Source organism: Cetorhinus maximus, chromosome 4, assembly GCF_964194155.1.
Source record: "Cetorhinus maximus chromosome 4, sCetMax3.hap1.1, whole genome shotgun sequence".
NCBI lineage: Eukaryota > Metazoa > Chordata > Chondrichthyes > Lamniformes > Cetorhinidae > Cetorhinus > Cetorhinus maximus.
In genome coordinates, this window is record NC_135882.1 from 148,731,387 (window position 1) to 148,875,565 (window position 144,179).

A 144,179-nucleotide genomic window follows, 5' to 3' on the forward strand; every position below is an offset into this window, starting at 1 on the left:
GCTTTAAATGCTGGTGCCGTCTTCTCCTCTTTGGAGGTGTCTTCTCTATAGCAGACATTTCCATTAAAGCTCCATCCCATCAACGTTCAAGACTTGTTTCGGTGAGTGACACTTTCTCCAAAGCTTGTCTTCAAATAAGCTGGGAATTTATCAGGTACTTCACTATAGGCGTTAGTCGCTTCACCAGTCACTTTAATGTTATACGCTTGGTTGGAACGCTTTTTGAAATGCTCGCACCATCTACGACGAGCACTGAAACTTAGCGATTGTATACTCTCACACTGCTCATTCCATAGTTGTCATACAGGCTTTTAGCTTTTGCTTTAATGACCAAACTAAGAGGCACCTGGCTCTGGCTTTGGTCTTTGATCCAGACTGCTAAGGGTCTTTCCATATTTTCCCTGATGTTTTTAATCCAACTCACCCTGCTAGCACTTAAGGTGTAACACTTTGCACACTTAATTTGTCAGCCTTACCACAGACGTGTTAGGGGGTAGCCCAAGCACTCTGCCAATATCAACTGCTCATTCTCTGGTCTCAAAACATTTTAAAACCTCCAATTACATCGCTAAAGTGGTTGTTTTTCTTGTTTTCTTAGCAGCAGCAGACTCACTACCATCACTTGCTGGATGTTTCTGACTCATGTTTTTTATGGCATGGCTGATGGTAAATGCCAAACTGCCCAAATCCCAAAGGAAAGCTTGAAACAACTGCAATTTGTATTGTATGAGGAGAGCTTCTGATATCAGGAAATGATGACCCCAACTATTTGTGATGATTTTATAGTAGAAAAAGTGTTTATTTAAAAAAAACAATTATACTTAAACACAAGACTGGCTTCACACAGTTAACAGTACTTTAAAACAGTTCCAAAAGACCTTAACTACCTGCAGAATAAACCTTCCCCTTTTCTGTTACCCTTTAGATTTTGAAATCTATAGAATTCTAGTAATTTTTAACCACACAGTGCCTTTTTCCTTTGGGTGCTCTGAGGCTGACAACAACTGGTTCTCCAGGCCTGGCCTTGTTCACGTATCTTCTGGGAATTCTGACCAGCTATCCTGCTGTCTTCTGGGAGATTTAACCAGCTACCCCACAGAGGTTTCAACATTTCCTTAAATCCATCCCTTCCCTTTGATTTCTCTATTATCTCAACCAGATTCTTCAGAATTGCTTTCTTTCCAGAATTGATTCTTTACTCTAGCTCTTAAGCTAAAAAAAAAAACTTACCCTATTTTTACCTTACTTACACCTTTTACAACCTGCACATATCCCCCTTTGAACTAAAATAACTCAATTCAAAACTACTCCTGTATTGCTTTATGTAAAATTCCGATGAAGTTTCTCTTGGTTTATTAACATATCAAAACCATTTCTTACTGTTGGTTTTAGACTCTGGCAGTTACTCTGTCTTTTACTCTAATTACCATATTTACAACCCCTAACAGCCTGTCTTACAGTACATAAGAAATATGACAGTGATATGACCAAAATAAAAATATTACAATTTTTTGTTTTCTTGACACCTAGCCCTTTTTTTTTAGGAAATGAACCGTAATAATTCAAAAAGACTGTTTCATTTTCTCAACCTCTCTCCTATTAATTACTACTTATCTCTATACACTATACTATTACATTATAAGATGCATGCTTTAGCATGATAATATACCCAAGGCTTCAGTAAAAATAGAGTCCATTTCAGCCCTCGTTTTTCCAGGTTTCACATGTCCAATCTTCCTTACACCCTAAACCCTTGATAATGCATCTGCAATCAGGTTTTCTTGTCCAGCCATATGTATAATTTTTAAGTTAAATGGTTGTAATAATAGACTCCATCTAAACAGTCTAGCATTTCGGTCATAAAACTTTTCCAAAAATCTTAATGGGTTATGGTCAGTGTAAACAATTGTTTCTGATGAATTGTTGGCAACATAAACTTCAAAATGTTGCAATGCCAGTCCTAAGCTCAAGTTTCCTTCTCAATGGTGGAGTATTTTTGTTGATGAATATTTAACTTCTTTGATAAATATCCCACAGGTTTTTCAATACCTGCAACAATACAGCACCAATACCCACATCACTTGCATCGATAGACAATTGGCATAATTCGGTGTCGCTAAAACTGGCTCTGTTGTCAACACTGTTTTCAGATTTTTGAATGCATTTTGGCACTCTGAATCCCGTTGAACTTCTTATTCTTTTTTAAGAGATCAGTTAATGGAGCAATCATGCTGCTAAAATTTGGCACGAACATCCTGTAAAAATCTCTCATGCCCAGAAATTGTAAAACTTCCCTTTTTGTTGGAGGCACTGGGAACTCGTCAATTTTTACATCTTGTGGGGCCTTCTGACCATATCCAACAGTACAGCCTAAATATGTGACCTGTGCTTTTGCTAATTCACTCTTAGCCAAGTTCACCACCAAATTAGCTTCTTGTCGACAATTGAATAATTCTCCTAGATGCTGTAAGCGCTCCTCCCATGTTTCATGAATACCACCAAATAATCAGTCCTGTAATAACCTTATTCATTAGTCTCTAGAAAGTTGCTGGTGCATTTTCCATACCAAACGGCATGACTTTCAACTGATAAAGCCCATCTGGCATTACAAAAGCTGAAACCTCTTTTGCTCTTTCCAATAGAGGTACTTGCCAACGTCCTTTCAGCCAGTAATGAATTTTGATTGTCCCACTTTCTCAGTGCAGTCTTCCAAACATGGAATAGGGTGTGAATCCGCTTTCATCACTGCATTCACTTTTTGATAATCCACACACGGTCTTTGTGTTCCATTCGGCCTTGGTACCATCACAATTGATGAAATCCAATTGCTGCAACTCAACTCAATAATGTCATTCTTGAGCCTAAATTCAATTTCTTTTTGCACTTGCGATAATTTTATTGGATTTAACCTATAAGGATGTTACTTGATCGGAGCAGAACTCCCCACATCTACATCACGTACAGCTACCTTTGTTTTTCCCAATTTATCCCCACTGATAGTTCTATGTGACTACAATAGCTCTCAAGTCACTTTGATTCTTATCTGGAAGGTAACTCAGTATCTTATTCAAATTTTTAAGTACTTCCTCATTGTCCAATTGAATTCAAGGAAAGTCAATTTCAGAATCTTCTATTCCTACTTCCTTTTCCTGATTCATCACTACTAATGCTTCTTCTTTTTGGTTATCCTCCCTATTGAAGTATTTTTTGAGCATATTTTTATGACACCGTCTGGGTTTTTCTTCTATCTGGAGTTCTTACCAAATAATTCACTTCACTTAATTTCTTTTTAATTTGGTAGGTTCACTAAACCTGGCTTTTAACCAGCCTGATACTGGTGTCAAAACTAACATTTTTTCCACAGCTACAAAGCTATGAGTCTTTGCCTTCTCATCTGCTTCTGTCTTCGTCATCTGCTGTGATATGTTTAAATGCTCTTTAGCTAATTCAAATGCTCTGTTCGACCTTTCCCTGAGCTTTGATAGATAGTCCAAGACTGTGATTTCTGAGTTATTACTCACTAACTTCTCTTGAATTAGTTTGAGTTGTCCTTTCACTTCAACACCGTATACTAATTCGAAAGGACTAAACTTAGTTGAGTCATTAGGTGCATCTCTAATAGCGAATAATAAGAATAGAATTCCTCCATCCCAGTCTTATGGGGAATCCTAACTATATGGCCTCATCATAGTCTTTAGAGTTTGATGCCATCCTTCTAAAGCCCCTTGTGATTCAGGCTGATAATCTGATGGCATAAACTGCTTTATCCCTTGGCTGTTCATGACTTCCTTAAACAACTGTGACATGAAATTTGAACCCTGATCTGACTGTATTTCTTTTGGAAAACCATTCCTGGTAAAGAATTTGGTCAGTTCTTCTATCATCAATTTTGCTGTGATATTTCTCAATGGTATCACTTCCAGGAATCTAGTGGATACATCCATGATTGTCAGCAAGTACTGATTTCCACTTTTTGTCTTAGGGAGGGGTCCTAAGCAATCAATTAGGACCCTAATAAAATGTTCTTCAAATGCTGGAATAGGAATTAAAGGTGCAGGTTTTATTACCGCTTGAGGTTTTCCTATCACCTGGCATGTGTGACATGTTCAACAGAACCTGACTACATCTTTATGCAGTCTAGGCCAGTAAAACTGTTTCTGTATTTTAGCCTGGGTTTTCTTCATTCCTAAGTGCCCCCCTACTGGAACTTCATGCGCTACTCTCAGAACTTCCTTCCTTTATCCAGATGGTATTACTACCTGATGTATTTCTGCCCACTTCTCATCTGCCAGAATATGAGAAGGTCTCTGCTTCCTCATTAATTAATTATATTATTCTTAAGATAATAACATTATGGAATACACTTTGCCTCTGTTTCTGAGTAAGCTGTATGGTATAACTGATCTTTTTTGCTGTAGCTCTATCAGTTTCCTTGAGTTAAGCATTTCAGCTTCATTCTCCTCCATTCTCTCTTCCTGAACAATCTTATCAAAGGTAGTATCAGCTAATTGCACTTCAGTCTCTTTGCCCTGTCTTCTAGACTCCTCCTCTTCCTGTCTCAACTTGTGAGCCTGTGACCGTGTTACCACACAATTCCACTTGGGGTTGAAGTACTAAATCACAAGCCTGAAACAATCTCAAATGACTTTGAAATGGTTGAGGCCACATGGGACCTGGGCTCCCAACCACCAGAGGGTGATAATATATAATGGTGCTTGCTTTTTTTGTCAGAAGAAAGGCCCTGAGCCAAGGACAGCACTACAGCCTGCCTCACCTGCAGCAAAGTTGAACAAGAGCCACACTTAGGGCTTCAAAATGAACCAGAAGATTGCAGTCAGGTCCTGAAAGGGAAGTACCGCACCCTGTATTTTTTGCCCAAAGAAGCCCCGGAAAGTAATTTTACCTTCACCAAATGCCTCTTACTAACTTTAAAATGGCCTCTGTACCTCAACCGATGTAAAGCTCCACAGCAAGCACACCTGGAGGATTAAAATAGGAATGTGGAGTCAGAAACTGTAGCTGTACTGCACAAAAGTGACCAATCCAGACTTCAACTTCACCCTTGAAGAAAAGTACTGTGGGTATAGATATCCTTCACACAAAACTGTACTGCAGAGCTTTAAGAAGAAAATCGTTGTAGCTTTAAGTGCGATTGACCGCCTCTCGCATTTGTTCCAAAATTGCGTTAATCAGGTCATGCATGCTAAGTAGGCCATGGAAAGAAACAACGCTATAGTGGAAGTCCCGATGCCAAGTGCACATTGGACCTGCCCAATTATATCCATGACATTAAAGTGGAATGACCCTGAATGAGGCAACTTAAAATGGGAACTTCATTGGCGGTGAAGGACTTTGCTGCTTCCTAGTGACTTGAAGGATACTATATGCTACATTTTCTTTGTCTTTGATTCAATAAGTTACATTCACCTCATGTTGATTATACTTGCTTTATTCTGGCTCAAATCAAAATCAAAATAAACAGTGCAATCTGATCCTGCACTAAATCAAAATTGACAGTATATCATTCGTCTGTGGGCTAAAGCTTTTGTCAAGATAGCCTTTCTCACTATTTTTCCTTTTCATTACTTTACATAGCTGGCAAAATGCCACCAAATATTGATCCTGACAGCAGGCAACCCATTCTTGCATGTAGGCACTTTACTGTGTGAGTAAGCTTCAGTAGAATAATCCTGCAATGCTGAACATGAAATATTGAAGGATGCCTCAGCACGCATCAATCAGGTTTGGCCACAAGTAGGTAAAGTTTTTGCATTCTTTGTTCTTTCCAGTTGTCATCCTGAAATCTACACTCTTCATTGATTTCCAATTTTTTTTTTGTTTGTTTTTTATTTTCTGCTATTACCCAATTCAGAAAGTGCTCAGCACAAAAAGGCTGCTTTAAAAGTCTGGGTGCATGCCCTCTCTCCTCATGAAATGCAGAAGGCTTTTGAAACAAAGATAACTGCAAAGAATGACATTTTTGATGAAGAAGTCTGAAGAAAAGTTGTAAGTAGTTCAAATGTTGCAATGCCATTCACCTTAATGAATTCAAGAGAAAACAGTGCTATACGAGACCAACATCCTGACATTTAGATGACTTTGAGGGGCAGGAGGGAAAACAGTCTGAAGACATCACCGCCATGGCTGGCAGAAACATTGCAAACAAATTGCGGCTGACATTTGAAATAGATAACTTGAATGTAATTCCCTTCCAGCGATATCCCTTCCAGAGATGCACAATCAGATGAAATTTATGTAAATCTTTGTCTTTCTTTCAGCACTGTGGGGGAGGTGAGGAACAGAATGGCAAATCACAGTCCACCACAGCTGAGGCCTGCCTGACAAATACTGCAATTGTTTTTTTTTAATCTGCACCAGATTGACTACTGTGCTTCACAGATGTTTCAGTACCGCAGATTGCTAAAGGAAAGGTTAATGCTATGCGAAGATTGAACCAGCCCTGAAAGAGTTGTAACACAAATATGTATTTGGTACCATGCACTCTCCTATTGAGTGTCACCGACATCCGACTGCATTTTTATTATATTAATTAATTTAATTGCTCCAAGGTATATTGTTAAAGGAAAAGTACACCTAGGAAGGAGGTATTTGCATGTAAAATCTGACTGATTTTTGTGCCTTCTCTCCCTTGAAAAATTCTTTGAAACTGAAATGAAATGTGTCTGCTGCATACAGAGATTGGGCAGCCTCAATTCTATTCCTAGTGGGGTTGAGATTACAGTACAGAAGCTCCCTTAACTCATCACCGATCGGAAATCTTATTCAGACAGAGGTACTTCTAACTTTGGTGATGGTGTAACATGGCCAATATCAAATTGGCCACCCAATTCACTCAATCCAATTCTCTTTTCCATTAACCTTGACCCAATGTACACTGTAGCCTAAAGATAAAATTGTTTCAGAGAGGCCACAGGATGATAAGAGGATGACCTTCATCACAAAGGGGCTAAAATATCAAGCAATTGTAGTTACACTACTCTTAGATGCAGCTTTGGTGAAGTATTGAGTTCAATTTTGGCACTTTATCTTAAGAAGCATGTATTGGAGTATTGGCCTTGGAGACGGTGAGGCACAGTTTCATGGAATTGTACCAGGGTTTAAAGGGTTGAATTATGAGGCCAGGTTTCATAGACTAGGTTAGTATTGTAAAGGGTTAACTCTACTAAGAGCATACTAATCACAAGCCATCAGTAATGTTGATTTCATTGATTTGCTGGCTGAAAAAGAAACACAGAACAACTCTTAAAGTGTCAGGGGAGTAAGATTTGAAGTTTCACATCAGAGCTGTAAATTTCACACTTGGAACGGGTCGAGAACAAAAACAGAGATGGAAAGAGAAAGTGGAAATGAAAGAGACAGACTATGATAGGTTACAAAGCACTGATTTCAGAGCTGGTGGTGCAAAGCAGAACATTATTCCAGTATTAACCTTGTTGCTTGCAGCTCTAATTTCCTGATTTATACCATGCCCAACATTACCATCACAGTTTGGTGACCTAAATGTTAAAAAATAAAGGAAATCGCAAAGATGCCACCTAGGATTCAACGATTCCAACTTAGACTCATACGCTACGATGCTACTACGGAGTACGTACAGGGTAAATACCAGACTACAGCTGATAAACTGTCCAGGATACATATCACTTACCCAGTACTTGAAGACAAAACCTTCATAGCAAAAGTTAGTCTTTACAGCTTGACTACTAGATACTTGCTGGCAATAGTTGGTAAATTTGTGGATGGCAATTTATATAAATGACTTGGATGAAGGGACCGAAGGTATGGTTGCTAAATCTGCTGATAACACAAAGATAAGTAGGAAAGTAAGTTGTGAAGAGGGCATAAGGAGGCTACGAATAGATATAGACATCTGGCAAATGGAGTATAATGTGGGAAAATCTGAAATGGTCCATTTTGACAGGGAGAATAAAAAAGAAGCACCGGGCATCCATGAGGCACTGTGGACCATCAGCAGCAGCAGAATTGTACTCAAGCACAATCTATAACGTCATGACCCTGCATATCCCCCACTCTACCATGACCACTAATCCAGGGGATTAACCCTGGTTTAATGAAGGATGTAGGAGGGCATGCCATAGCAGCACCAGGCATACTTAAAAATGAGGTGTCAACCTGATGAAGCTATAACACAGGACTACTTGCATTCCAAACAGCATAAGCAGCATGTGATAGTGATTCCACAACCAACGGATGATATCTAAGATCTGCAGTCCTGCCACATCCAGTTGTGAATGGCGGTGGACAATTAAGCAGCTGACTGGAAGAGCAGATTCCACAAATATCCACATTCTCAATGATGGGGGAGCCCAGCACATCAGTGCAAAAGTTAAGTCTGAAATATTTGCAGCAATCTTCAGCCAGAAGTGCTGAGTGGATGATCCATCTCTGCCTCCTCAGATTAGCATTAAAGATGCCAGTCTTTAGCCAGTTCAATTCACTCCACACAATATCAAGAAATGGCTGAAGGCACTGGATACAGCAAAGGCTATGGGCCCTGACAACATTCTGGCAATAGTACTGAAGACTTGTGCTCCAGAACCTGCCACGCCCCGAGCCAAGCTATTCCAGTACAGCTACAACACTGGCATCTACCTGGCAACATGGAAAATTGCCTAAGCATTTCCTGTCCACAAAAGCAAGACAAGTCCAACCCAGCCAATTACTGCCCCAGTCTACTCTCCATCAGTAAAAAGTGATAGAAGAAGTCATAACAGTGCTATCAAGCGGCACTTGCTTACTGATGTTCACTGATGATCAGGTTGGGTTCCGCCAGGATCACTCAGCTCCTGACCTCATTACAACCTTGGATGAAAGAGCTGAACTCCCGGGGTGAAGCAAGAGTGACTGCCCTTGCCATCAAGGCCGCATTTGACCGAGTGTGGCATTGAGGAGCCCTAGCAAAACTGGAGTCAATGGGAATCGGGGGGAAAAATCTCCGCTGGTTGGCATCATATCTAGCACAAAGGAAGGTCATGGTGGTTGTGGTTATTGGAGGTCAATCATCTCAGCTCCAGGACATCACTGCAGGAGTTCCTCAAGGTAGTGTCCTCGGCCCAACCATCTTCAGCTGCTTCATCAATGACTTTCCTTCCATCATAAGGTCAGAAGTGGAGATGATCACTGATGACTGCACAATGTTCTTCACCATTCGCAACTTCTCATACACTGAAGCAGTCCATGTCCAAATACAGCAAGACCTGGACAATATCCAGACTTGGGCTGACAAGTGGCAAGTAACATTTGCACCACACAAGTGCCAGACAATGACCATCTCCAACAAGAGAGAATCTAACCTTCGCCCCTTGACATTCAAAGGTATTACCATCACTGAATCCCCTACTATCAACATCCTGGGGGTTACTATTGACCAGAAACTGAACTGGATTAGCCATATAAATACTGTGGCAATTAGACCAGGTCAGAGGCTAGGAATCCTGCAGTGAGGAACTCACCTCCTGACTCCCCAGTGCCTGCCCACAACCTACAAGTGTGATGGAATACTCTCCACTTGCCTGGATGAGTGCAGCTCCAATAACACTCAAAAAGCTCGATACCATCCAGGACAAAGCAGCCCACTTGATTGTTTGTGGATGTGGTGCCATTCGCTCCCTCCACCACCAACACATAGTGGCAGCAGTGCGTACCATCTACAAGATGTACTGAAGGAACTCACCAAGCCTCCTTAGACAGCACTTCCAAATCCACAAGCACTACCATCTAGAAGGACAAGGGCAGCAGACACATGGGAACCACCACCACCTGGAAGTTCCCCTCCAAGCCAGTCACCATCCTGACTTGGAAATATATCACTGTTCCTTCACTGTCACTGGGTGAAAACCTTGGAACTCCCTCCCTAACAACACTGTGGGTGTACCTACACCACATAGACTGCAGCAGTTCAAGAAGACAGCTCACCACTACCTTCTCAAGGACAATTAGGGATGGGAAATAAATGCTGGCCCAGCCAGTGATGCCTACATCCCATGAATGAGTAAAAGAAAATACCTGGAATGGGCAGGTTGTCTAACAAGGAAAGGCTGCACTGGTCAGACTTGTATCTGTTGGAGTTTAGAAGAGTAAGAGGCAACTTGATTGAAACATGTAAGATCCTGAGTGACCTTGACAGGGTGAATGTGGAAAAGATGTATTCTCTTGCGGGAGAATCTAGAACTTGTGGTCTCTGTCTCAAAAGAAGGGGTCACCCATTTCGGACAGAGATGCGCAAACTTTTTTTCTCCGATGGTTGTGAAACTTTGGAATTCTCTTCATCAAAAAGTGATTGAGTCAGAATCATTAAATACCTTTAAGGCATTGGTAGATGGATTCTTGATAACCAAAGAAGTGAAAGATTATCGGGAGTAGGCAGGAATAGGAGGTTAAAATCAGATCAGCCATGATCTTATTGAATGGCGGAGCAGGGGTCAAGTGGCTTACTCCTGCTCCTAATTCTTATGTAACAGACCAGAAGTTGCACGAATTTAGTACGGCCCAAAGACAAGGTGAAGAGTGCATCCCGATTCACAGGTACTGCCTGGATGGATGACCACAATATGCCCAAAACACCCCCATCCCGAGACAATATTTTGAACAGAAGTACATCTTAGATGACCTCCTGGTGTACGATACAAGAGTAGCGGAACCAAGTGCTTTCGCCTGGAGGTCATCCAGAAGATCCAACAAGGACATATTGGCATGACCAAGTGTCTAGCCAGGGCACAGCAGCCTGTACCATGGCCAGAGATTTCACACTCTATTGAAGAGATGGTTTCCAATTGTGCCATCCACAGGCAGGAGCAGAAAGAACCAATCTTGCTTTCGTCCTTCCCATCAAGGCCTTGGGAATGCCTTGGCATGGATTTGTTTAACTATAAAGCAAAGTTTTTCTTCTAGTGGTCAACTACTACTCCCACTGGATAGATGTGTGTATGCTACATTGCCTCACCTCTTAAGCTGTTATTGTGTCCCTGAAGGAAATGTTCTGTACACATGGCATTCCAGATGTACATAAGAACTAGGAGCAGGAGTAGGCAATTCAGCCCCTTGAGCCTGCCCCGGCATTCATTATGATCATGGCTGATCTCATTTCGGCCTCAACTCCAATTTCCCACCCTCTCCTCATAACCTTTCAACACATTACTAATTAAAAATCTGTCTATGTCCTCCTTAAATGTATTCAGCGTCCCAGCATTCACTGCACTCTGAGGTAGTGAATTCCACAGATTCACAAACCTTTGAAAAAAGTAATTTCTCCTCATCTCTGATTTAAATCTACCACCCCTTAGCCTAAAACTATGGCCTCACGTTCTAGAATGCCCCAGAAGGGGAAGCATCCACTCCATGTCTACTTTGTCTATCCCTTTTAGCATCTTATATACCTCAATTAGATCTCCTCTCATCCTTCTAACCTCTAGCGGATATAGGCCTAAACTGCTCCATCTCCCCTCATAAGATAAGCCCCGCATCTCTGGAATCAATCTAGTAGTCATCTCCGATAATGGAACACTGTTGCTAATGAGTGCTTTCAATCCTTCACAAAGTCGTATGGATTTGTACATACCCCAAAATACCCCCAGGCTAACGGAGAAGCTGAGCGAAGAGTACATACTGTCAAATGCCTCTTGAAGAAGAATAGCGACTTTGAGCTTGCTCTGCTTAGCTATCATTCAACATTAATACATAATGAGTTTGCCCCATGCAAACTCCTGATGGGCCACAGGTTTAAGACTCAGCTTCCTTTTCTGCCTCACACTTTGTTACCGAGTGTCACGGGAGAAGACCATGATCGAGCTCGGATGAAGGAAGAAGCCTATTGAGCAAGTAAGGCTCATACTCTTCAACCACCATCATAGAGCTCAAGACCTTCTGATTCTGGAAGAGGAGATAGGGTATGGATCAAAGACCAGAACGATGCAGGTATAGTAGTTGAATAAACTACTGCAACCAAAATCACACCTGGTAAGGACGCAGTCAGGCATCATTCAGCAGAAGAGATCTGCCCTAATCTTGATGGACAGAAAGCCAATAACAACATGGACAGAGTTCCTTGAACCAGAAGAGAGTGTCACACCTACTACACCACAAACAACGGAAACCAAGAGTGACGGCCCTTTTGAACTGACTTCAGAGCAGCAGGATTCCCATTTACCCAAAAAAGAGTTCCCCACTCATTCAGGAAGACCGGTGAAACCACCAAAGAGACTTTCCCCTTTAAGAGAAGAGAGCTTGGGGGGAGGTGTTGGGTAATATGTGTAAAATAGTGTGGGATAAAGACTCATGGAGAGGTGTGAAGTAATGGGTTAACTCCAATAAGAGCATACTGAGCAAATGCAAAAGAAGCTACGTCACAGTGATGTCACTCGCTGAGAGAGGATGACGGAGTAGCATCTCAGAGAGCAGCTCGAGCTGTTAATCTTTTTTAACCATTGTAATTAGTTGGCATGCAAATTGTTTTTGAACCAAGACCATTGCCTTCAGCGAGATCTCTTCTAGGATAAGAAACTAACAAATCCTGAGACAAATCCATCATAACAGAAGCATTTCCTTCACTATAGAAGTTAAGGGGTGATCTAATTGAGGTGATTATGACAATTAAAGCATATATGATAGAGCAGATCAAAATAATCCATTCCCTCTGGTAGGGAGTCAAAAACAAGGGGCCATAACCAACAAATTAGACTTAGGGGTGATATCAGGAAGCATTTTCTTCACTCAATGCACAGTGGAAATCTGGAACTCTACTCCAAGAAGCTATTGAGGCGATCTCAACTGAAAATATCAAAACTGAGATAAATATATTTTTGTTAGTTAAGGGTATTAAGGAACATGGAATCAGGACAGCAAAATGGAGTTAAGATACAGATCAGCCATGATCTATTTGAATGCCAGACTCACACTCACACTCTGACCCTTATTCCTATGTTTCAAATGTGAGAAATGAAAAAAATGTCACTGATGGAACATCGCTTTCTTTTTTGAAGTTGGGGTTGATCCACATTATTGGGAAGCTTAAAATGTTCCTTCCTTCTCGAATAGCTGTGCAACAACTAATAATGTTGACAGTAGATCCTTAAGTTTTGGGAAAAAAAGTCCACCTGATTTATGGACATCAATCTAAAGGGACTCGATGTGATAATTGGGCACAATCCAATTGCACCAAATCTCCATCACATCATTTTGCACTGATGAGCAATACAAGGGATAAAAGCACTTAGTTCAAACACATGAGATTTAAATTTAAATTTAATTTGAAAACAAGTATGATATGCATTTTACTAAAAGCAAAATACTTCAGATTTTGGAAATCTGAAATGAAAATAGAAAATGCTGGAAAAATTCAGCAGGTCTGGCAGCATCTGTGGAGAGAAAAACAGAGTCAGTGTTTCGGTATGACTCTTCTTCATTTTGCTAACTTTTGACATAAATTGAGAGTCTATGTCTACCAGTACTTGATTTAAAGCACACAATAACTGGAAATCAAAAATGGCACCCTCTGTGACTGTGACACTGGTCAGCTATTCCTCTGTGTCTGACTTGACATTCCTTTCACATTTGACACAGTCGACTACATCAACTACATCACCTCCTCCGATGCTTCTCTCCCCAAAAGGTGGAATCTGGTGCTGACTCTTAGGTCATACAATTGCCACCACTTATCATGGGTGCATTAGTACTAATGCTATTTTCTCACCATGAGTTGGATAATTCAAAGGACTAGCATTGTTACTATTGAATAAGATTGTAGAAAATCATTATTGAAGCAGCAATCCCTCACCACTTCAAGGGGATTAAGTCCACAAGGCAATTGGACCTTATCAAAGTGCTGTTTACATATCGAACATGCTTGTTAATGCAGTTCAAGTTATAGCCTGACACCAGATAGAGGTGATTAAGTGTTCAAGGGAATTGCACCTTATCAAAGTGTAAACAACTAAGTGAACACCTGTTTCTGCCAGAAATAGTGTTTAATATGCTGTAGGGACAACTTGTAATGGAAAATGGAGTTAGGGCTGAGAGAAAGGACGAGATAGCCATTGGAACCAAAGCCTTTTGCCGCGCTGTAACAGGCAAATATAGGAGTCACTGGCTTAACATCACAGTCACTGCATTTCAACATTATTATCCAGGAATGTGAAATTTGGGAATGCAGGCATCCATTAAGCAGGCACAAATGCTGCATGTATGGAATCACATCAATGAAAAACTTTCATGTGATTTCCAGAAGTGGCATTCATAACGGAGCAATGGGCATCGAGTCATTAATCATGAGCAACTTTTGTTAATTAGAATGCAAGATTTGAGATTGGAGTTAGGTCAGGTCATGCCTGTCATTCAAACCTTCTCCAACCTCTGTGGCATTCAGATGTTAAGTCTCAGGGATGTCATCTTGGTCACCTCAATATGTCTACTAGCGCCTCTGATACAAGGCTGCATCAGCAACAAGGCTAATAGGACAGAAGCCACTATAGAACATTACAGTTGCTTTTAGTTCAAGCTTGTGAGCTTCACTATTTTCATCCATTATTCATTAATCTATGCAATTTATCATTTCAGAGAGAAAGGCAAAACTGTTATGGATCCAGGGTTCAATGCTACTTTTTGGAGGGTTCTAATAGAATGGAAGAGGAGAAGAAAAGGGACAGACGAAGTTGAGTCCAGCTTCAGGAGGAGGCCCCGTCTGAAGTTCAGGGTGCAGGGGGGCCACAGCAAGAACATGGGGATAAGGAGGATAGACCCAGACCATGGAGGTGACTCGCGAGACAAAGGATCTAATGAAGAAGCCTCTCCTATATGCAGATGAGTGAGGACCAATGCCGTGCATGTCTGTGCTTGTCCTGAACTCTGGTGGATCACATCTTCCACAATCTTCGGGAGGACCTAATGCCCCATGGTGTCAGAGGCAATCCCTTGCCAATGGCCATGAAGGTGACCGCTGTGCTCAATTTTTTTGCCCGCAGATCATTCCAGGAATCTAGAGGGTATCTGTGAAGCATCTTGGAGTCTGTCACACAAAGGTGCATCAAGGAGATCACAGATGCCATCTACAGCAAGGCACATCATGTAAGGTTGGTGCTCGAAGAAGATAGCGAGGCTGCGAGATTCAATGGGTTTGCAGTTATCTTAGGTTGCCCAAGAGTGCAGGGTGCAATAGACTGTACCCATGCAGCTTTAAGAGCTCCATGGCAAGCCCCTTGTTAGGAAATAGAGATAGTTTAAGTTATATTTGTATTTATGGGTGTTAGGAATGAGTTTTGTTTTAATGTTTAAGTCTGATTTGTATTTCTGTATCTGTGTTATGAAAGGTCAAATTGAGTTTTAGTTTCACTTTCAAATGTGCCTGCATTTCTAATGAGAGTTTTACAACTCTTAGCTAAGTTAAATAAACAATAATAGAAAAACTGGGCTGTTGCCTAGCAACAGGGGTCCAGAGACAGGTCCCTCCCATAGACACACATACAAGAAACTAGAAACAGCAGTTTGATTTGGAAGCTGTTTGAGTTCCGTTGGTTTTGAAAAGTAGCTTCCGGGAGATACTGGAAAAGGGGGCAGATAGCCAGTCCCAAGCTAAAGAAAAGACCCCAAAATCCAGGCGAGTGGAAAAGGAAAAAGTCCCAAGCAGACCTTCTAGTCAAAGGAAGGACAAGAACCTGGAAAAGTTCCTGTTAAGTGAAGTTAAAAGTGAGGGGCAGAGAGAAAGGCTCCAAGCTTCAGATTTAAAGAGATAAAAGTACAGAAAGCAAATTTAAAGTGAGAAGAGCTTGCAAGAGGCAAGAAGTTCCGAAGAGATGTCTGAAAGTCTGTAACTCTTTGCTATGGGCACGTGAAGCAGTGGTGTACTGTTGACAGCTGAGTCAGTGAGAGATGGAAGATGGTTTGAATGCATGTGGTGAGCCAGGGGAGAGGAACATCAGAAGGGGAATTTGAAACCCTGGAGGTGAACCTTTGCAGAAGGCGTCTGAGAGAAAGCGTCGTTTTGAGAGAAGGTTCCAAGACGAGTTCTTGGAAAGTGGAGATTGGGAACCCTCATGTGAAAGACGGAGTTCAGTGAGACTGGTTGGCTCACAGTGTGACAAGGAGTTGAGGAGAGATCCATAGCATCTGCCTGGGGTGGCACCTGTCACTTGGCATTGAAGTGTGGTGTGTCTAGTCATAGATCCCCAATTGGTTTACATGGACTGTACTTACTGTTAACATTAGAGTATAGGATAGCTTTTGTAACTTGTTTACCCTTACAAATCTGTCTATAAAGAAACAGTTGTGGATGAAGGAGTATTGTGATATAGTTCATATTTTCTTGTTGAATTAGTATTTTATTCTTTGTTAAATGTTTGTTAGTTGACTCCAGTGACTGTTCAGTAGCCCGTCTCCAGGAATCTAAACAAACAAAGTTAGGATCTTTCAAGTTGGTTTCCACCCTGGATCAGGCTTGTCCAGTGGTAACCTCAGCTGGGATCATAACATTTAATGTTTAGCAATGTAAAGGCTTTCATTCCATCAACGTTCAACTGGTCTGCAATCATCAGAAACAATGCATGTTTGTGCCAGGTACTCTGGGAGTTGCCATGATTCATAGATTCTGAGTCACTCCGTGGCTGATTGCGGATAAGGGGTACCCACTGAAACGCTGGTTTATGACACCCATGCGTCGGCCTCAGAGCGCTTCAGAAGAGAGCTACAATGCAGCTCACATCTCCGCACGGCCCCTAAAGGAACAGACCATTGGCATTCTGAGATGCCTTTGCAGTTGGGCACTGCAATACACCCCAGATAGGGTTCCCTGCATTATCCTTGTGTGTTGTGGCCTTCACAACCTGGCGCTGCAAAGGGGAGGTCCCTTCCCAGGGGGAGAATTGGGAGGGGATAACAGCTCTTCGGAGGATGAAGAACAGGAGGGCCAGGAACCTGAAGAGGATGACAAGGGGCAGCTACCATGAGACCATGTGATTGAAGAAGGACCATGTGCAAGATGTGCCCATGCCACTTTACTTGCTACCAGATTCCAGGAGGAGTAAAGTGAAGGCAATGGGAGATGGAGTTATGAATGGGATGGGATGTGAGAAGAGCACAAATTAACAAGCCCCACTCTTCTGCAGGCCATACCATTAATATAAATGTTTAAATTTCTTACCAAAATGGCCAATTGTGTACCTGGACCTCTAGTACCCAGAAGAAAAGAGACTATGACCAGGCTTCTTTCATAAAACTCAGAATAATTAATTTATTTTTAAACAAGACTTATTTTAACTAGTTGCAAATACTGGTTAACACACAGTTGTAATTGGGAAGTGTAATTCTCTTCCTAAAGAATTCCCCCAGCACACACAGAGACACACACAAGGGACAAACAAAGGACAAGCAGATAGAGTCATTTTGCAGAGATGGGCTTTGGAGAATAGGTGTTATAAAATAAAGGATAAAGTCTGCAGGGTCTCGACGCTGTTGACCTGGAGTTCGCTCACGTACAGACGGGAAGCCTGGAAGTTCTCAACACTGGTTTCAGCTTTGCAGGTCCAAATGCAGTCTAGCTACACTCAGATGAGGGTTCTCTGGCTACAGGTTTGTAGCCATTTTTCTTTCTATTTTTTATTCGTTCACGGGATGTGGGCTTTGCTGGCTGGGACAGCATTTATTGCCCATTCCTAGTTTCCCTTGAGAAGTTGGTGCTGAGCTGCCTCCTTGAGCCACCATAGTCCATGGTGTAGGTACACCCACAGTGCTGTTGGGGAGGGGTTTCTAGGATTTTGACCCAGCGACATTGAAAGAATGGTGATATATTTACAAGTCAGGATGGTGAGTGACTTGGAGGGGAAATTCCGGGTGGTTGTGTTCCCATCTATCTGCTGCCCTTGTCCTTCTAGATGCTAGTGGTCATGGGTTTGGAAGGTGCTGTCTAAGGATTCTTGGTGAATTCCTGCAGTGCATCTTGTAGATGGTACATGCCACTGCTACTGTGTGTCGGTGGGGGAGGGAGTGAACGTTTGTGGATGGGGTGCCAATCAAGCGGGCTGCTTTATCCTGGACAGTGTAAAGCTTCTTGAGCATTGTGGGAGCTGCACTCATCCAGGCAAGTGGGGAATATTCCATCACACCCCTGACTTATGCCTTGTAGATGGTGTACAGGCTTACGGGAGACAGGAGGTGAGTTACTCGACACAGGATTCCTAGCCCTTGACCTGCTCTTGTAGCCACAGTATGTATATAGCTAGTCCAGTTCAGTTTCTGGTCAATGGTAACCCCAGGATGTTGATAGTGGGGGATCTAGTGATAATAATGCCATTGAACATCAAGGGGCGATGGTTAGATTCTCTCTTGTTGGAGATGGTCATTGCCAAGCACTTATGTGGCGCTTATGTTACTTGCCACTTGTCAGCCCAAGCCTGGATATTGTCCAGGTCTTGCTGCATTTGATATGAACTGCTTCAGTATCTGAGAAGTCGCGAATGGTGCTGAACATTGTGTGATTATCAGTGAACATCCCCATTTCTGACCTTATGATGGAAGGAAGGTCATTGATAAAGTAGCTGAAGTTGGTTGGGCCGAGGACTCTAACCTGAGGAACTCCTGCAGCGATGTCCTGGAACTGAGGTGACTGACCTCCAACAACCCCAACCAGCTTCCTTTGTGCTCTGTATGGCACCAATCATTGGAGAGTTTCCCCCCGATTCCCATTGGCTATAATTTTGCTTGGGCTCCTTGATGCCACACTCGGTCAAATGCGGCCTTGATGTCAAGGGCAGTCACTCTCACCTCACCTCGGCAGTTCAGCTCCTTTGTCCATGTTTGAACCCAGGCTGTAATGAGGTCAGGAGCTGAGTGGCCCTGGCGGAACCCAAACTGGGCGTCAGTCAGCGGGTGATTGCTGAGCAAGTCCCGCTTGATAGCACTGTTGATGACCCCATTTATTACTTTACTGATGATTGAGAGTGGACTGATGGGGCGGTAATTGGCCAGGTTGGATTTGTCCTGCTTTTTGTGTACAGGACATATGTTGTCAATTTTCCATATAGCCAGGTAGGTGCCAGTGTTGTAGCTGTACTGGAACAGCTTGGCTAGGGGTTTGGCAAGTTCTGGAGCACAAGTCTTCAGTACTATTGCCAGAAAATTGTCAGGGCCCATAACTTTTGCAGTATCCAGTGCCTTCAGTCATTTCTTGATATCACGAGGAGTGAATCGAATTGGCTGAAGACTGGCATCTGTGGTGCTGGGGACTTCCGGAGGAGGCCGAAATGGATCATCCACTCGGCACTTCTGGCTGAAGATTGTAGCAAATGCTTCAGCCTTATCTTTTGCACGTTGGTGCTGGGCTCCTCCATCATTCAGGATTGGGATATTTGTGTAGGCTGCTCCTCCAATGAGTTGTTTAATTGTCCACCACCATTCACAACTGGATGTGGCAGGACTGCAGAGCTTAGATCTGATCTGTTGGTTGTGGGATCGCTTAGCTCTGTCAAACACTTGCTGCTTAAGCTGTTTGGCATACAAGTAGTCCTATGTTGTAGTTTCACCAGGTTCATTTTTAGGTATGCCTAGTGCTGTGGCTGGCATGCCCTCCTGCACTCTTCATTGAACCAGGGTTGATCCCCTGGCTTGATAGTAATAGCAGAGTATGGGATATGCCGGGCCATGAGGTTACAGATTGTGTTCGAGAACAATTCTGCTGCTGCTGATGGCCCCCAGCACCTCATGGATGCCCAGTCTTGAGTTTCTAGATCGATTTGAAATCTATTTGAATTAGCATGATGTTAGTGCCACATAACACAATGGAGTGTAACGTCAATATGAAGATGGGATTTCAACTCCGCAATGACTATGCTGTGACTCCTAAACAATACGGTCATGGACAAATGCATTTGTGGCAGGCAGGCTGGTGAGGATGTGGTCAAGTATGCTTTTCTCTCTTATTGGTTTCCTCGCCACCTGCCACAGACCCAGTCTAGCAGCCATGTCCTTTAGGACTCGGCCAGCAGGGGTGCTACCGAGCCACTCTTGGTGGTGAGCATTGAAGTCCCCCATCCAGAGTACATTCTGTGTCTTTGCCACCCTCAGTGCTTCCTCCAAATGGTGTTCAACATGGAGGAGCACTGATTCATCAGTTGAGTGAGGGCAGTACATGGTAATCAGCAGGAGGTTTCCTTACCCATGTTTGACCTGATGCTATGAGACTTCATGGGGTCTGGAGTCGATGTTGAGAACACCCAGGGCAATTATCTCCCCACTGTGCCACGGCCTCTGGTGATGGTGGTGTCTGGGACATTGTCTGTCAGGTATGATTCCATGAGGTTGGCTATGCTTGACTAGTCTATGAGACAGCTCTCTCTATTTTGTCACTAGTCCCCAGATGTTAGTAAGGATGTCTTTGCAGGGTCAACAGGGCTGATTTTGCCATTGTCGTTTCCGGTGCCTGGGTTGATGCTGGGTGGCCTGTTCAGCTTCATTCCTATTTTGAGGCTTTGTAGTGGTTTGATACAACTGGGTGGTTTGCTAGGCCACTTAAGTGTCAATCATATTGCTTTGGGTCTGAAGCCACATGTAGGCCAGACCAGGTAAAGGTGGCATATTTTCTTCCCTAACATTAGGGAACCAAATTGGATTTTTTACAACAATTGTCCTCATCGTTAGACTGCCGTGGTGGGATTTGAACCCAGGTCCCCGAAGCATTACCCTGGGTTTCTGGATTACTAGTTCAGCGACAATACCCCTACACCATTGCCTTCCCTTTTTAGGCAAGATAGAGAGAGGGAGCCAGTCAAGGTAGCCTTCTTTCCTCAGCTTGTTCTCCAACCAAACTGCCTTCAAAACAAGCTGGTTCGCAACTTAATTTTGATTTTATGACTGCTGCATCTCTGCCGGATGTTCTGCCACCTGTCTTTGCATCACCCACATTGTGTTGGTGGCCGCTTGCAGAGGCTCATCATCTGACTTGGACTCCGCGGGTGGCTGAACAAGTGCTGGAGACCTGGGCTGTCCCTGACTCCGTTTGCTGTGGAGATGTGTGAGTGAGGTGTTTTCCCCGAGCATAATTTAGACCCATGGCCCACCGAGATGTGCATCTCTGCAATATGAGAATGTGTGGGTGAGCGCAGTGACGGTCCTTCCTTGGTGGCTTCCTCAGCTTCCTCATCTGAGGTGATCTGGGGACTGCTGCTAATGTTGGCCCTCCTCGTCTGCCTAGATCTGTTAGTGCCTATAAGAGAGAAAAGAGAGTTTTAATTCATGAACAGGCAGATTGCAAGATTGCATATCACTCAGTGTGAATGTCAAGGTGTGATGAACTCATCGAGGTATCATCCGTTCTAGGTAGCTGCAACAAGCTGATCTCCCCTTCCCCACAGGAGTGACCCCTGCCCTGTCCAGCCAGCTCAGCGACATCCCCCTCAAACTGGGTGAGGGGCACGATGTCAGCCGTCCCACCCCTGGTCTGGGATATTTTCTGTCTGTTGTGGGCCAGCTTGCCCTGGATGAAGACAAAAGGAAGGAATGTGATGAGAAGGGATGGAGTTGAGATTGGGAAACATGCATGTCCCTGTGTGTGGTGATCCCTCCCCAGAAGGGGCTGAGGATGGAGTGTGAGCAGTGTGATAGATGAGATGGTGGTGATGTGAAAGTTTCTGTGCGACAGTGGTGATATGTGTCCCCTGCTAATGGTTGTGCGAGATCCCTGAAACAAATAGCCCTTTGAGTACATGATGCCATGCTGAGAGTTTGATATTGGAGGGGGTTGAAGAATGACTTAACCTGATGGAGTGGATGAGATCATTTATCCTCTTCCTGCACTGGATGGCATTGTGTGTGCAGTGGCCAGCTGCGCCGACGTTCTTTGCTATGGCCTCCCAGGCCGGAGAGGTGAAGCTGATGTGCTTTCTGGAGCTGTCCCTCAGGTACAACACATCCCTATGCTGCCACCCTTCTCGGATCAAGACCGTGAGAACATCGGGGCTGAAGCAGGGTGCAGCCGCCGCCTTCTGGCTTGCAGCCTTCGTCATCTGGTTGCCAGACATCGCTCTGGATCTTCTGGAGACAGCTGGGCTGAAGTGAGTGAGATGTGTGTGCTCAGGTGGCGTTTAAATATGGTGTCCAGACATTTGACCCTGCCAGGTAATGGCAGGGTGGCGAATCAGCTCCCAACCCACCAGATAATTCAGACAGCTACTCACCTGTGCATAATGAGCTTCCAAGTAAGGAATTGGGCACAATTTCCCGCCATTCTGACCAGTGGGGCACATGTCGCGGGACAGGCCCGCTATAGCACTTGGCTTCAAAAACTAAAAATTCTGTCATGCTCTTTGGATTATTATTTCTTCTTTGTTCTTGTGTTGTCTCCAAATGACCTGCTCTACCCGTCTCCAGAAGCACATTTCGCAACTTTCTTGTCTTTGGATGTCCACTCAAGGCCCACAATTCAGCCCCTTACAACAAGATCACAAGATCAAAATCACAGTCTTCATAATTCTTTTCCTAAGATCTCTGCACACTTAACATGCTGAGCAATTCCTTATGTTTGGAGAATCTATTCTTTGCCATTACTATTGCAGCTCTGATTTCTTTAAGCCAGCAGAATAAGAACCAGAGAAAGAAGAAGACGTTTCCCAGGGTGATTTTGGACCTGATATTCTGGTAAACAAGAGATTCCTTTGAGCAATGGGAGAAAAAAACACAAGATCACGAGGGATGGAGAACTGATCAAGAGACCTGTCCCTAGGCAGATCACTACCACACTACATACACATACCCTTTCAAAAATGGAATCACATATTCTCTGCAATTTGGAATATATGCTTCTTGTAATGGAATTTTATCCTTTTTGTGATATTCTTAATGATAATGTTCTCCCTTCTATGAACTCCTTTCTCATAGACTTTTAAAAATTAAAATGGGTTATTTCCACATTATTTACAGACAAGAAATGCTAGAAGGAACTTTTAGCTGGGAGTGGCAGGGTTGGCAAGGGGGCAGGTGCAAGGTATGGTGGGGTGCTGGTGGTAGCATGGTAGGATTTGGGTAAGGGAATGAATCATGGAGATCGGGAAACTGAATAATCTGTTAGCTTCTGTAAGCATGTATTAATACTGCAATTTAAGATTAGTGCCTACCAATAAGAAACGTAAGAATGGGACCTTTAATAGATGAAACCTTTCAGAAGTAGTATTGGATTCTTATGGAATTGGTAGGCATAGCACAAGGCCACCTCAGTAGAGAAACTGTTTTCTTTCTCTCTCTCTGGAAAAATACATAAACAATCCCTAAAAATGTCACTGCTTTTTGGTTCAGTCCTCCCTACTGACAGTCCTAAGTCACTATGATGGCACCTTGTGCACCTTTTATCTATGAGAGTGTCTGATAAGGGCTAGCAAATGGCCCTCAGCATGAGCCAAACTAAAAAGTGACCTTGAGCTAAGTGACAGATAAGGGGGAGGTGACTATCCTGACATCTTGGGTACCTGTCCTCTATGTATTGATTAGAAAGAATCCAACAAGTGATTGACATAGGGTAAACTACCAGCCCCTAGAAATAAAGTATATTAACGAGTGCTCGGAGACAAGGGTAATCCTCATCAGGCAGCAGCCATTGTCAGGAAGCCAACTTGTTCAGATGGAAGATGGGCCAGGAAAGAGTGAGGAAGGCGGGGGAAAAGTTTCCTAACACTTTGACTAGAGAGCAGAATGCTGCAATTACAAACTACTGAGATCAACAAACTCTGTGCCAACCGTCTGTTCGTCTTTTGGGATCAGTGAGCCGCTCTCAACTGTCATGGATTATTTTCCTGTCTATTTAGCTGATGCATCATATCTAAACTATTGCTTCTTAATAAAATTAAACTACATTAAAATTACTTATAAGTACTCAACTACTTATCTTAGGTATCTGTGGCTCCAAAACCCAATCTTTTATAGATAGGTGTCAGAAATGGAATCCACAGGAGTCGAGGTATCATTGGCTTGAATGTTGAGAAGCAGCAGTCTTAGGTTGTAGTTAAAAGTGGAGTAGTTATCAAGCGAAGCCAGGAGTCACAATGACATTGGCATTTGCTAGAGAATGATTGATTGAGAGTCTGACTGAGAAAACAGGCATGCCTGAAGCGAGAGGTATCCTGGGAGTTACAGAACAGTGCAAAGGAGATTATGGGCTGCATCTTCCGGTTGGCAAGCGGGGGACGGGGCCCACTTGCCGACACATAAAATGACGTGGGGTGACGTTGGGAGTACGTCCCAACGTCACCCCGCGTCATTTAGATTTTCAGTTCGGCGGGCGTGCAGCCGAACTGTCAAAGACCTATTAAGGCCATTAAAATAGTAATTAAAATGATTAATGGACCTGCCCATCCAACCTTAAGGTTGGCGTGCAGGCGAAGAGCTCAGGCGGCCTTCAGAAATATCATGAAATCTCATCCACGGGCAGGAAGGTATTAATATTTTTATAAAATGTTTAAGTAAAGGAAATTGACATGTCCCAGCTCATGTGACAGTGTCACATGAGGGGACATGTCAGGAACATTTTTTCTACCCTTCAAAAAATTTTCATAACTTCCACCGATCTCCCTGAGGTGGCACTTTGCCTCAGGGAGATCTGTGCGCTCTTCTGCGCGCGTGCGTGAAAGAGCACACTCCCGGCTCAGGGAGTGCCCAGCGCTTCTGAGCGGACATCATGCTGGGTGGGCCTTAATTGGCCCACCCACGCGCGCCCCCGACCAGGGGCACCGATCAGGAACCCATCTACCCGCGCCCGCACCCACACATCCCCCACAACGGGGGGAAAATGCTGCCCTATGAGTATATTGTTGATAGATTTTGTGAACAGGTTCAGAAAGGAAAGATTAAGTTAAAGAAGGATTGGAATAAGTCTAAGGTGCATACATCTGTGCCTTACAGCTGAATAAAAAGTACAACGAGTTAAGGGAACGGATCAATAAATTGCAAAAGGAAAGTAATGGTTGGCAGGAGACCACTGCTGTTCTGAACAATCAGTTACATTAGGAACGGGAGACAGTGATAGAGGCCATGTGAATACAGTGGTAGTGCAAGACCAGTAGACTGCAATGTTGATAATTGAGGCTGTCAGCAACTAAGAGATAAAAACAAAAAGCTAAAAGCTACTGCGGATGCTGGAAATCCAAAACAAAAACAGAATTACCTGGAAAAACTCAGCAGGTCTGGCAGCATCGGCAGAGAAGAAATCAGTTAACGTTTCGAGTCCTCACGACCCTTCGGCAGAACTAACGAAGGGTCGTGAGGACTCGAAACGTTAACTGATTTCTTCTCCACCGATGCTGCCAGACCTGCTGAGTTTTTCCAGGTAATTCTGTTTTTGTCAGCAACTAATGTTTGCCGACTCTGACTTCTCCACCGCTACCATCCACGATCCTTACCTAAACCCCATAAAGCTGTACTCATACCCAGCTGAGAGCATACCATGCATTTGAAACACCATCAAGTCATTGTTAAAGTGGTGTGTCTTTTTGTAAACATAAAGTTGCTGGGTGAAAGTATGAATTTAAACATGAATTAACATGTAATTGTACAGCTGTGTAAAGGCTCTACAATTCTGTTCCTTTTCTTACAATTAGTCTGGATGATTGGAGTGTTGTCTTTTTTAAGAAGCTTAAGTCCCTCTTTAACTCTTTTTGTCTTAGAATCCTGGTTGCACCAGAAAAAATATTCTTGGGTGAGAAACATTTTACAAATCTTTAAAAGGTTTTGAAACAATTGGAATGTAATCTAAATTTGGGTAGGGTTGAAGAAAAGATAGAAAAATAACTTTAAATAAAGCAGAGTTTGAAATGGAGCTTGGTTCTTTTGGTAGGGAGCAATTAAAAAAATACATAAAGTGATGCAGTTGCATGCCACGTTTTCGCCCCCTCCCATAAAACAAGTAATGAGGTTAACCCCTTCTGCTGACAGCTGCTTTTTAAAATTCACCACACAACTTTTGTATTACTAAATGTATATTTTTTGGACATTAATAAATATTAAGTTGCTAAATGTACCGATATGATTCGATATTATTAACCCAGAGCTACAGTGGATTCTGTTTTTGTGTTTTCTTTAACAGGTTTCCAGGATCATATGAACACTGACACCACAGTAAGGGACCACAGCCTTGAAAATTCAAGAACTTATCTACAGACATCAAATTTGATCTGAAGGCTTTGCCTCTCAGTGACTTGGTTTTAAGCACTCAGGCTGTTTGATATCATTTGTTATCTTTCAAGTCAAAGGCTGGTATTTTCCAGCCATGCCGTTGCTGGGATCGTCTGGTCCCGCTGAAAGTCGATGGACTTTTGGCTGGGCCGCCGAATCTCCCGCGGTGGGTCCCACCACAACAGGGCCAGAAAGTCCTGGCCTAAGTGTTTGAGTACAGGAGATATGGAAGTTACAAGCTGATTGCAAGCACATCTGTCTCTGATGTAAATGCACCATTTAAAACCACCAAGCCTGGGCATAATTGTTTCTGAAATTGTAATTGATAAAATAACTTGATAATGGAAAAAAAAACAGTCCAGGTTGTTTCTGTGTATTAAAAAAAAAATAAAGTTTGCTTTGAGAAGAAATAAATTGAACATTACCAAAACCAGTCAGCCCAATAAGACTTCTATTTGAATTTGGGATCATTCTAAAATAAAAAAAAGACAGGGACAATCTAACAGGTTGCATTTGAGAAAATAAATGTTTATTTAAAAGAAAGAACATACAAGTAAAATATGGTATTGCCTGGAATCAAGTGAGGACGTTTAATTGACAAAAGGACAAAGAGGTGTTGAAGGTGGTGATATTATCTAAAGGAATGTGCTAATTAAGGGTAGAAAGCAGGACAAACCAGGTACAGATAGATAAAAACAAAAAGCTAAAAGCTACTGCGGATGCTGGAAATCCAAAACAAAATCAGAATTACTTGGAAAAACTCAGCAGGTCTGGCAGCATCGGTGGAGAAGAAAACAGTTGACATTTCGAGTTCTCATGACTCTTCCAGAACTGAAGTATAGTTAGGAAAGAGGTGAAATATAAGCTGGTCTAAGGTGGGGGACGGGGGGAGAGAGAAGTTGAGGGTGGGTTGGTTGCAGGGGTAAGCAAGCAGTGATAGGAGCAGATAATCAAAAGATGTCACAGACTAAAGGATCAAAGAGATGTTGAAGGTGGTGATATTATCTAAGAAAAGTGCTAATTAAGAATGGATGGCAGGATACTCAAGGTACAGCTCTAGTGGGGGTGGGGTGGAAAGACTAACAAAGTTTTAGTTTTAGATTTAAAAATAATGGGAATAGGTGGGAAAAGAAGAATCTATATAAATTATTGAAAAAAAAGGGGAGGGGGAAGAAACGGGGTGGGGATGGGGGGAGGGGGAGTTTAAGATCTAAAGTTGTTGAATTCAATATTCAGCCCGGAAGGCTGTAAAGTGCCTAGTTGGAAGATGAGGTGCTGTTCCTCCAGTTTGCGTTGGGCTTCACTGGAACAATGCAGCAAGCCAAGGACAGACATGTGGGCAAGAGAACAGGGTGGTGTGTTAAAATGGCAAGCGACAGGGAGGTTTGGGTCTTTCTTGCGGACAGACCGCAGGTGTTCTGCAAAGCGGTCGCCCAGTTTGCGTTTGGTCTCTCCAATGTAGAGGAGACCGCATTGGGAGCAATGAATGCAGTAGACTAAGTTAGGGGAAATGCAAGTGAAATGCTGTTTCACTTGAAAGGAGTGTTTGGGCCCTTGGACGGTGAGGAGAGAGGAAGTGAAGGGGCAGGTGTTGCATCTTCTGCGTGGGCATGGGGAGGTGCCATAGGTGGGGGTTGAGGAGTAGGGGGTGATGGAGGAGTGGACCAGGGTGTCCTGGAGGGAACGATCCCTACGGAATGCCGCCTGGGGGGGTGAAGGGAAGATGTGTTTGGTGGTGGCATCATGCTGGAGTTGGCGGAAATGGCGGAGGATGATCCTTTGAATGTGGAGGCTGGTGGGGTGATAAGTGAGGACAAGGGGGACCCTATCATGTTTCTGGGAAGGAGGAGAAGACGTGAGGGCGGATGCGCGGGATATGGGCCGGACACGGTTGAGGGCCCTGTCAACGACCGTGGGTGGAAAACCTCGGTTAAGGAAGAAGGAGGACATGTCAGAGGAGCTGTTTTTGAAGGTAGCGTCATCAGAACAGATGCGACGGAGGCGAAGGAACTGAGAGAATGGGATGGAGTCCTTACAGGAAGCGGGGTGTGAGGAGCTGTAGTCGAGGTAGCTGTGGGAGTCGGTAGGCTTGTAATGGATATTGGTGGACAGTCTATCATCAGAAATTGAGACAGAGAGGTCAAGGAAGGGAAGAGAAGTGTCAGAGATGGACCATGTGAAAATGATGGAGGAGTGGAGATTGGAAGCAAAATTAATAAATTTTTTCAGGTCCTGACGAGAGCATGAAGCAGCACCGAAGTGATCATCAATGTACCGGAGAAAGAGTTGTACAGATAGCCCTAGTGGGGGTGGGGTGAAGGAATACTGAAAAGGCTAAAAGGTAGAGATAAACAATGGATGGAAATACATTTAAAAATAATGGAAATAGGTGGGAAAAGAAAAATCTATATAAATTATTGGAAAAAACAAAATGGAGGGGGAAGAAACGGAAAGGGGGTGCGGATGGAGGAGAGAGCTCATGGTCTAAAATTGTTGAACTCAATATTCAGTCCAGAAGGCTGTGAAGTGCCTAGTTGGAAGATGAGGTGCTGTTCCTCCAGTTTGCGTTGAGCTTCACTGGAACAATACAGCAAGCCAAGGACAGAGTGGGCATGAGAGCAGGGTGGAGTGTTGAAATGGCAAGCGACAGGGAGGTCTGGATAATGCTTGCGGACAGACCGAAGGTGTTCTGCAAAGCGGTCACCCAGTCTGCGTTTGGTCTTTCCAATGTAGAGGAAACCGCATTGGGAGCAACAAATGCAGTATATTTCCACCCATTGTTTATCTCTACCTTTTAGCCTTTTTAGTATTCCTTCACCCCACCCCCACTAGGGCTATCTGTACCTTGCTCGTTATGCTTTCTACCCTTAATTAGCACATTCCTTTAGATAATATCACCACCTTCAACACCTCTTTGTCCTTTTGTCTGTGACATCTTTTGGTTATCTCCACCTATTACTGGCTTCTTGTCCCAACAACCCCCACTTAAATCAGCTTATATTTCACCCCTTTCCTCTTTTTCCTTAGTTCTGTTGAAGGGTCATGAGGACTCGAAACGTCAACTGTGCTCTTCTCCGCCGATGCTGCCAGACCTGCTGAGTTTTTCCAGGTATTTCTGTTTCTGTTTTTGTTTTGGATTTCCAGCATCCACAGTTCTTTGCTTTTATCTATGAGGACGTTTAATTTCTGTTTTAAAGATATTGGGCCATAACTTCCGACAAGCGCTGGAAAGTGCTGGACCGCAGAAATTAGAAGAAGTAAATGCATGTTTACCTGGTGTTGAAAACTGTGTTGCCACTTCCGTTCTCCGGAGCTGCTGGGGGCCTGCATCGAAAGAATCCTCACAGGCCCCAGTGAAGTGTAGATCCAGCGTATTCAAGGAGGCCACGCCCCCTTTTTTACAGCACTTGCTGCCGTAAAGCAGGTAAGCTTAAAAGGCCAGGGAAATTGACAGGCTGGGGAAAGGTAAGTGTCTAAGGTAAGTAGATAGGGATGGGGAGTTTGGGGCATCCTGAGGTCAGGGGCGATGTGTCACGAGGCTGGGGAGGGCTCTGTCCAGAATTCGGGGCTGGGGGTGTCCAAAGGTTGGGCCGTCCGGAGGTCGGGGCATCTGGAGTTTGGAGGGTCCGAGATCGGAGGTGGAGGGGTTATCCAGAGGTCGGGTGGGGGGTCCGGATCTTTGGGGGATCCGGAGGTCGGGGGGGCGGGAGGGTGGTCTGGAGGTCGGGGGAGCCCAGAGTTTGGGGGCGGGGTGTCCTGAGGTCAGGGGGTGGGGGGGGCATGTCCCGAGGTTGCGGGGGTGTCCTGAGTTCGGAGGGGCTGTCCCGAGCCGGGGTAGGAGTTTGGAGTTGGAAAGTGGGAGGCATTCGGAAGCTGGTGTTCCGAGGTCTGGGAGTGGTGTCTGAGCTGGGGGGTGGTCGGGGTCCGAGGTCGGGGGTGGTCGGGGTCCGAGCTAGGTGGTGGAGGGGGTAGATGGGGTTGTCGGAGGTCGGGGGGGAATGGGGGGAATCCTGTGGAGGGGGGTGGTGGGTGTGCGGGGGAGTCCCGTGGGGTCTGTCTGGGTCTTTACAATAGTTACCCAAACGTTAGAAAAGGTTTTAGTTCTAACTTTTTCTGGGTAACTATTGGTATAACCCCAGCAGAACCATTGAAGTTTGCGATTTAAATTGCTTTTTCGGATGTGACAATGTCACACGAGATGGGACATGTTAATAATAAATACTTAACATTTATCACATTTTTTTAAAAAGGATATGAAACTTCATCCCGCCAGTGGATGAAGTTTCATGAATAATCTGGAGCCCGCTGGGGCTCCTGGCCTACCCGCCAGCCTTAAACTTGGATGGGCAGGTTTTTAATGATCTTTATGAGCCTGTCAATGGCCTCAACTGGCCATTGACAGGTCGGCGGGCAGACAGCTGATTTCGCTGTCCGCCCGCCTTCCTAAAAATTTAAAAGGACTGGGATGACGTCGGGTATTCCTCCCAATGTGATCCCGCGTCATTTTCCCCTCGGCGAGCGGGCCCCGCCCCCAAATCGCTGAGGGGAAAATCCTGGCCAAAAAGTGAAAAACTACATTTGGAAAGTATATCTAGGAACTTTAAAAACTTCACCGCATATCAGCTGAAGTTATATTGCTGCCCAAAGCCAAATGAAGCTTAAGTTAGATGTTGTATTATATCACTTACCTAATTTCCTTTTGGGCAACTTGATATTTAGGCTATACTTACAGTTTGCATTGTTGTGAAGTTCCATATTGATATGTTTCAGTGCAACAAACTTTCTTTGCTGTGCTCTGTGCTTTGGATGAACAGTACATAGGCTGCACTTTCAGAAGTTGAGTGTTTGACACAATCTTAGGAGACAGCCCCATGCTATCGCAAAATGCTCCATTAAATGGCCACCAAGATCTGATGAAGTTCACCCTAACAACAGGGGTGAGCTCAAATGATGGGCAGCTTGGGAATTCTGTAATCTCTGTGCTGTTGATCCTTACAGATGGACTAATTTATAATTTTATTGTGGAATCATTTTTCTTCATGTTCAATTTTATACCAGCTCCAATTTTGTCCCTCTTGAAGGCCACCCTTCTGCCCCTCAGCTATGTAAAGGTCCTGTCTAAATCTATACAGTGAATGTCAGTAGCCTATTTGATTACAGAGCCATAAGAGTTGCTGTTAACTTAAACCAGTGGCAGAAAGTGGGTGGTAATTGATTGGCCACCCTATAAACACTTCAGCTTTTCACTGACTTCAATAAATCTTCACTGGAACCCAGGAGCACTTATGCCCATAGTGCTGTCCAGACCTGGCTGAAACCAGTGAATTTGCCACAGATCCAGCATTGAATGTGCAATGTCCTGTTTTCTAAGACTCATTTACACACTGACGTTACCGAGGCGGAGCAGTTTGGAACATTTAATGCTTTTCACTCCTCCACACATTCTGCTCAAACAGTTTCCTGTCAGTGAATAGATCTCTGCCTGCTTCAAAGGTCTGATTTCTGACTCAGTGCATTAACTGAGTAATGAAATGAGACTGTCCAAATTCACTGGGGATTTCAGTTCTGCACTATTCAATTCAACATATTTTCTGGCCTTAAAACAACACCATCTGTTTCCTAGGTGCCTAGACAACCTTGCACAAGCTGATAATATAGAGCTAGAATAGAGGAGATGATAGGGTGATTTGATCAAAGTGTTAAATATCATGAAGGGATGGGAGAGAGTAGATAGAAACACTGTTTGCTAAGGCTCAGGGATCTAAAATGAGGGGTGGGGGGTGCGAGGGGGGCGGTCACAGTCATAAGATGAAATGTAAGAGATTTCGAATAGAGAAAGTAAAGCTTTTATTAACACACAGTGGGCTGTGAGCCTGTGGAATGCCATTACTGGAGTTTGTGAGTGAAGCAGAAACATGGTCACATTTAAGAACAGGTTAGATAGGTGGTTGAAGGAAAAATGAATAAAAAAATGTGGAATCAAGCACATAAAATTCAGAAGACTTAAACACCAACATAGATTGATTGGCCAGAACAACCTATTTCTGTGTGATAATTGCTATGCAATTATAAGTAATTCAGTGCCCAAAAGTACATATGCCCTCATAATGTGCATTATTACATTGTACCATAATTTCAATCATTTCCTTCCTCCCATCTACCATGAGTTTCTTTATTAAAACTAATAATATCAACTGAGCTGATTAACAGGGCGGGGGGGTGCGGGGGTGGCGGTGTGCACAGTTACTTGGGAAGAAGGATATTGAAAAAAAAAAGTTGTTAAAGCAGATAATTATGATTTCAAATTCAAAGCTATGATTTTAATAAAATTACAGAGCAGCTACAAAAACAGTAAATGGTGGAAAAACTCAGCAGGTCTAGCAGCATCTGTGGAGAGAGAAACAGAGTTAATGTTTTGAGTCCATATAACCCTTCTATTTCTCTGTCCACAGATGCTGTCAGACCTGCTGAGTTTTTCCAGCATTTTTTGTTTTTGTATCAGAATTCCCACATCCGCAGTATTTTGCTTTAATTACAGAACAGTTAATTGACCAAATGACCTATAGTATTTCCATCCCTGATTATTTTTACATTAACATCCAGACTGACAGCAAAGGCTGAAATATAGGTAGAATGAAATATAAATGATATGCATGATACACCTTGGAGGTACCTTCCCCCTCCCAAATGGCTAATAAATAAATGCCTGATCAAGTGGGGAACTACAATAAATAGACAAGCAGGGTCTCAAGTTAACATACAGTCTGGATCTGGGTTAGCTCTTTCCAGGCAGCAATCATGGCACAGCTATCCTCAGCAAAATTATACAGGGGTTCAGTTCCAAATTTTAAAGTAAGAACATAACAAATAGGAGCAGGTGTAGACCATATGGCTCATCGAACCTGCTCCACCATTCAATATGATCATGGTCTTTAATCTTCAACTCCACTTTTCTGCCTGTTCCCCATATCCCTTGATTCCCCAAGAGACCAAAAATTTCTAACTCAGCCTTAAATATCTTCAATGATGGAACATCCACAATCCTCTGGGGCAGAGAATTCCAAAGATTCACAACCCTTTGAGTGAAGAAATTTCTCCTCAATTCAGTGCTAAATGATCTGACCCTTATCCTGAGACTGTTAACCCCATGTTCTAGATTCTCCAGCCAGGGGAAGCAACCTTTCAGTGTCTGTCCTGTCAAGCCCCTTCAGAACCTTGCATGTTTCAATGAAATCACCTCTCATTCTTCTACAGAGTATAGACCCAATTTACTCAGACTCTTTGGCCAACCCTCAGGTACCAATCTAGTGAGCCTTCTCTGTGATGTCTCCAATACAAGTATACACTTCCTTAAATATGGAGACCAAAGCTGCACACAATACTCCAAGTGTGGCCTCACCAAAGTTGAGTAAAATTGTAGCAAGACTTCTTTATTCTTGTTTCCTGTGATTACTGTGAGAAAGTGCACTTAATTAGATACCAACTTTATTTTTCTAGCTTTGTTCTATATCTCTAAGTAGTTCCCCATTAACTGTTTGTTGATTATAACTTTACAGTTATGATCAGTGTCTGAAATTGTTATGGATTGCTGAGATTAATTTAGAATTCGACTCCTTAGATAAAGTTAACAATATTACACCCTCTGCCCTTGTCCTCCTAGTCTGTTCCAATGAAACTCAATGCAATCTTGACAAGAAGCACCCCATCTTTCTATTAGACACTTTAAAGCCTTCCACTCTAACAACTTTGGATCTTAACTATCACTTGCATTTTTTTGGACAACAGGTGCTGGTCATGAAGGATGGCTGCACCTGAACCATTGGTAGTGGATGGACTGTGGGCTGGTGCTTGGAGTTGTCCATACCCTTGGGGTCTACCTACCCTTTTCCATCACACCCTCTGCCTGAGGAAGCCATCTCCTCTTTGCCAGATTCCCATGCTTCACCCCTACCCCGAACCACCTCCTTCTTTCTGCTATAACCGTACACTTTTGGATCCTTCTTTTGCTTCTTTTCTAATTTATCTATTAAAACATCCTCAGCCTGAGTGGCAAGTGTTAGACATGTTCAGCCCTTCTGGTGTCAATAGCCTCAGACAGTCCTGCTGATGATCTCCAAATCAACAAAGCACCAGGACATAGACTTGCCAGACCACTCGTTTACTCAGGCATCTGCTAACAAAGAGGGCACAAACAGCTTCACATAAAGTAGGACATCCTTATGTCCCTGGTCTCATTTCCTCTCTGGACCTGTGGACATCATGGCTAGCTTTCCATCCTCAGCAAGGAATATTTTCTGTGTGTATACCTTCATGATTTAATTAGCATTTCTTAACATTCAGTCTGATTCCTGACTCAATTTAAGTGACACATTGGGGAAAATGTTAACAAGGCTTTAGGTGTGAGGTTAAAACTGATAAAAATGCGTGTGCATTGGGAAGCTGGGTCAAACACATTGACTTCTATGTTTAACTCAGACGCAGGTTTTCCTGTTAAATTATGCTCATCACTTAATTGGAGCAATATTTCAGTATATTTTAAAAATTGTTTCCCAGGTTTCCAAGCTTACCATTGAAAGCAATGTGAGAACACAATTGAGATTAAGGACACTGATTGAAACTTTTGCAAGTATTACAATATACGCTCACCATTCACAGTTGCTTTCTTATCTTCCAGTGGGAAAGGGTTTGTTCACAGTACTTTTGCTGAGAGTCTACTATCTGCACTTTCGAGGTTTCAGCTCAGGATTGGACTTCAGATGAGAAGCAATATGAACAGCATCATCAGTAAGAACAGCCTGCTTTTGCAGACTTGCATCTACTCAACAGAGAGGATAGCAGCAGAGGGGTACAGATCTTAGGAGGCATCACCCCTAACAGAATGTAAAGGCTTCCTTCATATGTTGAAACAGCAGTGCTTTCAGTTGTCGCGTCAGGTGGTCCACAGGTCCAGGGATATCTGGAACCTTCTAAAAGAAAACTAGCTCCTTGTTGGAACATTGACTGTCAAAAGCGGACACTACCCTCAAATTTTTGCCCCCAGATCTGTCCAGGATTCTGCCCTAGACATATCCAGAATCTGCCAGTCGACAGTTCACAAATCTCTGGGAGGTGGTTGATGAGTTGTTAGCCAGGGCTGGCAATTATGTCAACTTTAAATGTGATGACTCAATTATAATGAGAGGATACTCCAGTTTGCATCTGTGGCTGGCTTCCCACACTTTGAGGGCATCATCGACTGCACACACGTGGCAATCCGCACACTGGCAGAACAGCCTCATGGTTCATCAATGTACAGCTGCTATGAAACCACAGAGATATTTATTCAGGCTTGTGAAAAATTCCCGTGGAGCTGCCTTTCGACCTGGAAGAAAATCAAAGGTTGGCTTCAAGTAGACAAGTGATAGCCCTTTCAAGCTTAGCTGGTTGTCCATGGGATACCTGACAAATGAAGCCCAAGAACACTCAAATGAAAACCAAATGTCACAACTTGTGCCAATGAGCAAACCATCACACACTCAGGATATGCATTAGGAGCCTGGACAGCAGCGTGAACAACCATCCTGCATTTTAAAGGATTGTCTCATAATTGAGGCGATTGTCCCATGTTGTATGTTGCCAGGGTACTGTTTGCCCCATAATTCAGACCTTTAAATTTTGCTCCTGCGGAGTACACATCTGCACATTTGCACTGCTCTTGGCTGCCCGATCTGACAGGTTTGCCAGTGCCCCCTCCCTTCACCACTGCACCACTCTCACCCCCACTATCACAGGTTCATATATCACCTCATTGGACATTTCCGAGGAACAGGAGAAGGAAGGTGATATCACCATCATGGTTCAAAGAAGAGTGCAGGAGGATATGCCAGGAGCAGCACAAGGCATACCTAAAAATGAGGTGTCAACCTGGTGAAGCTACAAAATGGGACTACTTGCATGCCAAACAGTGGAGGAACATGTGATTGACAGAGCTAAATGATCCCATAACCAACAGCTTAGATCTAAGCTCTGCAGTCCTGCCACATCCAGTCGTGAATGTTGGTGAACAATTAAACAACTAACTGAAGGAGGAAGCTCCACAAATATCCCCATCCTCAACACATCCTCAATGATGGGTGAACCCAGCACATCAGTGCAGAAGGCAAGGCTGAAGTATTTGCAGCTATCTTCAGCCAGAAGTGCCGAGTGGATGATCCATCTAGGCCGCATCACAGATGCCAGTCTTCAGCCAATTTGATTCACTCCGCATAACATCAAGAAATGGCTGAAGACACTGAATGCTGAAAATGCTATGGGCCCAGACAACATTCCAGCAATAATACTAAAGACTTGTGCTCTAGAATTTGCTGCACCCCTACCCAAGCTGTTCCAGTACAACTACAACATTGGCATCTACCCAGAATTGTGGAAAATTGCCCATGTATGCCCTATCTACAAAAAGTATAACAAATCCAATCCGGCCAATTACTGCCGCATCCAGTCTATGCTTGATTAGCAGCAAGGTGATCGAATGTTTTGTCTAGAGTGGTATCAAGTGGCACTTACGCAGCAAAAACCTGCTCATCGACACTCAGTTGAGTAGAGCCACTCAGCTCCTGACCTCGTTATAGTCTTGGTTCAAACAAGAAAAAAGAGCTGAACTCCAGAGGGAAGGCGAGAGTGACTGCCCTTGACATCAAGGCAGCATTTGAGCGAGTGTGGCATCAAGGAGCCCGAGCAAAACTGGAGTCAATGGGAATCAGGGGCAAAACTCTCTGCTGGTTGGAGCCATACCTAGCAAAAGGGAAGCTGGTTTTGGTTGTTGTAGGTCAATCATCTCAGTCCTAGAACATCACTGCAGGAGTTCTTCAGAGTAGTGCCCTAGGCCCAACCATCTTCAGCTGTTCCATTAATGACCTTCCTTCCATTATAAGGTCAGAAGTGGGGATGTTCGTGGATGATTCCACAATGTTCAGCACCATTTGTGACTCCTCAGATAATGAAGCAGTCAGTGTCCATATGCTGCAAGACCTGGACAATATTCAGGCTTGGGCTGACAAGTGGCAAGTAACATAAGTGCCACACAAGTGCCAGTCAATGACCATCTCCAACAAGAGAGAATCTAACCATCTCCCCTTGACATTTAATAGCATTATCATCATCGAATCCCCTAATATCAACATCCTGGGTGTTACCATTGACCAGAAACTGAACTGAACAAGTCATATAAATACTGTGGCTACAAGAGCAGGCCAGAGGCTGGGAATCCTGTCAGGAATAACTCAACTCCTGACTTCCCAAAGCTTGTCCACCATCTACGAGGCACATGTCAGGGATATGATGGAATACTCTCCACTTGCAGCTCTAAAAACACTCAAGAAGCTCAACACCATCCAGAACAAAGCAGCCCACTTGATTGGCACCCTTTCCACCACAATAAACATTCACTCCCTCCACCACCGACACACACAGTGGCAGAAGGGTGCACCATCTACAAGATACACTGCAGGAATTCAACAAGGTTCGTTCGATAGCACCTTCCAAACCTGCAGCCTCTGCCACCGAGAAAGATAAGAGCAGCAGATGCATGGGAGCTCCACCACCTGCAAGTTCCCCTCCAAGTCACACACTCTCCTGACTTGGAACCGACGTTCCTTCACTGTCACTGGATCAAAATCCTGCAACTCCCTTCTTAACAGCACTGTAGGTGCTGGACTGCAACAGTTCATGAAGGCAGCTTACCCACACCTTCTCAAGGGCAATTAGGGGTGGTCAATAAGTGCCGGCATAATCACATCCCATGAACGAACATTAAAAAAAAAGCACAAGTTGCTCACATTGCCACCTGGAATGCCAGGGGTGACCTTATTAATGCAAGGTTCAGTTAGTTACCACCATTGGGCTGATATTAAAATCAAATGCAATGCCTATTTTTCCCATCCCTGCCATCACTGCCCAACCAACCAATGCCACTGACACAAACCAGTCCTGCAAACAATCATGTTCCTACATTGATCCTCATTTCCTATTTCCTGTTTTCCTATTCACCAACAAGCATGTGAAAAGGCAAACTGACACCTAAGAATGGGCATCATGGGAAAGTGGTGCAAAGTAGTACTTTTTGTGATTTTACTAAAGAACGAAGCTTCACAGCGTCAGGTTTTCTCGTACACTCATGTGCATACCTTTTCTGAAATACAAAGCTTTACCCTTACTTTTTCTGCTTCACCCTAATGCTGCAACCCCTGTGGCTTAAACAGAGGCAGAGGCAGTTTTCTGAAATTCCTGATAAAAAAGCAAAATACTGTGGATGCAGGTAATCTGAAATAAAAACAGAAACTCCTCGAAATGCTCATCAGGTAAGACAGCACCTGTAGAGCGAGAAATGGAGTTGACGTCTCAGGTCGATAACCTTTCATCAGAACTTCTCAAGTCCCTGTTCTGACTGCCAAATCGCTCTTGCACAATGACCTCTGCATGGGTTTGGAAGCCTGTGAGGGCCTCACTAAAGCATGTTCCACCTGCTTCTGTTCAGGGGCAAGACTCAATTGTCTGCGCACAGCATGATGTAAGTGCATGTGCACATTTGCTCACCTTTCCTGAATTGCATGCTTAGCCTGTTAGAACACTCGCTGCCCTGAATCCAAAAGCATGGCACAATGCTCTTGCTGCTGACTCCCGAGGCCACCTCCTGTCATGCCTTCTTTGTGACAGAAGCAAGTTTCTTCCTCCTTTGGGGAAGATCATCTCCCTGCAGCTCCTCATTGCTCTCTGCAGTGCATCAGGGTGGCATCATTGCAGGGAGGAACCATCCTGAATCCATAGCCAAAGATGTTCCTCTTGAGCTTCCAGCTCTCAGTTCCTCAAAATCCCACCTTTGGTTTGTCACTTTGAATAGTGAAGTTGAGGTTGCACCATGCAGGCTTACACCACACACAAATGTGTAATTGCAGCCTAACCCAGAAACAAAATGATAATGAGCTGCCTATGCTAAAATGCCATAGTCAGATGTAACGGACTTACTTTGGGTTTCCATGTGATATTGGACCCTACTCGCCCTCCCTGATTCCTAAAGTGCCTCAAAGTTATTTTCAGGGACATTGAAGGCACTTTCCACGCAACCATTCTTCATATTGCATTGTGTTATGACTCCCCTGGTAATTGAACTTAAAGTTCTTAAAGTTTAAAGCCTGCATATAATTTGTTGTTGTTCTGAAATTATGGGTAATTTTAACCTGACCACCAATGACCAACTGACAGGGTTGAACCGACCATGTATTTTGCACTCTGTTCAGCTGAGGTTAAAATTATTCCTATAAATTGACTGGCCAAGAGACAGCAAAACATTCTGCTTTTGTAAATTATGCCAATAAAGTAGGGAGCACAGATGTAGCTGTATATATGCATGGATGAGTCAGCTATAGCACTTTAAGTCAAGAGGACATTTGCGATTCATACCCTTTTGTGCCAAGTCACACATAGAACATATTGATCCAGCATACACCATTTCAAACTCATGACATAAATAACAGTGGGTATACATATTTTTTTTTTCCCATATAATGCCTCCCTTCTTCTGTAGGGAGTCATCTGTCTTTAATGAAAAGGACATGCTTTCCTTATAAAGATGCTATACAAGAGCCCAAGTTGATTTTTCCATATTGGTGGGATGTCGGTGACAGTTTGCAGCCTAATTGCACATTCATTTCAACTATTTCAATTATGGTTAATGGCAGTTGAACGGTTACGCTACAGGTAGTTTGGGCCTCATCTCATCCTTTCCCAGAACGTGAGTCATTACGTGTACCATTAAGTAGGACAGCTGTAGATGAGACAAATAATTACTCAGGCTTATGACAAGACAGACCAGAGATTGCATGGGGAATCCCAAATTATTGTCACACCCAGTCCTAAAGGATAAATACTATATTAGGCAATTGCATTTAAGCTAAAACTAATGGATTTGTTTAAAATAAGATAACACACAGGAACAGTGAGACATGGCAACAAACTAATAGGACAGTTTTTAGTGCAATAAGTACAGAAACAGTCCAAAGTGCTTGCTGAGAAATTGGAGTCGGTAAAATAATGACTGGATGCTTAAGGCCTTTATCCTTTAGGGAAGGAAATCTGCCACCCTTACCTGGCCTGGCCTACATGTGACTCCAGATCCACAGCAATATTATTGGCTCTTAAATGTCATCTCAACAAGAGCAATTAGGGATGGGCAATAAATGCTGGCCTAGCCAGCAATGCCCACATACCATGAACAAATTTTTAAAAAGGTCTGATCAAAATTGACTGCAGTCCATAGTATTTTGTGAAACCAAGTGGTGTTCCCCTGTTTCTCTTGGCTCCACAAATAATTAATAACATTTTCAATGCCATTTTTTGAGTGGTCTCCAGTATTCCCTTCAAGCAATGCTAGTTAAGCTTCATATTCCTTCATACTCCTTTCAAGTAATGCTAATAAAGTCCCACATTCCTTCATACTTATACTAACAATAATCTATCTATTTCAGTTTTTAATTTTTTTCAATTAAACTATAGTTCTTTTGAGGGAGTGTATTTGAGAGTGAGATTTTCACCATCCTTTATAAGAAGTGCTTCCTAGCTCTATTTTTAAGGTCAGATTTCCTTGACTCTCTCAACAGAGGAAATAGTTCATTTCTATATTTTCTTTCAAATAATTTACTGATCTTAAACACCTCAATTAAATCACCCCATTTGCTTCTGTACTTAAAGGAATACAAACCTGGCCTCAAAATTTAACCTCTTATCCCAGGTGTCATTTTGGTTAATCTGTGCTGCATCCATCCAAAGGCCAACATATCCTTTTTGAAGTGTGGTGCCCAGTACTGAATGTAGTGCTCCAGATATCGCTTCCAACATTTGTAACCCAGCTCTCTTGAAATAAAGGTTAGCATTCAGTCTTTTTAAATTACTGTTGTACCTGTCTGCTAGGTTTCGGTGATTTCTGTATGTCAATTGTTAAACCTCTTTGTTCATTCACAGTTCTTGCTTCTTACCATTTAGGAAACACGCAGAGTTATCTCTCAGGTTCAAAGTGAGTGTATTCACACTTCCCCACTCTGAACTCCATCTGCCATAATTTTGCCCACTCATTTCATCTATCGATAACCCTTTGCAACTTTTCTGCTCTGAACAATACTACATGTTTGCCACCTAACTCTCCAAAGAAACGCAACTAGGACAGTGATTTTATGACAGAAGAATTCTTTCATATGCATGTGAGGAATTAACTATCTTCCTTTTAAAGAAATATCACAAATAATGATACTGATTTTAACCCATTGTGCCAAAGGCAGTGCCCTGCCTTCGAACCTGGCTCTGCAATCATGTCAACGCGATTTTAACTCCCAGGCTTCAGGGGCATTAAAGTTCATAAGTTGGGATCTGATAAAGTTATTCAGACCACAATGTTATTTTAACACTCAGTCCCAAACTCAGCAGGAACAACGGGTGTCAAGGAGCAGAAAGCACAGAAGAGATCTAATAGGGTTAGTGGTTTCCTTGTGGACCACGGTTATTTATAGGGTAAAGCCAGGGCTCAACGATAACAATCGCATCTCTGTGCCAGAAGCTTTAGGACTCAAGTTCCACCCCAGCGACCTTAGGAAAATTCACACTGACAATTCAGCACAGTACTGAGGGAGTGCTGCACTATTGAGGACATCGTCTTGTGATGGACTGTTAAACCGAGGCCCCGTCTGCTTTCCCAGCTGCACGTATAAGGTCCGATGGTGCTATCTCTAAGATAAGCAAGGGAATTCTCTTGGTGTTCTGGTCAATATTTACCCCTCAACCAGCATCACTGAAGAAAAAACAACTGACCATTGCTGTTTTTATGACTTTATTTTTAATAAAAACGTATTCATTCATGGGATGTGGGCTTTGCTGGCTGTACCAGCATTTATTGCCCATTCCTAATTGCCCCTGAGAAGGCGGTGGTGGAGCTGCCTTCTTGAACTACTGCAGTCCATGTGGTGTAGTTATACCCACAGTGCTGTTGGGGAGGGAGTTCCAGGATTTTGAACCAGTGACAGTGAAGAAACGGCGATATATTTCCAAGTCAGCCTGGTGAGTGACTTGGAGGGGAACTTGCAGGTGATGGTGTTCCCATGCATCTGCTGCCCTTGTCCTCCCAGATGGTAGTGGCGGTGGGTTTGGAAGGTGCTATCTAAGGAGCATTGGTGAATTCCTGCAGTGCATCTTGTAGATGGTACACTACCCACTCTGCGTTGGTGGTGGAGGGAGTGCATGTTTGTGGGGGTGGTGCCAATCAAGCAGGTTGCTTTGTCCTGAATGGTGTCCAGCTTCTTGAGTGTTGTTGGAGCTGCACTCATCCAGGAAAGTGGAGAGTATTCCATCACACTCCTGACATGTGCCTTGTAGATGGTGGACAGGCTTTGACGAGTCAGGAGGTGAGTTACTCACCACAGGATTCACAGTCTCTGACCTGCTCTTGTAGCCAGAGTATTTCCCATGGCTAGTGCAGCTCAGTTTCTGGTCAATGGTACCCTCAGGATGTTGACCTTAGATTGCATAAATTTCCTGTCATGTTTCCTACATTACAACATTGATCCAAAAATATTTATTTGATGTAAAGTACTTTTGGACATCCTGAAGTCACCAAAAAATATATATAAATGCAAATTAATTTTTGCATCTCACTCCCCAAATGTAAGGAGCGACCTTCTACCCTTGATAGAACATGAGAATTATGAAAAATAAGGAGACAACACTCAAAACTCAAATAAAACATTAACATCTTTAATAGGTGTTGTAAGGAAAGAGGTCACTACTGACTACAACTTCAGAGCAGTGTTTGTTTTGTGGAAACTGGATGGGTGTAATACCTACTAACTACATCGATGCTTGTTAATGGTAGTGTTGCTGCCGAATTAAATAGAACATGCTGAAATAGCACAATGTATCACAGTAAATGGGATGGGTGCAATACTTGCAAATTACATTGATAGTTTCTAATGGCAGTGATACTGATGAACTGAATAGGGCAAGTTATGTTGAAATAGAACAGTTAATCACAGCAAACTCATTGAAACCAGACAAGTAACCACAGGGGGACAGGAAGAAGCTCTTACATGACTAAGCCAATGGAAGATAGCTTGGGAATACGCTAACCAACCAACAGCCAATCTTGCATACAACTAACCAATCACATGCAGAAGAGATTGTGCATGATTTTTTTTTAAGAACTGTATTCTGCATTTTCTGAAAGAAGTCCCAAACAGGGAGGGCTTCAGAAAGAAGGCAGAAAAACGTACCAACAGGGAGCGCCCCAGAAAGAAGACAGAAGATATGCGTCGAAGAAAAGAATCCAGGTCAACCAAGCAGGAAGATCTTGGTCAATGATCACTACCAAATGACCTACAGTCACCTCAGATTGGCCAATGAGGGGTACCTGTATGATTTAATTGAAACTGTCTTGTTTAACATTCTCAATAAAAGGTATTTGATTTATTGTGGGATTGTATTAATTGTAATTCTCAGTCTCAGAACTTGACAGAGTTAAAATCACCTACAGTTTTGGTAGGAACACCAGTTAGCAATACAATACACCCGTTAGTTACAAATATAAGAGTTTATATATATGATCACTCAGTGAGCAGCCACCTCATGTTGATCATACTCTTTAGCAACTGACCAAGTTGCTTAACTGCAGCACTAAATCATTCCTTACAATGATTGTTATACTATACTTTGCAAGATGAGCATGGAGGTTTCTCTAGCAGTACCTTATGCCAGGATCCAATGAAATGAGCATTTTGTTTAAACCATGAGGCTAAATCCCATCTTTCTTAAAACTTTTGTTCAATAAAGTTTGCTTGTGGAATTAGCAGCTCTGCATTTCAAAAGAAGACAAACCCCGACATCATCAATCAATGTCAACTTGTGCCATCTTCTTGTAGCTTCCAAATAAACTTCGCACCGCTTAAACTTGAATCTCCATGGTTGGGTTTTACATCATCCCCAGCCCCTGAAATTGACATCTTGGGCCAGATGTTGGCTGATGAGGTGGGTTTCAGGAGGCAGGTTTGTTTCTGTCCTAACTTGCCCTATTCTATGCTGTGAACCTGACTCCAATGAGAAACAGACCAAACTTCCCATTTTGGTGGAGATGAAGGGTTAGGAGTGGCAGCCATTTAGTGAGCATGCGGGTGGGAATAATGAAGGTGGAACTCCAGGGAAGCGGACCACGTTCTGGCCCGACTTGGCGACTGTGCATAGTTTGAAATTGGCCAGGGCTTATGGAGAGCTGGAACCCAGAATCGGGCAGGGAAATGTTAATGTTATTAACATTTCATTGCAGTAGAATAGGTTTTCGACAAAATTTCCACTTTTTTCAATCAAATCAAACTTTCTCCACCATGCTGATGCTGTTCCCGATTGGTTGGAGCTTCCCAGGACTCCCAAAGGCTACCCATTCCCATGACAATTTAGGGCTGTTCAATTACTTACTGCACCCAACTTACTGCACCCAATTAATGATACAGGTGACCTCACTGCCATTCCCCCATTCTCCTCCCACCATCACAGAAATTGGCAAGGTCGGAATGAAGGCCTGATGTCCTCACACTGGCGCCACCTTTCTCATCGCCCAATCCCAGCAACGAAAATCCAAACCCCTGGCTTTTGTGTTTTTTTCTGTCCATTTTCATTCCGTCTTAGCCTTCTCAAAAAATAAAGTTCCGCTGTGGTTTTAACCTTGCACTAAAACAAAACGCAGCTTTGAATTTGTTGCTTTCGGTCTTGTTCTCTGACTCTTGGGCCTCTTGGTTAGGCATGCCATGGCCTGAAAGTATTGGTTTTCATCAGAGTCCAGTGGCTTTGCTTATCTGTGAAAAAGCAGCCTGCAACATTTAGTAGGTCACTTCACTTCGGCAAGCCTTTAAACCTTGCAAAAAAGTTTTGTCTGTTTTCTATGCAATTACCTATAGCCAACAGCAATCTGTAATGCTGCTCCTGGATTCAATAGCCTTGCAAGTCTCAACCACAAATTTCGATTAAAATAAGGTGACAGTTTCTTAGACAAGCAACACATACTTTGCCCTGACCTGAACCCATGATGGCTTGTTCCGCAGTGACTTGCATCTTTTCCTTAAACTAGATTTATACTTTAGTAACTTTTTTCCTCTTGTAAATGCCTGTGTTAATCATCCAGTAATGAAGTAACACTAAGCTTTTGCTTCATCAATGAGCTTAATTTACTGGATGAGGCAAGACGCAGAGATCTGCAAAGCATAACTCAAAACATGCTCCAAATAATGGAAGCTAATTTGCTTGTCAAGTATCAGTTTCAGTTTGTCCCTGCATAATTCAGTTGTATTAGATTGACAAAGTGACATTGGGAGGAATCATCCCAGATTTGCACTAAGTGCGGTAGCGGGCAGGTAAAACGACATTTTACCCACCGGCCGCAATGGCGGGTTTTCATGCCATTTCATTCCAAAACCGTCACACTAGAGACCTACCAGTGATTCCCCCTTAAAAGTGATGTGGTGCTGTCTGTGAAGCCTGGCGTGATGACAGTGAGTGCTGACTGAAGCAAGGAAGGCAAACGAATCTTGAAGTCCTGAGCAAAGTGCAGCCTGCCAGGTGCACGTTGCTTATGTGCTGTTGTGAAACACGTCAATGTGTTTTCCCACCGACCTCGGCTGACAATCTAGTGGGGGGGAATGAGTCTGGCGGGCTGACCTTATAATGATATGCTGATGTATTACAATGAGGCTCCTGACGTCTGATGGTGGGAAACACGGCCCGCCATTGGCGGGCAGAGCGGATAATCGCAAATTGGTTTCACAACGTCGTGAAACCAATTTTTGGCCTTCTCACTATATTGTCCGCTCACGCAACCAAACACGCCCGATGCCGGCAAGCACAGAAAATCCCAGCCATTATCTTTGTGATGTGATTGTAAGGTTCTGCTTGCTAGATTGGGCTTTTGTCGATTGTTTAAACTGCAGTCTGGCTTAGGGCATATAATCAATGCCTGTTGAGCTGACAGTAGACATGTAAAACCAAAAGCCCATGGCCATGATTCTTGTTACATGATCACAATGTTTTCATGAACAATTTTGGAGGCTGAGTAGCATCTTTAATCGGAAAACTCAATGGGGAGGATTTCCTCTTGTTGGGCGGGCATGGCGGGCGGGCCCGAGAGTGGCCTTGAAACCGAGCACTGCCAGCGATCGGCCCCTGACCGCGATTTCATGATGGCGGGCCAATTAAGGCCACCGAGCATGAAATTCGGCTCCGCACTGGCCGAGAAGGGCCGAGCAGGGGTGGGGGCCTGTCAGCCGCCAGGTCCAATGGCGACACGCCGGGTGGTTTAAAAATGGCCCAGGCGGCCCCAGAAAGGCTGCCAGGGCAGAACATCTGTCTGCCATTGTAAAGATGGAGTCGATGCGGCAGCAAACGCCAGGAGGGAGGGCAAGTCAGATGGGCACTTGGCCCCCTGTTTTTCTGATGAATGCCTCCCTGGCCTCCAGTAGGAGGTGGCTGCCAGGAAGGACACCCTTGTCCCCAGAGATAGGAGGAGGAGGCCATTGCACCTCAACAAGAGGGCATGGGAGGAGGTGGAAGTCCTGGTAAGCACCCAAGCTGTGGTGCAGCACACATGGGTGCAGTGCCGGAAGCACTTCAATGACCTGCTGTGCTCAGAAAGGGTGAGTACCGTGTTGGCTTGGGTCAGTGTGCAGAAGTGTTAAGGTGTGGCCATTCCCCCCGTGGACCTCAGGGGTGTTAGAGTCTGAGTGCCAACTGTCAATGACACCAGAGCTGGCCAAGGGGGTGAGCCCTGGCTGCTTGCACTGAGTGCCTTGCGGCTCGAGGACCACGCCTCGGATGTGCCCTGCGAGGTGTTCCTCAGCTGGGGTTAGCCAGGCTGCAATGGCACTGCAGGTAGAGAGTGGACTAAGTCCTCAATGCTCCTCTGTTGGTTTAGGAGAAGATGAATCATAACCAAGCCGACAGGGCACGTACAGGCAGAGGCCCACCCAACCTGCTGCTGCTCTCCTGGTTCGAGCAGAACGCTCGAGAGCCAGCACGCTCCCCGTGCAACCGGGCGTGGAGAAGCAGGGGTCCCAAACATAGGTAAGAGTGCATTGCATAGAGGTGAGACTTTCGGATTGTGAAACCATATGTTTCTAGTCTCCTCATTGATGGGAGCTTGAACCTGGAGTCCCCATTGATCATTGAAAGACGATGGTACTGTATTGCAGATCTCCATTGTCTCACCAGGGTACATGGCATGTGCAGTGCCAGTGCGATGACTTTGGCTAATGACATGTCCTTCTTCTCCCTTTTAGGTTTGCCAGCAAGCTTCCGATCTGCAGACCCCGAAGGGCCACCCCTGACACTGGAGGACCACAGGGCGTCATTTTCACCAGCTTCACACCTGCTCTCTGAAGCAGGCACCAGAGCAGATACCAGCACCTCGGTGAGCATTAGAGTGGCAGCTAGTATCTCAGTGCACATTGGTGAGGCCACTTCGCCGTCACTTGAGGTGCAGGCAGAGGGAGAGAGCGCCCAGGGCACTGTCAGTCGGAGGACTGCTGGGGACCAGACGATGCTCAGTTGAAGGCTGATGATGGGTGTCCATTAGGTGGCAGGTGCTGGATGTCCAATGTGGGAGATCTGGCGGAGGTCCATGAGGGTCTGCATGCCATGGTCTCCATGATGGGAGGAGTCCAGGAGGAGCATGAGCACTGCGTTGACCGTCATGGGCGAGCGCACTGCCTCCTCCATTGAGAGATTGGTGACTCTCATGAAGGGGCTGCTCCAGGGATAGAATCAGGTGTTCCCAGGGTCGCGCTCGGACCTGCAAGCCCTCACACAGGCACTGACCCCAGGTGGTCAGCATCAGTGTGGGAGATGGATTGGGCACCCAATATCCCAGTTAGGTGGCCGTCCATCAGCGGTGAGCAGGGAGGTTCACAATGACCTCACGTTGGCGCATGAGCTGCCTGTTGTCTCTGCGGGCTCCTCTCAGGGTGCTTTGGATGATGCCTGCAGCTGCTCTGCCTCTCCGCCAGTGACCGTGGCATCTGATGAGGCTGCGGCGACTGGGGAAATGCCAGGCATGGCAGCAAAGGCTCCACTGCCAGAGGACAACTGCCAAGATCATCAAGGCCAATAAGACAGCAGAGTTAGCAGGCTGTCTCCAATGCCAATGCTTGTGAGGGGGGGAGCACCTAGGTGTAGCACCCATAAACATAAGTTAAAGGCACCCTGAGCATAAAAGGGACAGGTCACGGGTGATTTTATGTTTATTTATGTTTACTTTTTCTATATTGGCCTGGGAATGAAGACCAGAGAAGTTTATGTAAATAATTTGGAATTGTCAAAATGAGATAAATTTTGTTTTTGTCGTTATGGCCTGAGTATGCTTCACCTTTTTATTTTATTGGTGCAGGGTATGCCAGTATATAATGCTGGACGTAAGTGCCTCTGAACTTTATTGCACAGGCATTGAGTGTTGTTTGTGTTCAAATGAAAGGGTCCTTTCAAACATCAGGGGTGGAGGAGGCAGCCCAGGCATGAGGTGGAAGCAGATCTTTGGCAGCTTAGCTGAAAGAGCATTGGATCAAGGCATCACTAGTGTCCCTGCCTTCCTGGAGGTTACCGAGGTCTGGCTTCACACCCTCAGCATTCTCTTCAACGTGCTCATCTTTGGACTCACTACTGGACTCATCATCTGTGGCCTGTGCAGTTATGTCAAGGTCCCCTTCCTCCAGTGGGCACCCCCTTGCCAGTGCCAGATTGTGGAGAATGCAGCATGCAACCACGTTCAGTGACAACTGCTCTGGAGGGTATTGTAGTGCTCCTCCTGAACGGTCCAGGCATCGGAAGCGCATCTTGAGAAGACCTATGGTCTTCTCTACCACTGCCCTTGTAGAGGCATGACTTGTATTGTAACACTTTTCTGCCTCTATTCTTGGCTGGCAGGGAGGCCTCATGAGCCACCTCTTCAACAGATAATCCCTTGTCACCCAGCAGCCACCCATCCAGTCGGGCTGGAGCCCTGAAGAGCCTTGGCACCTGGGAGTGTCTCAGGATGCAAGTGTCATAGAAGCTGCCAGGGTACCTTGCACAGACTTGCAGAATCTGAATCATGTGGGCACACACTATCTACATGTTCATGGAGTGGAAGCCCTTCCTGTTGCTGAAGTCACCTGGCTGACTGGCTTGCGCCTTGATGGCACATGTGTGCAAGTCCATGGTATCCTGGACACGGAGGAACCCGGGAATCGCTGCAAAGCCTCTTGCTCACTCAGCCCGGCTGGCCTCGTCCATGTGGTAAAGAATGAAGATTAGTACCTGCCTGAACAGAGCTTCTGTCACCAGCTTGACGCAACTGTGGACAGCTGATTGGGACACTCCACACAGATTCTCCCATGGACCCCTGGAAAGAGCTGGAGGCATAAAAATTGAGGGCCACTGTGACCTTCAGAACCCCTGGCATGAGGTGTCCACCCATACAGTCAGAGCTGACCTGAGGCCCAATCATCTGGCAAATGGAGGTCACGGTCTCCCTTGAGAGGTGGAGCCTCCTTCGGCATTGCATCTTGGACATATTGATGTAGCTGCATCGCCACCTGTAAACCCTGGCAGCAGGATAGTGGCATCTTCTGCGGCCCCTTCCGTCTTGGGCTACCTGCTGGCCCTGCGCTCCTTGTGCCTGCGCCTCTCCTCCCACAGGTCCCTCACCTGGAAGCTGCATAGAGACACCTGACCTCGTTTCCTCTCTGCCCCTCCCTTCCTCCTCAGAGGAGATGTCTCCAGCAGAGACCACAATCCCTATTACCAGGGTAAATCCCTGGGTGCCTGGCAGAACAGCAATGCGTCCTGAAATGAGACCTGGAAATTCTAAGAATGGAGCACTGAACAGAGATGAAGCTGCCAAGTACTAATAAGCAACCAGCTGCAAATTATCTCTAAAACTGGTCTCTACTCACACTGGCAATGCTGCTGACTCTCTTTAACCACCCTGGATGAGGTTTGTGAAAATGTTGGCTGACCACCTGCCCGAATTACCCGTATGATGAGCAGAAAGTTCTACGGGCGAGGTAAAATCACAGTCAATTGGACTTTTAAGGGCCGTAAATGTCCACTTAATTAATGGCAGGTGCCGCTCTGCATGCACCTGCCGAACATAATATCGCGCCAATGCGTGATGACGTCAGGATGCTCACCCGATGTCATCACCCACTATTTTATTCCTGTTCAGGTCAGGGGCACACCCAACCATGGGATGAAAAATTCTGCCCAATATCTTCCTGTTTATTAAGGTATATAATCACTTTGAGCACCTCCTCATCCCAATGTGGCTTCTGGCGTATTATTTCCTTTTAAAATACACATTGGGTTTGGTTAACAGGGTGGGTAAAGTCTTCATCAGTTTTGTGAGACGGCTGGACTGAATGTCCAACCTGATTTCATGGAGGGAAGAGACAGTCTCCTAGTATTACTTTATATAGTATTAGTATTACTAATACTTCCTAGTATTAATTTATAAAAACGGCTGTGGAAAATATAAGACCTCACACTGAGACAATTGGAATGCAATCCTGCAATTAATACAGATATTGCATCCACTGGAAGGTTAGAAATTTATTGACAACTCTTTAATAGACAGCTCCATTTGTGATTCTTTGACTAACAAAGTCAAGACTGAACAACATTCAGTCTTGAACTGACATGCCACATGTGGCAGGCAGTGACACCTACAAAAAGCAAACACCCACCCCTGACTTTCAATAGTATGACAATTGCCAAACTCCTACCATCCACATCATGAAGGTCGATACTGGCCCAGCCATATAAAATAATGTGGATTAGTCATATAAACAATTTAGCAACAAAACCTCCACAAGAGAGGCTGAGTACTCTGTGGTGACTGGATCACCTCCTGACCCCTAAATGCCTCTGTCCACCATCTGTAGCAAGGATTTCAAACTTAATTGACAAGCGGGTTTAATCTGGCAACCCAACTTAGCATGAAGCACATTCAACAGAAGCCACTTGAACACGTTGGAAAATGAAGTTAGTATGCCTCTTGCCAGGTTTTTTGGGGTTAGCAATTTCTAGGCACAAAGTCCTGCATCCAATTTGTGAGATGATATATTAAATCCCACTTATACAAAATATTTACGGGTTTTTGCTGCTTCTAGGTATACCTGACAACTGCCTGAAATCAGTGATGAATCAATTTAAATATGCAAGGATTGTCTTTTTTTAGGCAGCCACTCTGAATAGTAGAAACATTGATCCAATTTGGGGCCCTTGCAGCCTGAAATTAATGTTCTTTCATCCCATTTACCACCTGACAAATGGGCACAAATTGTCTAATTTATTGTGCTAATCCTCCAGTACAGGACTGAGAAGGTGCTGTATTGTTTCAGGCACCAATTTTAAAGATCCTTTGAAATTTTACAAAGAGCAGTATTCTGGCCAACATTTATTTCTCAGCTATCACTGTCAAAAGGAACCATTCACATCCTGGCTCAATGGAGGACTTTGGATGAGTATGACTAGCAGGTGTGTCTGCATTATCCATTGCTCATTGTGCTTCAAACATTTTAAGGCATGATAAGCATTCCATGACTGCAAATATATTAAATCAATAATGAGGAAAAATACTTCAAAATTTAGCAGATTTTCTTTCATATAAAATGAAAATCTTTCAAAGTGCTGTGAGATGTCTTTGTGTTTGAATTTTCATTACTCAGATGTTCCAGCCAATCTGTTGCTTTCCAAGCTTTAGATCTTTATTTTCTTAATACATACATATGTGCAAGGTTATTTGCCCCATGGCAATTCTTTGCTGGAGAGAGTTTAACAAATGATTTCCATTTATGTTAGCATTTGTGCTCTCCTTTTCCAAGACAACTCAATAACATGATATAGATCTGAAAATCACAGAATCACAGGATTGTTATGGTGTAGAAGGAGGCCATTTGGCCCATTGTGTCTGCACTGGCTCTCTGAACATTTTAACTTAGTGCCAATCTCCGGCCTTTTCCCCGTAAGCCTGCACATTGTTTCTATTTAAATAATCATCCAATACCCCCTTGAATGCCTCAGTTGAACCTGCCTCCACCACACTTCCATGCAGTGCATTCCAAACCCTAACTACTCGCTGTGTGAAAAAGATTTTTCTCACCTCACATTTGCTTCTTTTGCAAAACACTTTAAAACCGTGCCCTCTGGTTCTCTGGCTCCATTTACGAGTGGGAACATTTTGTCTCTATCTACTCTGTTCAGACCGTCATGACTTGGAAACTTCCAACAAGTCTCCTCTTAGCCTTCTCCTCTCCAAGGAAAACAGTCCCAACTTCTCTAATCTTTCCTCATAACTGAAGTGTCTCATCCCTGGAATCATTCTCATAAACCTCTTCTGCACTCTCCCCAATGCATCCTTCACATCCTTCCTATAGTGTGGCTCCTAGAACTGTACACAATGCTCCAGCTAAGGTCTAACCAGTGTCATCCGCAAACTTTAAAATTGTCGCCTGCACACCAGGATCTAGATCATTTATATATATCAGGAAAAGCAAGAGTCCCAATACCGACCCCTGGAGAATTCCACTACAAACCATCTTCCAGCCCAAAAAATATGCACTAATCATTACCCTCTGTTTCCTATCCCTCAGCCAATTTTGTACCCATGTTGCTACTGTCCCTTTTATTCCATGGCCTATAACTTTCCTCACAAGTCTATTGTGTGGCACTGTATCGAATGCCTTTGGAAGTCCATATACACCACATCAACGGCCTTGCCCTCATCACCAATCTCTGTTACCTCTTCAAAAAACTCCAGCAAGTTAGTTAGATACGATTTCCCTTTAACAAATCCATACTGACTCTTCTGAATCAATCCACATTTTTCCATGTGACTATTAATTCTATCTGAATATTTGTTTCTAGAAGTTTCCCCACCACCAAAGTTAAACTGATTGGTCTGTAATTGCAGGACAGATCTTTACAACCTTTTTTGAACATTGAAAGATTACTGCCAGTGCCTCTACATTTTCCACTTTCACTTCCTTCAATATTCTTGGATGTATCTCGTCTGGTCCCGGTACCTTATCAACATTATCCAATACCTCCTCCTTATCAATTTTAAACCCTTCTAGTGACTGAGTTTCCTCCTCTGTCACCACGGCCTGGGCAGCATCTGCCTTGTTGGTAAAGACAGATGCAAAATATTCATTTAGCACCTCAGCCATGCCTCTTGCTTCTATGTGTAAATCCCTTTTTGGTTCCTAATCAGCCTTACTCCTCCTTTTACCACCCTTTTACTATTAATGTGCTCATAGAATACTTTGGGATTTCCTTTTATGTTAGCTGCCAGTCTTTTTTCATAATCCCTCTTTGCTTCTCGTATTTGCTTTTATCATCTCTTCAGAACCTTCTGCATTCAGCTTGATTCTCAATTGTATTTTCTACCTGACACCTGTTGTAGGCACACTTTTTCTTCTTTAACTTAATTTCTACCTCCTTTGTCATCCAGAGAGCTCTGGATTTGTTTGTCCTACCCTTCCCTTTTGAGGGAACATACTTTGACTGTGCCCAAACCATCTCCTCTTTGAAGGTTGCCCATTGTTCAGTTACTGTTTTTCCCGCCAACCTTTGGTTCCAGTCTATCCGACACAGCTCTGTTCTTGCCCCATTGAAGTCCACTCTCTGCCAGTTGATTATTCTTACTCTGGATTGACCAATGTCATTTTCCACTGTCATCTTAAACCTTATGATACGGTGATCACTTTCCCCTAAATTTTCCCCCACTGTCACTTGATCTACTTGGCCCACCCCATTCCCAAGAACCAGGCCTAGCAGTTCCTCCTTTCTTGTTGGACTGCTGCAGGAAATTCTTCTGAACACAATCTGGGCACACTTGTCCCTCACTGCCCCTTACACTACCACTATCCCAGTCTATATACAGATAATTAAAGTCTCCCATTATAACTACACTATGATGTTTACACCTTTCTGTAATTTCCTTACAGATTTGTTCCTCTATATCCTTCCCACTAGCTGGTGGTCTATATATTACACCGAGCAATGTAGTTGTACCCTTCTTATTCCTTAGCTCTAGCCGTCGATTCCGTCCTCAAATCCTCTGACACATCCTCTTTCTCCAGTACTGCAACTTTTTCCTTAATCAAAATGCCACCCTCCTCCTTTTTTCCCTTTTCTATCTTTTCTGAATACCTTGTAACCAGGAACATTAAACACCCAGATCTGCCCTTCCTTAAGCCAGGTCTCCATTATCGCCACACCATCATAACCCCACAAGGCAATCTGTGCATGTAACTCCCCAATTTTATTCACTATACTCCATGCATTCATATACATGCTGTGTAACCCTGATTTAGACTTCATTACTTGCTCCCTTACTCCGACTCCGTCTATTAACTTATTAGTCTCTATTTTAGTGCTACCTGCCTCTCCCAGCATTCCGTGCATCCTGGTATTACTTTCTAATATTCTCTCCTGCTTCCCACACACTTGCTGAGTTATTTTAGTCCCTGAAGCCGCTAAAAGCCTGTCTTCAGCTGTATTACAGTGAAGAGTGTGGAAAGGGCAAGATATTCAGACAGAAAATGTAACAGATTTCTAGACCTTCTGGAACATTGGCTTAGAATTGGGTTGAATCATGAGGCATGAAATGGGCACCTAAGGCTCCAATAAAGTGGTTGGCATGAGCACATCCAATATGGTGGAAGTGGACCAAGCACCATATAGGAATGGCTTCCCCCCGTAGGCATCCAAGTTGAATTACTCAAGAAACTCATTATCATCTATAAATAAGGATCCTAAGCTGGGTGAAAGACCCTTTTTTGTGAAATTGGACTGCTTCAGCACCTGACTCTTTGGATTGTAGTTGTACCAACAAAGAGCCATCAAAAATCTTGCAGGAACGTCATTAAATGAGCATTTAACCTCAATTCAGATGATCTGTTGTTTCTTCCTAGTAGGCTGCTGAGCAACTGCTGTAGCTTTTATTCATATGGTTAGTTTCTCCTTTTCATAACCGGGAAGAGCATTCTGACAAAAGGTCACTGATCTGAAAGGTTAATTCTGATTCTCTCTCCACAGACCTGCTGGGTATTTCCATCAATTTCTGTTTTTATTTCAGATTTTTAGCATCTGCAGTATCTTGCTTTTGTATTTGGTTGGTGCTGATGGTGTCTGCCTTGGAAGTATTTTATTTCCGCTGTAAGTGGTCTGTTAGGTGTGCCTTTGGCGCTGGAGAAATGAGGGGGGAGGGCAACAGAGATGGCAGGAATGAGAAGGAGTGGCTGGGAGCGGAAGAAGGAGGAGGCTACTGTGTAAAGGCTGTATTCACAGTGGGTCTTCAGGGAACATTTTCTCAGACTGGAGAGCGATAGGTAAGATGACTACATTTCAACAAGGAAGCTTTCTCACCTGCCGCAGCCCGAAACCATGGGCAGTACTGATTCCAGCTGCCAAGGTACCATGTCCTGTTAGGAAAGGTGAGAAAGTCTGATCAAATTGGCTGAGAAAGCTTTACATCATTGCAGACTTCCCAATCTCCAAGGGGGCCATTGACCGCACTCACATTTCCCTGTGTGCTCACTATTGCTAGTCTAGCAACTTTCTCAACAAAAAGGTATACTACTCCCTCAACGTGCGTATCCTGCTCAACTACAAGTAGTGAATAATGCTGGATTTCCTGACAACAGGCATGATTTATTCATCCTGTGCTAGTCCTCTATTCCACCTTTAACCCAATTAAGCCAACATGTTACAGGCTGGCTACTTGGAAATGGAGGATAACACCTTCAGACATGGCTCACAAATCCTTTCAGATGTTCTACAATGAATGCTATCACAGATTGCCAGCATATTCAAACAATGATTGTGCTGTCTGGATTGCGCTGGAGGAGTTCTGAAGGATACCCCTGACCGTGTCTCCAAATTTCTGATGGTGTGTTGCATGCTACTTAATTTTGACATTCAGAAGGACCAGCCCTTACCACCACCTAGGCAGGGATAGTTGGAGGAGGAGAGGAGAAGGAAGAGCAGTATGAAAAGGACGAGGACAGGAGCAATATCTCCCACCGATCTCTTTAGTGTCAGAGGCCTCAGAGACCAAGTCATGCAAGAGCACTTCACCTGAACCATCCTTTTTCTTTCCTGTACACCAACGCACCTACTTTTGTCAGGACAACTGATCTCACAATCTCCAACAGCCCAGCCCATTGGACGTTGCCCTTATTTGATTACAACTATTAACACCAACGACAAATACAGAAGAAGAATAGTTTACTATAAGAACTTACTTCATGGTTGGCTTACAGTCAACATGTGAAAAAACCAAGAATCGACTTTTAGCGCCTGCTTGCTGTGATATCTGCCATTGTCCCTATAAAGTTTATCCGTGGAGATGGTTTGGAGCTTGGCAGGCTGCTGAACTTCCATTGAGGACACTTCAGATTGTTGGAGTTCTCCAGCACCTCTGGGTCTGGTGGGCATGATTGCAGATTGCAGCATTTCAGTGGGGGACAGACCCTGCTCCTGTGTGGCAGACAGTATGGATGCTGGGAGAGCATGCCTGGTGTCATCCTAAGACAGAACAGCAGTAGCCCTTGCTTGAATCCAAAGGGGCTGCACCCTCTACTGCTCTGTGTGAGAATGGGGAGCAAGAGTGATGATGTCCTGGAGGCCCACAAAGACAAGGTGGCATATGTCTGAGGTTCACTGGAAGAACTGTGAACTGTGTGAAGTGCGAACACAAGTTGGAGATGAATTCCGTCATGTTCTCAGAGTATAAGTTCATTGGCTTGTGGCCAAAGCACTTCGCATTTCTTGCTAATAAGCATTGCTTGATGAATGGTTACTAGCTTTCTTGGTTAAGCTGGACTCTCTAAGTCAAGAACTAATTCCTCTACAGCAGAAGCAGGATATGACCTCATTGCTCCATTGACCTGGCCAACTAGCCTTTTCTCATCTTTGACTTTTTATGTTTTTTAAAAAGACTGTTAGGCCAGGATCATTCCCACTGTCAATTATTTTTGCCAACACAGCACCAACGAATTGAGGGGTGATCTTTTTCCTCAGAAACCTTACTGTGGGCTTGAAAGCCTCTTCAAATATCTTATTTAACACATCTCTTTGGAAAGGCTGTTTACCTTTGTTGCTTATTTACTCCTTAATCCTTTTTTACTATCTGCTACTTGCAGCTGCTTACTTATTGACCAAAATTTAGTGTTTGATTTCAGAATGGATGTGTTTTTAAAAAAAATTGCTTTATTTTCATTGATTTTCATTGGGTTCTCCAACTGTAACTAACTTTGTGCGCTGTGCTGGTCTGTCAATTTTATCATGTTCTGCCACACAGCAATATGTTGAAATTAATATTTCATGCTACAGAATCTGAATTCCTTTCAGTTGTCTCCCTTTTTCATCTCATATCCACTTTCACTGATCCTGGCAGCCTCTGATATCTCACTCTAGCAGCCTGCTCCTCACATCCTAACCTTGAAAGAGTATCAGCGTCATAAGTGTTAGCTGTGGGTCAGTGCTAGCACTCTCACTTCTGAGTCAAAAAAGTTGTGAGTTCAAGCCGACCTCCAGAGACTTGAGCACATAATCTAGGCTGCCTTTCTAGTGCAGTACTGAGGGAGTGCTGCACTGTTGGAAGTGCTGTCACTAAGATGAGATGTTAAGCCACGGGACCATCTACAATCACAGATGGACATAAGAGATCCATATGACACTAAATCAAAAAGGATTGAAACTGGGCAGACCACCCAGCATCGACTTAGGCACTGGAAAGACAACGGCAAACTCAGCCCTGTCAACCCTGCAAAGTCCTCCTTACTAACATCCGGGGGCTTGTGCCAAAATTGGGAGAGCTGTCTCAGACTAGTCAAGCAACAGCCTGACATAATCATCCTCACGGAATTAAATTTACAGATAATGTTGCAGACACCACCATCACCATCCCTAATATGCCCTATCCCACCAGCAGGACAGGCCCAGCAGAGGTGGCAGTACAGTGGAATATAAGTCAGGAGGGAGTAGTTCTGGGGGTCTTCAACATAATTTCTGGGCCCTATGAAATCTCATGGCATCAAGCCAAACATGGGCAAGGAAACCTCCTGCTGATTACCGCATACCAGGTTGATGAACCAGTATTCCTCGATTGATGAACCAGTACTTCTCCACATTGAACACCAATTGGTGGAAACACTGAGGGTGGCAAGGACACACAATGTATTCTGGATGGGGGACTTCAATGTCCATCACCAAGGGTGGCTTGGTAGCTACTGACTGAGCTGGCCGAGTCCTAAAGGAAATAGCTGCTAGACTGGGTCTGTGGCAGTTGGTGAGGGAACCAACAAGAGGGAGAATCATACTTGAACTCATCCTCATCAAACTGCCTGCTGAAGATGCATCTGTCCATAACTACATCGATAGGAGTGACCACTACACAGTCCTTGTGGACATGAAGTCCCATCTTTACATTGATGATACCCTCCATCGTGTTGAGTGGCACTACTGCTGTAAATAAATGAGATAGACTTCAAACAGATTTGCAAGTCAAGACTGGGCATCCATGGGGCACTGTAGGCCATCAGCAACAGCAGAATTAGACTCAATCACAATCTGTAACCTCATGGCCTGGCATATTCCCCCTATCCAGCATCACCAACAAGCCAGGAGATCAACCCTGGTTCAATGAACAGTGCAGGAGGGCATGCCAGGAGCAGTAGCAGGCATACCTTAAAATGAGCTGCCACTCTGGTGAAGATGCAACACAGGACTACTTGTGTACCAAACAGCATAAGCAGCAAATGATAGACGGAGATAAGCGATCCCACAACCAACGGATCAGATCTAAACTCTGAAGTCCTGCTACATCCAGTCGTGAATAGTGGTGGACAATTAAACAGCTCACTGTAAGAGGAGGTTTCACAAATATCCCCATCCTCAATAATGGGGGAGCCCAGAACATTGGTGTAAAAGATAAGGCTGAAGCATTTACAACAATCCTCAGCTAGAAGTGCTGAGTAGATGACCATCTCAGCCTCGTTTGGAGTTCTCCAACATCAGATATGCCAGTCTTCAACCAATTCGAGTCCCTCCATGTGATATCAAGAAATGGCTTATTGCACTGTATACTGCAAAGGTTATGGGCCCTGACACCATTCCGGCAATAGTACTGAAGACTTGTGTCCCAGAACTTGCCGCGCCCCTAGCAAGGCTGTTCCAATACAGCTGCAAGAATGGCATCTACCCAGCAATGTGGAAAATTGCCCAGGTATGTCCTGTACACAAAAAGCAGGGCAAACCCAACCCAGCCAATTACCACCCTATCTACTCTCGATCATCAGTAAAGTGATGGAAGGGGTCATCAACAGTGCTATCAAACGAAACTTGCTTAGCACTTACCTGCTCGCTGATGCTCAGTTTGGGTTCCGCTAGGGCCACTCAGCTGCTGATCTCATTACAGCCTTGGTTCAAACATGGACAAAAGAGCTGAACTCCCGAGGTGAGGTGAGAGTGACTACCTTTGACATCAAGGTAGCTTTTGAACCAGTATGGCATTAAGGAACCCTAGCAAAACTGGAGTCAATGGGAATCAGGGGAAAACTCTCCACTGGTTGGAGTTATACCTAGCACAAAGGAAGATTATTGTGGTTGCTGGATGCCAATTATCTCAGTTCCAGGACATCACCGCAGAAGTTCCTCAGGGTAGTGCACTAGGCCCAAACATATGTGAAGAGTAACTCACCTCCTGATGACCTAATGCCAATCCATCATCTATAAGGCACAAAGTCAAGGGTTTAATGGAATACACTCCACTTGCCTGGATGAGTGCAGCTCCAACAGCACTCAAGATGCTTGACACTATCCAGGAAAAAGCATATGGCTTGATTGGCACCCCAAAACAAACATTCACTCTCTTCAGCACCAACAGTAAAGGATTCTCTAGGGAAGAGTGATCATAACATGATGGAATTTCAAGTTCAGTTTGAGACCGTGAAACTTGAGTCCCATACTAGTGTTCTGGAGTTAAACAAAGGTAACTACACAGGTATGAGGGCAGATTTGGCCATAGTGGACTGGGCATGAAGACTACAAAGTAGGACAGTTGATGAACAGTGGCAGATATTTAAGAAGATATTCAATTCCTCCCAAGTAAAATATATGTTAATAAGGAAGAAAGATGGAAAGAGGGGGAAAAAGCATCCATGGCTAAGCAGGGAAGTTAAAGATAACTTAAAAGCAAAAACTAAGGCATACCAAATTGCAAAGGTCAGTGGCAGGCTAGAAGACTGGGAAAGATCAACAAAGGGTTACTAAAAAAAAATAAAAAGAGCAAAGGTAAATTATGAAAGAAAACTAGCGCAAAATGTAAAAACTGATAGCAAAAGCTTCTACAAGTATATAAAAGGAAGGAGAGTAGCTAAAGTGAATGTTGGTCCCTTGGAGGATGAGACTGGGGAGTTAATAGTGGGAAATGCAGAAATGGCAGAGATGCTTAATCAATATTTTGCCTCAGTATTCACAGTGGAGGACACTAGTACCACCCCAATAGTAACAGGTAGTGCAGAGGATATAGAGAAGGAGGAACTTAGAACAATCACCATCACTAGAGAAAAAGTACTGAGCAAACTATTGGGATTAAAGGGTGACAAGTCCCCAGGACCTGATGACCTACATCCCAGGGTCTTAAAGGAAGTGGCAGCGGAGATAGTGGATGCATTGGCTAAAATATTCCAAAATTCCCTGGATTCTGGAAGGGTTCCAGTGGATTGGAAAAATGCTAATATAACACCCTTATTCAAAAAGGCGGGGGAGGCAGAAAGTATTGCAGGTGCAGGAGATGCAAGCTGAGACACAGGCCCGGAGTCCAGACAGCAGTGAGCACTGTCCACATCCAAGAAGCAACATTAATGAAGCAGCAAGTCCAGAGCTTCATATAAGCATGGAATCTACACTGCCATTTCCAGAACCTTTCCAAAGCACTGAAGGCTCACAACAATTTCAGCACATTGACAACTGGAGAAAGATTTTCCAGGTTTAGAGCTTGCTCTGGTTTTCACAAAAAGGATCAGGTCAGTACTTTACTCTATGTCACTGGAAGTGTTATCAATAACATAAAAGTGAGACAGGGAGTCAGGGAGACTTCAAGCTCTAACAAGGATGTCCTTCAGACATTTGATTCATATTTCACTATTTGCAAAGATTTAATTATAGAATGGGCAAAATTTAACAAGTAAAATCAAAGCCCAGGTGAAAGCATAAATTTGTTTATCAACAATCTGTGCAGGCTGGCAGAAAATTGTGACTACGCAATATTGAGGAATTAATTAATTCACGGTCGCATAGTATTTGGAGTCCTACGTGAAGGCCTACCAGATCCCTGGCAAACAAAATAAGATCATAAGGCAGTACAAATTTCGAGGCACTCTAAGCTCAGAAAGAAAAATAGAGTGTTTGTTTGTGGGGAAAGTGAGGGCCCTTGGAAATGAATGAGTGAGACCATTCAATATGTCAGCCAGGAGAGGGAAAGCGCACCAAAACAGATTCCTGCAAAAATGGGGAAAAGCTGCCATCCACCATCTTGAAAAGCTCTTGGTGTGGCTGGACAGACCAGCACAAGTGGGAAGAATGCTCAGTAGGAAAAGCAGAGTACCACAACTGTGGGAAGTTAAGACATTTTAAAATTGTCTGCTAGTCTAAGTACGAATAGCCTGCAAAAAGAAATAAACAATATTAAGGCCAAGCCACATACAAGAAATGGAAGAACCACAGAAAAAAAACGAAAGATAAACTTTCCTTGGAGAAGTTGGTGAAGCACAAAATAAGTACTGGAGCATTAAACTTGAAGTGGATGGACAACCCACAGAGTTTAAATTAAACACAGGGGCATGTGTTTCAGTCCTATTTGATGAAGGAATGTGACTTAAGCACATTACACTACAGCCATCATCCATCCAGTTACAAGGTCCAGATTGGACCACACTGAAAGTCATAGGCCAACACCTGGCAAAATTAAAATACAAGGATAGCAAACTCATTAAACCTTTGTTCATCATGCAGAACCAAGAATCATCATTATTAAGCAGGGAGGTATGCTTAGAATTGAAGGTGATCTGTAGAATTGATAAAGTTACTGATGAGCAGTACAGTAGCACATTCAGGAATGAAGTTCCAAGAATATTTACAGGCTTGAGAAAACTGAAGACTGAGTACCATTTTACCCTCAAAGCTGAAGCTAAACCAATTTGCCTGCTCACACTGAGAAAGGCCCCTGACCCACCCTTGGACAAAGTCGAGGGTGAAATTCAGCACATGCTACAGCAGTGGGCTATCTCTCCAGTAATCATACCAACAAAATGATGTTCAAGGATGGTTAGAGCTCCCAAGCCAAATGGTTCAATGTGAATCTGCATGGACTTGACTTAACTAAACAAACTTTGGCACATGAGAGCTACCCAATGGCATCAATGGATGAGAGTCTTGCCAAACCAGCTAAGTATTCTATTCACCAAATTAGATGCAAACAGTGGATTTTGGCAGTTGCCTCTGGACAAAGAATCCAGACTGCTGACCACTTTTATAATACCATTCAGTCATTATCACTTTAATAGATTATCATTTGGAATTGTGCCACCTCCAGAAATATTCCTGAGAACAACTTCTCAGTCCCTAGAAGGTATGGAAGTTGTAATATGCCATGTGGATGACATACTCATAAATGGCTCCACAAGGGAAGAGCATGACCGCAGAGTCAGAGCAGCCCTGAAAGTTCTACAGGATGCAGGTTTGACAATGAATGAGAAATGTGAATTTGCAAACCTATGATTAAGTTTTTAGGGCACATTGTGCAAGCCTCCAGAATAACAGCCGTCATACAGGAAACAAAGGTGATTAGAGAGCTTCCATAACCCAGGGACGTTATAGAGCTGCAGAGATTCCTAGGACTGGTCAACCAAGTAAGCAACTTCCTACCAAATTTGGCAGAAGCTAATAAGCCATTGAGACAGCTGTTGAGACAAGGACAGCAGTGGTGCTGGAATGTGGACCAGCAAAATGCTTTTGAGAAGATCAAAAATCTTCTAATTTCTTCTGTAATTTTAGTGCACTCAGATCCAAAACTGCCAACCATAGCAGTAGTAGCTACATCATCTACAGGCCTGGGTGCAGTTTTATTCCAAGTATAAAGAGATGGTAAATGTATACCAGTTTATTATGCCTCAATATCTCTCTCAGGCACATTGAGAAGGAAGCAGTGGGAATGACATTGGCATGTGAGAAGTTCTCAAATGATGTGATGGGATTGCAGTTTTAAATTGAAATTGACCACAAGCCATTAGCCACTCTTCTGAAAGAAACTGTGAAGTTGTTGCCTAGATTTCAATACTTCAGACAGAGCCTAATGATATACGATTCAGTAACTGAGTAAGTTCAAAGGAGGTGCCAAATGACAGCACTATCGAGAATAGCAGTTAAATAAACCAAAATAGAGGATTTGAGTTTTATCAAGGAGGCTGAAGTGTATACATTGCTCATTACTAAACACCTACCAGCTACTGTAAAGAAGCTAGTGGAGATAAAACAAGCACAACAGCAAGATGACACATGTGTCCACATAAAGGAAAGATGGCAAGACTATTCCCCTAACAAGCCAATACTTCGAATGGAGAAAGCACCTTACAGCATTGGTGATCTCCTAGTTTTTAATGACAGAATAGTCTTTCAAAGAACACTTCAGCTTTATATTCTCCAAAAAATTCATCAAAGTCACTTAGGGATAGCAAAATGTCAAGCAAGAGCCCAGTAATTAGTTTGGTGACCAGGCATCACTCATTCTATTGAAGGACTAATTACAAATTGTCTGACGTGTGCAGACAACAGCCAAGAGCAAACAGAACCACTGTGACTTTTCACTTTTCCATCAAGGCTATGGGAGTGCCTGGGAATGGGTTTATATGGTTTCAAAGAAAGAGAATTTCTTATTGTCATTGATTTCTACTCCAAATGGATCGAAGATTACATAGCATCATAGTTGAAGTAGTCATTCAATCACTGAAGAGAATCTATGCAACACAAGGCATCCTGGATATTGTAGTGTCAGACAATGGTCCACAATTTGCTAATTAATTATTCCACAACTTGGCAAAGGAATATGGCTTCATTCACATGTCCTGCTCACCTCAGTATCCTCAAGTAAATGGAAAAGCTGAGAGCGGTGTTCGAACCATCAATGACTCAATGAGGAAGAGCAAAGATCTCAACTTAGCCCTTCTTGTCTACCGAACTTCACCAAAAAATGGGTTCTCATCATTAGAGTTGTTAATAGGAAGACGATTGAGAACACAACTTTGAGCTCTGCAACAGAAACTAGAACCAAATATCACCTCAAATGACATCCAAGGAGTTACAAAGCATGAGGAGGAGCAGAGGCACAAACAGGCTCATAACTTTAACTTCAGACACAGAGCACAAGACTTATCAATGCTGCAGCCCAGGCATAGAGTATGGATATGAGATCAGCAGAAAGAAGGCACAGCAGTAGAAAGAGCTCCACAACCTATATCCTATAGGGTTGAGATGGACCAGGGAAGTGTAAGGAGAAACCTCAGAGCCTTAATATCTTTGGAAATAAAGCCAATGAAAACTTGGGCTTACTATTCAGATCGGGTGAGGATAAGGAACAAGTACAAGACAAAGCTCTATAGCCACCCAGGAGAAGGGCATTCATATGAAACTCAGAAAGAGCCTGAAAGAGATCAGAATAAGATCAGGGAGATTGATCAAGGCATCCTAGAGACTAACCTTGTGAAGCCTGAAACTTTGGTGGGGTGGGGGGCGGGGTGGTGTGGGGGATGTAGGAGCATGAACATAATTGGGATAAAAGCTTCAGGGGAGATGTAGAGTAAAGGGTTAACATCAGAAGCACCTGATGCTGATGTATCTATGATGTAATGGCACATGACTGCATAACAGAGATCTAGAGAGAGGAGAAGTCCAACCTCGTTCAGAGTTCCTAACATGTACATAGAGTTGTAAATAAATAATAATGGTTTTTACAAACTACAGTCTTGAGTAGCTTACTTAGGGAAAGTAGACAAAACCCATAGAACCTCATCTAGATCCCAAACACAGAGTGAAACATGTGTGACTTAAGGGAACCTGGAGGTGTTGGTGTTCCTTGTCCTTGAAAATGGTAGAGTTTGAAGGATTCTGTCAAAGAAGTTGATGACTAGGGTACTATTTGAATCATTATTGAGAAACTTGGGTGACACAGGCTCAATTGCATCAATGTTGGAAACAGTGGAAGGGAAGGTAAAACACACCAAGGAACAATTGTTAAGTGAAGGTGTGGTACTCCTCAATTAACGGCAATATTCAGCTGAATAAAGCAAATTCTGGAATTTATTGCTCACATCCTCTAATTAACATCAACTGATTCATCCATGCATTCGTGCAATAATGTATAAATGAGTAGTGTACATTAACTAAAAGTAGTAATCAGTTATTTCTGTCTGCATGGCATTGACTAAGGAATGCAACCCTTTTCTACACTTTGTGATGAGTGCAATTTAGCAATCTCATAAACAGATGAATCCTGGTAAGCGTGAAGGAGCAAATATCACAGAGCCTATTGTCATTGGCATAAGTTGCACACATTCCAAAGCGTCTAGTGGATCAGATAGTGATTTCATAGACTCATAGGCTCATAGACGTTTACAGCACAGAAGGAGGCCATTTGGCCCATCGTGACTGCACTGGCCAACAAAGATCTGACTACACTAATCCCATTTTCCAGTGTTTGGCCCATAGCCCTGGAGGCTATGGCAACGTAAGTAAAAATCTAAATACTTCTCAAATGTTACAAGAGCTTCTGACTCAACCACCTTTTCAGGCAGTGAGTTCCAGACTCCCAACACCCTATAGGTGAAAAAAAATTCTCCTCAACTCCCCTCTTAGCCTTCTACCTCTTATCTTAAATCTATGCCCCCTGGTTATTGACCCCGCTAATAATGGAAAAAGTGCCTTCCTATCCACCCTATCTATGCCCTCATAATCTTATACACCTTTATCAGGTCCCCTCTCAACCTTCACTGCTCCAGGAAAAACAGCCCCAGTCTATTAAATATTTCCTAATAACTCAGACCCTCCATAACGCATCTCCTCTGCGCCCTGTCCAGTGCATTCACATCCTTCTTATAAGGGATAGATAAATGTAAATGAATCAAGGCCATTAACCCTTGAACAGTTAATGCAGCAGGTTTTCTTTTCAGCCCTAAAGATGGAAAGCTATTTAGCCCTCAGCACTGGCAGGGCTCAGAAAATTTGCTTTATGAATAAAATCAAAATAATGGGACTTGAGCCCTGGAAGGGGGTTACAAAGGCTCCTTTTATATTCACTGTTCAGGATGTGGTCTCCTCGACATTGAGGAGACCAAATGTAGTCTGGGTGACCGCTTTGCAGAACACCTCCTTTCAGTCTGCAAGTATGACCCCCAGCTTCCTATTGCTTGTCATTTTAATTTTCCATCTTGCTCCTACTCTGACCTTTCTGCCATGGCCTGCTACAATGTTCCAATGAAGCTCAACACAAGCTCGAGGAACTGCACCTCATTATTTCTTGTCTTGGCACTCTACAGCCTTCTGGACTCAATATTAAGTTAAACAACTTTAGATCATAACCTCTGCCTCCATCTTGTTTTGTGTTTTTTTTCCCAGCATGTTTCTTTCTTTATTCCTTCTTGTTTCATTCAGATGGGCTGCTTATAGCCATTCACACTTGATCTGAGCACAACCTTTGCCTCCTTACGATACCCATACCACTTTCTTTCGCTTTTGCATCATGAAGTGTTTTGCTTGTTTATCTCTCCTGCCTTCCACCCTATCACATACCTTCCATTTGTTCTTCCTGCCCTTTCCCGCCAATTGGCTTAAAAGCTCTTACATTTCTATCTGCCTTCTGTTCTGATGAAAGGTTATCACACTGAAATGTTAAACTCTGTTTCTCTCCACAGATGCTGCCTGACTGACTAAGCAGTTCCAGCATTTTTTTTATACTAGATTTCCAGCATCCACAGTATTTCGCTTTTGTCCTTTTGTTCCATGCCTTGTTCATCAAATCGTGCTAGGGCCGTTATTGCCAACACAGTACATACTGAGAATCGGACCCATAATATTTACTCACCATGCATAATAACAAAATATGTTGGAAATACTCAGAAGGTCAGGTAGCATTTGTGGAGGGAAACAGAGTTAATTCACATTTCAGGTAGAGATAACATTCTCAACCTGAGACATTAACTCTGTTTCTCTCTACAGATGTTGCCTGACCCACTAGGTACTTCCAGTATTTTTTGTTTTTATTTCATATTGCCAGGATTCACAGTATTTTGCTTTTATATTTCGTTCACAGGTCATTTTGACTGAGTGGCCCCACTATGGAGGTAACATTCATCATAGAAGGAGGCGCAAATGGACAATAGCTCATCAGTCATCAGTTTTACAATTGGCCCAATTTTAATTTCCATTGACATCGATCCAGGAGTGTAAAACAATGTTGGACTTGATTCATTGCTGTTTGTACAGAATTGCTGCTGCACTTGCCTGCATGGTGCCATTACAGAGCCATTACAGAACAAATAAATATTTCAAGGTGTTAAATGTTTTGGAATGTCTCCATAACATTGCAAGGCTCTTTATAAATGCAAGTGTTTCTTTTCCTTTCTTTGCTAAGTTGAAAAGCCTTTTTTAAATTCACGTTTTACTGTTTTGTTGATTTACAAATATCCCAAAACTCTCATTAGCCATTGGCAGAGAACTAAGGTAAAAATTCTATGCTGCCTTGTAACCAGATGGCATCGCAGTTCCAAGTTGAGGTGAATTATTCTATGTAGAACTGAGTATAAAATAGTACAAACTATTGGTTCGCACAAAATGACAGGGTGATAAGTAGCTTTACCCTCTTAGGAATAAAATAGGTCAGAAGCACATTATCACCAAACAGTTTAGCAAACAGTGATTCTGCTAAATCAATAAAGTGCAAGACAAACTAAAATCATTCATGAATCAAGAGCTCACCTGTTAAGGATGCAGTGGCACTGCAATGCGTTCTTCCACTAGTATTTTGATGAATAGCTTCATATTGATTACTTCTAGCAATATAGTCGAAATCTATTCTTAGTCTTCCAATCGGCTTTTTTAGGCAAGACTGTCCAACCGAGTTTTTGGTCAGGCCTCTTAATTTGTCTCAGTGCCTAAATTTTGGTGTTGCTTTTGTGAAGCAATTTAGGACTTTTTTTTAAAATTAAAAGCATTATATATAAGTAAGGTGCTGTTAATTCCAAAAATGCCATCCCACACATAGTTCCTTATCTGCATCCTCAACGTTGAATTCAAAATTTATTAAACTATTCCTGATTAACTCATTGGGCAGAACATTGGATTAGGCTTGTAATTTGTGTGGGGGTCTGGACGCATGGTTAACCTGTGCCCATTAGTAGCGATGCAGGCAGCATGCAAAATTCATGCTGCCTGCTAATCTTAGTGCTTGGGGTGTGCAGACCGCGTCTAAGTGCACTGCTGGGTAGCTGCATACCAGAGCAAGGGAGATAAATTAATGCGAGGCTAGCACCATTTAAGACTAACCTACAACACTAAAAGCCAACCTAGACCACTTAAAAGTGAAGTGCACTCTGGAGCCGATGCTTGTTCAACAAGAACCTCTGAGCAGAAACAGCAGTAAAAATGGCGTGCCTCTTTACATACAAACGTACGATTTAGGAGCAGGAATAGGCCACTTGGCCCTTCATGCCTGCTCCACCATTCAATATGATCATGTGAAATGAATGTAACCTCAACCTCACATTCCTGCCTATCCCCAATGACCTTTCACCCCCTTTTCATCAAGAATTTACCTAGCTCTGCCTTAAAATATTCAAAGACTCAGCTTCCACCGCCTTTTGAGGAAGAGAATTCCAAAGACTCACAACCCTCTGAGAGAAAAAAATTCTCCTCATCTCTGTCTTAAATGAGCAACCCCCTATTTTTAAACAGTGACCCCTAGTTCTAGATTCTTCCACGGGAAGAAGCATCCTCTCCACATCCAACCTGTTGTTATGACATGGCAGATGATGTGTGCCAGGCAGACTAAATTCACAAGGGAAACTTGGTCGCGCTATCACAATGGTTTTGCAATTTGTATTTATTACAAGATGTGTGCACTGAATTCAGAAATAATGAGCCCACAAGACGTTTAGAGATTTTAAAAATTAAATTATAATATTTATTAACAAAATAAAAGATTTCAAGCACATACATATGACTACAATTAATTACTACTATAACAAATCCTAAAATTCCTAATTGACCTGACTCCCAGTTACAAACCCCCTTTAAAGCAACAGTCCAAAATAGATTTTATCTTTAAAACAAAACCAGCAAGTTAACATATTACCACTTTGACAGTGGAATTTCCAAATGGTTTCCCTACCTTCAGTTACTTTACATAGCAGACTTATAGACAAATGTCTGGAGGCTTCTTGAAGGCTGTTTCACATATTCCCGTTCAATCTTATATGGCCCTCTCCTCACAAAGTCATTCATTATCTTTTATATATGTTTCTCTCCGTTTAATATGTAAATTTGGTTGTTCCATATGTCTTTGAAACTGTATCTTCCTCATAATATGAAAACAACTTTCATGTTGCCAATATTGTCAGTAACCTTTGGGAAAAATAAACACACTCCTTACCCTTGCTTATCTGGCTAGTTGTAAACAGACTAGCTACCTTATGAAATCCAACAATCCCTTCCCTTATCTAAAATGCAAATTCCCTTTGCACCTTACATGCTAAGCCAGCATCCATATTTACTCATTAGCATTTCAAGCACATTTCTACACCTAGCTTCTCTTGATGATTTCAAGCTTGCAGTCTATTTGATTCCAAATGTAATTAAATCACACAGGCAGAACCACCTATACTTATACCTATACACCTATTTCACCATAAACCAGAAAAATATTCTGAAAATTATTATACTTTTGTCACACTGTCAAGACCCTTCAGGATCTTAAAGGTTTCAGTTAAGTCTCCTCTTACTCTTCTAAATTCCAGTGAATACAAGCCTAACTTGTCTAGCCTTTCCTTCTAAGACAACCTGCCCATTCCTGGCATTTGTCAAGTAAACCTTTTCTGAATTGCTTCTAATGCACTTATGTTATGACATAGCAGTTGGTAAAGCTGATTATTTTAAAATCCCAGAGGGAAACTTTAAACGACTGTTGTAACCTATATTTTTAAGTGGTATGTTTGAGATGCAGCTTTAAATTCAGGAATCAGACCACCAGTTCTCAAGAGGTTTTTATATCAAACTAAATGAGACCTTTATTAATTTACAACAAATTAAACATATACACATGGCTACAAATTACTACTATCATAACTTTTAATAAATTCCCAAACTAATCTCCACTAAGGCAACACCAACCAATAGACTTTAAGCAGACACTAGGCAAAGCATTTTCACCTTACTAAATGAGATTCCTTTTACTTTGGTTCCTTTACAGACATAATGTTAGGCTTACAGGCTTTTATCTTACACTGCCTCTGCACTGCACACACGGAACTGCTATTGGTTATACCTAATACATCTCATTGACTGTGAATTCTCATTGTATCACCAGCCCCTTTGAACTCCACCTCTTCTAACAATAAAACCCCTTTCAAAGTACCAATTTTATTAGTAATGTGAACATTGCTTGGTCTCTGCTAGCCAGGTGCCAGATATCCCTTCTTGAATGCTCTATTCAACAAAATGCAAATGCAAACTACCTCTCTTACCTCTCCAAACTAGTATGCATCAAAGCACCCCAAATAGCTGGCTTTAACACAATTAAGAGACATCCACAGACTAACCCTCTACATTTTAAAAATAATTTCCAATAACGTTATATATATTAATAGCTTCATGACATTTACATTTTTCATTAAATAAGGAGACCACTACTGTACACAATCCTCCAGATGTGGTCTCACCAATGCCCTGTACAACTGAAGCATAACCTCCCTATTTTTGTAATCAATTCCCCTCACAATAAATTGTAACATTATATTAGCTTCCCTAATTACCTGCTGTACCTGCATACACTAGGGCACCCAGATCCCTCTGAATCTCGGAGCTCTGCAATCTCTCAACATTTAGATAATAAGCTTTTTTTTAATTCTTCCTGCCAAAATGAAAGATTTCACATTTGTTCACATTATACTCCATTTGTCACATCTTTGCCCACTCACTTAACCTATCCATGTCACTTTGTAGTCTCCTTACAGTCTCTTCACAATTTACATTTCTGCCTATCTTTTTGTTGTCAGCAAATTTAGCAACCATTCCTTCAGTCCCTTCATCCAAGTCATTTATATAAATTGAATAAAGTTGAAGCCTCAGCACTGATCCCTATGGCACACCACTCGTCACATCCCGCCAACCAGAAAAAGGCCCATTTATGCTTATTCTCTGCTTCCTGTTAGCCAACCAATCTCCTACCATGCCAATATGTTATCCCCTCCACCATGAACTTTTAGTTTCTGCAGTAGCCTTTGATGTGGCACCTTATCAAATGCCTTCTTGAAATCTAAGTATAGTACATCCCCCGGTTCCCCTTTATCCACAGCACATGTGACTCCAAAGAACTCCAATAAATTGGTTAAACATGATTTCCCTTTTACAAAGCCCTGTTGAATCTGCTTGATTTCCTTGAATTTTTCTAAGTGCCCTGCTATAACACCTTTAATAATAGCTTCTAACATTTTCTCTATGACATATGTTAGGCTAAGTGGCCTATAGTTTCCTGTCACTGTTCAAAAAGAAAGGGGTCGCCAATTTAAGACAGGGATTAGGCAAAATTTTCACTCAGACGGTTGTGAGTATTTGGACTCTCTTCCTGAAAAGGTGGCGGAAGCAGGGTCTTTGAATATTTTTAAGGCAGAGATGGATAGATTCTTGGTAAGCAAGGGGGTGATAGGTTATCGGCTGTAGGTGGGATGCAAATTTGAGGTTACTATCAGATCAGCCATGATCTTATTAAATGGCAGAGCAGGCTTAAGTGCTGAATGGCCTACTCGTGCTCTTTGTTCGTATCTTTGTATATTCTTGCTTTCTGTCACCCTCCCTTTTTGAATGAAATTGCTATTTTCCAATCTAATGGAACCTTCCCCGAATCTAGTGAATTTTGGAAAATTAAAACCAGTGCATCATCTATCTCACTGGCCACTTCTTTCAAGACCTTAGGGTGAAGTCCATCTGGATCTGGGGGTTTGTCAGCCCGTAGTCCCAACAATTTGCTGAATACCATTTCCCTGGTGATTGTAATTTTCCTGAGTTCCTCCCTCCCTTCCATTTCCTGATGTACAACTAGTTCCAAGATGTTACTTGTGTCCTCTATCGTGGAGACTGAAGCTAAATACCATTTAGTTCATCCGCCATCTCCCTACTTTCCAATATCAATTCTCCAGAGGCACTTTTTATAGGACCAACGTTCACTTTGTTAACTCTTTTCTTATGTAAATATGTAAAGAAACTTTGGGCAGTGCTTTCTGTGCCCGCTGTTGCCCAGAATGATCAATGGCGTGAGCAGACAATATGGCGTGATCGGTTTTACTACGGTGGGAAACCATTTCACAGTTGTCCGCACAGCGCGCTGACAGCGGGCTTCATTTCCCACCATTGGATGTAGAGGACCTCATAGCAATACACCAACATGTCATTATCAGGCCAGCCCACCGGAATCATGCCCCTTGCCGGGAAAGCACGCCAATGTGTTTCACAACACATAAGCGACATGCACTTGGTGGCCTACAGTTTGAGAGCAACTCGAAGATGAGTTCATAGTAATGTTGTGCAACACTGGCCAGGGTCGCCTGTTAGACTTCAAGCTTGAGGGGCATTGGGGGGTCGGGGTTAATGGGCAGCCCTGCCATTAAGGCGACTTGAGTGTGGGGGGGTGGGTGCTTCCATTGAATATAGCGCACAAGTGATCGGGTTGGGGGCGTAGGGTGGGCGAGGGAAGTGGCCACGCATTAGGGAAACCTATGACCATTCCTCTGCAACTCAGACAGCTCAGGCGCAGCCACATCGATATTATTGGACTTGGGCTTCTAGCTTATCTGCCCGTTCAAGCAATGCACCGCCCGCCCACCCAGCACAGACTGCAAAGTCATGAGCATTTAAGTGGTCAGCAGAACAGATGGACGACTGCACACTTTGTACAATCTCCTCGCTAAAGCTGGCCATGGAGCAGTCATTGGTGGAGACACTCACAGTCCCTTGCAATGTCATCATCCCGGTTTGGACCAGTCTCTCCCATGGTTCAAGCTAACAGTGCAGCCTTGCAGTGTGGGTTAGGAGAATGCCTGCGCCTGAGCTGAGAGCACAGCATGCAGTCCAAAGGCCAAATCTGCCGTCAATTGGTCAGGTGGCGTGGGGCGGAGGTGGCGGGGTTTCGAGAAGCCATGCAGCACACTAAACTCTGGCCATCCAAGTGGTGGCCAGCACTCTCCAGGAAGCGTTAAGGTGTGTTCACACTTAACCAGGACAGGTTAACCACATGTCTCTCTCTTTCATCCTGCAGGAGGGGTACATCAGGATCATCAGGATTCACCAGGAGCCTAGTGAACTAGCTGTATGCCTGATGGCCTACAGAGAGCGAAGACGATGGAGAAGGGGGCAACTGAGGCTCCTGACTTGGCAGAGGCAGGAGCAGCAATCTCAGGAAGAAGGGGTGGCTGGGGCTCCAGCCCACGCCACTGAAGAGCCACAGCGAGCCATTGCAGGCCAGCGCCTAGCGAAACCCAAGGTCTGTAGACGCTGCTTGTCATTCCTGCAGATGATCAAGAACCGAATGTCGCCGATGACTGCGCGCCTCTAGGGAACTGGTCGGTCGCATCTGCCAGCCACTGCAGGATTTGGTGCCACGGGGACATGGAGGGCATCCACTGCCAGTGGCCATGAAAGTGACTATGGTGCTCAATTTCTACACCAGTGGCCCTATTCAGGGCTCCACAGGTGACCTCTGTGGGGTCTCATAAGTCTCCACCCACAAATGCATTCATGAGGTCATGGATGCCACCTTTGCAAGGGCACACAACTTTGTGCATTTTCTCCGGGACCAGGACAGCCAGGTAGTGGTGCACAGATCTCCATCGCAACACACTGTGGACTACATCAACTGCAAGGAGTTCCATTGACTGAATGTGCAGCTGATGTGCGACCACCAGAAACGCATCCTGCAGGTGTGCTCATGGTTTCCAGGGAGTGTGCATGACGCCTACATCCTCAGTCAGTCACAAGCCCCTGGAGTCTTCCAGGGTCCACAGAGGCTGCAGGGTTGGCTCTTTGGGGACAAGGGCTACCCACAGAGGCCATGGCTGATGACACCCGTGCAGCAGCCTCAGACTGCAGCAGAGAGATAGTATAATGAGGCTCATGCTGAAGCTCGCAACTTGGTGGAGCAGACCATCGGGATGCTGAAGTTGAGGTTCCAGTCCCTGGATGGATCTGGTGGAGCCCTGTAATACAGTCTGCAGAGGGAGTCACACTTCATTGTCAGCTGCTGCGTCCTTTACAACCTGGCGCTCCAACGGGTTGAGGAGCTGGCTGAGGAGGAGCTGCACATCTCTTCCAATGAGGCGGACGCTGGCGGGGATGAGGGTGAGGGAGTCCTCAGAGTCGACGATGATGGGGATGAGGCCCTCACACTGGCTAGACGAGGCAGGTGTTCTCGGGAGGCCCGCATAGTTGTTAGATATGCGGAGCATGATGATGACATGCAGTGAGGTGATCCCATATATCCTCACATCACATCTGTGAACGTTTGGCTCCAGTCTGGCTTACGGCAGCATGAATACCCTCGGTGAGAATGCCCCTGTCATGGAAATGCAGTGGAGGCCCTAATAGTCGCTCAGTTGCAGGAGGATGGTGATGACATGCAGTGAGGGTACTCCATAGATCTTCACATAGCATCTGAGAATGTCTGACTCTTGTCTGGCTAAGGGCAGCTTGGTTGCGCTCTGTGATCAGGGTCATATAATAGAGATGCAGCCAGGAAACTTTAGAAGCACCTGATCCTTTGTCCACTTTCAGCACCTGAGCCCTATAGGGGCTGGAGCACAGCATCAGTTGTAACAGATGCTGAGGAGATGGGGGCCAGCCCATAAAGGTGCTGCGAGCACGTCGAGAGAATGACTGAACTCAATGACGCCTGCCCACTACATTCTGGCAGCAATGACAAGCACCGCCAAGGTCCAGGTATCAGTAATGTCTCCAGGGAGTGTGAGGTCGGACCAGCACTTTGGCCTGAAGGCAGCACAGAGCACAGGGAACAGGCCCTGGACTGAGATACCTGCCTTTATCTTGCAGAAATGTTTCACATCTGAGTGACAAGAACACTGCTCATCAGAACAAGGAGCCATAGGCTGGGAGAAACAAACATGCCCTTCCCTCCCCACAACCCCCTCTCCCACCCCCCGCCCCCCCGAGGTCCTGAAGAGAGGTCATCTTCCTTTAGAGAATGAGCAGGCCCGCCAGACAAACTCCGCGAAGGAGTGGGACCAGAAAGCCTTCAAATCAATGCCAGCAGTCTAACCCTGAGGAACTGGGTGCAGTGCTGCAAAAAACCTCAATGACCTCACCTGAGGTCAAAGTCAGTACATGCATCTTCACCTGCCATATCCTTCCAAATGAACCACTAGCCATTTCTGGCGATTTCCAACTGCAGATAGTGGAAGCATGCAACACTTGCTTCACACCCCACCAACCCCAACTTCCTGCACCCTATCCTTGTGATATCTTCTTTCAGATACCCAGGAACTGCCACCTCAGTGAGACCTGATGCAGGAGCCTGAAGTCCAAGAGGAATGAGAAACTGATGAAGAAGAAACACTTACATCAATCTCACACTCACAGTCATCAGCTCAGACACTGTGTGAAGTTTAGATGTTAACATATTGGGATCTGCACATGTTTGGTTGGCGCGGGGTGGGGGAGGTGGTGGGGGTGCAAAATGTATTGCTCTCCCTGGTGGCAGATTTGGAGTATGGTGGGGGGGTGGAGATCCCGCTGCCTTCCTGACTCCCCAATCAAGCTATAGGCAGGAATGGGTGAAGGTTGGCCTTCCCATCCTGGAGGCCAATTGAGACCTTAACCTGAACCTCATCCTGCCATCACCAGGTGGGGAACTTGCCACCTGGGAAGACCGCCCAGCAAAACCTGTCAGGTTGCCTGTGGCCTTGCGCAGTGGTCCTTCATTATCAGGCACTCTGTGCCTAATTGAGTGTTTGGCATTGGGAGGGTGGTGCACATGAAAAGCCAACCTGACCTTTGCTTTTGATTCCCCGTCAGCACCCCTACACCCACAACGTTTCCCACACTCCGGAGTTCACCAGGCATCCAGTGATGATCCTTGGTGAAGGCCTGAGTGTAGTGCCATTGCTTCCAGTGGTGCTAATGGTACTGGAGTACTGCCGGCCTCTTACTGAATGCCATTTTGGTACCAAAACTGTGCCCATAGTGCAGAAACTACAGGCTCTATGGAGTCCAATTTTCAGCCATGCTCTTTCTGGTCATAATTCCTAATTCCTCCTACAGGCATTTTACGACCAGTGTAAATTTTCCAGTTTCTACCCAAACAATCACTCTGCTACAGAAATTATCAATTTAGTGACTCTTTGCATCAGCCCTGTAGTCAGCTTTGTTCTTTGGGCCTATGCCACATAGGATCGGTATTTGACTACTTATTTGAAAATATCACATGCAACTGAAACATAAGGAGAATTTAGTCTTGTCAGTTTGGGTTGCAATTTGCTCCAGATCCTAGGAGCCAAACACAGCATTCCCACCAGCTATAGAAACATCTTCCCAAATGATTATTCACATTCAAAATGCTACATTGTTGCCCTGAAGAAGTATGTTTAGCTGAGTAAACAAAAATATGAATAGCCTCCTTCCTAGCTTCATCACCTGGAAAATCTGCCTTCAATTAGATAAAGATAGTGGAACAGACAATAGCGTTCATGAAGAAACTTCTGGAGTGCGTCCAGATTTCAGTTTAATGATGATGTGTGCATGTGAGATGACAGTGACTAAATAAATGGAGCACAGAGCAGGTATGAATTGATTTTGATTTATGCTACAAGTGTCTATGTAAAGTCGATGAGGTATATTTGCGTGTTTGGTGCTTATTAAGGTGACTGATGTCTGTACTGCGAGTGTAACATTTTTCTACTCTTTGCATTCAATGTATTAAGTATTCCTGAATCAGGTATACCATTACCTACATCCCAGGTTAAAGATACTACTAATCTCCCACAGCAAATGCACCTTGAGCTTAACATCAGATGCACAGAATCACAGAATTGTTTCAGCACAGAAGGAGGCCATTTGGCCCATCGTGTCTGCACTGGCTCACTGAATGAGCAATTCATCTGGTGCCATTTCCTCACCTTCTCCTGAAACTCTGCACATTCTTCCTTTTCGGATGATAAAATAACTGCCTTCTGAATGGTTCAATTGAACCTTCTTCCACCACACTCTCAGGAAGTGTATACAGGCTTTGACTACTCGCTGCATGAAAAAGTTTTTTCTCATATCGCTTTTGCTTCTTTTGCCAATTAATTTAAATCTGTGCAGTCTTGTAATCTATCCTTTCACCAGTGGGAACAATTTTTCCTTATCTGCTCTGTCTAGACCCCTGATGATTTTAAACACCTTGATTAAATCTCCTCTCAGCCGCCTTCTGTACAAGGAAAACAGTCTCACCTTCTCCAAAATTTCTTCATTCCTGGAACCATTCTCGTGAATCTTTTTAGCACTCCCTCCAAAGCTTCACATCCTTCTTAAAGTGGGGCACTCAGAACTCAACACAGTGCTCCAGCAGAGGCCAACCTAGTGTCTGATACAAGTTTGATATAACCTTGTTGCTTCTGTAAACAATGCCCGTACTAATAAAGCCTTGAATAATATATCCTTTCGCAACTAGTCTTTCGATCTGTCCTGCCATCCTCAATGACTTTTGCACATATACCCCCAGGTCCCTCTGCTCCTGCACCCTCTCCAGAGTTGTATCCTTTATTTTATATTGCCTCTCCATGTTCTTCCCATCAAAATGAATCACTTAACATTTCTCCGCATTGAACTTCATCTGCCACTTGTCTACCCATTCCACCAACTTGTCTATGTCCTTTTGAAGTTTTACACTATCCTCCTCACTGTTTATAATGCTTCCAAGTTTCGTATCATCCTCAAATTTTGAAATTGTGCTCTGTACACCAAGGTTTAGGTCAGTAATATATATCAGGAAGAGTAAGGGTCTCAATACTGACCTTGGGGAACTCCACTGCAAACATTCCTCCAGCCAGAGAAACATCCATTCACCACTACTCTACATTTCCTGTCACTCAGCCAACTTCATATCCATGTTGCTACTGTCTCTTTTATTCCATTAGCTATAACTTTGCTCAGAAGTCTATTGTGTGGCACTGTATCAAATGTCTTTTGGAAATCCATGTACACCACACATCAACAGCATTGCCCTCATCAAACCTCTCTGTTGCCACTTCAAAAAACTCCAGCAAGCTAGTTAAACATGATTCCCCCTTAACAAATCCATGCTGGTTTTCTTTAATGTTCATGTGACTATTAATTTTGTTCCAAATGGTTGTTTCTAGAAGTTTCCCCACGCTGACTGGCCTGCAGTTGCTGGACTTATCTTTTAAACAAGAGTGTAACATTTGCCATTCTCCAGTCCTCTGGCACCACCCCTGAGTCTAAGAAAGATTGTAAAATTATGGCCAGTGCTGCCGACATTTCCACTTACGCTTCCCTGAGTATGCTTGGGTGTATCACATTGGGTCCTGGTGCCTTATCAATTTTAAGCACAGACAAGTATCCAATACTTCTGCCTCATCAATTTTAAACCCTTCTAGTGTATTAATTACCTCTTCTTTCACCATGGTTTGGGTGGCATCTTCTTCCTTGGTAAAGACAGATGCAAAGTATTCATTTAATACCTCAGCTATGCCCTCTGCTTCAATGCGTAAATTCCCTTTCTGGGTTTGTCATGCTGAGGAGGCATGGAGAAAAATAAATCTTAAAAATGTGTTTTTCTTCCATATTCTCTTGTTTAAATTCTGCTTTTTAAAAATATGGGCAAACTCCTGGAATGTGACACCCCTTGCATTGAATGGACATTCCTGACAAGCCAACACAAAGGACTAGTAGTCGGGATGTCTGCAGCAGTCAGCTCTGGACAAAGGCAGATCTATTGTGACTCCTTGGGCAGAATTTTGCCCTCGATGGGTGGGCAGGCCCGAATGACTCGGCGGTGGGCGGGCAGCTGATCGCCGCCGCCGAAACGGGCACTGCCGCCATTTTAAGTGGGCGGGGCAATTAAGGCCCGCCCAGCGTGTTGCCTGATGGGAAGCGCTATGCGCTTCCTGTACAGGCGGGGGGGATTGCCCAACTGCCAGAGTGCGCTCTTTAGCGCATGCGCACGAAAGAGCGCACATCTCCCTGAGGCAAAGTGCTGCCTCAGGGAGATCACTGAAACTCTGTGAAACTCTAAAAATAGAATGATTAAAAAATCATTAACATGTCCCCCTCATGTGAAAATGTCACACGAGATGGGAAATGTTAGTGAAGAACACAAACACTTTATTAAAAGTTTTTAAACCCGATATCAAACCTCATCCCGCCACTGGATGAGATTTGTAAAAAAGTCACTTACCCGCCTGCCCGGTGGGCCCGTGCGCCGAGCCAAAGCTCGCACGGGCCCCTCAAAACCCTGGTCTATTGGAGAGTTAATGGCCTTAACAAGGCCTTTAATTAATGGCGGGCACGCATCCCGCTGCATAGCGTGCCCACCGGCCGAAATATCGCGATGCTGCGCGCTGACGTCGGGACGCTTGCCCGACATTTTAAGTGGTGTGCGGACTCCGCCACCCGCATGCCAGCCAGAAGATTCTGCCTCTTGTCTCCAACATTGTGCTAATGGTTCCACAGTTATCTGCTCAAAATACAATGGGTTTTAACGAGGGTCCTCAAAGTACATCGTTAGCTGAATGGCTTGACCCGAATTCACCTTGTCATATGACCAAGACTTGAGCTGTTTAAATCGCTTTAATTATACAGCTTTTGTACTCTGCCTTCAGTTGCAGTTTAGCCTCCGAAGAGAAAAAAGCGCGCCAGGCCAGCAGCCTGCCTCTGACCTCCATCTCTCTCAAAATCTGATCTCCAGAAAGAATCTTGTATTTTGCCTACAAAGTGAACTAAATCTCAGAATACAAGAATACTTCACTGTATCTTCGACCGCCTCAACAGAGCTCCTAGGAAAAAGGCCAGGAACTCTGCTAGACAAAGCCACCCGAAAGAACCTTCATTGGGCATTGGCTTACTGGACTCTATTCACATAATTTAATGCCAATGCCTTTTGATTTTTTTTTTAAGTTACTTCCTTCCCTTTTCCTTCTCTGTCTTTCTAGCTTGCATGCTCGTGAGTGTGGATGTGCATCGCGACCTATTCCCTGGATTTTGAATGTGTTAGTAAACCCTAGTTTTGTTTCGCCTTAAAGAATTTGCTGTGGGGTTATTCTTAACATTGGACCTCAAAGTCTGGGGACACCACGGCCCATTTCAACCGGGAAAAAGGATACCAAGGGAACTAATTAAATTAGAAATTAAAAACTACTACCGTCACGGGCAGGTGAGGGGAATAGTAATAATTTGATTCAATTCACCTCACCCTCGTGTCCATAACTGGCCCCAATCCTATTCTTGCCTCCCTTTTACTATTTATATGCCTATAAAAGACTAAAGACATTCCTCTATTCCTCACTCAAGTTTTTTTTAATGTTGTTTTTCATTGGCCCAGGTCTTCCGACCAGCAGCAATGATCGTTGGTTTGCCATTTCACTTTAAATTCCTCCGACTCGACGTTGGTGCGCATTTCTTCGGGATTTTCTAAGTCCGGTTTCTGCAGGAATGCGCAGGGCAGTGTCCATTGGGGAACTCCATCAAAATGGAGTAGCGTTGGGGGAAGACAGAACACGCCTTCACAGCACCCAGAGGCCATGTGATAAGTTTAAAGGTCCAGTTTGAATATTAAGGAATGAATAATAGTGAGTGGTTGAGTGGGTGGGTGAATGGGTAGGTGGGTGGGGCAGGCAAGTGAATAGGTGGGTAGGGGGTAGGTGGGAAAGGTGGCATAAGGGTGAGGTGGATGGGGTTAGTAAGGTGCTAGCGAGTGAGGTGGCAGGTGAATGAGGTGGTAGGTCGGTGAGGGGGTAGGGTGATTGAGGCGGCAGGTGGGTGAGGTAGTAGGTGGGTGAAGTGGTAGATGGGTAAGGTGGTAAGGGGTGAGATAGTTGGGTGCATGAGGTGGCAGGTGGGTGAGGTAGATAAGTGGGTCAGTGGGTGAGGTGGTAGGTGTGTAAGGTTGAAGGCGGGTGAATTGGTAGGTGAGTGGGGCGGAGGGGTGAGGTGGGTGATTGGGTAGTTGGGTTGGTCGGTGGGGGGGTAGTTGGGTCAGGCAGTAGTCGCGTGGTCGGGGATACAGTTAAGAGGTCAGTGGGGTGGTTGGATCAGGGGCTAGTTGGGTGGTCGGGGGGGTAGCCAGTTTGGGTCAGGGAGTGGTCAGGACCTTTAAACTTATCACATGGCAGCTAGGTGCCATAAAGGCATGTCCTGTCTTCCCCCAGCTCTACTCCACTTTGACGGGGGATAGACAGAGGGTCAGGGGAATAATTGGTAGTTGGGTGGGTAGTCAGTTCAGTTGAGGGCATGGTCAGGTTGGGAGGCTAGTCGGGTAGTGGGAGATAGTCGGGTGGTCGGGGCAGGTAGTCAGAGGGTCAGGGGGAAAGTTGGGCAGTTGGATTGAAGGGGTAGTCAAGTTAGGGACGGGGGTGTAATCAGAGGTTTGGGGTGATAGTTGGGTTGGGGGAGGTAGTCAGGTGTTAAGGGAATAGTTGGAAGTTCAGGGGAGCAGTCGGGAGTGAGTTGTATAGTTACCCAGGTGTTAATCTAGGTTTTAATCTGTCTACCGTTTCCAGGACAACTAAGGTAAGTACAATGGTTCTCTGACTCTAGCTCATCCTTGCCCTGCCCTAACAGTGGAAGGCAATGGCAAACCACCACTGACAAAAGCTGCCAAGGAAAATTACATTCTTGACTCTTCGCTGACCTAAAAGCCCTCATAGCAATTGTTTTCCTTTCAGGTTTGACTTTGCTGCATAAATTCTACTTCAGTCCCAAAAGTTTGAGTACAATATTTGGAACAATTCATTTAGATTTTGATCTTCAATGATAGATCTCAGCATTGTGCTGTGAGGTTGTAATGAATGCTGTTGCTAAAACAAGTACCAGATTTACAATCTGTGCCAAAGATAGACTTGACAATATGCCGTGGAATAATTCCATCCCGCCCACACATTTAACTATGATGGATACAGCAGGCATACCTGTAGAACACTTAATTCATTGTTCACTTTAAATACAAGAGCCGTTTAGTCCATGGTTAGGGCTTTCAATCTGTTGCCGCAATTAACAGAAAGTGTGATGCATTCAAAACAAAATACCATTATAAAGATGTTGGCTCTGATTAGATGAATGTTACGATTTTGTGATTTCCTTATGCCCATGTTATTGCTAGGTTAGCATTGAGATCGCCAGGGCACCCAGGCTAGGTGGGACCTTTATGCATTATATTGTCTCAGAATTCAATAGAATGTGAGGGCAGGATTCCCCCTTCGTCGGGCGGGCGTGGCCGTGAAATGGACCTGCGATCAGGCCACGACTGCGATTTCACTCTGGCTGGCCAGTTAATGGCCAACCAGCGTGAAAGGCATGGTGAAACGCTCAGTGCTGCCGGGGTGGGGGCTGGAGGGGGTCGAGCGCTGGAGTCGGCACATGTGCAGGAGAGCATGCGCTGACAGCTCCCTGAGGGCACAGAGCTGCCTCAGAGAGCTGAAGATTTGGACAAAGGAAAATAAAGATTTAATAAACGATATAAACATGTCCCCACATGTGACTCAGTCACATGAAGAGGGACATGTTTAAAATGAAGTGGAATTTTTTTTGAGTTTTCTACTTACCGTTGGAAGCCTGTGGATGAGGTTTTGTAAAAAATGCAAAGGCCGCCTGGCCTATTCACCCACCCACCAAACAAATGGTTGAGCGGGCAGTGAAAAATTCAACTTAATTAACCGCTTAAGAACCTTAATAGGTCCCTTAATTGCCGGCAGTGTGCCCGCCTCTTTATCCACAGCACATGTTACTTCTTCCAAGAATTCCAGAAAGTTGGGTAAACTTCATTTCTTTCTCACAAAATCATGTTGACTCAGCTTCCTGCATTGGGGCAAAAACAGATTGTTGCACATGAATAGAGGGTGCATCCTATCTGCCTAATCTTAGGCTAATGTGAGAGTGATTGATACGAAAAGTGGGGCCTAGAATTTTCTATAATCACAGCACATTAAGGAAAAATGGTGACGTAGCGGTAATGTCACAGGGCTAGAAATCCAGAGGCCCAACCTAACGACCAGGGACATGGGTTGAGATCTCACCGTAGCAGCTGATGGAATTTAAATTCAATAATAATCTAGCATACAGAGTAAATCTCAGTGATGGTGACAATTTACATGTAAATTAGGAGCAGGAGTAGGCCACTCAGGCACTTGAGCCTGCTTTGCTATTCAGTAAGAACATGCCTGATCTGATTGTAACCTTAACTCCACATTCCCACCTACCCCTGTTACCTATCACCCCACCGTTTTTCAAGAATCTATCTACCTCTAATATATTCAAAGACTGTGCTTCCACCACCTTTTGGGGAACATAGTTCCAAAGACTCACTACCCTCTGAGAGAAAAAGTTTCGCCTCATCTCTCTCTTAAATGGGCGACCCCTTATTTTTAAACAGTGACCCCTCGTTCTAGATTCTCCCACAAGAGGAAACATCCTTTCCACACCCACCCTCTCAAGACACCTCAGGATCTTATATGTTTCAATGAAGTCACCTCTTACTCTTCTAAACTCAAACTGATACAAGTCTAAACTGTCCAACCCTTCCTCAGAAAACAACCTGTCTATTCCAGATATTAGTTTGGTAAACCTTCTCTGAACTGCTTCCAAACATTTATATCCTTCCTTAAATAAGACGACCAATACTGTAAATAATTCACCAGATGTGGTCTCACCAGTGTCCTGTATAACTGAAGCATAAGCTCCCTACTTTTTTATTCAACTCCACTTGCAATAAACTATAACATTCTATTAACTTTCCTAATTACTTGCTGTACCTGCATACTAAACTTTTGTGATTCATACACTAGGACACCCAGATCCCTCTGTGCCTCAGAGCTCTGCAATCTCTCACTATTTAGATAACATGCTTATTATTTATTCTTCCTGCCAAAATGGATAATTTCACATTTTCCCACATTATACTCCATTTGCCAGATCTTTGTCCATTCACTTAATCTACTTATATGCCTTTGTAGCCTCCTGATGTCCCCTTCACAACTTACTTTCCTACTTATCTTTGTGTCATCACTAGATTTAGTGACCATCCCATCCATCCCTTCATCCAAGTCATTTATATCAATTGTAAACATCTGAGGTCCCAGCACTGATTCCTGTGGCACACCACTCGTTACATCTTACCAAGAAAATGACCTGTTTATGCCTACTTTCTGTTTCCTGTTAGCTCGTCAATCTTCTATCCATATCAATACGTTACCCCAACACCATGAGCTTTTACTTTCTGCAATAACCTTTAATGTGGCACTTTGTCAAATGCCTTCTGGAAATCTAAGTACAGTACATCCACCGGTTCCCCTAAATCCACAGCTTCTTACTCCTTCCAAGAACTCCAGTAAGTTGGTTAAACTTGATTTCTTTCTCACAAAACCATATTGACTCTGCCTGTTTATCTTGCATTTATCTAAGTGCCCTGCTATAAAGTCTTTAATAATAGCTTCTAACATTTTGCCTATGACAGATGCTAGACTAATTGGCCTGTAGGTTCCTGCTTTCTGTCTCCCTTCATTTTTGAATAAAGGAGTTACATTCACTATTTTCCAACCTAATGGAACCTTCCCTGAATCTAGGGAATTTTAGAAAATTAAAACCACTGCATCACTACCCCACTAGCCACTTCTATTAAGATGCTAGGTTGAAGTCCATCAGTGCCCAGGGATTTGTCAGCCTTCAGTTCCAACAATTTGCTTAGGATCATTTTACTGATTATTGTAATTTTCTGAGTTCCTCCTTCCCTTCCATTTCCTGATTTACTATTTCTGGGATGTTACTTGTATCCTTTATAGTGAAGACCGATGCAAAATACATGTTCAATTCATCTGCCATCTCCTTATTTTCCATTACTACCTCCTTAGACTCACTTAGGGCCAATGCTCACCTTGTTAGTTCTTTACTTTTTAAAATATTTATAGAAACTCTTACTATCTGTCTTCATATGTCTAGCTAGCTTCCTCACGTGATCTAATTTTCCCCACCTTATTAATCTTTTAGTCATTCTTTGCTTTTATTTTCATATTCTGTCAAATCTTCTGTCCTGCTACCCAACGTTGCTCAATCATGTGCTTTTTCTTTAAGTTTGATACTATCTTTAACTTATTTAGTTAACCACGGATGGGGTACTCCCCTTGGAATTTGTCTTTCTCATTGGAATGTACCGATTCTGTGTATTCTGAAATATCACCTTAAATGTCCGTCACTGCATCTCTAGTGACCTACCTCTTAACCTAATTTTGCCAGTTCACTTTAGCTAGCTCTGCTTTCATGCCCTCTTATTTAAATTTAAAATACTAGTCTTAGACCCACTCTTCAATCATATTATGATCACTGCTACCTAGGGGCACCTTCACTATGAAGTCATTAATTAAGCCTATCTAGTTGCACAATTCCAGGTCTAGTATGGCCTGCTCTTAGGTTGATGCCAGAATGTGCTGTTTTAAGAAACTATCCCAAAAACATTATATGAATTCCTCATCTTGGCTACCTTTCCCCATCGACTTTACCAGTCAATATGTAGAATAAAATCCCCCATAATTATTGCTATACCTTTCTGACAAGCTCCCATTATTTCTTCCATTATACCCCATACTACAGTGTGGTTACTGTTAGTAACAGTGTGGTACAGTGTGGTACACTGTTCCCTCAGGTGACTTCTTGCCTTTATCACTTCCCATCTCTAACCAAACTGCTTCTACATCCTGGTTTCCTGAACTTAGGTCATCCCTCTGTATAGTGCTAATGCAATTATTAGTTAACAGAGCCACTCCTCCACCTTTTCCAAGCTTCCTGTCCTTCCTAAATGTCATCAATGTCATAAAAACCCATTTGGTTCACCTGGCCTACATGTGACTCTAGACCCACAGCAGTGTGGTTGATTCTTAATTGCCTCTGGCCTGCTCTAGCAACCCACTCAGTTCAAGGGTAATAACGATGGGTAACAAATGCTGGCTTTGCCAGCGACACCCATGTCCAATGAAAGAATTTTAAAAAAGTATTGTCCTTTTCAAAATAAGATTAGTTGTTTTATTATATTGCATTGAATAATAGCCAAATTGTAGTTTCCAAAATTACAGATGGAATTGACATCATTGATCCCAGCAAATTGTTCACTGTGGTGAAATGTTCAAATGCAAATTTAAAATGATAAAATGAAGTTGAAGAAAGAAAGAAAGACTTGATATCGCATCTTTCATGATCTCAGGACATTTCATAAGTTCTATACAACCAATTAAATACTTTTAAAGTCACTTGTTAGTACAGAACTTGAATATTGCTGAAAATAGAGCCATATTGTCCAAGGTGTGCTTACGTCCCAGAGTGGGTTGAACCCACAATCTTCTGATTCAAAGGTGAGAGACAACTTTTCCAGCTGAATGACTCTTTTTCATCATCGAGCAAGGAAAATAATGGGAGTTGTTTTTATTTCAATGCATGGGTAGTCAGATCAGCAGCCCATTTTAGAAATCTAATTTTTATCTTGGTTGAATCAATTGAAGATGAAAATTATACTTAACACACTTATACATTACAAGTTAGGATAAGTTTGATGTTTACAAAGGCAAAAATCTATTTACATTGAAAGAACACTTCCTAACATAATTTATTTTATTAAATAGAAGTGACAAGTAAATTTGACCTGGACTTTGGTATACAGGGCATAATTTCAACATTTGCATAAATATGAAATTCAAAAACGTAGCAAACAATGAGGAAGATATAAACAAACTTCAGAAGGACAAAGACAGCTTGGTGAAATCAATAGACATCCGGCAAATGAAATTTAGCGCAGAAAAGTGTAAAGTTATACAATGTGATTGGAAGAATGAGGGGGCGCAATATACACTAAATGGTATAATTTCAAAGGGGCACAGGAACAGAGAGGTCTGGAATGTGTGTACACAGATCTTTAAAGGCAGCAATGCAAGTTGACAAGGCTATTAGTAAAGCATATGGGACCCTTTGCTTTATTAATAGTGGCATTGAATACAAAAACAAGAAGCTATGTTAAATCCTTATAAAGCGCTGGTTCACCCTCAGCTGGAGTACTATATTTAATTCCGGGCATGGGCTTCAGGAAGAATGTTATGGCCTCAGAGAGGGTGCAGAAGAAATTTACTCTAGAATGGTACTAGGAATAAGGGATAAGGGACTTTGGGGGAGATGGTGGCATCGTGGTAATATCACTGGACTGGTAATCAAGAGGTCCAGGCTAATGTTCTTGGGGCAAGGGTTCAAATCCCATCATAGTAGCAGGTGGACTTTAAGTTCAATTAATAATCTGGAATTGAAAATAAATAATAGTCTTAGTAATGGTAACCATGAAGCCATTGTTAATTGTTGTAAAAAACCATCTGGCTCACTAATGCCATTTAGGAACAAAATCTGCTGCTCTGGCCTACATGTGACTCCAGACCCACAGCTGTGTGGTTGGCTCTCAAGGACAATTAAGAATGGGCAACAAATGTTGGTCTTGACAGTGATGCCCACATTCCATGAAAGAATAAATTTTTAAAAAATCTTCAGTTATGTGGAGAGACTGAAGAAGCTGTGGTTGTTGCTCTTAGAGCAGAGAAGGTTAAAGAGTTATTTGATAAAGGTGATCAAAACTACAAATCATTTCGATAGAGTAAATAAGGAGGAACTGTTCTTAAGGCAGAATGGTCAGTAACCAAAGGACACAGATGTGGGGAATCAGCAAATGAACCAGAGGCGAGGAAACAATTTTTATGTAGTGAGTTGTGATAATCTGGAATGTGTTGCCTAAAAGGATAGTGGAGAGCCTGACTAATCTGATTGCATTTTTTGAGGAAATAACAAGGAGAATTGATGAGGGTAGTGCAAGTTGACAAGGCTATTAATAAAGCATATGGGATCATTTGCTTTATTAATAGTGGCATTGAATACAAAAACAAGAAGCTATGCTAAATTCTTATAAAGCACTGGTTCATCCTCAGCTGGAGTATTATGTTTAATTCCGGGCACAGATGTGGCCTCAGTGGATTTTAGAAAGTCTTTTGACAAAGTTCCACATGGCAGGCTGGGTAAAAAAAATAAAAGCCCTGGGACCCAGGGGAATATAGCAAGCTGGATACAAAATTGTCTTAGTGGCAGGAAACAAAGGGTAATGGTTGATGGATGTTTTTGTGACTATGAGGCTGATTCCAGTGGGGCTCCGCATGGCTCAGTACTTGTTCCCCTGCTTTTTGTGATATATATTAATAATTTTGGCATAAATGTAGGGGGGATGATTAAGAAGTTTGCAGATGACACAAAAATTGGTTGTGCAGTAGATAATGAGCAGGATTTCTGTAGGCTGCAGGAAGATATCAATGGACTAGTCAGGTGGGCAGAAAAGTGGTATATGGAATTTAACCCAGAGAAGTTTGAGGTGATACATTTGGGGAGGCCAAACAAGGCAAAAGATTACACAATAAATGGGAGAATACCAAGAGGTGTAGAGGAATTGCGAGACCTTAGTGTGAACATCCACAGGTCCCTAAAGGTAGCTGTACAACTTGACAAGGTGGTTAAGAAGACATATGGAATTCTTTCATTTATTAGCTGAGGCATAGAATATAAAAGCAGGGAGATTATGCTGGAACTATATAAAACATTAGTTAGGCCACAACTATAGTACTGTGTGCAGTTCTGGTCACCTCATTACAGAAAGGATGTAATTGCATTAGAGCATCAGAGAGGCTACAAGGGAAATTTACAAGGGTGCAGCCAGGACTGGAAAATTGCAGCTATGATGAAAGATTGGATAGGATGGGGTTGTTCTCCTTGGAACTGAGGAGGCTAAGGGGAGATTTGATTGAGATAGATAAAATTGTGAGGGACCTGGATGGAGTGAATGGGAAAGACCTTAGCAGAGAGGACAGTGGCTAGGAGGCATAGATTTAAAGTGATTGGTCAAAAGATTAGAGGGGGGATGAGGAAAGCTTTTTTCACCCAGATGGTACTGGGGGCCTGGAACTCGCTGCCTGAAAGGGTAGTAGAGGGATGAACCCTCAACTCATTTAAAAAGTGCCTAGATTTGCAGCTGAAGTGCAGGGCTAAGGACCAAATGCTGAAAAGTGGGATTAGGCTAGGTGGCTGGTTTTTTGGTTGGTGCAGACATGATGGGCCAAGTGGCCTATTTCTGTGCCATAAACCTCCTGTGCATCCAAGGCCAGAATCTTCTGGCCCTGCTTTCCGGCAGGATCTTCCAGTCCCACTGTAGTCAATGGCTTTCGGGTAGCTTGCTGCATCCGCCGCGGGGGAACCCACAGAGGACAAAAGTACAGATCTATTAGGAAAAAGAAGAGTAGGACTCATGACTAGTTTACCAAAGAATAATATACAGGTTTGGCTGATAAGTGGCAAGTAACATTCGTGCCACACAAATGCCAGACAATTAACATCTCCAACAAGAGAGAATCTAACTACCTTCCTTTGACATTCAACGGCATTACCATAACTGAATCGCCCACCATCAGCATCTGAGGGTTACAATTGACCAGAAACTCAACTTGACCAGCCATATAAATACTGTAACTACAAGAGCAGATCAGAGGCTGGGAATTCTGCGGTGAGTAACTCATCTCCTGACTCCCCAGAGCCTGTCCTTGCCTACAAGGTACAAGCCGTGATTATGATAGAATACTACCCTGGATGAGTGTTTCTCCAGCAGCACTCAAGAAGCTCAACGCTATCTAAGACAAAGAAGCTCACTTAATTGGCACCCCATCTGTCACCTTAAACTTGCACTCCCTCCACCACCAGCGCATGGTGGCAGCAGTACCATCTACAAGGTTTGCTGCAGCAACTTACCAAGCCTGACAGCACCTTCCTAATTCATGACCTCTGCCGCCTAGAAGGACAAGGGCAGCAGATGCATGGGGACACCACCACCTGCATATTCCCCTCTACCCTGACTTAGAATTATATCACTGTGCCTTTACTGTGACTGGATCAAAAACCTAAAACCCACTCCCTAACAGCATTGTGGGTGTATCTATACCACATGGACTTCTGTGATTAATGAAGGTGTCTCATCACCACCTTCTCAAGGGTTATCAGCGATGGGCAGCAAATTCTGATCTCGCCAGCGACACTTAGAATCCATGAAAGAGTAAAAAAGAACCAAAGTTTTATGAGGAGGAAGCATAGCAAGGGATATTGGGCTATAGCATTATAGCAGATATAGAGCCATAACATATTCTGATGGTTTTTATTGCTTGTGGCGCTATGATTCAGGTGTAGCTGGTTTAAAATTGTATTTCAAAATACAAAAAGTTCCAAACAAATTTCAAAGAGGAATTCTCAGCTCCCTGAGGCAGTGAAAACAGAGCAAACATTTTGACTGTGAATAGAATGGTATTTGAGATGAATGTATCACACAGGATCTTTTCATCTGGCAAGAAAATGTCAGATTCTGTTTTGGTCTGTGGGTATTTAATGAAAGAAATGGAGTTTCAGCCATGGCTTACAACAAGTCCTGCCAGTTTAAACAATCTAACACTTCACCAGTTAGACAAAACAGTAAACGCATCACATGTATTATTTGCTGGATCATTGGGTACAGTACTACAAGACCTCCTAAACTTGTAAGCAATAAATTAATCCTCTGATTACCAAATTTCCTTGTTTATGAAAATGGTAACAATTCAACAAAACAGAAGTGAAAACAACATTTTGCCTTATGAGAATTTAGCCCCAAATTTAACCTGACCTGCCTGGAGGAAGGTGGAAGTATTCAATTGAAATTGTGTGAGCACACGAGCATCATCCTTTGAAATTATTCCATTTGGTAAAACAGGGGAGCCATTTAACCATTTGATGTAACTGACTCCATGAAAAGGCATTTTTAAAAATTCTTTTAAGTCATTATTTTTGGTTGGCTGTTGATGAATCCCAACCATTGGTCACCGATTTCTCAGAGGAGTTCTTTAACATGCAGTGGGCCCCTAATCTGTTTGTTTAAGGGGCTTAATGCCTGATTTTCTTTTGCATTTTCCTAGAACACCTAAGAATGGGTCCTATGAATTTGGTAGTGGGATCAACTCCCACACGGATTGTGAGCTCTCTGTGTTGGAAAGGAGGAGAGATTTGGTCTATCCAGGCAAACTTTGTGAAAGCAATGGGACCAGATAGCTATAGCGGTCAATGCTCGGAGTCTAGTCCCAAGGACCTGGATGTAGTGTCACAAAAATGTTCACTGGTCTTTCATAAGTGGTCAAAATCAGTGAATGTATCTGCAAGTGCCATTTCTCAACAACTGCAGCACTAGCTTCACACATTGCTCACACTGGCATCTCTCACCTATGAGCGATCTCCATCAATCATGACTCACACCTTACATTCATATCTTCACCTCACCCTCACACACAATTTGCATTGCTGTAAACCTCACACCACACACACATCTTACCGTTTGCCAGCTATTTAAGCATGACAGCCACATGGGCCAAGCATATTGCACCTCTCTCTCTATGGCACATCTCCCTTCCTCTTGCAGGACAAGATGGTACATAGCCGGAGACAGCAGGCCCAATTCGGTAGGGGACAAACACGCTGTGTGTCTTCGCCCCCATGGAGGAGATGGTACTCTCCATCATTGGGGCAGCCATTGCTGAGGCTGCGGCCAGTGGCGAAGGTGAAACCATCAAAGATGATGGTATACTCATATCTAAGCTTCCTTCCAGACCCCCTAAACCACAACCTAATTTTATAAGCTACAAACTGTGTAAGAATGCTCCTCTTGCTTCCCCTTTCCCCCACACCCCAGGCTCCCATCACCACAACCTTACCCTTGTACCTTTCCCCTTTCAGACACCCAAGAACAGCAACCTGGCCAGGCAGTGCTGGAGGAGTAAGAGGTGGAAGAATAGGAAGGCAATGATAAGGAAACACTGGCTGGAATTTTACAATCCCTATCCCATTCCCCCTCTCCTGAGGGGTTGGTTGGCAGTCAGAGGTGAGTAAAATTGAACACAATGGTGCCTGTTTGCCTATTGCCTACCTGCCTCTGCTGGGATTGTATCAATGGGGGACAATTGAGAGCTTTAAGTGCCAATTAATGGCCATTTAAGGGTCTCCTCCCACTGTCACCAACAGAGCTCCCCCCCACAAGGTAGTTCCTCCCACACCCCCCCCCCCCCCACCCCCCCCCAACCTCATAGCCTAACCCCAGTGAAACCCCTGATTTACCTTTAAATCTGGGTCATAGTGTCTCTTCTTAGGGGGTTGCCTATAGCTCCAGTTGTGGTCACCACTCTCAGTGACACTGCTGGGATTAGAGAGCTGCCAGCCATTTGATTGTCTGGCAGCACTCAGAGTCAGGACTTACCCCTTAATGGGGCTGGGAATCCTACCTTGAGCCAATTAAAAGCCTGAGGGAGGTAAAATGGCCACAGGGTGCCCTGGCCAAGTAGAGGTGACCTCACCACCTCTGTGTAAAATTCTGGCAACTGTCACTCACCCTCACCAGCTAAGATACTGACATTGCAGTTACTTGGAGGATAACTTTGAGGTGGGATCTGCAGGTGATGAGATACTGGGTATGAGTGACCTACAGCCAGTGCAGAGTACAAGGGCAAGTTGGACGGTGACGTTGCATGAGCACTGCTGCAGCGGACTCAGACGAGGACTTGGATCAGGCAGCCTATAGAAGGAGGGTGATGAGTATTCACAATGAAATGCTTCAGGCACTGGCAGGCCTTCTCGAAAACCTGTGGTCAAAGTCAAGGTGCACAGAGGAGTTCAGCACCAACTTGGCACAGGGCTTTGCACAAAGCTAAGAGACCATCCTTCCCAGTATGGGGTGGTTGATAAATCCATTAGCGCACTTGCGAATCCAGCCATGATGCAACATCTGATCACTGATATCTCAGCTTCCACTGCAGCACCAGAAAAAGTCACCCAATGTTCAGGTGCTGCATTGGAACCTCAGACTGTTCCTCATGCAAGCCCAGCTCTCTGCCACACAAGCTCAGCTAGCATCATGCAAAAGCAAAATGTGTCATCAACCTGAATTGTTAATTCTGTTTCCCTCTCCACAATGTCCTTGTTGAGGATCAGTTAGGAGAATTGCCCTCTGAACATCCTGGGCAGATAAGGCCTTCTGCTCAAAGCCTTTCTCCCCCTCCTCCTCCTCCTCCGTCTTCCAGGAGACCTGCATCACTTTTGCTCATTCTCCCTGTCATGGTATAGTCCAAGGTGAATGCTATTGCATCCATACTTCTGGGAGCTTTGTGCAAAATCCTTGAAGTCAGGATGAAGCCTTCAGCACCTGCCACACCACTCCTGGTACACATTTGCAACATTAAAGAACTATGGAGTCCATGAAGCTCTTCTGCAATCACAGCTACAGCCAGTAGAAATTAATCAGCAACTAGCTTGAAATTTTTCTACTCTGCAGACTTCCGATTGATGCTTCCGGCTTGTGTGCTCATGCCCTCACCAAAATGGTGTCTGGCGCAGCTTGCCCCAGGCATACAGGTGGGCTATAGACACCATTTCTTATGACAAAATGACACTTGCAACACTGAAAAACTGGGTGCTATAAGGAAACAAATGTTGCAGCCAAAATATGCTTTATTATTGAAACGTTGCAACAGTACTTAAAGGTTTCATTTCTAGAACAATGGAAATGTCTACAATTATGCACCCTGATTCCTCACATAATACAAACAGCAGATGAATTTTGTTCATTATAGTAACCTCAAAAGGATCAATAGTTGTAGCAGCAGTTTATTAAAAGCAGACAGGCTTTAGCTGCAGTCTCAATAAGTAATTACAGTTAAAACATGTCAGAGCAGATATAATGGGGTCACTTTCCAGTACACTGCTCCAGGCTCCTGAGTAATGCCACATACAGTTGTATGAGTCAGTCCTATTTGTGTTTGGTAACATAAAGTAAAAAAAACAATTTTTGACATTGACTTTTGTTAAGCGACTCATTTTTGCTGAAAGTTTTACAGTGGCCAAAAAGATGGTGAAATTGTACTAACTTTTAATGGAGAGAGCAAAGTAAATAGTTAGAATGAATGGTTATACAGAGAACGACCAATTGTATTGGGGCGGAGGGAAACATTTGTAAGCAGCTTTAGAAAAATCCATTAGAGAAAACCTTAGTATCCTGCACTTCGCAAATGGGGTATTTCTAGGCATACTCACAAACTTCAACATCAATGTGGAGAAGATTCTAACAAACATAAAAAGTTCAAAACAAATTCTTACTATAGCATTGGAAGCAGTTTTCAGCAAAGCAACCAGCTGCTAAAGAACACTTAAGGTGGGCAAGCTGTGGTCTTGGGCTAACCGAATAGCTCTCTTTTAGTGCCGAACGCCATTTCGGCAAATGATTTGTAGTGCGTGGATGGAACGAGTTGCCTGGGGGCCCATTAAAGAGCTGATTGCCACATAAAGTGCCTGCCATCCCTCATTAGAAAGGCTGCATGGTACTTTGGCAGCTGCTGCTTGCCCGAATGCCCACTCCTAACATCAACCAGTTTTTGTTACATCAAAATGAAAGGTGATGGTGGTGTAGCGTCAATATCACTGACCCTGGCTAATACTCTAAAATCATGGTTCAAATCCCACCATAGCAGCTGGTGGAAATTAAATTTAATGAATAAAACCTGGAATTGAAAGCTAGTCTCAGGAATGGTGACCATGAAACTATCATTGATTGTTGTAAAACCCCATCTTGATCACTAATGCCTTTTAGCAGAAGGAAATCTGCCATCCTTACTTGCTATAGCCTAATGTGACTCCAGATCCACAGTAATGTGGTTCACTCTTAAATACCCTCCAAAACAGTCGACTAAGCCACTCAGTTCAATGGCAATTAGGGATGGGCAACAAATGCTGGCTTTGCCACCAATGCCCAGATCCCATCAAAGAATAAATAAGAAATAAACCTCATGTCAGTGATAGAGCATAAAACCCTAGTAGCTATTCCAGGACCGAAGTCTACAATACCAACATTGGCAGTCTCAAGGATGCAGTAGTAGGCTGTACTTCTCTCATACTATGACTATAATGTTGAATATCGTTATTCAAAAGACAATGCTAAAGTAGACAAACTGTTGCATTTGTGGCAAAGGGGCTCAGGTAAAGGCTGGAAGGTGCAATCTTCACAAAGGGAGTAGTAAATGATCAATGCAGCTGAAATTATATTTGAAAGGAGTCTACAAATAGACATTGAATAGTTAGACAGACTTTGACCAACATAGATGAGGAACTAAAACCATTGCACAAACATCATACTGAGTTGTTATGTTTGCAGGATCGTACACATCAGGTGGCGGGACCAGTTAGGGTTCTGGCGGAACTCCATTCTGAGCACACAGGTATAGAAAGTATGAAATCCGTAGCCAGATGATTTGTTTATTGGTTTGGTCTAGGCAGTGATCTAGAAATATTGTAACAAATGTACCATCTGTCAAAACTCTCTAAATAGCTGCCAAAAACTCCTTTACAACCATGGTCATGGATTGGCTTGTCCTTTTCAAAAAGGTTATGTAGACTTTCTGAAAAACAAAATGACAATTTCTTGGTGCTCGTCAATAGCAATTTGAAATGGATCGAAGTGAATCATGTGGGTCAAAACACCAAAGCTGAATGAACAATAGACAAGTTACAGTCCATTTTTGCTTGTCATGGATTACTTGAGGAGCTTATCTCAGATAATGGCTCCGTTCCAAAATTTCATGAAGCAAAACGATATCAAACACATCCTCACTCCTCCTTACTCTCTGCATCAAATGGAGCATTTGAAAGATCTGTTGGGAGAGTCAAAGGAGCAATCAAGAAACAAGTGCTGCATGGATGTTTAAAGTTCAGTATGAAACAGCAGTTGGCTCATTTTGTGCTGAAGTATAGCACTCCACCACAGGGCACACCTGCTGAGCTTTTGATAAAGGGAAGGTTAAGGACGATTATGAGTCTGGCTCTACCAGGCCTGACTGTTAAAGTTGAACACAAACAGTTCAGTCAAAAACATTTGTATCACACAAAAAAATAGGAATGTAGGCCAGGATTTTCTGGCCCCATCGTGGGCGGGACTCTCAGTGGGCGAGGCGGCGCCCCAGCCAGAATGTCCATTGACTTGCGGCTGGACGGGAAGATCCCGGTGTTGAGCGGGTGTGGAAAATCCTGCCCTTACTTTCAGGCAAAATGAGTTTATTGGTGTTCTGAGTGCCTCCCCCCCATCTCGCATCACAAATTGGATATTGAAATGTAGCAGAAGTTTGTGGAATTAAAAGATACAAATAGTCATTTGTTAGTACAGAACTTGAGTATTGCTGAAAGAAGTGACTTTTTTTGTCAAAGCTTTTCATCACGCACTCATCAGGACAATTTGCAAGAAAATGCTGATGTCAGCGGAACAAGACATTTATGCTGTATAAGAAGAGAGTGCTGATTGGTTGGCAAGTGGACTTTGATTGGCAGAGTTGTTGCTATGGAGAATGCACCAGTTGATGGTGACTGACAGTTAACTACCAATCATTGTTTGAAATTTAAACCAAGTAGCTTGACTCTGATTAATCAAGACATTGTCCTGGGGAATGAACCAGTGAATGGCTGTCATGTATTTTGTTTAGCTGAAACATAGACAAATTGCACCCATTTCAGCTAAACAATATAAGTTATAGCCATTCGCTGGTTCATTCCCAGAGCAATGCCTTGACCAATCAGAGTCCACTTGCCAACCAATTAGTATTCTCTTCTCATTTAGTATAAATTTGTTGTTTCCCCTGCTATTGGCATTTTCTTCCGAATTGACCTGATGAGCGCAAGACAAAAAGCTTTGACAAAACATGTCCTTTTTTCAGCAATTAAAAGATACTTGGTTGAAATTGATGAAGGGTGAGAAATGTCAATGTAGATCACATGATCCCGGTGAGGGATGAACCAAAACATGAACACGATCTACATGATCACGAGCTCATGCTAGAGCCTGAACCAATTCAGACCTCAGTGTCTGAGATAGAAACTGGATCTTCTGTGTGTACTGAACTGAATCTAAACAGTCCAAAGCCTAACTCTACACCAAAACCTGCAAGGAGATCAGAAGGCTGTATGCATCAGTTACTAAACTTGATTTTTAGATGTAGTTTTTAAGAAATAAATCAGTTATATCCATGCCAAGTGTGCGCATTTGCAAAGATTTGTTTATTTGCTTATCACTGTCAAAGTGTATAGTTAGTGAAAAGGGAGTAATTTATCAAAACATTTTTTTAAAGGGAAAACACTGTAATGTATTTACATGTTATGAGCATGCACAGTGCACAATGATGTCATTAGACACAGAAACTGGCCAACTTGGGCTTGGACTTTTGCTACCAGCAGCGCCAAGTTGGGACATTTCCTGTCTCCACAAACTCGACCCAGGAGAATTATGGCATGGAAGATTGGATTTTCTTCCTGTGGTGACAGGGTTCCCTGGGAGTCAGGTTGGCTGACGCCGGAATGGGTGTGGAGGATGTCGGGTGTAGAGGTGGACTGGGAAGAAGGCTTGCCTCGGTGCACTGGCACTGCATTGAAGCTTTTAAAAAAACAGGAAAACATAGAACAGCCCTCCAGCCCTCACCCCTCACACCCCCTCAGCAACCCACACATTCACCATGCCCTATGAATCCCAACCCATACCACTAATTGACTTTCACCCACCCCCATGGTTCCTTATACCCTCTGTGATAACCTATGCCTCTCTGCCCACTCTCATGGGCCCTCGTACCCTCCAGGCCAACCCATGCTCCCCCCTTCACCATCCACCACCCTTTGCCCTACCATGCCAACTCATCCAGTATCAACTGTGAGCAGACCTCAGGACCCATACTAAGATTAAATAAAATTGTTCCAAGTGTTTATTTTTTTTTTCTTCTTAAAAGCACGGTCATTCACAAAAAAAACTTACTACATTCCTTCAGCAACATTAGCCCTTATAATAACAGCCATTTCATTCAGTCGCAAAAACACTTTTAAAACAAGCATTGGAATTCATTGGCCTTCAAAGAGTCCATAACCACTTGGAGCTGTCATACAAACTGTGAAATGGCAGGCACCCTACTATGATAATGGATGTTTGTGAAATCAGTCATGCAACACCAATCTAGTAATGGTAACACTTAAGCTTATGTCAACAGACAGAGTTAAATAGCAATAAATCACTTTTTTAATACTCCTGACAATTTTATTCAAAGAGTTAAAGGATAGGAGTTTTAAATGCCTTGACAGCTTAACAGTTCTCTTTGACAGTTCCTCTTGACACTTTTGTTAGTTGTTATTGACAGGATTTGCACATGTGTGATTCACCTGCTGCCTCCACTGATGTGGGATTTTGGAAGACCAGGAGTTTGAAATCCAGAGTGTGCAGATTAGAACAGGTAAGAGGAGGCCTGAACACGATGGATTCATTTGAATAGCCAGAGTACCTCTTTGGACAGGTAAACTACCCCTTTGGATAGTGTCCCTTTGGAAGAGGTAAGGCACACTTTGGAATTGTTAAAAGTGAACAGGATTATGCACACTTTACACACAAGCCCACTTAAACTATCAAGCTTTCAAAGAATTGTCCAGCTGTCAAGGTACTGTTAAAAAGTTTTCCAGCTGTCAAGGAACTGTCCAGTTGTTAAGGAACTGCTTGAGAGTTGTCCAGCTGTCAAAGCTGTTCAGGAAGCATCAAAGCTGTCAAGGAGATGTCCAAGTGAGTTGGCATGAAGGGGATAAGGGCAAATAATGGTGGGTGGGGTGTATGAGTTGGCATGGGAGTATGGGCAATGGGGATGGGTAGAGCAGCACTGAGTTGAAAGAGGGGGTATTGGGGAAATAGGGGTGTGTGGGGGGCATGAGTTTGCATAGGTTAGCATAGATTGGGTATTGAGAGTGCATGGTGCGTTGAGAGGGGTGAGGGCTGGAGGAATGTTTTATATATTTTTTAAAATTTTTATTTATTTAAACACAGTGCCAGAGTACAGAGGCAGTGCCGGAGTACCTTCTGGCTAGCCTGCCTCAACACCCAGCAGCCTCCGCACTCGTACAGGGGTGGGCCAACCCCAACTCTCATTTCAGCCCACCCCCAACCGAAAATCCGACTTGTGGGCAGACACTTTTAAAGTTTGGGTTCATTGAACTGGGAAATCTCCTGACTCGGCGAACCTGATCTGTGAATGAAAATCTGGGCCTACATTTTATGTTGGTGTGATGGTCTCTTTAAGAGGTAGTAAGGGGTCTCCCTGAAAGATTTCTTGTAAAGCAGCTGGCTTCCAGTAACTGATCATGGGACCAAATGGCCTGGGAGGTAAACAGCAGAAAAAGGGTCAACAAGAAGCTGATTTGAGGGTTAAGTAGTTTGGGGGTATGGCTTTGGTCTCAAGCAGTTTTTTTTTAGTTTTTAGTTCTTAGTTTAGCACAAACTGGCTGCAAAACAGGGAATATCGCCTTCTAGCAGAATTCAGTTAAAATTTGGTGAGCTGGTAAAAAGAGTTTAAACCTCTTGTTAGCCGAAGGAAAATGATTTGGAATTCTGGGATAGCCAAGCAGAGAAGAGAGAGAGAGAGAGAGAGAGAGAGAGTTTTTAATGCAAAACTCTAGAGTTATAAAATATTGGAACCAGGAGAGTTCTGCCCTGAGGTGGCTATACTTAAGACGTCAGCGATAGCTTTGTTGACCTATAAGTCTATAATCGTCGGATTGTCGGAGGAGAATTGAAGGGACAACCTTTCCAGAAGTAAGTGGGTGGTCCAAGAAATCACGCCCCTTATATGAATATTTGGAGCAGTATTCAGGCAAAGTGATTAATCTTCCAATTTTTGATAAGTATTTGAGTTGAGTTTGGGGGTGTAAGTCAAAAGGGTATAGAAGGAAAGTTGAGTTCAGAAGCTTGGTTTAAAGAATGAACAATGGTTTTCATTGTATTTTTAATATCTTTAATGTAACTGACTATTTAGGATAGAATGTAGTTATTAGTATTCATTTTCTTTGATTTTTATTCACTGAAATACTTTTGATTGAAACTGTGCACCTTGTGGCTTCCTTTTTTTAGTAAATACCTGGGGTTTTGGATTGCAAAAATATTTTAAAATGTCGCTGGTCTCTACTGAGGTCATAACAGCTTCTCTTCTTGTCCCATTATCTCCCCCGTTGACCTTGCATCACCAACTTGTTTGGCTTTCAATCTCTCCTGCCTTTCACCCTGTCACAGACCTTCCTGCTTCATCTTTATCCACACGCCCCCTTTAACTTGCTTAAAAGCTTTTGCATTTCTAGCTTTTCCCAGTTCTGATTGCTACATATCAGGAGGCACTTGTGAAGAAAAACAGACACCAAGGCCTGAACTTTCACAACAATGAAGAGCCTCTCCATCATTACTAAAATGGTGGATGAGGCCCGAATTCAGAAGTCCAGACCCTGAACAGGCCACCTACCAATCTTGAGCTTTAGGATTTGTGCAGCTGCTTCCACTCACATGTGACTTTGGTATTAGAGGCCTCTGAAACCTGACGTGCACAGATTAGACCTGGTAGGAGCAGGCCTGAGATTTGTAGAGTCATTTGATAGCCAGGGTCCCCTTTTGGAGTGGTAAAGTACCCCTTTGGATATGGTCCTGGGACACCTTTGCAGGTAGTCAGGTGCCCTTTGGGAGAAGTAAGGTGCCATTTGGGAAAGGTCAGGTGCTCTTTGAAATTCTAAAAGTAGGCATGAATGTGTTTAAAAAAGCGCATAAATTCATTGGAACTCTGAAGCTCAGCGGAACTGTGAAGCTCAAAAATAATTGTCACTAGTGTCAAGAGGAACTGTGAAAAGTGTCAAGATGAACTACCCATGGCACCATGGGGCCCCTGCAGAGCACAGGGTGCCTGATCAGGAGGGTCCGCTGCAAAGATGCTGCCAGTGCATCCCTGGTGGTCTCCCTAAATGGCAGTAAGTATCCACCCACCATAAAATACCAACAGCAGCAGAAATAAGAGGTGATCTCATTGAAGCATACAAGGTTCAGGGGTTTGAGAGGATGCACACTAAGAAGTTGTTTCCCTTGGCTGAGGGGGTTGTTATATGCAGGTCTGAAGGGGTTGTTCAGGTGTTAAGGTGTTCACAGGAAGGGGTTGGTGGAGTCAATGGTGGACTCCTAGGGTGAGAACTGAGGGTAGCCATGGTATGGTGAGGGTTACAGGGGTAGAGGGAGACAGTAGGGTGGGACGGTGAGGGTGTGACAATGTCACATGAAGCGGCGCCAAGGGTTATTAGTGGGGATGTGGAGATGGACACGGATTCAGTGGGTGAGAAGGATGGTAACGGGCGTGGGATTCTTTGGGAGGAAGGACACTTTGATGTTTATCTGGACATTGGGAGAGTGTTGAAGGGTAGCAGTGGGGAAGTTGAAAATTATACCGGTGGTGGGGTCAGTGGTTATGGGGGATAGGGTGTGGGTGGCTGGGGGAGGGGAAAAGTTGTTGGAACATAGAAAAACATGACTATCGCTATTGCTGGTTCCAAGCAACAATGCAGAGCCTCGTGGTGGAGATCTTGAGATGCTGCATGGGAGTTGGGTCATTAGCGGTGAGCGGAGATGCTGGTCATTTCAACTGGACAGCTTTTGTCAATGTAATCACTTACACTTTAATAATGTCTATGGTCTTGTTTCAGCTGTAGCCCATAAGGCTTAGCATCCCCCCCCCCCCCACCCATCCCCTTCATCTTCCTGGGGACACCCCATCCCCTGGAACTGAAAGGGAACCCCAGCATATAGTATTTACAATTCTAGGCCCTTGGGACATGTGAAGGATAAAGGCTTAGCATGCGCTGGAGAGTTCTTGCACATTGACTCGCAAAGGCTCTGGCATATATCTTTGCCTCCCTGCAGATTCCTCATTCCGGGGATGAGGTGTCCCAAGGAAGATGAAGGGGGTGAGGGGGTGGGGGATGCTAAGCCTTAAGGACTACGGCTGAAACAAGACCGTAGACATTATTAAAGTGAAAGTGATTATATTAACAGAAATTCTCTGATTGTGACATTCAATTGTTCATCCACACAACCAGCTGTAATTTCAATATTTCTTGATTTTCCTTACCGTGCTATTTCATCTAGGTGCTCCCCCTACTTCCACAGTAGGGTTGGAGGCAGCCTGCTGACCAATTGGCCCTGTTGCCTTGGATGACCTTGGCGGCCATCCTTTGGAGAGCCAAGGCCTCGAGGGCTCCGGCTTACTTTGGCTGTCCTGCTCTGGGCCAGCTGCTACCCCTGCGGCCACAGACCACAGGCAAAGGGGATTCGGAAAGGCAAGACAACCTCTGAGATTCCTGAGTGGATGCCCCAAGTATGTTCAACTGCTGCTCCTCCTCCCTTTGGGTTCATGAAGATCCCTGCCTGACTCCTTAAGGGGAAGGGGCACATGGAGGGAGAATGAGGTGCCCCATTCCCCCTCTCATGTAGCCATTGCACAAGCTCCCCAATGGCTACTGTGGTGGAGTGCAGGTATGTGCACATCTCCGGCAGAATCTGCTGGACTAGGATCTCCATGGTGTTCACCATCCTCCCCATGGAGACCTCCATGCATACACGGGTTGACACCGCCTCATCAGCCAGCAGGCAGACGGCCTCCTCTGCCTCACGGGCCACCCTGTTGAGGGCCTCCAACACCTCTTCTTGATGCTCCCCACCTTTTGCTGACTCTGTACCATCAATTGGAAGGCCAATTCCAGAGGCTCATCATTGGACTCAGACCTTGCAAATGCCTTTTCCCCAGCACTCCTCCAAGCGCCGATGAGCTCAGTTGACCCTGCCTCTTCCTGCTATGGACAGATGTCTATGTGGTAACCACCAGGGTGTTAGACCCTTCCTACACTAGAGGTGTGCGTCCCTGGGCTGGGGGAGGGTGCAAATGTTTGCTGTGATGCCTCTACAGTTGCACATTGTTCTTGTGCTATGTCCTCGCACCTCTCCATGCTTTGGCTTATGCTGAAGCTGGACAGGGTGTCTTCTGGCTCAGACTTTGCCGCCTTCCTGGTGGCACCTGTAAGTGAGAGAGGAGAGAGCAAGTGACAGCATGAACTGCCTTCAGCATGGTGACACATTTGGCCCTGAGGTTTCTATGACATGCATGAATCCTTACTGGTCGGAAGCCCAAATCTTGATCTTATTGAATGGCAGACCAGGCTCGAGGAGCCGAATGACCTACTTCTGCTCCTATTTCATATCTCTTGTATCCTTCTCTAAATCCAGTCTCCCCATCTCCAATGGCCTGGTCCGGCTCCAACCCTGCCAGATGGGCTGCCTGTCTCTCAAACTCTGTCACTTCCTTCAGGTGTGGTCGACCCCCTCCCTCCTTCTCTCTCTCACAGCAGTTATGACTTAACTTCCCTTGCTCAAAGAGAACAGAGAAGATGGGTTTGAGAGGAATAGCATTTAGCATCCATTTGTACATAGCAATTTCACACGTTTCTTTCTCATTCTTCCAGTCTTAGAGATAACCCATTGGATTGTGTAGCATCTGATTGATGTCCTGAATGCTGTCCGGCAGGGTTCTGGGCCAGCACCCTCCAGAGCAGTGAGCACAGCCATATACAAAGATAAGGCTCAGAGAAACATGTCATTTGCGGGCCTTGCTACCTCAATGCCACTTTCCTGTGCGAGAGCCATATCCCCTGATGTCATTAGTATCCAGAAATCTATTGATTTCTGTCTTGAACATACTGAATGATTGAGCTTCCACAGCCCTCTGGGGTAGAGATTCCAAACAGTCACCATGTTTTACACCTGCCTGAGCTGTCCAAGTTCCTTATCAAAATGTTCATGAATGGGTTTGGGACCTGATCCCAAAATGAGCTTTGCATCCTTAAATGGTGGAACAGTCTCTAATAGATCATTTTACAATATTTATTTATGGGATGTGGGTATCACTGGCCAGGCCAACATTTATTACCCATCCCTAGTTCAGGGGAACATGAGTCAACCACATTGCTATGGGATGGGGTTTAACATGTAGGCCAGACCAGGTAAGGACAGCAGATTTCCTTCTCTAAAGGACATTAGTGAACCAGATGGGTTTTTGCAACAATCTTTTCTTACTCATTATTAGACTTTTAATTTCAGATTTTTATTAAATTCAAATTCCACCATCTGTTGCAGTGGGACTTGAACCCAGGTCCCCAGCACATATATTCTAGATATCTAGATCCAGCAACAATACCACTACTCCATCACCTCCTCTAATATACTAACGATTGTCATATCGAAGATGCTTTCCACTTCCTCAGGCTTCTTATCATATGCCCAATAATGTGATAATTTGCATGTTTCTACAATACTTGATCACACAAAAAAGATATAAGAAGAATCTAATTAGACCTCTACAACTGCAGTGAATGAACTGACTTCCTTATTCTCTTTTCTATTGGGTTAATGGAATCACTATAACTACCTTATGTTGGTAGCTTATCAAAATGTCCTCTCTTGTTAAATATATAATTATCTGACTACAGCAGTATCTTAAATTCAAAAGCACCTTATTGGCTGTAAAGTACTTTGGGAAGCCCCGAATTTGTGAAAGGTGCTATTTCAATGCAAGTCTTTATTTTGTATAATTGCTATTCTACCAAGTAAATTATGTTTGTGTTTGATTCTGTACCATTCGAGCATTAACTGATTCCCTCATTCTATAGAAATCTTATATACAACGATAGTATTTCACCTAGTTACATTCCTTGTTGCAGGGCTAACCATGCCCTTGCACCCATCTCATTGATTAAAGCTCCCTAAAACATAGGAACCAGCAGACAATGGCACACATCCAAATAACTCCTGTCATTAAGCAGGAGGTTACTTCATGTCAATGCGTTCAGGTGTTTTAAGGGCCAGCTCAAAAGTTCACTTATCACTGTTTTAGAATTGCTCTCCACTTGCAACTATTTTAAAACATTACAATTTAAGAATCATACTATCCTATTAAGAAAATGAGGCTAAAAGGTAGCATCTTTGCAAAAAAAAAATATTTTTTTTATTTTTCATGGGATGTGGGCATCACCAGCCAGGCCAGCATTTATTACCCATCCCTAGTTCAGAGGGCATTTAAGAGTCAACCAAATTGCTGTGGGTTATGAGTCACATGTAGACCAGGACAGCAGATTTCCTTCCTAAAGGGGCATTAGCAAACCAGATGGAATTTTACAACAATCATTTCATACTCATCATTAGACTTTTAATTCCAGATTTTTATTGAACTCAAATTCCATGATTTTGCCATGGCAGGATTTGAACCCAGGTCCCTGGAGTATCATTCAAGGGTCTGCTGAATCACTAGTCCCATGACAATACCACTATGCCATCACCTCCCCCATAGTTGTATCACATCAGCAGATTTCAAGCTCACCTGATTAATGGTCTCTCTACTGTATTGTATCCCTTTGTTTTTTTTAATAATTTGTGGGATGTGGGAGTCACTGGCAAGACCAGCATTTATTGTTCATTCCTAGTTGCCCTTGAGAATGTGGTGGCGAGCCATCTCATTGATGAGAGCAGGTGGTTTATTTGTTTTAAAAAATAAATCCACTTAATAATTTAAACTTAAAATGAAGCCAGAAGTTGTGAAGAGAGAGACAGAGAGAGAGAGGGAAGCTCTGATTTTTCACTTTGAGATAGGAATGGAGTATGCGAGAGTGGTAACGGGCAACAAAGCCACAACATCACGTGATGTGGAAGCCTGACTGATTTTAATGGCAAAGCATCATTTGGTTAGATTGGGTTTCTGGTGAGAGTCATGCGTCAGCAGGTATGCCGCCCACCTGCAGGACACAATTTTCCAGTCATGATTTAAACCATCTGCAAGCGAGGCTGAACAATAGGAATATAACAAGTGAAAAGTGTTGTTAAAAGATAGTAATATGTCTGGGAAGAGAGTGTCGGTTGCCTACGTGTTCTCCAATGTTTCCCTGGAGGTCTTGCTGGGAATGTTGGCCAAGACGGTCAGGAGACATGTGGAATGCCCTACAAGCGGAAAGAAGAAACCTGCTGACCTCACAAAGAAGGAATGGATTGATGCAGCTGAGGAAGTGAGCAACAGGACCACAGCAAAAAGCTTACCCTATCTTCCCCTTTCAGCTGCAGAGTGAACTGGTCTGCACCATCTACTAGCATATGGAACTTCATGTGGTCTAGAGTTAAACCGGCAGTGGTAGGCTTTCCATGCTTGCCATTGGGTGTTTATTTATGTGACCTGGGGGTGTTTAATTCTATCATGATATGTAAAAGTGTAGTTGCTCCATTCACCAGTGCAGACACATTCTTTACCGTGATGAGCACAAAAATGCTGCCACATCAAATCTAAATACCAATAGCAGATAATTATCCATAAAACTAGTAAAACAACAGCTTAACTGTGCTTCTATTATTCCCACTAGACTCAGTGACCTTCCGTCATTCAATTATAGACAACATATTATGCAGCATGGGTTGTTTTGCGCAGCCATTTCGGGATGAGGATCCCTAGAAGCTACAAGTTACCATCTGCTCAGTCACTTTGTGAGCCTCATAAAGCAAGATAAACATCAGAAACTGGACCTATCACCCCCATCTCGGCGATCCACTTGAACAACCCTCATATTTCAGTTAAAAGCTGCAGGCATGTAACCAAATTATTGTTTCTGTTTCTCAATGCCATCTAACTACCTGGAGACGAACTGGCCATATTACATGGGGCATTTAAACAAGCACAAGACAGCAAAGCTTTCATGACATTATGTTTCTTCTTCAGGAAATAGCCTCAGCATGATCCTTTCTTATCAATGCGTCATAGTGAAGGATATGGCCTGTCTCAGATTGTAGTCCTGCTGACATTAAGTGTCTTGTGCCTGTCAGACATATTATTTAGAATCTCTTTACAAAGGGAGTGTTGTGAATGCAGAACATGCTGCTGCATTAAATTGTTGAAACATTGGATGCATTTAAGAGGAGGCTTGATACATACATCACAAACAAGGGGATACGAGGAGGATATGTTGGGAAGTGGTAATGTGAGTGGGAAGCAGCTCATTAAGCCTAGACCAATTGAGTTTACTGGCCTGTTTCTGTACTGTACGTTCAAAACAATTATATATAAATCTATGTAATACATGGATAGATATGTATGGTTAAAAAAAAAGAGTGTACTCTGCTTGCCTGTTGGTGGAATTTGGATGAAGAACGCCTGAAAGTTTTAAAGGGGATGTGCACTCTGGCTGCAGGCAACAAGGAAAGTTGATAAATGGCTTGGAGAAGTCCAGAGAGGGTATCATGTTCTCCAATGCTGCAGGTGATGGACAGGAGCAGACTTAAAACCCACCAGACAACACCTCCATCATCAGTAGACCTGAGTAGATCGATGATAAGTGCTTAGCTCCCAGGAGCTAGGTACATTGCCCATCAGAGTTCTCAATGTATGAATACTGCTCTTTTATTTTCTGCTCACAGCTTAACCACCACCAAGCTCACTCCTCTTCTGCCCTATTCCGCTTGGCTACTCTACAATCACTGCACTGTATTGTACTTCACTATGCCTCTCATTCACACTCGCCAGTATTTCAGCCCTCTTCTCTCCACACCTCACATCCTACACCCAAACACAAATTATTCTATTCTATCTGAAAGAGTGTGAAATCAGATTCTATGGGAACTTTTAAAATCCAATTTGTTATGTATTTGAAGAGAACCATTTTGCAGTGTTCTGGGAGGAAAAGCTGGCATTTGGGACTAAATTGTCAGCTCTTTCAGCACTCTCTAAACACCTCACAAGACAGTCACTAATACTTCCTTTTTGTTTCCAGAAGAAGTTGCGTATTAATTGAGACAGGATGATGCTGCTAGAGGAGGCCGAGACTGATGCACATCCTTTTGCCTGTGAAGGAGAACATGTTGGCCATAACAAGCAAGAAGAGAGTCATGGCCGTGCTGACTGCCAATCCTGGAGAGTTGTGACAAACCATGACTTCTTCCACTGGGCAATTATTTCTCTATTCCCCCTTCACACTTGCTCCTTTCATTTAAGGTGTGAATAATGTTGACAACCCTCTGCAACTTCTTAAAGGTGCACTGTCACCCCCATCTCACGCTGCCCAGCCCAAAATGAATCATAGAATCTTAGAGCTCGATTTTCACTCACTTCAAAACTAGAACACCTACTCAGAGTTAACATCCGGCCCTGACAGTTTAGAAGGCTATTCAGCTTGTCACGTCTCTGGTAGATCTTTGAGAAAGCTGACAATTTAGTCCCAAATGCCAGATTTCCTCCCCCACCACATAACACTGCAAATTGGTCCTCTTCAAGTACATAACAAATCGAATTTCAGAAGTTCCCATAGAATCTGATTGCACCACCCTTTCAGATAGTGTATCTCAACCCTTACCACTCTTCTTGAATTTTATATAGTATCTTTCATGAGCCCAGGATGTCCTAAAGCACTTTGCAGCCAACAAAGGGTGGGATCATGCAGTTGGGGGGGACCCTGCTGTCTTCCTGCCTCTGCCCCAATTAAGCCTGGGGCAGGAAGGGTCGTGAATGCCTCCCAACCCACCACCAACTGAGGCCCTTAATTGGGTAATTAAGACCTTCCCACCCATTGCTGCTATTCAACCAGTGCAGGCAGGGGAGTCACCATGCAGGGAGCCCAAAAAGCAAACCTGGCTGGATCCCAAGAGGTGTCCATCATTGTCAGGGACCCAGTGCATGATCGGGTGACCTGGCATCGGGAAGTGGGTGTGCTGCCTCCCTTGCTGCTGACAAGCCTACCTCCTCTCCCCGCGACCCCCATCCCACTTTCACTCACCTGTGGCCTCAGCTCTTCTCTGATATTGGACCTCTGGTAGCTGAACTGATGGCAGCTATCACTGTATCCTCTGGCACTGCCTTTCAATGGACAATAGCAAACCCCTGACTGACCGCCAGCTCTCGAAAGGGATGACTTCTGTCCTCGGGGTCCGTGATCCTGGGAATAGCCCATTGCTGGCCGCTTAAGTACCTGTTTGGCACTTAATACGGCATGCATTCCACAAAGGAGGTGAAGCGGTCAAGACCCCTGCCGCCTGGATTATATACCGCCCAGAGTTACAGGAAATCATATAATTTTATTTTACATTTGCTTTTGATCAATGCTACAGAGAGTAAATAGTTATTCAGTTTTTAACTGTGCAAAAGCACTTTGAATGAGATCATTATGGACCCAGCTGCATACAATTAGAATTATTGAAAGGTAGCATTTCTATCACAACCCCTAGAGTCTCATTATTGTAGCAGCATCACACCAACTAGCAATGCAAACTGAAGCTCAGATGTATTTGAAGAAATGTATTTTAAGTTTGAAGCCAAAGACAAATATTACAGCAGAGACCTTGCTACTGCACCAACTTATTACACAGCTCTGGTAAGAATCAACAAGCAATTTAACATCTGCGGTAGGGAAAATGTGGAACTTTTCCATCAAAGGTGAACTCGCTAAATAACTTGATGGAGAGGAAATAAATTGAAGCAGCCAACATGAATTTCAGAAAGAAAAAAATGTGTTTAACAAACCAGATAGAGTTATTTGGGCTGACAGTAATGGTGAATAGGGGTATGGTGCACATGGTCAGTCGAAAAGCCTTTCACAAAAGTATCATGGAAGAAGGTTAGAGTCTATGGAATCAGTGTGATAGTAGCATTTGGATGAAGAGGTGATTAGAAGGAAGGAAACAGAAACTAACAGTTAAGGGCAATTTCTCAGGTGCTCCCATGGGTTCTGTTTTGGGATTACTTTGTTCATTTGCTTCAATGATTTATATACATGACTATGGAGACTGGAGTCCAAACTTATATATTGCACTAACATAGGAAATCATAATGAATACTTCTGAGAACCAGAGGAAGCTAAAGTGGATATTGATATTGATGTTGAAACAGATGAAAAAGTAACCGATGGAGCTCTGTGTGAATCAGTGTGAAGTGATTTTTTTTACTTAAAATGATAAAAGCAATAATTCTATTGTGAATGGAGTAAAGAGCAGAGGGATTAATATTCACAGGACATTAAAAGAAGATCCTCAAGTGGATAAGGCCATAAAATAATTGCACATTGAGTTGTATGGCAAGAGGTATAGATAAAATAGATAGCAATGTTGTGGTGCCTTTTAAGAATCAACCACAGGAGGCTCAGACACTGGTTAATGATCATTTTATTCAAACGAATGCAGAGACAGTCTGCATAGACTGGCTAAAACAGAACTCTACCGATTACAGGAAGACCATCTTTTTTATACACAACTAGTCACATACACATTGCATTATTCAAATTCTAATATTGTCAGTACATAATCACATAATAAGCAGATGTCTTCAGTCCCAGCTACATATCTTTTACTTACCCAAGCAGGACCTCTTTATCTCATTCTAGCCTAGATCCGTCCCTGACACTGTTTGTCTTTACCTTGTCTGTTTATCCTCATCCCCCCTTCTATCTCCTATACAGTTAATCCCTTATGGTCCTCAAGGTCTTTCTGGAGAGTTCTGTAAATATCAGCCCTTATGGTGTAAAAGGTTCACCTGGAGAATTCTGCTGACCTTTGGTTTTACTAAGAAATCCCTGTTTAACTAGAAGTCCCTGTTTAACTCTTACAGTTGTATATAAAAGTTGAGATATAATGGTAAATCTATATAAATCCTTAGTAAGGAGTAATGGTGTGACATTTTGGGATCTACTCTATAGGAAGGATGCTGTCTGATCAAAGAAATACAAATGCAAAGAATGACTTGAAAAACTGAAACCTTCTTTATTAGGAACATGGAAACAACTAAATCAAAATAGATAAAAAATAGCTCCACAATCCATGAAAACAGAGAAGATTGCAGAGTGATTGGATCAAGAAGTTTAAAATTGTGAGGGGATGCATTAACGTAGATAGAAGCAGATGGTTTCAGGGTTGGAAAGGTCAAGAATGAGGGGGCATAGATATAGCATTAAATGCAAGAGATTTAGGATAGAGAGCAGAATAAACCTTTTTCATACAGAAGGTTGTGTAGATTGTACTACCAGAGTTAGATCTTGAAGGAGAGATCGTGCCAACATAAGAATAGATTAGATATGAAGTTGAAGGAAACGTGTCATACACAGGGATTAGAAATACTGCTTGTAGGAAGGAGAAATACCAACACAGATTGACTGGGTCAAAATTGTGGTGTTCTGGGAGATGCAATAAGATGACACTTAAAGACAAATCCTTTTTTTGTTTTTTCTAAATGTTTAAAGTGCTGGTTAGCATGTTGATGACTGTGAGTTTGGTGGGCACCTGTCGAGTCCTCTTCACAGTTTGGGCTTGATCACAATTTTAAAATCATGTTTAAGTCTCAGTTCCAATCTGGTTAGTGTGGAATAATACAATAATCAGACTTTCAAATGGTTGCTGATGATTGAAATAGACCGAACTCTGCTGCTACTTTGTAGAGGTGCAAGGATTATTGGTAATTTAAAGGACAAAGGACAAAAAGATATAGATAGGTTAAGTGAATGGGCAAAGACTTGGCAAATGGAGTATAATGTGGGAAAATTTAAAGTTGACCATTTTGGCAGGAAGAATAAAAGAGAAGACCTTATCTAAATGGTGAGAGATTGCAGAGCTCTGAGGTACAGAGGGGTCTGGGTGTCCCAGTGCATAAATCACAAAAGGCTAGTAGTAGGTGCAGCAAGTAATTAGGAAAGTTAATATAATGTTATCATCTATTGCGAGGGGAATTGAATACAAAAGTAGGGATGTTATGCTTCAGTTATACAGGCATTAGTGAGACCACATTTGGGGTACTGCGTACAGTATTGATCTCCTTATTTAAGGAAGGTTGTGAATGTGTTGGAAGCAGTTCAGAAAAGGTTTACCAGATTAATATCTGGAATGGGTGGGTTGCCTGATGAGGAAAGGTTGGACAGACTAAGCTTGCATCCACTGGACTTTAGAAGAGTAAGAGGTGACTTGATTGAAAAATAAGATCCTGAGGAGTCTTGACAGAATGGATGTCCAGCACATCAGAATCCTCTCTTCCTGTGACCCCAGCAGCTCCGGCTCCAGCCCCACAGGCTGAGGAGATGCCGCTGCCACACAGCAGGACCCTGAAAGCAGGGCTGGGCCCTCCAGGACTTGGCCCTCAGATGACGCCTGCCAAGGTCATCACAGACAGGGTGTGGCAGTCAGCAGGCTGCCTCCACCTCCGCTGTGGATGTCGAGGGAGCACCGAGATGTAATGTCATGATTAGAGACATCAAGAAGATTTAGTTGCACAACGTGGGCACGGGTGTAAATCACTTAATGTTGACCTTTGTAAATACATTCTCAAGAATGTCTCCTTGTCTATGGCTCCTTGTTATGTTGAGCAGTGTTTGTGTCAATCAGATGTGAAACCTTGTTTCCTGCATAAACCGAAGGCTACTGTCATTATCCAGGGACTCTCCACTGTGCAGCGTGTAACATTTTCTGTACAGTGATTATCCGGCTTCAAAGTCACTGTTCAGATTGGTGACATGTGCATCTCCATGTGGCTTGTGTTTGCTGCAAGAATCATGTACCCAAGTGTCACTGGATTCCATGATGTTCGCTGTGTGCTCTCAGCACCTTAGAGGTGGGGCTGCCTCCCATCTCGTCACCATTCCTGACAGGTGAAGATGTGGTGCTGAAGGGAACAGGTGATGAAGCCTGTCAAAGGATCAAGTTGTCTTAAAGTCCATGAGGCCACTGTTTCTCAGAAGCATCTCGATGATATGAGCCTCTTCACAGAGCCTATGTATGCTGCCCTCAGCCAGACAGGTGCCAGATGTTCCCAGATGCAATGAGAAGATCTCAGGAGTGTCCTCATTGCATCTCATCATCACCCCCCTGGAATTGTGTGGCAATGAGGGCCTCACAACTACGCCTACCTTGTGCGGCCATTGCAATGGCCTCATCACCCTCCACTTCCGGAACCTCATCACCCCCATCCCCTTTGATTTCCTCCTCATCGGAGGAGGCGTGCAGCTCTTGCATCTCCTCATCATCCAGCTCCTCTCCCTTTTGAATCATCAAATTGTGTAGCACACAGCAAGTCATGATGATGTGCGACACCCTCTGGGGAGTGTGCTGCAGTGCTCCACCAGACCTGTCCAGGCACTGGAACCTCATTTTCAGGATGCCAATGGTGTGCTCCACCAAACTCCAGGTTGCAGAGTGAGCCTCATTGTACCTTCTCTCACTAGGAGTCTGAGGCTGCCGCACAGATGTCATCAGCCATGTCCTTTGTGGGTAGCCCTTGAACCAAGGCGCCAACCCTGCATCCTGTGTTGTCCCTGGAAGATGTCAGGGATCTGAGGCCTACTGAGGACATACGAATCATGGACCTTCCAGGGTATCTCTTGTAGAGTTAAAACAATTAACTAAATTAACAATAACAGGGGAGAAATCAAGCACAGCCCCAAAGTCAGGTACCTTCCAGGGTATCTTGCACACACCTGCATGCCCTATTTATTATGGTTACAGAAAATCTGAACATTGAGAGAGTGGAAGCCTTTGTTGTTCACACACTGGACAGCTTGTTGCCAGGGAGATTGAAGAGCCACGTGAGTGCAGTCGATGGCACCCTGCACCCATGGGAATCCGGAAATCTCAGCAAATCCCAGCACTCTTGCTTCGTAGCTTGCCTGATCCCTGTCAAAATTCACAAAGGTGGTGCCTCAGAGTGTCCATGACTTCCTTGGTACATTTGTGGGTGGAGGCTTCTGAGGTCCCGCAAAGGTCCCCAGTGAAGCCCTAGAAGGAGCCACTGCGGTAGAAATTGAGCACAGAGGTAACTCTAACTGTCAAAGATATTAAATCCTGCAGAAGGTGGCATATGCGGAGGCAATGGTGACACTGGTTCTCGCTCATCTGGAGCTAGCACATGCACCATCTGTAGCCCCTGGGTCTAGTGATGCACCTACGAACGACGGCTCTGTGGGGTTCATCCTCTGCGTGTGGAGGAGGCCCTGCCACCTCTTGGTCTTCAGGGTTCTGCTCCTTGGGCTGGCCAGGTGCCTCCATCGCATTCTTCTCTTCTTCGCTTCTGCCTATAAGCGTTTGGGCAGACAGCGAGATCATGGGCTCCATGTTCCTGATGGTCTCCTCATTGCAGTATCAAAGGGAGAGACGCAAGGGTCAGCAATTGTGTCCTAGGGACACTTTTCTTCAGGTCATCACCTGCGGCTGCCTCTCAAGGCCCCTTAACACATGCCAGAGAGTCCAGGTCACCGCATGGATACCCAGTGTTTAGTGAAAATGATGGCTCACCATGCCCACCACACCCAGCACTGCCCCATACCGTATGACCAACAGCTTCGGCCACTCGGCTGTATCCTGAACTCTCATCTCAGGCGCAGGTATTTTCCTAACCTGGACGCCAAGGCTTCGCAGTTTGCTTGCACCATGAGGATGACTTTTCAATGTCAACTGAAACATAATGCAAGCGGCCAGGAACAAACCTTTCTGTCAGTGTTCAATGGCCACTTTCCAACATCATCCTCAGGTTTGCTCAGTCGCACAATTTTTCTGCAGCACCATAGCACTCATTTGAGTTTGAAGTGTGCATGTGAGGGGTTAACAGTAGAGGAGCAATCAATGGCACTGTGAGGAATTAATGCTGCTTGAGTGGGCATAGTTGCTTGACTTCAAGCATTTCAATTGAGCTTAAGCCAAATGTTCTCAGCTGTGGTGGAGTCTTTTTTTAACTTCTTTCTTGGGATTTGGGCATTGCTGGCAACGCCAGCATTTGTTGCCTATCCATAACTGTCCTTGAACTGAGTAGCTTGCTGGGCCATTACAGAGGGCAGTTAAGAGTCATTCACCCTGTTGTGGATCTGGAGTCACATGTAGGTCAGATTTCCTTCCTGAAAGGGCATTGATGAACCAGATGGGTTTTTAACAACTATAAATGATTGCTTCATGGTCACCATTATTGAGACTAGCTTTTAATTCCAGATTTATTAATTGAATTTAAATTCCATCAGCTGCCATGGTGAGATTTGAACCAATGTCCCCAGAATGTTAGCCTGATCCTCTGGATTACTAGTCCAGTGACATTACCACTGTGCCACCATCTCCCCTTATGTGTTCATCTTCGATACATTTTGCCATTAGCCTGGCCATTTTCTCCCACTCCTACCTCCCCACCGCTGCACGTGTTTGGGCTCAAACCTCAGTCGGTGATGCCCCAAGGTTGCCTTCTCCCCCTTTGCAACGTCACCCTTGCCCCGGCACCACAAGCCAGCCACGAAGAAGTTGCCGCAGAGACTTGCTTGGTGCCCCTCCGAATCTGCAGAGCCACTGGGATCATCGCGAGCGCCACGCAAAGTTGTGTGCATTCACCTCCCAGTTTCCCTCAACGTTGAGGCCGCCAGGTTCACGCCTTTTAAAGGCAGTTGTAATTCACGCTGACATGAGAGTTAAATTTGATGTGGGGGCGATGATTCAGGCGTGTGGCCACAATAATTAGATGCTAATTTACTACAATCAAGTTCCCAATGTTCAATGGTGGGATACGTGGCCTGCCATTGAGGGGGGCAGGGACAATCATGTCCTCAATTTACACCATTGGGAAATGTGACTAGGGCCTTCTTGCGAGATTCTTCGGTCTTGCCACTGAACACGCACGCTCTGAACGGGCGTGGAAAATCCCGACCTGAGCCTGTGATGTGCTTCTGGAAATGACCATGTCAAACATGCTGGAGATGTAACAACAGGCAGTGGGAAATCAGGTAGAGCTGCAAGAGGCAGTCAGCAGACTAGAGCAAAGGATAGAGGATTCCGTCCGTGTGCTGTCTGATGTCATGGCTCCGACATGCAAGCACATCGCGGTCACCATGGGAATGGTGTCGTCTGCCTTAGGGAACTTGGTTCAGCAGTTCCTGCTGGCTTTGCACTCGAACCTGCACTCCATTGCTATAGTCATTGGTGGGATCCATCGGTGGCTAGGCAAGAGGGTGATGGGACACCTTCAGCTTCCTCTGTGTGCTCCTTCTCAGGGAGTCAGGCAGAGGCCCTCGGGCACCCACGGGATGGAGGACCAGTAGATGGGCACCCCGGGGCCATCCGCCCAGGTGACTCCAAGAGTGTCCAGCCCGACCCAATCCCCCCTCGCCTGTGACCCCATCACCTCCAGCTGTACGGACCAAAGAGGGTGCACCTGCCCCACAGCTGGACACCCAAAGTGGGCCGGGGCCCTCCAGCTCCTGAGGATGAGACCAATCTCTAGAGCATGGCTGCCAAAGTCATCAAAGATAACAGGGCGCACCAGTCAGCACCAGCCTCCACCTCTGCTGTGGATGTGGGGGACCACATGTCGAGTATTGTGTGGACTTTTGGCCTCCTTATTTGAGGAAGGGTGTAAATGCATTGGAGGAAGTTCAGAGGAGGTTTACTAGATTGATATCTGGAATGAGCAGGTTGTCTTATGAGGAAAGGTTAGACAGACTGGGGACTTGTTTCCACTGGAGTTTAGAAGAGTGAGGGGTGACTTGATTAAAGTATATAAGATCCTGAATGGTATTGACAAGGTGGACATGGAAAGGATGTTTCCTTTTGTGGGTGAGTACAGAACTAGGTGGCGCTTTTAGGACAGAGTTGAGGAGAATTCTTTTCTCTGAGGGTTGTGCGACTTTGAAACTCTCTGTCTCTAAAGGCGGTGGAGGCGGTGTCATTGAATATTTTTAAGGCAGGGGTAGATAGATTCTTATTAGGCAAGGGAATTAAAGGTAGTTTTTGGGAATGTGGCATTCAAAACACAAACAGCTCAACTATGATCTTATTGAATGGCAGAGCAGGCTCGATGGACTGAATGGCCTTCTTCTTCTCCTACTTCATGTTCATATATTCGTATGTCATGAGCCATCATTTGTCAGGTACTGCTTATCCCCAAACAGCCAATCCTGTATTTGCTGAGGACCTTTGAATATGTGAGGTGCCTAGGAGTGACTCAGGATGTATGACACATGGCAACTCCCAGGGTACCTGGCACAAATGTGTATGATGTGCTTCTGATGATCGTAGACCAGCTGAACATGGATGGAGTCAAACCCTTTCCTCTTAATGAACATCAGGGGCTGCTGCCATGGAGCTCTCAAAGCTACATGTGTACAATCGATTACACCCTGTACACTAAGGAAGCCTGAGATAGCTTCAAATCCCAAAAATCTAGCAGCCTGGCTAGCTTCATGAAGAGTGAACTTCACATAATGATGAGCCTTAATGTAGAGGGGCATCTGTCACCTCCTTGATACATTTATGTGCTGAGGACTGTGAGATATTACATAGGTTCCCTGTGGATCCCTGGAACGATCTGTATGCAAAAAAATTGAGTAGGGGATGTCCTCCCAGTCCATGGGGCAGTCGATGGTGTCGCAGAATGTGGCAGGTATGATTCACTAGCTCTCTTGACAAGTGCAGACCGGCATGGCATTGTCTGTCGCTCATCTCCAGATAGGAGGGTCTTCTTCTGTAGACCCTTGGTCGTGCGAGTCATCTCCTTGGGATGGGTCTTACCTCCTCATCCTCTGGTTGTTGCTGGGGCTCCCTAGATCATGGAGCTCAGGCCAGGCCACCTCTCAAAGTTGGGCTAGAAGGCAGGTGGGCTCTTCTCCTCCTTCTCAGTCAGCTCATAGCCATCAATAAGGCAGCATTGACACAATTTCCATTACTCAATCCTCCTTCTCCCTGGGGAATGATGGATGCAAGGGATTAACAAACACTGGGTAGATGTTGTAGACCTCCCACTTGCACACAGAAAGACAGTGTAATGCCACAGTGCTGATAGCTTCTTGCTGATATAGCCTTGCAGCTGAGGCGCACACTTACATATCCAGGTTCGCATGATGCCAACACTGACACTTTACATTTCAATCCCAAAGAACTTGTGAGAGCTGTGGAGATATCATGAAATGTGTGACTTTACCAAAGGAACTCGTGCAATCAATTATCATGTATGCTGATCAACCTTAATTTGCACTTCAGCAATGACTGGATGCCCTTTGGCCTGCGATTCATGCCAATTGGATGAAGCACATTAGAGGCTTTCATTTATGATCTGGCACATATGCAGCAGTTGTGCTTCCTAGACGCTTGTCCTCATTAACATTCACACATACATCTCTGTTGAAGCTCAAATGGAGCGACTGTATTGTGAAAGCAATGACTCCTGCTATCTCTCTTTAAAGCACTAAAAATGGCAATGGCTCCAATAGATCCCTGTCAAGGGAATCTTCCATTTTCTCTCATCCCTGACTCCATGTCAGTGTTTTGGGTGCAAGCAGGTGGAGGCTGGCCCATGAAATGAGCCCCCAAGTGTCTGACCCCTCCAATCCAGACTCTTTTTTTCACTTTTGATTTCTTATTGCGCCATTACTTTGGCTTGCCAAGATAGTGGTGCTCAGATTTTACTATGAGACCAGCTTCGACCTTCCCTCTAGGAGAGTCACTGTCCCTCCAATCTTCCTGAAACCCCTTGGTATGCACGTAGAACTCCCTCCCATTATTCTCCAGCCTCCCCCAATAATCCTGGATCCCATAGTTATAGTGGTTGATATTCCAACCCTCCACCTGAACCCATAGTTGTGGGTGACCCCATGCCCACTGTTGACCTCACTTATTCCCATTTTGAGGCTGTGTGCATGGTCATGTACAGAGGAGACACCCCCAGGAAAGTTTTGAATACCCCCCTCTGTATTACCTCTTCCCACTTTACAGGCTGCAGATGCCTCCCCTAACCCTTACCATCCCATCTGCAGCCCAGTACCAAGACGGACAAGATCATAGCCAACGACAGTAAGACCAGGACCACGCCCCGCACATCAAGCTGTGCCTTATCCCAATTGAGCACACAGCCCTTGCCACTCCCTAGAATAGGGCTACGACACGTGTGCCATGCAACACCCTGGAGCATAGCCCACAAAGCCCCAGGAATGTCTTCACACTCGCACCCTGACTACTTGGCCCCAGACCAGGGACAATGACTGTCTTTCTCTTAGCCCTCCCATTTCTTCTTTACTGTTGACAGCACAGTGTACCCCTCATCTCCCCGATTCCATGAGTCTCTGTGCAACCCATGTCTCATGTGCAAGCCTTTCCCCTACCCCATCTCCATGAGTCTCTGTGCAAGTTTTACCCTCTTGTGCCACACTAGCACAACACCACCCCCCACCACTCCATATTCTACAGTCTGTGTGCATCCCTTCAATTCATGTAGTTCTGTCCCCATTCCATCCTCTATGGTGTTTGCGTCCCTGTAGGTCTCTCTCTGCCTGCCATCGCTTCCCCCCCCCACCCACCACAACCATTCCCACCTTTGCCCATTTCCCCACATGTCTCTTTCCTTCTTCCCCCCAACTCCCTACCCCGGTCATAATGCTGATCTCTGTCTTCTTTGCTGCTCTGCCTGAGTACTCAGATAACGCCCTCCTGGACAATAGAGGAAGCTAATGAGAAGAGTAAGCTTAAACCCCCATCAGTTTAACGTCTCACTGGCTTTGGTGAGAACCTAGAGTGGTGCCGTTGCAGGTAGGCTTTCAATGTTGCAATCACTTTGAAGTCAAGAGCAAAGTGAGGGCCGACAGCTACACGGCACTTATTTTCAAACATGATTCAGATTGGTCTAATTACCCATTGATGTGGTGTTAGATTGGGAGGGCTACATGATTTCTGCCGTGTAGTGTATTTAATGAACATTCCTGACATGGTAATGCATACATATGGCGGTCCCGCCATGGATCAGCGGAAACCTGAATCGCCATCTGCCCGTCATGAAGGTGGTGAGGGGAAAATTCCAAACTGTTTTACCGCCGGTGGTCTTCTGATTTTGGGCTTCTCTTCAGATTTCCCAGCCCTGCCTGCCACAAAACTGCAAAGTATTAATTATATGGAGAACATCTGCATAATTCTGAGGTGCAGAGGGATCTAGGTGTTCTAGTACATGAGTCACAAAAAGTTAGTATGCAGGTACGGCAAGTAATTTAAGAAGGCTAATGGAATGCTATCCTTTATTACAAGAGGAATTGAACATAAAAGTAAGGATGCTATGCTTCAGTTATACAGGGCCTTGGTGGGACCACACCTGGAATATTGTGTGCAGTTTTGATCTCCTTATTTAAGGAAGGATGTAAATGCGTTGGAGGCGTTTCAGAGGAGGTTTACTAGATTGATACCTGGAATGAGTGGGCTGGCTTATGAAGAAAGATTGGACAGGCTGGGCTTGTTTCCACTGGAGTTTAGATGAGTGAGTGGCGATTTGATTGAAGTATACAAGATCCTGAACGGCCTTGACAAGGTGGACATGGAAAGGATGTTTCTTCTTGTGGGTAAGTCCAGAACTAGGGGGCACTGTATTAAAATAAGGGTTGTCCTTATAGGGCAGAGATGAGGAGAATTTTTACTCTCAGAGGGTTGTGTGACTTTGGAATTCTTTACCTCAGAATGTGGTGGAGGCGGGGTCATTGAATATTTTAAGGCAAAGATAGATAGATTCTTGTGAGCCTTTGATTCCCCTGCCTATCAGGGTTAGATGGGATCGTGGAAATTGAAACACAAGATGATCAGCCATGATCTTATTGAATGGCAGAGCAGGCTCGAGGGGTCTAAGGGTATACTCCTGTTCTTGCTTATTTAGTTCTTATGAAAGGCGCCACAGGCTGGAGGGGACAATTCCACCCTATGTTTTGATTGAACAAGAATCTGCAACACAAAACTCTGGCAGATGAAATTTAATTTGGGGAAAGGCAAGGTTATACAACTTGGATCTAAGATAGATCAGAATATTTTCTAACTGGTGAGAAGCTAGAAACTGTAGAAGAGCAGAAAAATTTAAGGGCACATGTGCAGAAATCACTAACAACTAGTGAACTGATACAAGAAATAGGTAAAAAGACTATTGGAATGTTACACTATAATGTCAAGGGGGCAGGGATATAAAGTGATGCATTTAAAGCACTGCATTCAGTTTTGGATACCACACCTCAGCAAGGCCATGAATGTTGTACAGTGCAGATTCACTGGAATGATATCGAGAGGAAAAGAGCCAAATTATGGGCAAGGCCCAAGCTTGCTTTCCCTTGTGAGAAAAAGATTAAGATGAACTAATTGAATACTTTAAAATGCTTAAAACCCATGGGATTGATGGGATAGTAGCAGCATGGATACAAAATTAGCTAAAAGGCAAAACACAGAGAGTAATGTTGAACGGTTGATTTTTAGACTGGAGGGAATAATGCAGTGGTGTTCCACGGGGTCTGTATTAGGACGATTGCTCCTTTTGATATATATTAATCTAGACTTGGGCACACAAAGCATGGTAGCAAAAACAGGAAGGCAGATTATTATCTGAATGGCTATAAGTTGAGAGACGGGAATGTGCAATGAGACCTGGGTGTCCTCGTACACCAGTCGCTGAAGGTAAGCATGCAGGTGCAGCAGGCAGTAAACAAGACAAATGGTATGTTGGCCTTCATAGCGAGAGGATTTGAGTACAGGAGCAGGGATGTCTTGCTGCAATTATACAGGGCCTTGGTGAGACCACACCTGGAATATTGTGTGCAGTTTTGGTCTCCTTATCTGAGGAAGGATGTTCTTGCTATAGAGGGAGTGCAGCAAAGGTTTACCAGACTGATTCCTGGGATGGCGTGACTGACATATGAGGAGAGATTGAGTTAGGATTATATTCGCTGGAGTTCAGAAGAATGAGGGGGGATCTCATAGAAACCTATAAAATTCTAACAGGACTAGACAGGGTAGATGCAGGAAGGATGTTCCTGATGGTGGGGGAGCCCAGAACCAGGGGTCACAGTCTGAGGATACGGGGTAGAGCATTTAGGAGCGAGATGAGGAGAAATTTCTTCACCCAGAGAGTGGTGAGACTGTGGAATTCACTAACACAGAAAGTAGTTGAGGCCAAAACATTGTATGTTTTCAAGAAGGACTTAGATATAGCTCTTGGGGCAAAAGGGATCAAAGGATATGGGGAGAAAGCAGGAGCAGGCTATTGAGTTGGATGATCAGCTATGATCATAATGAATGGCGGAGCAGGCTCGAAGGGCCGAATGGCCAGCTCCTATTTTCTATGTTTCTATAATTTTAAAATGAGGTGATAAAAGATGGGGTAAACAATGAGGAGGATAATAACAGACTTAGATTCATAGAATAGGAGAAGACTGTTTGACCTGTCCATACCTGCTCTCTGCAAGAGGAACTCACCTAGTCCTTTTCCACTATGTCTTTTCCCCGTGACCCTGCAATTATGTTCCCTTCAGATAATTATCTAATTCTCTTTTGAAGACATCAATTGAATTGGCCTCCACCACACTCTCAAGCCGTGTATTTCAGATCCTAACCACTTGCTGCGTAATAATGTTTTTCCTCAGGTCGCCATTGCTTCTTTTGTTTTATCACCTTAAATCTGTAACATCTGGTTGTTGATCCTTTCACCAATGGAAACAGTTTTTCCCTATCTATTCTGTCCAGACCTCTCAAGAGCACCTCTATCAAATATCCTCCTAATCTTCTCTTCCCGAGAAGAACAACTCCTCCAAAACACCTTCTCCAATCTATCCACATAACTGAAGTTCTTTATCCCTGAACATTCTCATGAAACTTTTATGCACCCTCTCTACATCCTTCTTGAAGTGTGGACACAATTCTCCAGCTGAGACCAAACCAGTATTTTATGCTGCTTTACCTTAACTTCAATGCTTTTGTACTCTGTACCTCAATTTATAAAGCCCAGGATTCTGTGTGCTTATTAATAGGTTTCTCTGCCTGACTTCACACTTTCAATGATTTGTGCACCCCAGTTCATCTGCTTTTGCACCTTTTTAGAATTTTATCCTTTATTTTTTATTGTGTATCCTCATTCCTCCTACTAAGATAAATCACTTCACACTTCTCTGCATTAAATTTCACCTGCCACTTGTCTGATATTCCACCAGCTTGCCTATGTCCTTTTGAAATTTAACACTATTCGCCTCACAGTTCACAATACTCCCAAGTTTTGTGTTGTCCACAAATTTGAGATTTTGCCCTGTATGCCCAAGTCTAGGTTATTAATATATATTAGGAAGAGCAGGAATCCTAACACTGGCCCCTGGGGAGCTCCACTATAAACTTTCCTCCAGACAGAGAAACAATCGTTCATCACTACACTTCGTTTCTTGTCAGTCAGCCAATTGTGTATCCATGCTGCTGCTGGCCCTTTTAATCTATGAGTTAGAACTTTGCTGAAAAGCCTGTTATGTGATACTTTATCAAATACCTTCTGGAAAATCCATGTATAATACATCAACCCCATTGCCCTCATCCACCCTCTTTGTTATTTCATCGACAAATCTCAGGCAAGTTATGTAAACATGATTTCCCCTTAATAAATCTGTGATGGCTTTCCTTAATGCACCCAAATCATTTTTGTCCTGAATTATCACTTCTAAAAGCTTTCCCTCCACCGAGGTTAAAATGAACGGTCTGTCGTTTACCCTTACACCTTTTTTTTAAACAAGAGTATAACATTTGTAATTCTCCAGTTCTCTGACACCACCTTTGCATCAAAAGAGATTGGAAAATTATGGCCAGTGCCTCTGCGATTTCCACCCTTACTTCCCTCAGTTCCTTGCATGCATCTCATCCATTTCTGATGATTTGATCTTTCTACTGGTAATAAGCAGCACAACATGAATCCAAACAACCCTCTGAAGAAGCAGAGGTAGAGTTATTTACATGAAAAGTTTTCAAATGACAAGAAGAGATTTTGGCTTTTGAAAGGCTCCCTTGTGGGATCTTGGAAAGAACAAATATTGTGTTCCAAAAGAAGCAGACTGCAACGATTGCCATGAATGTTTCAGTGGTATTGAGAAGCTACAACAGAGGAAGAAAGTAAGGAGGTGAAGCCTTTTCAATTTGATCGCTGAAGCACATGGGTGGTGGGGGTTGTGGAATTCATTGACATGTTTATTGATTGCGGCAATTTTATTCATAGAGACCTATTTAAGAAGCCCCATGTTGATGGGAAACTTAAATTACATAAATTATGTTGAAATGCCTGATCACTCCATTTGTGTGAAAAGTCATTGTGGTGAAAATTATGCAGCTTTCACACCATTGCTAAATGCAAAGAGTAAAGCATAACCATTTTAACTTCAATATTCAGTTTGCTGTAGCGCTGTTACTCTGTTATTTTACTGGAAGAAAATCTAGGAGTTATATCGGGTAAGAATTGGGGTACCTGTAGCATGCCTGGTGCACTCTACCAGTCTAATGTCCCAGCATTAAAGGAAGGGGAAGGTATATCTGGACCACTATGAACTGTAAGAGATATTTAATTTAATCTTGTTTTACATATTGCACATTTCTTGATTGTTTCTACAAAAACCTAAATGCTAAAGATAATGAGCTGTTTCCCCTATGTCGCATGTAGAAAATATTTATTCATTTATATGAGGACAACAAATTTATTGATCTGCAGTAAATAAGGTAACTTAGCGCAAGAAACATTATTATAACTTTTCACCTTCACCACCTGCACAGTTCATCTGACCATCATTGGAACCCCTCAATTCTTTGAAACTAATGGAATAAAAATCGGAAAGGCACATGAGAAGCAATAATCCTCTTGTCTAATTACTGTACAGATGGTGAAGATGAAAATCCATCCCCTTTTAACTGAGCTCATCCCTTGCAAACATTTTCCCAAATATTTGTTGAGATGTAAACCCCTCTTCCACTTCTAATCCTTGTGCAAACAGCTCAACCTCTGCCTCACCTGTGCTACAGCAGTTGTGCGAGTGTGTGCAAGATAATGATTAATGCATCCTTCACAATAACTCCATTAATGCCACAAATATTATCAATTTGTTTGAAGTTTATAGTATTGCATCTTTCTTTCCATTCATTGTGCTTTATCATTAAGTTCTGTTTTCTATAATTCATAGAAATGAGCCTGGGCCTGCAAGTGCCTCAACCCAAAGCATCACAAGCTAACAGGGGAGTGAAAATAATTGGTGATAAGTGCAGGATGTGTTGCCTCTTGAGAAAAAAATTCACAACTTGAAACTTCTGCTGAACCAGATGTTCTGATCACAAAGCAGGAGGAGAAGGAATTAGCCCTAGGAGCCTCTATGAGAACGTCAAAGCATCACTGTCCATAAAAACTTGAAAGAGAATCAGATATATGTCAGTTACCTGGAACTTCAATCATGTGTTATTCCCTTCAGAACTCCTGAAACAGCAGGTGGCAAAAATGTCAGAGATATGCACGCAGCCCTCTACACTGCCAGGGCAGGCACACATGACACCAGGCAAACTGTTATAACAGAGCAGTAATAAGTTGTTTAATTTGGTGTGACCAATGTTACAACTACCTTGAAGATTGCAGTAACTCAGCTGCTGCAAGGTCTTGAGTTTTTTAACTCTCTAAAGCTAAGGAATATAGTAAATCCTCCAGAGAGATCTATCCTGATATCGTTCTGAATGCTGTAAAATGTACATGGGACTGCAAGGATTTTATAGAGTTCTCATTCTTGGACGCTTGTCAGGCCCACTGACAATATTGGAAGCACGTCTTCAACATGGCAAAATTATTTTCAATAACTCTGGGCTACAAGTTTCCTGTTAATCAGAAAACAGGCAAAATGCAAATGGTTCCTGTGCATTATGACACACAAACACAAGTACAGGTGCATGTGATTTTGCAACAGGTAATTTGAAAATATGATTCCTTTAGTGATTATGCTGAATGACAACCGATCATAATATACCTGCAATAATGAACCTTTAATATTTCTGGAGAAGTTAATGAGCCATTTAACCAGCATAATACCATTTGATTTGACAGTGCAGCTGTGAAATGCTGGACAGGCTCCTCATTACAGAATCCCTCTTTGATGACATATTCTAAACAAGCAAAAGATAGCACTTTGCAAAAAAGTTTTTAAATCCATTTTTGGGGGAATAGTGTGAGATTCCCAAGAACTCATCCTCTGCCCTTTTTTTTTATTCATAAATCATTTTTTGTATTCAAAATTCTGTGTTTAATATGCAATAGGTTGTAATTATACCTTCTGTTAGCTTTCTTTCTTAAAAGTTGATTCACAACCAAACATCCCCATGGAGACAATAGACTAATCCACTTTCAAACACCCCATAGGGACAATGGACCAATCTTCTCAGGAGCAGGAAATACTGTTCCCTGAAGTAGCAATTCTGTCACTCTCATATACTATTTCAACCTACACGCAGTGTCTCTTTTTTCTTTTGTTTTTGGTAAGATGATGTATTTCTATTTATAAATTGTTGTATAGTATAACCAAGGAATGAAAGGTGCTTACTCAAGGTATAATTTTGACTATGTTTAAGATGTTCTGGACAGCTGTTAACTTATGATTCACAAGCTGTTCCAGTACAGCAACAACACTGACATCTACCCGGCTATGTGGAAAATTGCCCAGGTATGTCCTGTACACAAAAAGCAGGACAAATCCAACACAGCCAATTACTGTCCCATCAGTCTACTCTCGATCATTAGTAAAGTGATGGAAGGGGTCATCAACAGAGCTATCAAGAGGCACTTACTCAGCAATAACCTGGGGAAACATTTTCCCCTTGTTGGAGGTGAGGTGCGGGAGCGGGCATGGGCGGGCTTCCGATCGGCGCCCTCGGTCGGGGGCGCGCTGCCATTTTACGTGGACGGGCCAATTAATGCCCACCCGGTGTGACGTCCGCCAAGAAACGCTATGCGCTCCTTGTGCGGGTGGGGGGGGGATTCCCTCAGCCGGGAGTGCGCTCACTCGCGCATGCACCCGAAAGAGCGCACAGGTCTCCCTGTGGCAAAGTGCTGCCTCAGAGAGATCGGCTCAGAGCTTAAACTTTAAATAAAGCTGAAAAAAAATTTTGCTGCCATGTCCCCTCATGTGGCACTGTCACATGGGTTGGGGCATGGCCATAACTTTTATTTTAAAATATTGAGAGATTTTAAATCCTTCATGAAACCTCATCCCGCCCGTGGATGAGGTTTCATGCTTTTTCAGAAGCTCACCAGGGCTCCCGGCCTGCCCGCCAACCTTAATGTTGTATGGGGAGGTCCATTTATGACTTCACTTACTTTTTTAATAGCCTTAATAGGCTGTTGACAGGTGGGCAGGCACACAGCCAAGTTGGCTGCGCACCCACCAGCCTGAAAATGTGAATGACGTGGGGTAACTTCAGGACGCCCGTCCGGCGTCAGCCCGTGTCATTTTATGCGTTAGCGAGCGGGCCCCACCCTCGCTCGTCGACCTGAAGACACAGACCCTGCTCATTGACGCTTAGTTTCGGTTCTACCAGGGCCACTCAGCTCCTGACCTCATTACCGTCTTGGTTCAAACATGGACAAAAGAGCTGAACTCCTGAGGTGAGGTGAGAGTGACTGCCCTTGACATTAAGGTAGCATTTGACTGGGTTTGGTACCAGGGAGCCCTAGCAAAACTGGAGTTAATGGGAATCAGGAGAAACCTCTCCACTGTTTGGAGAGTTTGCCTCCACTTTGCCTCAGGGAGATCTGTGCGCTCTTTCGTGCACTCCCGGCTGAGGGAATCCCCCCCCACCTGCACAAAGGAAGATGGTTATGGTTGTTGGAGATCAGTCATCTCAGCTCCAGGACATCACTACAGGAGTTCCTCAGGGTAATGTCCTAGGCCTAACCATCTTCAGCTGCTTCATCCTTAGACACTGAAGCAGTCCATGTTCAAATGCATCAAGACCTGGACAACATCTAGGCTTGGACTGACAAGTGGCAATTAACTTGGCTCCAAACAGTGGCAAGTAACATTTGCACCACACATGCGCCAGGCAATGACCATCTCCAAGAAGAAAGAATCTAACCATCACCTCTTGACATTCAATGGCATTACCATCACTGCATCCCCCACTATCAACATCCTTGACAAGAAACTGAACGGGACCAGCCATATTTATACTGTGGCTGCAAGAGCAGGTCAGAGGCTAGAAATCCTGCATCAACTAACTCACCTCCTGACTTCCCAAAACCTGTCCACAATCTACAAGGCACAAGTCAGGAGTGTGATGGAATACTCCCCACTTGCCTGGTGCAGCTCCAACAATAGTCAAGACTATTGACACCATCCAGGACAAAGCAGCCTGCTTGATTGGCACCCCATTCACAAACATTCACTCCCTCCACCACCGACACATGGGGCAGGATCTTTAGGTCGGCGAGGGGTGGCGGGGCCCGCTCGCTGACGCATAAAATAACTTGGGATGATGTCGGGCGGAACTCCCGATGTCACCCTGCGTCATGTCAATTTTCAGGTCGGCGGGGGAGCAGCCGAATCAGCTGTGTGCCCGCCAACCTGTCAACGGCCTATTGAGGCCATTGACAAAGTCATTAACCTCATTAATGGACCTGCCCGTCCAACCTTAGGGTTGGCGGGCAGGCCGGGAGCCCTTGTGGGCTTCAGAAAAAGCATGAAACCTCATCCACGGGCGGGATGAGGTTTCATGAGGGTTTTTAAAATTTTAATAAATGTATGATTTAAAGTGATGGGCATGTCCCAACTCATGTGACAGTGTCACATGAGGGGACATGTCAGGGAAATTTTATTTTTGCACCTTTACCATTTTTAAATTTGGCGCTGATCTCCCTGAAGCAGCACTTAGCCTCAGGGAAATGAAGTAACGCACTCTCGGCTGAGGGAATCCCCCCTCCACCTGCACAGGAAGCGCATCGCACTTCCTGGCGGATGTCACGCTGGGCAGGCCAATAAAGGTAAATGGTGGTGCGCCCCCGATCGCTGATCGGAGGCGCGCCTGCCTATACCCACTCCTGCATTTCCCCCCGACAGAGGGAAAATTCTTCCCACAGTAGACAGCAGTGTGCAACATCGGCAAGATGCACTGCAGGAACTTACCGAGGCTCCTTAGACAGTACCTTCCAAACCCATGACCACTACCATCTAGAAGGACAAGAGCAGCAGATAGATGGGAACACCACTAACTGGAAATTCCCCTCCTAGCTACTGACCACCCTGACTTGGAAATATATTGCCGTTCCTTCACTGTTGCTGGGTCAAAATCCTGGAACTCCTTCCTTAAAAGCACTGTGGGTGTGCCTAAACAACAGGGACTGTAGTGGTTCAAGAAGGCAGCTCACCATTACCTTCTCAAGGCCAATTAGGGATGGGCAATAAATGCTGGCCTAGCCAGCGAAGCCCACATTCCCTGAATGAATGAAAAAAAAATTGACTTTACTTAGACAAGCTGATATACTCCATGCATTGAAACAATTTCTGATTTTATCATTTCCAATTACTAGGATAACCACAACACATGTAGTCAAGGTAGAGTTCAATACTGGAATACTTATTTAGTGCTTTTATAAGAAGTATAGTTTAATCCTTATGATCCGTTGGATGTAGTCTTAAAGTTGAATAAGCTGAATAAATATAATTGTTTTGGTGTCCATTAGACTACCTGAAGCTAGGCTTACCATTGGAGCTTGGAATATTTGACTTGTTTGAGAGATGTGTAAAATCATACCACTGCAATGAGTTTGTTTTATTACATCTGATTAGTTGTTTAATGAGCCTCTATTTGCATGAAGGATTGCACTATTGCGTATTAAATCAAGGGCCACAGGGGCCACTCCCTTATGCTACTTCAACCCATACACATGTCTCCTGTCTATTCTTTTGTTTTAGGTGAATACAAAATATCATCACCTTCCCCCTGCCCCCTACAGGTGGGTGCAACAATAGGAATCCTCAGAACAGCACTCGATGGATAGTCTGTTAGTGCATGTAACTTACATAAGATCACTTCTTACTGACATCTATTCTCTCAATAATTGGACAAGAGTATAAAATATAGTTCCTCATGACTGCTTAAGTACGCTTGATTACATATGTTTCTCTGGATTATGTCCAAAGCCCATAGTCACTATCAAATATGAATTATGATGATCTATTTTGTTTGTAACCAACATTTGGGATGTTGAGTGAGACGGACTGAAATTATATGCACAAAGAGGGAGGATTTTCAACTTGCCACCTGATCTTACTGCAGGGCATGATCTTTGTAAGAGGAACCTGCTTCATTCTACTTCAATCAAAGACTCTTCAAATAGTCTGACTCCTTACAAATAAGGCTGCCTACATCCATGTTTTATCTTAACATAAGTGTATTGACACTGTTTTAGGGCTTAACCATTATTTGACAGTGGCAGCCTTCTCTTCATTTATAACTCCCTTTTTAAACACAGTGGTCCTCTTTGCCAGGTCACATATCAACCTGTCCTTTCACACCTCTGGCATTCTTCTAGGCATTCTAATGTGAGTGCTGGATTTGTAAGAGAAATCAAAGTTCAGACCAACGGAATAGAAACAGGATGTAATTACACCTCAGGGGAATAAAATTACACATCAGCAAAAGCACAAAATGGATTATGTGGAATTGGCAGGTCCTTCTACACTACGCCCAAGTTTATTTTCCATAAGTAAGAAAATCAGGCATAGTGTAAAATGGCCTGCCAAGTCAATATCCCTAAAGACAACTTTTACCTGACTGAAGTGTTTGAATTCCACATGGCTTCATCTCAGAAGCAGAGTTTTCTCCTTAGAAAGACTTACAAATAACATTGTGAATAGCAACAATTGAAAGACATATATAAATATGAAAAGCTTTCCATAAGAATACAGATATGGTATCAGACTACAGGGGAAAAATAACACAGCAGTCAAGATACATTTTCTTTTGATAGCATGCCACCCCACTCATATTCAAAAGTGAATGAAGGCTTGACTGTTGCATCCGAGGGGATCACAAATCTCCACTGCAGTTCTTGTCTACCTGTCACTCCTTCAGTTCTCTAAAGGATTAAGTTGGTTTGGGTGTACAACATTACCATATCCATGCCTCCTCTTCACACATTCTAGTCCTTATAGTGACCGGGAATCTGTGAGGGTACAGATCCTGGACCATTATTTAAGAGGGCAAAGCTAATCATCAAAGTTCTCTCAAGCTTACCTCCCTCCCATCTTCAAGCCAGAAATGAGAGCCTTCTATAAATTGGATCCCCATGTCTCTGTATCTGCAATCACATGAGGGAAACTGCATTACTTTGAAGCTGTGTTACTCAACCTTCAGATAACAATGGGGTTGCTACTGTTTTCATGATGGCTAGCAAGCTGCTCACAATGCAACTTGTACTGCCACTGAGTTTCCAACATACCCTGTAGGGAGTTCTAAAGTTTCTCAATGACAAGACTGCATGAAATGCTTCAACTTATTAGTGAGCACCTGTCTAAAGGCCGATCCCATGAGGTAAACATTGTAGCACAATAATGTTTAGGTTGGTCATCCATTCTGATTGTTGTGTGATGCCAGCTCTACTTGCTCCTCCTCACATGCTGTGTACTTTACTAAGTGCTCCCTCCCCTTGCTGATTCCTTATCTATGCTGATGCAAGCGTGTTCAGGAGTTTGTGACAAATGTCTTTAAGAAGGCCCAGCTCTCTGCTCATCCTTCCTGGCAGATACATCATCTCAGGGGTTAAGCCTTATGTCAAGAAAAAATAATGTTCCCATGGTGCCTGCATGAAATGTTTGAGCATATAATGCTGTTGGCAATACATTGTGTCCCATGCTGCGGCTACTGAGTTCGAAGGAGGAATCAAGGAGATGTTTAACAGGATAATTACAATGTTGTGCTAACGCCAACAGCCAATTTCATCCTGGCCCACGCTCTCTATTGCTTTGATTCTTTGGCTTAAATAGCCACCTCCTCGTGGCAATTTAAGAATCACAAGTTGGCAGGTCAGCTAGAAATCTATTTTCTCTCACTCTGGTTGTGTACATCTGTTCACCTTGATAAACAGAAAATAAGCTTTTAGCATTTAGCTCAACATTAGATGACACATTCATGCCCAGCCTACAATCCACCCGTGTGAAGGGAGAAGTACTTGAAAATCAAAAATTTAAAAGGGAATAGGGAAAAGCAAGGGACAAGACCGAACGATAATTCTTTCAGAGAGACAGCTTGTATGCAATGTGCCAGGTGATGTTCTTTGGTTCTGTTCAACTCTATCATTTTCTGAAAATGAAAAGGGCCCCTCCATGTTAAATGGTATTTTCCCCATCTATTTTCTACCCTACCACATGTGAATGTTGATAAGTAAGAGTGGCCTCCGCCATTGCTCTATTTTCATTCAGGGCCATCCATTTCCTGACGGAGAACAACACCATCATCAATGTGGCCTTATAAATTTCTGTACTGTTTATCAGAGGCAAATTATGCATTTTGAAGAATTACAAGTGTACTATGCATTTTATAGGCAAGTCTACTTTAGAGTTTCCTACTAGAGTAAAGTATTTTTTAAAAATGAAGTTTAAGAACTATGAGTTTTGTGGTGGAATTCCTTTGTTCCTCTGCTCCAAGCAAAAGGATGATGAAGATCAGGAGGATTGGTTACAAGTCAACGTAATCCAGTATTATCGGGCGGAATTTTAACTCCTAAGGGGTTCAGGCGCAGGTAGGGAATGATTAAAGCTCAGAAAGTTGGCGCAGGTTGAAACCCGACATTATCAGGCTCACTTTTGGGTTTGACTGAGGAACATGTTAGCAAGCAAATGGGAAACCCCCATAGAGATATGAGGTAAATAATTACAAAATGGAAAAAGGCAACTAATTGTGGCTTTAATCTTGAATTCTAGTTTAACAGACAGCACATGGGTTTCCTGTCAAATAATGTATGGAATAAGGCATTTTTCCTCATATCCATTTTTGGATGACCACATTTTCCTCCTGTTGAAAATTTAGAAGACTGAAGCCGTCATCTTTGGCCTTTTCCTGAACTGTCTTCACCTCAGCATCCCATTTGACTCTAATTTGAGTTTCTGATTCCATATCCTCTCCATCACAAAGACAGCTTAATCCCATCTTCAAAGCTTTGCACACTTCCACCTCTACCTCAGCCCAACTGCTGCTTAAACCCTCATCCATGCCTTTGTCATCTCCAGACTCTACTATTCCAGTGCCTTCTTAGCTGGTTTTCCATCTTCCTACTTTTTATCTGATTCAAAAGTCTGTGACCCACATCCTACACCACACCTCATCCTGCTCACCTGGTTACATCTCAGCTACATGAGCCCCCCCTAAAAGTTCTCATCCTCTACTTTAAATTGACTTTTGGCCTTGCCTCACACTATCTCTGTAAGCCCCTATGGCTCTTCCTTCTCAAACTCAACACTTCTGACTTTGACTTCGATGCGTTCCCTCCACCCTTTCATTGCACCATAGGCAACCATGTCTTCACCTGCCGATGTCCCATTCTATCCATTGATCCAAGAGCTCTGCACCTCCTCTCTTCTTTTCTGACTTCCTAAAATCCACCTCTTTGACCAAGCACAAAATAAATGTTCTCGATAAAGAAAAAGCCTATCCTCAGACTCATCAGGAGCAATTCCAAAAAGCATTAATTGCTTTAAATTACTGAGATTAAGTAATGGCAGGTAGTGACCGCTCTTTATATCTCTTTCCTTGGCTCAGTTTTCATTTTTAAAAATTTTGTTCCTGCGAAGCACCTTGAGATGTTTGTCACCCTGAATGACACTACACAAGTACACACTATTGACATTTCCATTACCTTTATTAAATTGGAAAGCAGTGTGTGAGAAGGCTGCACTTTTCACCTAAGGCAATATTTAAATAACACCAGCTGCTGGCTGCTCAATTGCAGCACAATTCAGGGTATAGTGTTGTTGGTTTTAGTGTTACCAGTGCTTTAAATGTTTGTGCCCTGAGTATTTCCAGGATGGATATAAGGCCCAAAATTCAGTCTAAAGAGCACCACTGCATTAATCAGATGACAGACAATGGATCAGATCCAGTCACATCCAGTCATGAATGGTGGTGGGCAATTAAACAACTAACCAGAGAAGGGGTTCTACAAATATCCCTATCTTCATTGATGGAGGAGCCCAGCACATCAGTGCAAAAGACAAGGCTGAAGCATTTGCAACCATCTTCAGCCAGAAGTGCCGAGTGGATGATCCATCTCAGCATCCTCCTGGGATCCCCAGCATCATAGATGCCAGTCTTCAGCCAGTTCAATTCACTCCATGTGATATCAAGGAACAGCTGAAGGCAATAGATACTGCAAAGGCTAATCTTGATGACATGCCAGCAGTAATACTGAAGACTTGTGCCCCAGGAATAGCAGCATCCCAAGCCAAGCCGTTCCAAGCCAGCTACACTGGCATCTACTCATCAATGTGGAAAACTGCCATTCTCTCTACAAAAAGCAGGACAAATCCAATCCAACCAATTACTGCCTCAGCTGTCAGTGTGCCATCACGGAGCCCTGGTAAAAGTGAAGTCAACGGGAATCAGAGAACTCTCCACTGGTTGGAGTGATACTTAGCATAAAGGAAGATGATTGTAGTTGTTGGAGACCAATCATCTCAGTTGCTGACCACCACTGAAGGAACTCCTCAGGGTTGTATCCTAGGCCCAACCATCTTCAGTTACTTTATCAATGACTTTCCCTCCATCATAAGGTCAGAAATGGGGATGTTCACTGATGATTGCACAATATTCAATACCATTCGCAACTCAGATACTGAAGCAGTTTATGTCCTTATGCTGAAAGATCTAAATAACATCCTAGGGCTGATAAGTGAGAAATAACATATGCACCACACAAATGCCTGGCAATGACCACCTCCAACAAGAGAAGCAAACCATCTTCCCTTGACATTCAGTAGCATAACCATTGTTGAATCCCCCACTATCAGCATCCTAAGGGTTACTATTGACCAGAAACAACTGAACCAGCCATACAAAAACTGTGGCTACAAAAGCAGGTCAGAGGCCGGGAATTCTGTGACGAGTAATCCACCACCTGACTTCCCAAAGTATGTTCACCATCCATAAAGTACAAGTCAGGAGTGTGATGGAATACTCTCCATTTGCTTGGATTACTGTGGCTCCAACAGCACTCAAGAAGTTCAACACTATACAGGAAAAAGCAGCCCGATTGATCAGCACCCTATACACTAACTTAAACATTCACTCCCTCCACCCTCAATGCACAATGGCCGCAGTGTGTACCATCTACAAGGTGCACTGCAGCAACTTGCCAAGTCTGCTTTGACAGCTCCTTCCAAAACTGCGACCTCTACCACTTAGGAGGACAAAGGCAGCATATGCATGGGAACACCACAACCTTCAAGTACCCCTCCAAGCTTCTATCAATGTTACTTCACTGCTGTTGGATCAAAATCTTGGAACTCACTTCCTAACAGCACTGTAAGTATACCTACATTACATGGCCTGCAGTGGTTCAAGGAGGTGGCTCACCACTACCTTCTCAAGGGCAACAAACGTTGGCTAAGCTAGTGATGTCCAAATTCCAAGAAAGAATAAAAAAAACACGCTCTGTTCAGGTAGGTTTGTTTCCTATGGGCCCAACAGAGCAGAGAGAGAGGATGGAACATTAGTGAATTCCAGAAATGCTACAAAATATTCAAAACCCCAACACCCCCCTCCAGTGTGACTGAACTCCAGGAGCTAGATTTTCAAAGTGGAACTGGAAACCTGATATCTGGTTGAATTTTGCATCCCGACACCATGCCTCAGCTGTGTCTGTCATGAGATGGTGCTTTTAAATGCTAATGCCCTGAATGCTAATGGGCAAGAGGAGAGATCGGTGCCCAATTATTGGTGCAGAGCACCTCTAGGAGGTGGGAGCTGCCTACAGTATGGCAGCGGGAAACCCAGGGGCAGCCACGATGTGGCCTGCCGCTGCCTTACCGCTGAGAAGATGTCATGAAGGTATAATAATTTTCATAATATTTTTCTGGTTTACTGTGAAGTAGGTTTATGGGGGTAAGTGTAGTTGGGTCTGTATGTGTGTGACTTAATTACATTTGGGGGAGAAACTTCTCCCCATCGGTTGGGGGGAGGGGGGGTTGGATGAGAATGGGCGCAGGTGGGCACGTAGCCGATCGCCACCCGCGATCAGCTGCACGCCACCATTTTACATAAACTTTAAAAACCTTCATGAAACCTCATCCCGCCCTTGGATGAGGTTTCATGATAAATGCAAAGGCCGCCTGGGCTCTTCGCCTGCCCACCAATCTTAAGGTTGGATGGGCAGCTCAGTTAATTAGTTTAATTACCATTTAAATGGCCTTAATAGGCCTTTGACAGTTCGGTGGGCACACGGCCGACTCCTGTGCGTGCCCGCTGAACTCAAGGTCTGAATTACACGTGGTGTCGCCGGGACACATGCCTGACATCACCGCGCATCAATTTACATGTCGGCGAGTGGGCCCTGCCCCCAGTCACCGACCCAAAGATTCTGCCCTTGGAGTTAAGTAGACTGCAAGCTTTAACTCACCAAATGATGCTGGGTGCTTGACATGCTAATGAGTAAACATGGACACTGCCTTAACATATAAAGTATGATGGGGATTTGCATTTTTAGATAGATAAAGGGAGATTTGAATTTCAAAAGGAATTTCAAAGTCTGTTTACAACTAGTCAGATAAGCAAGGCTAAGAAATGTGTTTATTCTTCCCAAAGGTTACTGACAATAGTAGCAACATGAAAGTTTGTATATTGTGAGGACGATATAGTTTCAAAGATATATGAAACAATATAATTTACATATTAAAAAGAGAGAAACACATATAAAGGGCAATGAAGGGTTATGTGAGAGGAGCAGGTCATGTAAGATGTAAGGGAAGTGTGTGAACTGGCCTTAATGGAGTCTCCCGTATCTGTGCATAAGTCTGCTGTCTACCAAAACTGACGCTGGAGAAAAGCCATTTGGAATTCCACTGTCCAAGGTATTGTGTTAATTTGGTGGATCTGCTTAAAATTTAAAATCTATTTTTGGACTGTTATCTTAAAGGGAGTGCAACTGGGAGTCGGGTTAATTATGAATTTTAAGAGTTATTATAGCAGGAATTTCTAGTCTTATGTATGTGCTTGAAATCTTTTCTTTTGTCAGTAAATATTTTAAATTTAATTTTAAAAAAACCTCTAAAAGTCTTGGTGGGCTTATTACTTCTGAATTCAGTGCATGTATCTCGTAAGAAATACAAATTGCAAAACCATTGTGACAGTGTGAACAAGTTGCCCTCATGGATTTGATCCGCTTGGCACACATCATCTGCCAGGTTATAACAGAAGGCCAGCAGCATTAACTTGAAGGAAAGTGGCCACGCAGCCAAATTGAACGTAATTGTAGGCAATATCCTCCATGCACAGACATTTTTCATCCAATACAAACAAACTTTGACCCTGACATGCACTAGACTATTCAGGTTCACTGGAATCCCTTTTGAAAATTGCAACCCCCTGCTTGCCAGCCCATTAACAAGCTCAGAAAAAGGCTGTTAATCACAGACAAGCATCCCAGCCCCCAAGCCAGTACATTGTAAATTTGAAACTGCCCCCGAGGCGTTGGGCTCCAGAGATGGCGAACTTGATTTTCTTCCTCAAGCTTGGCTGAGAGCCCGGACAGCTATTAGAATACTAGAACAGCTGCCTGCCAGAGGAAACATTGTTCGATTGACAGTTCAGGCTCTCTGATCTCTGCTGTGAATTTCACAACATTTGTTTACACAAGATAAATGGTTTCAATGGTTTGTGGTTTGTGATTTGTGAGACTTCAAAGGACCTGGATAATTGGCACTTGTATTGCAGATTTTCTTTTTCAAATATAGGAGAAGTTTACGAATTTGCAGTGGGGCAAAGGGTCATTCCTATGTGTTACTAAACTGCAGCATTTCCACAGCCTTCTCCCCCACAACATCATGCTAAATTAACTCCTGAGCTGCAAAACATCAGCACCTCCACCGTAATCTGGCCTTACCTCAATTATGCCAAATTTTTGGACTAGTCTTCTAGTCCAAATTCACCCACAAACTCTGCCGCTAAACCTTATAAACCCCTTCTGCATTAGGCAACTACATACAACTTGACACCATGTTAGAATGCATCCTGCATTTTAAATATCTAAAAGATAAAAATTAGTTACCTAGATAAAGGAAGCAGTGTATCTTCAGACTTACCAAGAGCAATGCCACAGACATATATCACTAATCCTGATGGAGATTGGCAGTAAATTTAAGTCTTCAGTCCCAATTCAGGGTTTCACTGAAATGTATAATCAAAGTAAAAGTTTGATTGTCACTGTTTGTGACATCATCTGATCCATTAAATTGAATTACCTGTAACTTACAGCCAGCCATCTGTTATTGCATAATAATTACTGCTTCGGCAACATCAAAAGACTAACAAACACAATTTAGCTTGTGTCATTCAAATCAAACAACCACATTGTTTCATAATGTTGCCACACAATCTGCTTCCAATTTCCTTTCATTTAAATCAAACACTCTGAGGCCTAAATTCCTTGAGGTTGCAAACTGTTCACAGTTTCATCAGTGGTCAGAATGGAAAGGCCTGAGGATGGAAGTAAATTTGTCCTTGGACTGCATCAGTGTAAAGCAGACAAGCTGTGGACGACAACAAGGTGGCCAGTCACAGTTCACCTGTTAAGGTCTGATGAATTTAACCCCTTACAGAGGCCTAGAGCTAATTCCTGCATTCATATAGAGCCTTAACACATTGTCAAAGTATTTTAAGTGTTTCATGCAACAGATTAGGGTTGAAGTACTGTTGTCACGTAGACAACCATTCTGTGCCAGGAACATTCCCATAAAGACAATAGAGATTTAATAATGACTAGCAAGTGAGTTTAAATCTTCTGTTCCATTTCAGGGCTTCACTGAAATATATAACTAATGCATGTTGACTGTCACAGTTTAATCTAATCATCTGATTAATTGCATCGAATTAAATTGAATTGGATATAGGCATTTGAGGGAAAAGACCTTTACTCAGATAATTAAGATGCAGAATCAGTTTTATTGGAGTGAGGATGGAAAACATGGTGCATGTAGTTTAAAAGCCCCCTAACAGCAGTAGTAGCGTCAAACAGAGCATAAACCAGGAAATTAGGGCAGCAGGTAACAAGGGAAGTACAATAATCATGGTGTACCATCCCCTTCATATAGACTGGGCAGGCTAACTTTGCGGTAGTATTGCAGTGATTTCATCGAATGTATTCAAGATAGTTTTTGGGGTCAGATTGTCAGGGAACCAACTAGAGGACAGATTATTTTAGAAGAAAGGTTTAAGTAAAAGATGTGGAAAGAGGCAGGTTTAATTAATAACCTTGTAAAATAATGGAACCTCTAGGAACGAATGATCATCATATGATGAATTGTATGTTGAATTTGAAAGTGATTTAGTTAAGTCCGAAACAAAGGTCTTAAATCTGAACCGAACAAGCGATGAAGTTATGAGGGGTGAGATACGGCAGGTTGGTAAACTAGATTAATCAATACGACTTAGATAAGGAATGGCAAACATTTAAAGTATTAATTCATAGCTCACAGCAAATATGCATTCCCTAAAGGAATAGCAACCCAATGGGAAAAGTGGCCCATCGTGGCTGACAAGAGAAGTTTAAAATTGTATAGGAGTGAAGGAAGAGCTTAAAAATGTTGTCAAAAAGAGTAGTATCCTGAGGATTGGGAGGGTTTTATAATTCAGCAAAGGAGGACCAAGAAATTAAATACATTCAAGGCTGAGTTCGACAGATTTTTGATTGTTAAGGAAGCTGAGGGTTATGCAGGCGGAGGGGGGGCGGGGGGTTGTCAGGCAGGAAAGTGGAGTTAAGGCCATAATCGGATCAGCCATGATCTTATTGAATGACAGAGCAGGCTCAAGAGGCCAAATAGCCTACTCCTGCTCCTATTTCTTATGTACTGCGTTCTCATGTCCTTAAATAAATGGCAGAGGTGTCAAACAAATACTTTGTATCTGTCTTCACTTTAGAAGATACAAAACAAATTCTGCTACAGGAGAAAAGGGTGTAGATTTGTTGGCAAGTTGACTTTGACTGACTGAGGAGTTGCCATGGAGAAAGCAACTATAGACTGCCTAAGCTCCTGGGTCTCGTGTGTATAAACTGTTGTGACCTTTTGAAATTTGGCGTTCTTGGGTTGGCCCTAATGAGTGTAAGATGAAAAGCATTGGTAACAGCTCTCTCTTTTCAGTAATTGCTTTAAGTTCCTCATTCTCACTAGAACGTCATTAGGCTTCTCTACTATTTCTACAATATTGTCCTGGTTGATTGACACTTTTATAGGGCTGTAGTAAAAGCAGTTTTTTTTAAAGGAAGCTATGAATGAATGTTTTATAAATATAAAATAAAAACAGAAAATACTGGAAAAACTCAGCAGGTATGGCAGTAACTGTAGAGAGAGGCTGTTCTTTTTTAAAGTTTATTCACACATGACATTGTTTCTATAAGATTGATTGGTTTTGTACAGAGTGTATACTTGGTGAATGGACACAGAAGTGCCATAGTTTGGTATGGAGGGTATGAGGAGCCATGGAGGGTGGCTGTAGGAGTAAAAGTTTGTATGAAGGGTATGGGTAAGATTGTTTGAAATTACCTTTCAAATGATTCCCTCATCCAGAGTACAGATCATGATAGCTCTGAGTGGCCATGAACCATGACTCCTTGAAAAGCTGGCTCGGCTCCATGGGGGGAATTTTCTCCCCGTCGCGGGGGCTGGGTGGGAGCGGGCGCGGGAGGGCTATTTTGCCTGGCGGGCCAATTAAGACCCGCCCAGTGTGACACTCATCCGGAAGCACTGAGCGCTCCCTGTGCGGGCGGGGGTGAGTAGGCTGAGTCAGGACCTGCACTCTTTCGCGCATGCGCACAAAAGAACGCAGAAATCTCCCTGAGGCACAGCGCTGTCTCAGGGAGATTAGTTTGAATTTTAAAAATGTAAATAAAAGAAGAGAATTTTTTTTAAGACGGCCCCCTCATGTGTCAGTGTCACATGAGCTGGGATATGTCTGTGAATTTTAATGAAAAAAATTATTTGAATTATAATTATAAAGGCCTTAATAGGCCTTTGACAGTTCGGTGGGCACGGAGCTGACTCCAGTGCCCGCCCGCCGAACTGAAAATCAGAATAAAAACAAAAAGCTAAAAGTTGCCAGACCTGCTGAGTTTTTCCAGGTAATTCTGTTTTTGTTTTGAAAATCAGAATGATGCGTGGTGACGTCGGGATGCACGCCTGATGTTGCCACGCGTCATTTTACGTGTTGGCGAGCGGGGCCCACCCCCGCTCGCCGACCCGAAGATTCCGGCCCATGTAAACTTTGGCAGGCTAGGAGATGCCTATCCCTGCAATGGAGCTGGCCAAGTTGGGAGTGCAGGGTGCGGGCTAGTGATTTGCATCTCTATCTTGTCTTGATGAAAACTAAGAGTGCTGGAATTGGCGCGTGGAACCCTGAAATCGGGTCCCCTGACTCCGTGAAAGTGAGCCCTTTGTCTTCATACCAAGAAAGCATATACTTACCTTTGAGAGAGGGCAGTCAAGGGGCATTATGCTGATCACCAGGATGTAGGGATAGTCCAATGATGAGAGATTGTATACTGTAGGCCTATATTCCCTTGAACCCTTGAATTTGTACGAATGAGAGGTGATCTCTTTATACCTAGAGAGAAAATCAGCTCTAAAGCCTCTTGCAATGTTTTTCAGCAAGAACAGCACAATTAAATTCTCTTCACCTTTCATTATCAAGGTTGTTTGTTCACCTACAAAAGTTCAAACAATTAAGAGCAGATTGGATTTGAATAATCCTGTTATTAAGGCACAACGTGTATTGCTCGCAATTTATTGAGGTAGCTTCTGACAGGAAGAAGTCACTTGGTGCAGGCAGTTGAATAATGACCCTGCAAGTAAGAGAGTTTAGAGTAAAGAAGATTGTTATTGATTGTCAATAAATGTAATCAGGTGGGTCATCTTACCTGTAGGCTTGTACCAAATTGTTCTGTTTGACCAAATGACTATATGGATCCAGCAAATAAATGTTGAAATTAGCAATCTAAAAGTAAGCCAATGAAGCATCGTTAGGGTTGGGTGCTTGGGATGCCAAAAATAATTTGAAGGAAATTGTAGTAATGGTGTTAGGGAGAACAATGTGAAGCTGAATGTGATGCTTGCAATGCAATACAGAATTGGACCGTGATACTGCAGAGAGATGAAGAGAAAGCCATTCACTATCATTTTCACCTTTTTAAAACAAAAGGTTTCAATGGTAGTGGCAATGTGATTACTCGTGAAACCTGTAAATTGATTGTGTATAAGTTTTCGAAGCACATGTTTCTTTTTTTATCATGCATAACTACGAAAATAATAAATGGTTCGATGCAGATTAATACAGGGTTTGAAGGTAGCAGCCTAACAATTAAAAACTGGCATCCCACACTATCGGATTGGGCTGTAGGGCTCTCTTTGTCATTCAAACCCTCCTGTCATTGCTGGATTGAGTTCTGAAAATTTCTTGCATGGGACAAAGTAGTTGTGTCCCATACAAATTGTATAATTAATTAACTTGCAGTTATATACATTTTAGGTAATCACATTCATATTTTAACTTTGAGCAGTAATCCTCCATTTACCATTCCCCATCAGCTCAAAGAGCCAAATCATTTCTTTGCTCATTGCCCTCTGGCTCATGGCTTTTGCCTCTTCCTACCAAGTAGTTTTAAACAATAGTACTTTGCACTGCTTACTTTGGACTAAATTTTCTCCCCAAAAATTCACTTAGCAATTTAATCAGGAAGTCTAGCTTTTAAGGGAGAAAGTTAACTCCCTGGCAGACAGCTGGCAGAACACATGGGAGCAGCATATCAGGTCTATCTTGGCAACCAGGCCTAATTTAAATGGGTCTAGGACATTGCTCACCCCAAACAGGCAGCTAGAGGCTACCTGTCTATCGGCCGATTAAGCTATTTCAATGTGATATGTTATGGAAAAGTATTTTGGAAGACATGGAAAGGGAGGAGCCTGGGAGCACAGCAATCCATGGCATTCTCATGGACCACTTCTACACAGTATTGTTCCCACTGCTAAAATGGCCTTGGGTTCCTATCTACTTAATTAGACCCCAAGGAGCGTAAGTTGGCGATCTGAGTCAGGTGGATGAGTCAGCTTCCCAGCCATGTGACAGCTTTAACATAGTCCTTAGTGGAACTGCAAAAAGCAATAGGTGAACCACTTGAATTTTAATTCCCCCACCACCTGGTTCCAATAACAAGAAGGAAGTCAAAATCCCTCCATTAGTATTTATGTGGTTCTACTCCTTCTATTTAACCGGCTCAGTAAATTTGTAGCAAGGTTACTGCAGAAAGCTGGGTTTAGTTAGTATTCTTCCTTCTGAGACATATTTAATATGCTACCTGTGTTTTTTTTAACAAGGAAAAATTGATTGCAACATATCAAGTGCAGAA